A 144,179-nucleotide genomic window follows, 5' to 3' on the forward strand; every position below is an offset into this window, starting at 1 on the left:
TACTTTCACCCCTGGTTAAACTGTAATCATAATAAGCTCCAGCATAACCTGGTATCAGAGGATAGATATGGATATATAGGATAGAGAGTTAGGATAACTCCCAGATGTAGTATGTCTTTTTAGCCTTTGAATCCTGATCATTTCTTGTTTCTGGTTGAAAGTCCAGTACATACAGTATAGTTACCACATTGAGAGCTGATCTACACATAATTTGGAATGTATTAATATGGAGTTCTTTGGTATTCAGAGAGGCAGTGGTAGGCTACGCTGACTGTGAGTGTGTGCTACTGTTAACCCGTCCTCGGGGCAGATTAGATGGTGGGTCGTCCTCCACCAAACCCTGCTGATGAGATGGGAGAATTGGCGCTATTTACAACAATACCACTGTCACACTCACTGCTACATAATGAAATTGTGTGTGTGTGTGTTTGTGGCAAAATACCCCTGTAACAGATGTGATGGTGACATCTTAGACATTTATCATCATTTATCAGTCTTTGATAATAGAAGGGGATCTTACAACCTATGATTAAACCACCCAGAAGATCATTATGTCGTGTAAGGTATAAAGACATGGTGTGTGTGGACAGGACTGATATATGAAATGTCAATCTTGTGGAGAGCACACACTAACAAGCCAATACTGGGAAAGGATACATGACAATATGTTCCATATCTCTCCTGTGAGGAGAATGCCCTGTGAATATTTTATTTCACTGACCGAAGATCTACATTTAAATTACACCAGAGAAGTAAGAAATCTCTACCAGTATGATGACAGATATAAGACATACACACAGCTCACTGTACACATTACCAGCACAATAACCATCAGTGGAGCTTTATAGGCTACTGTGTATTTACAAATATACAGTGTAATACAATTTTAGATACAGTATGTCCAGAATTTTCTCTTTACTTTATTGGCTAATTATCCTTAGAGACAGGCCAGCTCTGTTTGAAAAATGAATCAATGGATTGTTACAATGCGTGGCGATGATATCCCAGCAAATATAATTTTTCATTGGTCAATTAGGTCCTTTGCTTCTCGTTGTACAAATTTTGCTTCTTTACTGGAAACCTGGCTGCCACGCTTAGAGTAATATCAATATGAGTGGTCATAGATCATTTATAACGTGATACACTACAGCTGTGTTTTGCGTTTACAGAGAGAGAGAGAGAGAGAGAGAGAGAGATGGGGGAAGGGGAGAGAACACACCATTGAATGTCCCAAGCCATTAGAACAAGGGATATTTCTGGTTGACTGAGCAATTCATTCTCGACATGTCACATTGAATTTCTTCCATTATAAAACACTGCTGCCTTCTCCACTCTAAAGGCAGATTGCCTGCTCCTGTTTCACCCAGTAAAATATTGCCTCTCCCTCAAACAATATTTTTTTATCCTAGTTATGAGGAAATTCAGAACTTAAGATTGATCTGTCTGTGTTCATAATGTGGACTGATTATTTGAAATAGTCTCACATTATTTTATTAGATGGATAAATATTGAAAACCCTAATGTTATCATGCCATCATGCCATCATCCTTATGAACTACATGTATACCATCCTTGTATAAAAATATCAATTGTAAGCCTTACATTTGTTCACATTTTAAAAGAAATAAGCAATCCAAATCCATTTACAGTAAAGCCAGTCTGTGTACTGTCATTTTATGACATGGTTTCTGGTGTTGTACATCACACGCCTGTCCATTTTCTCTGTTATTGATGTGTTATTGGACATCAAAAAGAGAATCTATCTGTAACTGTCACCATGTATGGGGCTTTAGTGCTAAAGTCTGTTTTTCACTGAACCTGCCCCATGACACATGGAGTAAAGAGTAGGATTGAGTCTCTTCTATCTGTCGACCAGTGGTATCATATCCTCTCATCCTCAGCAACATCTTGTGGTTAGCTGTTAGCTCCACCACTTCACAGCATCTCTCTTTTAGGAGCCAGGCTTTATTCTGTGACTCAGACAGTTCTGACAGCCCTGCAATACAGATTGATGTTGCCCAGATCGAACCGGGAAGGAAAGAATGCCAATTATGTCCGCCTCAGAGAAACATGTGTCTGTGTGTGACGATACAAAGGCCTCCTCACTACATTGTTATCATTCTCAATAACCCAAACAGTGTTTGGGAGTAAATTGACTGTCTGCAGACATATTTCCCTCTATCGTCTTCTCCTCCTTTCTGTGTCTTCCACCTCTATTCTATAATGAATCCTTCTCTCTGTTGCTTTGGGTAACATGGAGTCTTTCTCTCTACAAGAAATTGAATCACAAATAAAAAAATGTATAGTTGTTGGACACGAGTTTGCAGATTGAATACTATTGATACACACGCAAGACATCCTTGTACGAGAATTGGGTTTATATACAGTAAACAAACATGTATGCTTAAACCTGACCATAAAATGAATGGTTGAATGGTTGTCTTTATCTACAATAAGCCAATACATAAACTAAGACAAACAAGAGAAGTTGTTAGTTCTGGATAAGTACAAGCCCTTTATCTGTGGGTAGCTGACAGCATACTGTATATGGGATTTATGATACATTACGTTCTAAACAGCTATTATTATTCCAAACCACAGATTCCATCAGTTAAGAGCACATTTTGGATAGTGTCCAAGTTGTAGTCTGAATATGCTCTCATCTCTGTTAGTCGTCATTAGAATAACAAAGGTCACATGAGATAGTTCTGCATGATATGTACACTATTCAAAGGACTATTCAGAAGCCTATAGCTGACTACTGAAAATATAATAAACCCTAAACATCAAATCCTGTACTTGTCCAAATAACACACTAACACACAATGGGAGGGGTGACTCTGAATGTATCTGACTGAGCCTCTGATCTTTCTGTGCTAATGGGAATGACAGTTGGGAGAAACAGAGACAGTAGCAGTAGGATCCTGGCTAAGATCCAGATCCATCCATCCACCCCTCTGGATTCATCCCAAATAGCACCCTATCCCCTAAATAATGCACTATTTTTGACGAGAGCCCTAAGGGTTCTGGTCAGAAGTAGTGCACTAAATAGAGAATAGAGTGCAATTTGGGACGCTAATCCTGTGTTTTTCCCCTGTCTAAACATGGCTGCCCTCCCTCTCTCCTGACCAAACCAGTTCTCACAGAGCTTAATATGACACTCCACTGGTGTCATGGCAACCCTAACGCCACACGGTAATTACTGCTATTGAAATCAAATATCTGTATTGGGAATCAGATTAGATTGGTTGTCATAGAAAAACATTACCAATTTGTTCTGACTTGTTAGTTATATTACCATACAAGATACAACCTTATCGGTTTGTGCCCTCAACAGTGTAGCTACTATTTACCTCAGCATGTTGCTTGTGTTTAGGAGCGATACACATAGAAATAGAATTACAGATGTAGGATTTTAATTTGATCACCCCGTTGCAGAACAACTTTCCTGCCATTTCAAACTTGATTTTCCCTTACGAGAAATTTATCAACCCCTACAAAAATGTCCATTAATTATAATCCACATAATAACTAATATTTCCTGTTGCTCCAGGATTATTTTGCTGCTGTAGCATACTGGCTCAAATTAGGATCCTACATCTGTACATAATTTGAATAGAATGACAGTCAGAATGACATTAGTCAAATAGAATGGCATGAGTCCAGAGGACAGGATTCTATTCCATTCTATCAGTAGGAATGACAGAATGTTGAGTTAAATGATAGCATGCCGGATTAGGATTGAAATGAACTACTTGCTACAAATCAAATATGTGTCACTCAAACAGGGACAAGTCTGGAGCTTTCTTCTCTGGCAGACTCATCGATTTCCGCAAATGACACATTTACATACAACAGAATATGAAGTCACATTTTGTTTTACACTTGTGTTGACATTTAATTCAAAAGACAACGGGCCAAGAGGCCAACTCCATTCTCAGGCTACTGTTTAATGTGTTTGAATGGCTATCGTAAAGACAAGCCATGATCTCATTGAGATAATGGGCAGAAAAGTGGATTCATAATTGGTTTGTAGTTTAATGTATTATGTTGTAAAAAATGTAGTTCAACGCCAACAGGAAAACATATCAAGATGAGACATTTATACAACCAAGTAGGCAGTGCTATTCTATTGCTCTTCTATCTATTGAAACAGTACAATTAAAGGGTCCCTTTCCAAGACCAGTGTCCATACCATATCACATATAATTTCCATGTGATCAAATTGCATTTCCTCAATGCTCAGGGACCAACACTACAGTAATAGTCAAGGCCATGGTAAAAGCACAAAATAAAAACACCATTCAACAGCTATCTCTACTGGACACCTATGGGTAAGATAAAGTCTTCATGTATTGTTTTAAATGAGTTTCAGATTAAGCCAGCCTACAGCCGCTAGACTCCTGTGAGCTTTTCCATCCAACGGGCAATATATAATATTCAACGTACAAGGCAGAGCAGCTAACAGCAAACAGCCCTCAAGCTGTGCAATAGTGAGGGGTGAGTAGTGTTCAACTGCAGTGTTGCATAAATATTGATGAGATTCCTGGCTACAAACCTATGATATAAACATCAGAATATGACCAGTGACAGCCATTAGAGAGCGGTCACACTGAATCAAACAGAATAGCCTGTCTTTGATGCCAGTTGTCAGCATTATCACTGCCATTAGTGGACACATAAGAAGAGAAAAGGATTTTCTAAATAGACTCTGACTCTGGCCTTAGATTTAAAAAATTGCAGCACCTTTCATGTGTGCTATGGAGATGAGAGGATTTAGCAGCCAGTGACCCTGGCAACTCTACACTCTTAGAAAAAAAGGGTTATTCGGCTGTCCCAATAGGATAACCTTTTTTGGTTCAAGGTAGAACTCTTTTGGGTTCCATTTGGAACCCTCTGCACCTTTTTGTATGTTAAAGTGATGCCAACACTGACTATTATTTTACCTTTATTTTACCAGGGAAGACATATTGAGACCTAGGTATTTTCAAATGTGCCCTGCACAATACAACACAAATATACACATTATACACAAAATATACACATACAGTACCAGTCAAAAGTTTGGACACACCTACTCACAAAAGGATTTTTCTTTATTTTTACTATTTTCTACATTGTAGAATGATAGTGAAGACATCAAAACTATGAAATAACACATATGGAATCATGTAGTAACCAAAAAAGTGTTAAACATATCAAAATATATTTTATATTTGAGATTCTTCAAAGTAGCCACTGTTTACTTAGATTACAGCTTTGCATACTGCTTTGCATACAGCTTCATGAGGTAGTCACCTGGAATGCATTCCAATTAACAGGTGTGCCTTGTTAAAAGTTAATTTGTGTAATTTCTTTCCTTAATGCTTTTGAGCCAATCAGTTGTGTTGCGACATGGTAGGGGTGGTATACAGAAGATAGCCCTATTTTGTAAAAGACCAAGTCCATATGGCAAGAACAGCTCAAATAAGCAAAGAAAAACGAGTCCATCCTTACTTAAAGACATGAAGGTCAGTCAATCCGGAAAATGTCAAGTGCAGTCGCAAAAACCATCATGCACTACGATGAAACTGGCTCTCATGGGGACCGTCAAACGAAAGGAAGACCCAGAGTTACCTCTGCTGCAGAGGATAAGAACATTAGAGTTACGTTAGAGTTACCGAAGTTGCAGCCCAAATAAATGCTTCACAGAGTTCAAGTAACAGACTCATTTCAACATCAAATGTTCAGAGGAGACTGCGTGAATCCGACCTTCATGGTCAAATTGCTGCAAAGAAACCACTCCCAAAAGAACACCAATACGAAGAAGAGACTTGCTTGGGCCAAGAAACACGAGCAATGGACATTAGACCGGTGGAAATCTGTCCTTTGGTCTGATGAGTCCAAATTTGAGATTTTTGTTTTTTGTGAGACTCAGAGTAGGTGAACGGAAGATCTCCGCATGTGTGGTTCCCATCGGGAAGCATGGAGGAGGAGGTGTGATAGTGTTGGGGTGCTTTGTTGATGACACTGTCAGTGATGTATTTAGAACTCAAGACACACTTAACCAGCATGGCTACCACAGCATTCTGCAGCGATACGCCATCACATCTGGTTTGCGCTTAGTGGGACTGAATGACCCAACACACTCCAGGCTGTGTAAGGGCTATTTGACCAAGAAGGAGAGTGATGGAGTGCTGCATCGGATGACCTGGCCTCCACAATCACCCGACCTCAACCCAACTGAGATGGTTTAGGATGAGTTGGACCGCAGAGTGAAGGAAAAGCAGCCAACAAGTGCTCAGCATATGTGGGAACTCCTTCAAGACTGTTGGAAAAGCATTCCAGGTGAAACTGGTTGAGAGATTGCCAAGGGTGTGCAAATTTGTCATCAAGGCAAAGGGTGGCTTCTTTGAAGAATCTAAAATCTAAAATATATTTTGATTTGTTTAACACTTTTTTGGTTTGATTGGCGGAGTCAGGGTTTAGACCTGAGCCAACTCCCCGTGCTTACCATGGGGAGCGTGTGACCGATCAGGCACCGTGTTATGCGGTGATGCGCACTGTATCTCCAGTGCGCATTCACAGCCCGGTGCGCTCGTTGCCGGCTCCCTGCATTTGCCGGGCTAGAGTGGGCATTCAGCCAGGACGGGTTGTGCCGGCTCAGCGCTCCTGGTCTCCAGTACGCCTCCTCGGTCCAGGATATCCTGTGCCGGCTCTACGCACTGTGTCGCCAGTGCGCCTTCACAGCCCAGTGCGGCCTGTGCCAGCGCCCCGCACTTGCCGGGCTAAAGTGAGCATCCAGCCAGGACGGGTTGTGCCAGCCCTACGCTCCAGACCTCCAGTGCGCCTCCATGGCCCAGTATATCCTGTGCCAGCTCCGCGCACCTGGTCTCCAGTGCGTCTCCCCAGCCCGGTACATCTTGTGCCTGCTCCATGCACCCGGTCTCCAGTGCATCTCTCCAGCCTGGTACGCCCTGTGCTGGCTTCACGCACCCGGTCTCCAGTGCGTCTCCCCAGTCTGGTACGCCCTGTGCCGGCTCCACGCACCAAGCCTCCAGTGATGATCCATGGCACAAAGCCTGCAGTGATGATCCATGGCCCGGAGCCTGCAGTGATGATCCATGGCCCGGAGCCTGCAGTGATGATCCATGGCACAAAGCCTCCTGTGATGATCCGTGGCCCGAAGCATCCAGTGACGATCCGTGGCACGAAGCCTGCAGTGACGATCCGTGGCATGAAGCCTCCAGCGACGATCCATGGCCCGGAGCCTCCAACGACAATCCATGGCCCGGAGCCTCCAGCGACGATCCATGGCCCGGAGCCTCCAGCGACGATCCATGGCCCGGAGCCTCCAGCGACGATCCATGGCTCGGAGCCTCCAAATTCTATGTTTTCTGTTTCTTTGTTTTTGAGCCGAATGTGGTTCCCAATCAGAGGCAGCTGTATATCGTTGTCTCTGATTGGGAATCATACTTAGGCAGACTGTTTTCCACCTGAGTTTGTTTGATCTTATTTTCTGTTTAGTGTCTGTGCCTTACAGAACTGTTCGCTTTCATTTTGTTGCTGTAGTTATTTTGTTTTAGTGTTTCTTGAATATACGAATCATGAACACTTACCACGCTGCGCCTTGGTCCACTTCTTCCACCAACTAGAGCCGTAACATGCATTTGCCTTGATTAGAGCAGGTATTCCCAAACTGGGGTACACACAATGCCGTCGAGGTTACGCCAAATAAAAATGTGATTTACATTTCTTTTTACATAAAAAAAGAAGCATTTCTTCACATTTTCAAACAGTACATTTATATTTTCCAACGGGGCTATATATTTTGGTGAGGTTTTTTCTCTCCTGAGTAACCTTGTTTCACTGCCAATTTGTTTTTTTTAACCATCTAGTGTTCAGCGAAATAACAACACAATGTCCAATCACATTAACCTTTACTCTCTCATGGGAAACCTTCACTATTGCACAGACATTTAGAAACCAAACATGACAATTTGAAAAATAAGCCACGGGAGTTTATTGAGCGAGAATAAAGACGACATTCAAGTAGTAAACCATGTATAAAAACAACAGATACCATTAATATGGAGGGGCTAGAAGCGTCTTAAACATATTTTTGGGCTATATTTGTTGCACCCGTGAGTGAGAGTGCTGTGCCAATTTAACTGATATGTGGTAGTAGTGCCCCATCAATTTAAATTATATAGGGGACAGATTGGAGTGGCATCAAGCCTTAAACCTTTAACGGTTGAGCATTTTGCCATGTCCTTGGTTTGTTTTGCACTGTAGTCGCTTTTTTCCATCATTGTATGATTTTTGTGTGCAAATGAACTCAAGCTTACGCACAATGTCAAATGTGATATAGCAAAGCACCTGAGTGAGCTGGGTGCACAATTACACAGGTACTTTCCCGAAATGGATGACACAAACAACTGGATTCATTATCCCTTTCATGCCCTGCCTCCAGTCCACTTACTGATATCTGAACAAGAGAGCCTCATCGAAATTGCAACAAGCGGTTCTATGAAAATCGGGCTGTTAAGACACTGATGCCCTTTGCAACCATGTACCTATGTGAGAGTGGATTCTTGGCCCTCACTAGCATTGGAACTAAATACAGGCACAGACTGTGTGTGGGAAATGATTTAAGACTGAGACTCTCTCCAATACAACCCAACATTGCAGAGTTATGTGCATCTTTTCAAGCATACCCTTCTCATTAACCTGTGGTGAGTTATTCACAATTTTTGAACAAATAAGGTTTTATATGTAAGACGGCTAAATAAAGAGCAAAATTATTGATTATTGTGATGTTATTATTTGTGCTCTGGTCCTATAAGAGCTTTTTGTCACTTCCCACGAAGTCACGTGTGCTCCTTCTCTGGCAACTAGGTCACCAAGCTGCTCAGACTCACCTGGACTCCATCACTTCCCTGATTACCTTCTCTAAATATGTCACTCCCTTTGGTTCCTCCCCTAGGCGTTATTGTTTCTGTTTCAGTTTTATGTCTGTGCATTGTTTGTGTCTCTTGTTTGTATTATGCTGCATTTATTTATTAAAGCACTCACTCCCTGTACTTGCTTCCCGACTCTCAGTGCACATCGTTACATTGTGACAAAAACTCACACTCATTCTTATGTTTAATAAATGTATTGTATAGTGTGTGTGCGGCAGGCTTACAATGATGGCAAAAAACAACATTTGACAGTGCGCTGACCCTGGTGCTAGAGGGGGTACGCAGCTGGAGGTTGAATGTTTGAAAGGGTATGGGACTATAAAAAGTTTGGGAACCACTGGATTAAGCAATGTCATTTACAAAATAGCCTCCAACACTCTACTCAGCAAACTGGATGCAGTCTATCACAGTGCCATCCGTTTTGTCACCAAACCCCATATACCACCCACCACTGCAACATGTATGCTCTAATCAGCTGGCCCTCGCTACATATTCGTAGCCTTTCTGCCTATTTGCACACCAGTATTTCTACTTGCACATCATCATCTGCACATCTATCACAACAGTGTTAATTTGCTAAATTGTAATTACTTGCTACTATGGCCTATTTATTGCCTTACCTCCTCATGCCATTTGCATACACTGTATATAGACTTCATTTTTTTCTATTGTGTTATTGACTGTACGCTTGTTTATTCCATGTTGTAACTCTGTGTTGTTGTTTGTGTCGCACTGCTTTGCTTAATCTTGGCCAGGTCGGAGAACTTGTTCTCAACTAGCCTACCTGGTTAAATAAAGGTGTAATAAAAAATAAAATAGAGGGACAATATAGTGCTGAGTACCAGGCAGTTAGCAAGTTTGGTAGGCTACTAATGGCCATCAGCAGCTTCAGAGCTTGGAGAAGCCTAGTTACCACGACTAAATGGTCACGTGGAATTTGACTGTGGTCATGACTCGTGACCGCCGGTGTGGTGGTAATATTGTCACCGTAACAGCCCTAGAAGGGCCTTGTCATTCTATTAGCACTGTTGTACAAACTGAACAAGAACATGTTGCCATGAAAGTCACTAACAGAATTCATTGCTTACCATTATGGCAGAAAGAATGCGTTCACATGACATACTTGAATTATAGACAACAATAGGATCACTGTAGATGGGTATTTATGCAGGAGGGTGACAGCAAGCCTGTAAACATGCTAATTTGCTTAGTTAACGATGAGATGAAGAGAATACATTTTCATTCAGAGCACTGATGGGGAACAGACTACACAAAGACGTGACAAAGCAAATTGTGGCAGAATAATTGATTTAATTTACCAAAATGGCAACCCCAAACTATCCATCAAAAGAGGATGTGGGTAGAAATCTTATTATGCTGCAGCATTTGGAAAACAAGCTCTTTGGGAGATAGCTATTTCTTATTTTACCTCAAGCCAATCTTTCGTTTCTTGCATTTGTCAATGTTGTGGGTAGATCAGATTGTATACAAAGAAGTGCAGGTGTTACCCTTATATAAAAATACCATGTAAAAGAGTCAGATAATAGGATTCTTTGCCTTTAGTATCATGCTGACATTAATATGAAGCCCTTGTGGAGGGATCTCACAATTATATGTTTTACACACAAATTGCTGAAAGCCTTGTGAAATATGAAATTATTATAAAAACACTGAAGCATATAATGTAATTACTTCCCTGAGTTTTTACAGAATGTCAATCAGGATCATATCTCTGCATCATTTAATGGGATATTGAAATATCCTCTTCCAGCATGAGGCACTGGAGGCTGCTTTACTAATTAGTATGAATGACGAGCGCTAAGATGACTAATGCTGCTGAGGACAGGTTTTAATTGAGAATAATATAATGAAGTATCCTGTAGATTTGTCAGAGTTCTCTAGATGACTTTTCATTGGTCTACTTGGGGGTTATGAGAGGGGTAGCTAGTGTTATTTAGGTCCTGTATACAGTAATAACTATATAATAACATAATATTAACAGTAACAGTAGTAACTGTGTAACATGTTACTTATAAACAATATTTTTGTCTTTGTTTAAAAGGGCAGGGGAAATCAATTTGTAGAGGTTGCAATAGCCTCTTTGGACTAGGGGGCAGTATTTTCACGTCCGGATGAAAAGCGTGCCCAAAGTAAACTGCCTGCTACTCAGGCCCAGAAGCAAGGATATGCATATTATTAGAAAACACTCTAAAGTTTCTAAAACTGTTTGAATAATGTCTGTGAGTATAACAGAACTTATTTGGCAGGCGAAACCCCGAGCACAATCCATCCAGGGCAAAAAAAAATTGAGCTCAATGTGTTTTCCATTACTTTTCTATGGTAAGCCCTTTTTAATAGAAATTTGCTTGCAGTTCCTATGGCTTCCACTAGATGTCAACAGTCTTTAGAAATTGGTTGATGTTTTTCTTTTGAGAAATGAAGAAGTATTCCTTTCCTTTCCCTGTGTCACTCAGATGGACTCAAGTATTTTGTTGCGCACGACCTGGAACGCGCTTCACTTTGTTTTCGTCCGGTATTGAGCACAGTATATCCCGTCTTAAATTTGATCGATTATTTACGTTTTAGGATACCTAAGTTTGGATTAGGAATGTTGTTTGAAATGTTTGGACCAAGTTTACAGGTAACTTATTAAATACTTTGAAGTCATGTTGGGCGAGTTGGAACCGGTGTATTTCTGAATCAAACGCGCCAATAAATGGACATTTTGGGGATATAAAGAAGGAATTTATCACACAAAAGGACCATTTGTGATGTTTCTGGGACATTTTGGAGTGCCAACAGAAGAAGATCTTCAAAGGTAAGGCATGAATTATATCATTATTTCTGACTTTTGTGTCGCACCTGGCTGGTTGAAATATGATTTGTATGTGTTTGTATGCGGGGTGCTGTCCTCAGATAATCGCATGGTTTGCTTTCGCTGTAAAGCCTTTTGGAAATCTGACACAGTGGCTGGATTAACAAGAAGTTAAGCTTTATTTTAATGTATTACACTTGGGATTTCTTGAACGTTAAATATTTATAGTAATTTAATTTGAATTTGGCGCTCTGCAATTTCACCGGATGTTGTCAAATCGATCCCACTAAAGGGATTTGATCCCTATTAATTTACTGTATGTGTGACTCGAATAGGGGATGGCTTACTTTGAATGATTAAACTGTCTCTGAAAATAAATACAATGCTGGCCACTTAGGAGGGAACTCAAGTCATGCATATTAATTAGGGTGCTAGTATGCACTGTATTTTGGGATGGGGTGGGGCTGAGTGGAATGGGGTTTCAGCACCTTAGTATATAACATCATTCAATGAAAATTGAATAGGTTTCTGGTAAACATCATTTTTACATTTACGTCATTTAGCAGACGCTCTTATCCAGAGCGACTTACAAATTGATCATCATTGAAAAGCTACACATTCTAGAGACAGATTCATCTCCCATTTCATGTTCATGTTTGAACATTTCAACAACAGTCAATGAAAATAACTGTTTCAGTAACAAATAGTTCCTAGAAACTATCCTTTGAGGCATTAATGGTATTACATATGTTCAAATGCAAATGTAGGTGCAGCGGATATGATTCAGCATTGAAAGAAATGTTTCACAAACATGCCCTGTAACATTACCGCATAGGCCTATCACCTTAGAGGAAGGGGATGGTTCAGTTTGGCTTTAATCTTTAATCTTCTCATCATTACCGAGTAGTGTAATAGAGGCAATGATCCCCAAGAGCATAGCATGAAACGCAAGCACAGCACAGCACATCTAAATCTATCTCCTGCAGGATGAACGATGCTGGCTGTAAGATATACTCAGGCCAAATGGTACCCTATTCCCTATATTGTGCAGTATTTTTGACCAGGGCCCATAGGGCTCTGGTCAAAAGTAGTGCAGTATATAGAGGATGAGGTGCCATATGGGACGTCGTGTACCAGTCAGAACCAAGTCCTCCGGTTGCATTTAAAACAGACAATCAGCTCAGGAGACATTCAGGTTGGACTGGAAATATTACAGCCGTATGATAGGCAATGAGCTCATGTCAGACTGCATCATGACAAATCTGAAACCTTTTAAGGATCCGCCCATTTTTTTCAATTTTCGCCTAAAATGACATACCCACATCTAACTGCCTGTAGCTCAGGCCCTGAAGCAAGGATATGCATATTCTTGGTACCATTTGAAAGGAAACACTTTGAAGTTTGTGGAAATGTGAACGGAATATAGGAGAATATAACACAATAGATCTGGTAAAAGATAATACAAAGAAAAACCAACCGTTCTTTTGTATCATCATCTTTTAAATGCAAGAGAAAGAACATAATGTATTATTGCAACGCAAGGGGAAACCCTACTTCAAGTCTCAGAGCGAGTGACGTCACTGATTGAAATGCTATTAGCGCGCACCACCGCTAACTAACTAGCCATTTCACATCGGTTACACATTTATGTTCAACATTTTGTATCAAGACTGCCCAAATGTGCCTAATTTGTTTATTAATTACTTTTCATGTTCAAAATTGTGCACTCTCCTCAAACAATAACATGGTATTCTTTCACTGTAATATCTACTGTAAATTGGACAGTGCAGTTAGATTAACACAAATTTAAGCTTTCTGCCAATATCAGATATGTCTATGTCCTGGGAAATGTTCTTGTTACTCACAACCTCATACTAATCGCATTAGCCTAGGTTAGCTCAACCGTCCCGTGGATGGGACACCGATCCTTTAAACACACAGTCCTTTTTTTAGAACACTGTAGCTGCAGAGCAATTCTGATATGATCTGATTGGTCAAATGACTGTAAATCATGGCACAGTATCTTTTTCTGTGGTGGAGGTATTCAAAAGGAGGTAGGGATTAGAAAGATGCTTAATAATGACTTAATGACTGTCCACAGCTCAGGAGGCTGTCTCTTTCTCTCTGTGGGGTTTGGGTCTGAATTATCCACTTCATGTTTACTCCTCAGTGGCTAGCTGCAGGCCACTATTTATCTCCTAGGAGTGTGTGTCAGGGAGGTGTATATGTGTGTGAACTGACTGAGTGATCACCAACAGTGCACAGTAATAGAAAACTGTCATTTATATGTTAATTTGGGGTATTATTAACAATAAAATACAGTGAAACGGTGAACTGCAGCATTCTGTAAAGAATTGCTGTATTTCAAATGGTACTGTAATTCAATCCCACAGAATACAGTACCATACTGTATTATTGGAGCAGCAAAAACCTTTGACCAGTAGTGGGTGCATGGTATTGTTGTTTCTGGGTCATTAACATATTTTTTGGCTAAATTTGTTGCACCCGTGAGTGAGAGTGCTGTACCAATTTAAGTGATATGTGGTAGTAGTGCCCCATCAATTTAAATTGTATAGGGGACAGATTGGAGTGGCAGCAAGTGTTAAACCTTTAATGGTTGAACATTTTGCCATGTCCATGTTTATTTTTTGCACTGTAGTTGCTGCCAAGTGGAAGCTTTTGTTCAGGCCTCTAGAAGTGCAAGTGATATAAAACACCAAATATCTATTGATATGCTGTGTTACACATTACCTAGCAGCCAACCTGCTTGCACCATTCCCATATAATTAAAGTAAAAAACTGAAATACAAATCTCCTCTCAATGAATTTCATTTATTCATCCATTCATTAATTACAATTACAGTAAAATGAAGTCCCTTCTACGGTATTACCAGACACTACTTGTTGTGATACTACCGAGATTACAGTAGGTGTCCTACAATATAAAATACACAAACTAACTTACCATTAGCTGCCTGTAACGTACAGTAAAATTCACGGCAACCCCTTTACAGTGTGTACAGTCACCTTATGCATGTCTTACAGAAGCACTGCTAGCTCATGGGCAGCCATTGTCCTCTCCCATGACAGACTCTCCTGAACATTTAGTGTTCTCTTTCTGTAAGTTAGCTCATTGTCCTGGTGTGGTGCTTCTTAACCAAGCATGTCCATTCTATGTTACACAGCATGTACAGTTGAAGTCTGAAGTTTACATACACTTAGGTTGGAGTCATTAAAACTAGTTTTTCAACCACTCCACACATTTCTTGTTAACAAACTATGGTTTTGGCAAGTCGGTTAGGACATCTACTTTGTGCATGACACAAGTAATTTTTCCAACAATTGTTTACAGACAGATTATTTCACTTAGAATTCACTGTATCATAATTCCAGTGGGTCAGAAGTTTAAATACACTAAGTTGACTGTGCCTTTAAACATCTTGGAAAATTTCAGAAAATGATGTCATGACTTTAGAAGCTTCTGATAGGCTAATTGACATAATTTGAGTGAATTGGAGGTGTACCTGTGGATGTATTTCAAGGCCTACCTTCAAACTCAGTGCCTCTTTGCTTGACATCATGGGAAAATCAAAATAAATCAGTCAAGACCTCAGAAAAAATGGTAGACCTCCACAAGTCTTGTTCATCCTTGGGAGCAATTTCCAAACGCCTGAAGGTACCACGTTCATCTGTACAAACAACAGTATGCAAGTATAAACACCATGGGACCACGCAGCCTTCATACAGCTCAGGAAGGATACTCGTTCTGTCTCCTAGAGATGAACGTACTTTGGTGCGAAATGTGCATATCAATCCCAGAACAACAGCAAAGGACCTTGTGAAGATGCTGGAGGAAACAGGTACAAAAGTATCTATATCCACAGTAAAACGAGTCCTATATCGACATAACCTGAAAGGCCGCTCAGCAAGGAAGAAGCCACTGCTCCAAAACCGCCATAAAAAAGCCAGACTACGGTTTGCAAGTGCACATGGGGACAAAGATCATACTTTTTGGAGAAATGTCCTCTGGCCCGATGAAACAAAAATAGAACTGTTTGGCTATAATGACCGTCGTTATGTTTGGAGGATAAAGGGAGAGGATAGTATTCCGAAGAACACCATCCCAACCGTGAATCACGGGGGTGGCAGCATCATGTTGTGGGGATGCTTTGCTGCAAGATGGACTGGTGCACTTCACAACATAGATGGCATCATGAGGGATGAAAATGATCTGGATATATTGAAGCAAGATCTCAAGACATCAGTCAGGAAGTTGAAGCTTGGTCGTAAATGGGTCTTCCAAATGAACAATGACACCAAGCATACTTCCAAAGTAGTGGCAAAATGGCTTAATAAGGACAACAAAGTCAAGGTATTGGAGTGGCCATCACAAAGCCCTGACCTCAATCCTATAGAACATTTGTGGGCAGAACTGAAAAAGCGTGTGCGCGCAAGGAGGCCTACAAACCTGACCCAGTTACACCAGCTCTGTCAGGAGGAATGGGCCAAAATTCATCCAATTTATTGTGGGAAGCTTGTGAAAGGCTACCTGAAACGTTTGACCCAAGTTAAACAATTTAAAGGCAATGCTACCAAATACTAATTGAGTATGTAAACTTCTGACCCATGGGAATGTGATGAAAGAAATAAAAGCTGAAATAAATCATTCTCTCTACTATTATTCTGACATTTAACATTCTTAAAATAAAGTGGTTATCCTAACTGACGTAAGACAGGGTTTTTTTACTAGGATTAAATGTCAGGGATTGTGAAAACTGAGTTTAAATGTATTGGGCTAAGTTGTATGTAAACTTCTGACTTCAACTGTACATTAAGATCCTATAGTTCAACTGAATGTGCACTGAGTATACAAACATTCAGAACAATTTGCTCTTTCCATGTCCTAGACTGACCAGGTGAATCCAGGGTGAAAGCTATGATCCCTTATTGATGTCACTTGTTAAATCCACTTCAGTCAGTGTAGATGAAGGGAAGGAGACAGGTTAAATAATATTTTTTAAGTCTTAAGAAAATGTACCGCCACCATTAAGCCTTAAAAAATATTATTTAACCTGTCTCCTTCCCTTCATCTACACTGATTGAAGTGGATTTAACAAGGGGTATGGTAGTAGGTGCTAGTTTGTATCAAGAACTGCAACGCTGTTGGTCCACCACCCAAAGGACATCCAGCCAACTTGAAACAACTGTGGGAAGCATTGGAGTCAACATGGGCCAGCATCCCTGTGGAACACTTGTGACACCTTGTAGAGTCCAAATTATGAGGAAATCAGTCAATTGAAATAAATTAATTAGGCCTTCATCTTTAATCGATGAAATGCAATTGTGTTCATTGTCCATAGCTTATGCCTGCCCATACCATAACCCCACCGCCACCATGAGGCACTCTGTTCACAACGTTGACATCAGCAAACCACTTGCCCACACAACGCCATACATGTGGCCTTTTATTTCAGCTCAGGAAACATGGGACCAACACTTTACATGTTGCGTTTATATTTTTGTTCAGTATACAAAGAGAAATCAAATGGATGAACGCTATGGTGCACATGCACAAAACAACCATTGGCTGGATAGATAGAGGGTTAATTAACCAATGGCCCGACAGAACAACCACAAAGCTCAGGAAGCTTCCAGGAAATAGTGTTACAGTAGGTTGTGGATTTAGTAGAATAGTATAGAATAGTATACATTTGTACATTGTTATTGTGTACATGGTGCCCTTCAGTAAGGATAAAAGCTTCTGCAATGAAATCTACATTTGCTGTACATGTAACAGTATTATGTTTTATGTTTTGATAAAATCATCTATTCTCGTCTTAGCAGATGTAGCTTGATAATAAATGTTCTACACATCACATTTGGTCAGGTGTTAGGGTTGCATATCTTATGTCCAACGCATGTCAGTAATTCACGTAAGTTCTCCACTTTCCTCGAATAGATTCACATTCTAACACGTATGCTGATGCAGCTGTATCCATCATGCACAATATGTTCTCAATGGGTGAATGAGATGGTAATCATAACAGCTCTGGGTATGAAATGTACCTGAGCTGTTTTTAATTTGAGATGGGAAATAATGAGCATTTGATTTCACTGATGTAACACAGTGTAACGCCCTGGCCATAGAGAGGGGTTTTTTGTTCTTTATTTTGGTTAGGCCAGGGTGTTACATTGGGTGGGCGTTCTATGCTCTTTTTCTATGTTGGTTTGTTTTGTTGATATTGGCCGTGTGGCTTCCAATCAGGCACAGCTGTAGAGTATTGTTGCTGATTGGGAGTCACACATAAGTGCCTGTTTTTCCGTTGGGGTTTTGTGGGTAATTGTTTCTGTTAGTGTTTTGCACCTGACAGGACTGTTTGTCTGTCGGTTTTCTTACTTTTGTATAGTGTTCTTTCGTCTATTAAATATTCAATGATGAACACTAACTCCGCTGCACCTTGGTCTACTCTCTCTCACGACAGCCGTTACACACAGGATGAAAAAAAAAGCAAGAGAATTCAGTTACAAATTTCCAACAGCAGTTATTTGTTCAGGTTGCCGCACAATGGAATCCCATACTTAATATGAGGAGGATCATAAATAAAGATTATTAGGTTAATTAATTATTTTGCATTTATTACTCTTTTGTACCTCCACATAATTACTCAGCACTGATTTAATTGAATTTGAATGAGAGCCAGCGGAAGATAATTTGTTTTCAGGTTACCAAATGGTTCCAATGTTGCCTGAGAGAGCTGAGAGAGGGAGAAATGACACATGATTGCATCCCAATTGGCACACTATTCCCACCCCTGGTCAAAAGTAGTGCACTTTAAAGGGAATAGGGTGCCATTTGGGACATATCCATGGTAGCAAGGCATAATTCATCAGGCTGGGACACTGACACCCAACCAACAATACGGAAATTAATTCAGCTCCGCAGCTGCATGGGCGAACAACATTAAACACAGAAATAAATAACAACACCAACCCAAAGACCTGCCGGAGCCAGAGCACAGCCATGCCGTGCTTTATTCAAAACCAAAACATATCTAATAACCATGAGCTATTGAATTAGAAATGTAGTGTGGCAGGCGGTGGCACTCTTATCTGATAAATTATGTGGGAGATTGTGTGGGTTTTTATGTATGTGTGTGTGTGTGTGTGTGTGATAGTGAAAGAAATCTGATTGAGTGTATATATGTGGGTGTATCTGTATGTGTGCATGCATAATGCTTTTTTAGGCATGTTTGCAGTTTAATCATCCAGGAACATAACATAAAAACATCCGCCTTGGGTCAACGTATCCATAATTGCAAAGTATATTTTCTTGGCGAAGCTACATTGATTTTTGTACATTTTGTTAACCATCTCAAAGCAAGCGTTGGATCGTTGGACAGCGCTCAAAACAAGGATTATCTTCTAGCATGGGCATACAGTGATGTACAGTATTTCTTTGATTCAGTCTTCAATAACACATGCTGAACACCTCCCACATTCAGAATATCTTATAAAATGAAAACATACACCAAACCTTCACCCACTTGGGACCACAAAGGAACCTTAGATCTGAGATGTTCAATAACGCAAGCTCTCCATTTCTCTAACACGTATGGCAGCACTCCATGTTTAGGTATATGTGTAGGTATGTGTTTACATACAAGAAGAATACTTTGTCCTTAGATGTTTATGTGTGTGTGTGTGTGTGTGTGTGTGTGTGTGTGAGTGAGTGTGTGAGTGAGTGAGTGAGTGAGTGAGTGAGTGAGTGAGTGAGTGAGTGAGGGACAGAAAGGTAATAGAAAACCCTTTGTCCGGGGTCTCTTTGTGGTTGCTAATAAGTGATGCCCCTCATTTTCATCTCTCCACTGGTCAGTATGTATGCAGCAGGCCTACTATCCTGAAGAGATAGATGTGCAGGCAGGTGGTTGAAGTATCTAATAGGCCATGTCTCTACATGGGGCCATATATGTTTGACTCGGCCTGACAAGGAATCAATACATAAGCGGCCGAGCACACATAAAGTACATCTCCTCCAATCCCTGTAATGGGAGATTCTGACTGTTAGTTCAATCTTTTCAGAGGAGAAAATAAACAAGTAAGGCTACACATCATTGAGACATTATGATTATTGTAAATAGACTGTTTGTATTCATTCTACTGTCCCATGTAGAATGAATACATTCTACTTCCCTGTAGCTCAGTTGGTAGAGCATGGTGTTTGCAACGCCAGGGTTGTGGGTTTGATTCCCACGGGGGGCCAGCACAGAAAAAGAATGTATGAAATGTATGCATTCACTACTGTAAGTTGCTCTGGATAAGAGCGTCTGCTAAATTACTAAAATGTAAATGTGGTCATATTAGGGAGGGGGCCAACAAGCGGATTCAGGCTATAACTGTCCCTAAGATTGGATTGGCTTTCAAAACCCATGTTTGTTTGTTTTGAAGAGATTTTCATTAAGAACAATGTTTGATTTAGTTAAGCACATAGAAACAATTATGGTAATACGGTTTATAAGGTTAATAAGGTTTTTGGGGCAGCAGGTAGCCCAATGGTTAGAGCATTGGGCCAGTAACTGAAAGGTTGCTGGATTGAATCCCTGAGCTGACAAGGTAAAAATCTGTCGTTCTGTTCAGGGGTAGGATGTCATTGTAAATAAGAACTTATTCTTAACTGACTTGCCTGGTTAAACAAAATACATGAAAAAAATATGACCAGTATATTATAAACAATTCTCAATTCGAGCAACTGCTGTAAAAACGTGTATATTCCTGATTAAGTATTTTTATATAAAATCTGTTAATCAAAGTATCCCCAGAGACTGAAAGCAGTGTAAAATGTAACTATCTTGTGTTTTCATTGAAGCAGATGCTGGTTAAATGGGAGTGGCGTGCTGTGTTCTGGGAGTAGCCCGGGTTGTTCACACATTGTTCATCAACAGAGCCAAAGATTGAACCAAGCATCTATCTAGTGTTGTATAGCAAATATACTAATTCCACATTATTGGTTCACCACAAATGTATAATTTTTTGTCCCGAAACCCCACTCTCCACTGGTGGAACACTGTAGCAGAATTTCAGGGAATACAATATCCTCATTGCTTTATGCTACCTTCGCCAACTACTGTGCAAACTTGAGGAAAAACAACTTTTTTGGGGAAAAGAGCGCTTTTTACGTGGATAGTCAATCTCCTGCGAGCCGGACGTCTTATTATACACATATTATAACGTTAGATCTGTTTTCAATTTTGTTTCGCAAGCTGAATAGGGGAAAGACGATTGTGCAGTCTGTCCCTGCCGGTCGCGTGGCTTCTTTGTGTACAGCAGCTGCCTCTAAATGCATGGGCAAACACCACGGCTTGGCGCAGATATCATAAACCTTGAGGACGAGCTTGGACATAGCTCAACCGTTATTTTGGTTTCAAAACTATGAAAAGCTTCTTCAACAAGTAGAAGAGGAATAACAAAACGTCGTATTTTACCCCTTACCCCTTCTTATCCGCTTTCTATTTCTTTGATTTACGGTCCTGATTAAGCTTGCCCGCCTCGCCGCCTTTCTCTCACTCTGTGCGCGTGGATTGTAAAAAGGTAGAAACAAATTGAGCTCTGTTCACAGTACAGCTGCGCTGTTGCCTGATACATCATGGATGTACGGTTTTATCCGATTGCCGGAGGAAATCCTATTCCAGGAGACCCACCAAACCTGGATTTTTCCCACTGTTTGGGCTACTACAACTATAATAAGGTGAGCAATTGCGTTCTACATTGTTTTGCGTACTTCTATCTTGTTTCTGCACACTGTATTCAAACCCCATTCCTCTGGAGTCCGGACAGACTAATATAATGACAAATGGTGTTGTACACGATTGGGAATGTTTTCTTTGATAATTAATTAGGCTACTCCATAATCTAATCCTATTCTGCATTGGCATTACAAAGCTTTTATAAAATTGACAGAATAACAAGAGGTAGTTTTGCCAGTGCATTACACACTTTTATCAATTAGGCAAGTTACCATCTTCCTTTGGTGCTGGAGTTCTGCATGCCATAATGTTTACGCGTTGAAATGCTTTCTCATATAGCACATCTCTCTGTTGGACGAAGTTTTGGTATCCTGTCTCTTGCAGAGTAAGCTATGCATGCCAGGTGGCAGTGACACTGCTACTTTACAATGAGTGATCAACTTGATTACATGTGTGACAGAGCCTTTAAAAAGTGACTTGATCCATAATCATTTAATAATTTAATGAGTGTTTATAATTTCTAATTCCATCATCATCAATCAACATGCAGTTAATATGTTTTAGATTCACTGAAGGCACATGATAAAGTGATGTCACTACCTATAGAGCTGGTCATATTTCAGGGCAATTCATGAATTGTGAAAGACATTAATTATCCTTGAAGTGAGAGCAGGTTGTTTGTATTGATATCTGATGTCTGATTCAACTGCTGTTGTTTCAGATCGTGATCCCTTCTTTTGCTCACAGATAATATGTCCCTGTTTACTGATGTGTTGCAGTGTTTTGAAAAAATGTCATACTGTACCTAGTAGGGGTATCCTATGTGAGATATCCTTACACAAACAGTCCCAGACCGACAGGTGGTTTGGTACACAACCAGCAGCAGATATTTGGTATTTTTGTATCACAAGCACAAAGGAGTATTTGTTTTGAAAAGGATAATGGCTCTATTTGACAACACCTTCAGGATGTGAAAGCATGGTAAGCTGCCAAAAGAGAGAGACTGTCCATATCAAATGAGTTTCCAGACTTTTCCCCAGAACATCCTCTAAAACTGTTCTGAGAACCAGTAGAAAACATACTATAATCCTGTTCTGAGAACATTCTGAGACCAGAGCAGTGTTTGCGTCTGCTTGGCCAAATAGCCCAGGCTTGTTAAAGCTCCTAAGTGCAACCACATTTGTTTGACTGTCCTATAATATATAAAGCGTGGTTTTGTGTTTGCTTGAAAACTCCCCGGGCCAAAGTTTGAGAAAGGAAATAGTCTTTCTGTCAGGGATAGGCCAAAATGCAATTGTAGTCTGAGAGAGAGAGAGGAAATGAAGCACTCCCTCTGCAACATGTCTCATCACAAACCACATATCACATGCCAATTCAGAAGCCTCTGCATACTGAGTGGAAGGGAGATTTGCATGTGTTTGCATAATGCAAGACACATCATCCCCAAATTGATTCGACCAAACACATTGAGAGGAAACATTAGTCATCCAGATGATGTGTCATGTTTTCAAGTTGTATAGACTCAAATTAACTTGGGTTGATAACAGAGTTATTTATTATAGCTTTCATGTCAAGTTCCCACTCCAAGAAGCTGTGACAGTGCCTTGGTCAATGTCAATGGGTACTCAATGTGATGTATAAACAGTAACACCCTCAAAATGTTGTCTGAGGAAATAATTCAGATTTAATTACAATGGGGCCCAGAGGCACTTTCAAACATCACAGATTCTTTTAAATCTACAGAAACATCCAAACGAGTGGCACAAACTTAATTAGGTACTACAGTCATCATGATTCATGACTAATGAATCCAGCAGTGATTTGGCAATGAGATGAAGGGAATATGTTAATATCATGTACTTTACAAGGGAAAATGAGCTGCTAGTAATCTAGTAGAATTGAACCTCGGACCCTTGATGATAAATTTCATTAAGAGCTGATTTAAAGCACACTTCATATAGGCTACCTATTACTCTATACCTTTTTAATATTTAATAGTGTGGATTATGTTCAGGTGTATGACAGGGCAGTCTCAGCAGGGTGCCTTTGGTAAAAGTGCTTTGATTTAAGCTGGGACACAAGGCAACTATGTTTAGGGTTATATACCCACAGGGACTCTTTTTAGCCACTGATTGGTTGGTAGTTGGTGCTTCAGAAATTGTGTGCAGTCTTACATTACATTCAATTTATCTGGGATAATGACTTGGCTTTTACTGGCTCTTTGGTTTATACTGAGCACATGTGGTCTTAGTCAGTGAAATTTACAAGAAGCCCGGCTTCACTTCTGAAACCTTATGAAAACATGCCTAGATTATTTTTGGTCATCAGGGTGTATTTTCTCTCCTTTTCTGTCGCAAAAGTTGAATATTTTATATGTCCCCCTTGGTTTAAATGTGGGACAGTTTGTGGTCTACATAACTGTGCAAGCTCTTCAGATTGGACACTACTAAAGTCTGTGAGCTTTTTTGGTATTTTATCAACTGTACTGGTTTACATTTAGCATGTCTAAATGATTTGACCGTTTGATTGACTGAAATGCCTTTGTTCATGAGCATGCCCCCCACCCCCCACGTCCCCTGTTACTGGCACATTTATGGTCCTGTGTTATACTCCCCTGAAGTTTAATAATGTTTTAGATTTAATATACATTTCATTAGCTGCGCTGGTAGTGGTAATTAGTTGGTTGTTACCAGATGTAACTGAGGAATGGGTTGCACCTGCAGCACTGCCACTACTACAGAGCTTTAGTTTGTGAAACTATTACTAATACTCCCAGTAAGTGATTATAAATTGTGGATGGCTATGTTCAGATCCAAAGATGATGTAATATGCATTAGCATTGTGTTAACTGTGAATGACTGAATTTTTTTGCTGTTCCGTAGCCATACTTTTCTGTTGGTTTAAAAGGTGTCATTATGGAAGAGTGATTGATTGTCTTCCAAGAATCCTTTCAGTGACAACCGCTGTAAACAGGAAGTGTGTTTCACTAAGTAGGGTTGATAGTAACAGCTGATTGGCTCTGATGACAAATGGCCGCTGAGACGCTACCAAATAGATATGTTTCCTCTTATTCAAGGAAGCGCTTATCAATGGATTATATTTCAACTTTGAGTTGTATTAACCACTCATCTGTCATACGTAGACTACATACACTGTAAGAACAACAAATGGGAAGTTATTCACAGCATAACACATGAGGATGGAAGGGTGCAGCTGCAGTCGGCATACTCTAGGACTTTATTGAGCCTTTAAATGAGTCATGTAGGTGAAACAAAAGCCTGATTGAGGATGGGTTGGATCCTATTGTTCCTTGCATATGTATAGGAAACAAAGCAGAAAGGACATAAATAGACTCAGAGATGCTAAATTACAGTCCCTTCACACCAGAAAACCCTTGGGGCAATATCTCCCCATTGTCCCCTACAGCCAGATTGGCCTAGCCTCCCGTGGTCTTTGTTGTCCCGTCTGTGGAGTGGTAGTGAAGGGGTTAAGACGCTCTTCAAACACAGTGGGCCATGTGCATCTTGTCAGTGTACACAGCTGGTGCCATTTCACCACACACATTGTAAACATATCCAAACACTACTAGGACTCTAAATTGCTGGTACCCCGAGAAGCTGCTTACTTTGCCGTTTTCTAAAGTTGATGGATGTAACCGAAGTTATATGTTTAAAGGTTTAAATGTTGAGGAAGTGAAAAGCTGATGTATTTCCTGGGCATTTTAATTGCAGCTTGTCGGACGCCTAGTTCAACAGATTTATTAAAGACCTGGTTTTCCATTTGAGATTGGGGAAGTTCATTTTTAGCTCACTCACTTGAAGTACAGTACTTGGAACCCCTGAGCGAAAGTGAGTTACTCTGCAGATTCAGACAATTTCCCCAATTTATCTGGTTCTATCTACATTAATTAAACCGATGCGTGTATGTGATTAACTATATAGTGTTTACGTTTTTGTCCTAACTCTGAACTTCTATCAGCTCAGTAAAGCTTCCTGCATGGAATACACTAATAGTTGTTGCTATGGAAGCTGTGTCCGGACTGTGAGTCATATACTGTATATTAGAGGTGGCCTTGTGGTGGAAACATTAGTAGATCATACTCTGTTTTCTATGGCTGTGCCGTAGATGATCTAAGCTATTACACGCATCATTCCTTGCAATGTACACACACACACACACACACACACACACACACACACACACACACACACACACACACACACACACACACACACACACACACACACACACACACACACACACGACTAGGGAGTCCTCCTGTTTGTGTTTGAATCTCTCTGCGGTGTGCACTTTTGAATTTTACAATGACGTAAATCAACACTTAAGAGGCCTCGTCTATATGTCCACTGAACCTGTGTGCAACATTGGGACCGATTGACTGTCTTTACAAGGTGGATTTGGAAAGAGAGGCTGTGGTTGGTGTTGAATATGTAAATCTCATGCTGACACAGTCCATTACCCTGATCTGCTCTCGTGAAGACCATCTTTAATCCAACCACCACCCAGTGCTCATGAATCCATTCCATTCCATCTCCTCCTCTCACATCACCATCATCAGCCAGCAGGCTGCATGTAGATAGAGTTCACACAGTATTGCTACATTTGAATATCCACACTAGCATACTACTTAGAATTAAACGATGTAATGGGCATGCACGGCAAGCGGTACCGATGCACCAAGTCTGGAACCAGCAGGACCCTGAACAGTTTCTACCCCCAAGCCATAAGACTGATAAATAGTTAGTTAAATAGTTAACCAATAGCTACCCGGACTATCTGCATTGACCCTTTGTGCACCAACTCTTCTGACTCATCACATACACTGCTGCTACTGTTAATTATCTAACCTGTTGCCTAGTCACTTTATAGCTACTGATATGTACGTACCCCTGCACATCGACTCAGTACTGGTACTTTCTGTATATAGCCATGTTATTACCTCGTACCCCTACACATCGACTCAGTACTGGTACTTCCTGTAAATAGCCAAGTTACTCATTGTGTATCTATTTTTCTATTTTCTCTCTTTTCTTTCTCTCTGCATTGTTGGGAAGGGCCCATAAGTAAGCATTTCACCTGTTGTTTACCAAGCATGTGACAAATAAAATGTGATTTGATTTTGGAATGTCCACACTAGCCTACTACATAGAACACATGCCCGATACATTGCTTCCTTTTAAGTAGTATGCTAGTATAGACATGGGAACAGAGACTGTCTCAGAAGGTTCTGTTTTCTCTCTGGACAATCCAACAGCCGTGTCACTGTTACAGCTCCACAGCACTCAGATATAATAGACGGGTAGTAGCTCAGAGCTGAGGTGTCATGCTTGGTGTAGGGTTACGGTCATTTATCATGACACATCTGCAAGTGAATGAGAGAGAAAGGCCTCATTTAACCAGTATTGCTTAAACTGTCAAAGTTCTGAATCATTTAACAAAGGTGTTGTACCCTGGAAACTTGAGCTGTAGCATGTCCTCTGCCTAAGGGTGGACCTTCTTTAGGCTTTAAAACCACAGCCAAGCGTTTGCCTGGCTACTCATCCACATCGCTCCGGCCAACTGATGTTTCTTCTCCACGTTGAGTCTGGATTTGCCTCTCTCCCCAACAATTTCTAGAATGTGAACACATTCTGACCGTTCTGATTGGTCTCAGAAACCGATGGATTGGTCCAGAGCTGGCCTACATGATGACATCATTAACTTTGGTACTCTGATTGGTTAGACTTATTAGAGAAGATCCAGTCTCTGATTAATTTGTTCTGTACAACGCCCCACATTTTGAAGTCACACAAACAACAATTTCAGACTGAATGCATGGAGCGATTAATAGAGCAGAGAAATGAAATTCAGGGTGAGTCGTTAGGCAAGCCTAACATGTCTCTTTATATCACACCAGGGTCTACTAACTCGCTATGAGACCTACTTTTTTCACCAGGAGAAACCATTTCAATCTGTCTTTGTCTCGCTACATCTCTGACAGCATCAACCTCACTGACTTATTAAAGATAGAATCTGTTCACCCCAGCGCCATTGTTATTGTTTTTGTTTTGTCGACTAAACGGAGGTGAGCGGCATCCAAATGGAAATGAGCAGCGTGGTACAACAAATTGCACTACATCAGTGGAGACTGCTGAGGGGAGGACGGCTCATAACCATGTGGAAACCACGTGTTTGATGTATTTGATACCATTCCAGTGATTCCCCTCCAGCCGTTACCACGAGCCCATCCTCCCCAATTAAGGTGTCACCAAACTTCTGTGCAGTACGTATTCTGCTGTTCTATCGAAGCATGCAGTGATGTTCGAGCCAAAACAACTGTGTTCGTTGTTTGCTGTAACTTCTTTGGTGTTATAATATCCCAAATTGACGTGGCAGTTTCACCATTAAGGATTCCATCTTTTAAAGATAATAATTTATTCTCTATGTGCCACAGAAACGGCTTTTACTGTGAATTAAGCAGTCAATCAGTTCTGTCTGGGTGATTCAATAAATTGTGTCCTATAAATGATTAGCCTTGCAGTTAAGACACTTACATTTATTTTTAAAGCGCTGTTGCAGTGAGGCAGCCATCACATTTTTCACATAACTAATTTCTAATGCCTCGTAATGGGCTGACGTAGGACTGTATCAAAACATTTAACTGATCTCCCCTGGATTTAACCTTTAATCCAACACAGATTTAATTAGTAGATAGATTAGAAATGTGACGTTTTACAAAACCAAATATGCATGACCCCCTTCACTCAACACGTGAATATGAGGTCCTGTCAAGAAAACCAGACTTAAAAGTTCAATTGTTAGAACTTTTGCCTGTGCTATTTTTCAGACCATCCCTTACTGTTCAGAAAGGAAGTATTTTCCGTCTCATCAAGGTATTGCTGACTGTTATTATTACATTAATTTGCAGGGCAATGCGTTGTCGTGACTGTAAGTGTGAAATGTCACCTCATTAGTGAGCTATGTGCTGTTGGGACTGAGAGAGAGATATTACATACAAGGCAAAGGAGATTTATGTGCATCCAAAATGCCACCTAATTCCCTTTGCACTACTTTTGAAAGGTCACTGGTAAAAAGAAGTGCACTATATAGGTAATAGGGTGCAATATCAGACGCAGTCATACTGTGGTGATTAGTCCAGCTGTCCTTTGTTCAGCTGCCCGTAGCACCACCACGACCATGCAACATTCCCAAAATGCTCAGTGTGTGTCAGCACCAGGTCGTCCTTTAGGGAGAAGACAATGGCAGCAGGTGGGCAAATATCCATAAGACCTGCTGAACAAAGAGCACAGAAAATACAACAGCTATTTGAATGTTTAAATGGAAGACTGAGATGAACCACAGTAACAACGTACTGTTTTTCAATAGGTGATTTAATGTAACTTGGACCTATGCCTCGGTTACTGTAATACAGTAGTAACCAAATCATCTGTGTCACGTTTAGAACACATTGACTTTAACGGCTATGTTTATCTTCTTTTCCAAACTGTTTTCTTACATTTTCCCAACCAGTGCAGAGGTCCCCAAGCCAACAGCTGGAGTCAGTGTTATGGAAATAGGGGAGCCATGTTGGCCTCAGAAGGTCACAGTCATCGATCGTAGATCGCCCCTCCCCCAACATTATATATGTGGTAACAGGGTAAATGTTAAAATCTCACTCTGCTAATCCAATTTTACTGCAGTGTTAATACTGTAGCATTTAAAGTCATCTTCACCTAATAAATACACTTTAATAGTCTCCTCAAAAGCTAATATAAATTGGAAAAGCGCCATCACACTCTGCCAGATTTTAATTGGATCTTTTATAGACGTGCATTAGAATGATAAGAATATTCTATTGCAGAAAAGTCCTTTGTTTTTCCTGGAAATTTAATTTGCCATCATTTATGTTAGAATTAAATGGTAGCAGAGATCTACAGTACATAGACACTGTGCTGACATGGCCTTGTCTGTCTCTCTGCTCTGTGTAGGCCTAGCTCTGAGAGTTTTGAAAGAGCTGTTCTTGGAAGAATGTCTCTGTTTCTTGTTGTTTATTTATGGGTTTAAATTGTTGATTGTGTCCATTTTTCTTTAACTGGATAGTAGTGCCTATTCATAATTTATCCTCTCTGTCAGAAAGAGTTCATCTCATATATGGATACTTTGTATTCATTTCTTTGTGTACAAGTACACAATTCTAGTTACAACTCCTGCCTGTAGTTTCCAAAGCAATCAGTTCACAGTGATGCCTAGAATGTTTTTCTGAATAAAAGTACTTGACTGTACAACCCAAAACAATTCATCATTATGCCAACATATGAAATAAGACACATGGTGAGTGAGCCCCAATATCAAAACAGGGAAAGAGAAAAAGCGAGAGAGAAAAAACGATATTTTACTAAAACATCAAACTCTCTCTAACATATTCAGTAATCATAAAGTTGTTGTCAGCCTATGGGGTGCTCCATTACTCTCAATAAAATAACACGTCTGGCAACCACACAAATCCCTTTCACATATCCGCTCTGAACCCTTCTTTTGAGATGTAACATACTCCCCCCCGACTAGCATTTCCCTATCTGTTCTCAATGTACCACACATTTACTGTAAACCACTATTTAGTTGGAGGAGTGCACTTTTATATACTGGAGAAAAGATAAAGACATGTAGCGTTTTGTAGAAAGCACTAGCCTATGGATAGATTTTTTTATCCACCAAGAAACATATGGTTTCTCTCATGCTCTGGCTCGGCTCTAATATTTATTTCATACGCATATTAAAACTGGAAAGTGGTCTCTTTGTAGATGGTTTCCAAAAATTGTACAGTGATTGCTTCATTGCTTATTTTTATTGGCCTCAGAAGTACTGTCTTAAACAAAAAGCGTGCCTCCCCTTTCCCCTGCCGTAATTCAATGTTGCATTTAGGATGTACCAATAAAGGCCCAATAAGGGGACACTTTGCTGCTGGCCTCCATCTGGATCTCTGAAAGCAGTATTGATGTGGAGGGAGAATATTCTGAAAAGTCCTCCTCTAGTTGGTTAAGTTCTCTTTTGCTTCTTGGCAACCATTCTTCTGGGGTTTAGAGGTCGCTGGTTGCAACCTCCAATTGTTTGCAAACTGATGACTTGATGAGAGGGTTCTACCATGTATTTGTCTTATGAAGACTCCCCTGGTACATTTGGGAAAGGAGCTGATATTTTAGGCTTTTTGTTGGAGCTCATCTCTTTGTGGCAGTGCATTGCAGTGGGACTTAATGCACTGCCACTGCACTGTGACCCGGTGAACACTTCCTCACAGGTGGCTGTGGTGTGGGATGGCAGTGGTAGGAACCAGGCCAAGGAGAAAGAGCCCTCAGCATTGAGGAGTCCTTTAGTTTCCTCCTGAGACTACATGCTATTGACAAGTCTGTCATACTCCATTCCTTTCTAGGAAAACGATCTAGTTTCTCTGACAATGGGCAATAACCCTGAACCTTCCTCTCTCCTCTTCGGAAGCTCTTACTCACGTGTGTCTTTCCAGACAAATGCAGATCCTGGAAAAAGAGCTTGCTCTCTTCTTTTTCTCTCTCTTTTTCTCTCTTTCTCTAATGAGGCACAGGTATGATTTTCCTTCCTACCCTCTGATAAATGAGAAGTAGAAGCAGAATGATTACATTGTATCAGAGACATTACAGGCAGTTGATTAAAGCGTTAGTTGGGGAGTTAGCCAAGGTTAACAATCCATAATGAAACACTGTGAAAATAATGATACACTGCATGGTTTTATGAAGGCTTGTGGCTGCTCAGCAGAGCTGCGTTGACCTTCAGCAGTTACTCGAGCTAATCGTGGTGAACCTTCAGCCCCCCTGTAGTTTCCAGCAGACTCCATTAGCTTCTGATATGCATCTTCTAGGAGAGCAGCCTAGACTTTACAGAGTTTTGCCTTTGGGACTGGGATTGTTCTAGTGACATTGAGATTAAGGGCTATTCTAAAATAGCTCTGGTAGGTAGTATCATAAGATGTTCTTCTGACGTATACCAATACTTAGGGATTTGATACACCACACTTCCTTTTACATGGGTGTGGCTGGCTTGAATGGCAACAGTTATTTAAAGGAATCAAGTATTTCTTTGTTGTTGTGGTTTGTTTTCAGTGAAGTCTATTAGAGCGCCATTGATTCTCCTGGAGAGAGCCAGAGATTGGTCACTGTCCAATGTCAGATCCTTTGTGTATGTTGAAAGCAGTTGTCTGGTGTTACAAAGGTCTCAACTTATGATGCTGTCAAAACAGCAGCATATCTGTATGCTTTGGACAGTAGCTTGGATCATGTTCCTACTGCTTTATCCAGACCATTTGCTACTCAACAGGCCATAGTGCTAGCGGCCTAGCACCATTAGCTTTGATCACTGACTAATAAAGCGTTCTACTATCTAGGGATCCTGTTGCCACAAAACATTGAGGATGTCAGGTGATGTCATATTTTGATTGGCCTGTAAGAGTAAGTCTTTCCTATTGGCTAATGACAACATTAACCTGTTGCTGACCAAAATAGTAACTGTAAGACATCATGGATTACACCTACTTCTCCTCCACAAACTATCCTCCAGATGCAAATAAGATATTTAAGCAATACTTAGCCTATATAGCGATTAACTATTGCTTCAAAAGATAATACATTTTCTCGGCCCAGATGTGTGAAATCACAGAAAAAAGGCATTGTTTCCTGAAGCATGTTCCAAGCGAAGCTTCATGCATGTTTACCAACATCTGTGAGTAGTGAGTATTGTAATAAACTGTGGATAAAATGGAATTAAGATGGTCGTTAATGAGGCAATATGCTAAAGTTAGACGGAGGAGCGTGAGTTACGTCTATCTTTCTGTAATTACCTCAGTGATTGTCTGCTGCTTTGGTTCTTATCAGACGTAAACTTGAAGCACATTCCTCTGTGTAATTGTGCTGGCCATTATTACTGCAATTACTGTAAGTTATTACTCATATTGTTCTCTGTTGGACTGGTAGTTTGCTAGTTGCCAAATATGGACTCTATGGTTGGGGAGTATTCAGGTTTTCATACCTTCATACCGTTTCTGTAACCTCCCAAAAACATTTATTTTATTTTTGACACACAAAACAATTTAGGCAACAAAGATCTTCATCCAGCGGGGAATTGAATGTCTCTGCTATAACCAAGAAGCTTGATCTTGACATCTAGTGACTTAGCCAGCAAACCAAATGCATTGCAGGAGCCGTGAGCTGGATATAATTTATTTGACGCATCTTAGATTTCATATAGTTATACTAAACTTATAGTTATAAGCAGTGGTGTAGCATGCACCCCCACAGCCACCACGAGGCAGGGGTGCCCCCACATTTCCACTTAACAATAACAGCACTTACAGTTGACCGGGGAAGCTCTAGCAGGGCAGAAATTTGACAACATGACTTGTTGGAAAGGTGGCATCCTATTTTAGTGCCATGTGGAAAATCACTGAGCTCTTTAGTAATCCCATTCTACTGCCAATGGTTGTCAATGGAGATTACATGGATGTGTGCTCGATTTTATACATGTGGCTGAAATTGCCTAATCCACTCATTTGAAGGGGTGTCCACATGCTTTTGTATATATACAGTGCCTTCGGAAAGTATTCAGACTTTTTCCACATTTTATTACGTTACAGCCTTATTCTAAAATGGATTAAATAAAAGAAAATCCTCAGCAATCTACACACAATACCCCATAATGACAAAGTGAAAACAGGTTTCAAATTTGTTTTGCAAATATAAAAATATATAAAACAGAGTATTCAATATATAAAACAGAGTATTCAGACCCTTTGCTATGAGACTCAAAATTGAGCTCAAGTGCATCCTGTTTCCATTGACCATCCTTGAGATGTTTCTACAACTTGATTGGAGTCCACTTGCAGTAAATTGAATTGATTGGACATGATTTGGAAAGGCACACACCTGTCTATATAAGGTCCCACAGTTGACAGTGCATGTCAGAGCAAAAACCAAGCCATGAGGTCGAAGGAATTGTCTGTAGAACTCCGAGACAGGATTGTGTCGAGGCACAGATCTGGGGAAGGGTACCAAAACATTTCTGCAGCATTGAATGTCCCCAAGAACACAGTGGCCTCCATCATTCTGAAATGGGAGAAGTTTGGAACCACCAAGACTTCTTCTAGAGCTGGCCGCCTGGTCAAACTGAGTAATCAGGGATGAAGGGCCTTGGTCAGGGAGGTGACCAAGAACCCGATGGTCACTCTGACAGAGCTCTAGAGTTCCTCTGTGGAGATGGGAGAACCTTCCAGAAGGACAACCATCTCTGCAGCACTCTACCAATCAGGCCTTTAGAATGGCCAGACGAAAGCCACTCCTCAGTAAAAGGCACATTGCCAAAAGGCAGCTAAAGACTCTAAGACCATATGACACAAGATTATCTGGTCTGATGAAACCAAGATTGAACTCTTTGGCCTGAATGCCAATCATCAGGTCTGAAGGAAACCTGGAACCATCCCTACGGTGAAGCATGGTGTTGGCAGTATCATGCTGTGGGGTTGTTTTTCAGCGGAAGGGACTGGGAGACTAGTCAGGATCGAGGCAAAGATGAACGGAGTATAGTACATAGAGATCCTTAATGAAAACCTGCTCCAGAGCGCTCAGGACCTCAGACTGGGCGAAGTTTCACCTTCCAACAGGACAACAACCCTAAGCACACAGCCAAGACAATGCAAGAGTGGCTTCGTGACAAGTCTCTGAATGTCCTTGAGTGGCCCAGCCAGAGCCCGGACTTGAACCTAATCGAACATCTCAGAGACCTGAAAATAGCTGTGCAGCAAAGCTCCCCATCCAACCTGACAGAGCTTGAGAGGATCTGCAGAGAAGAATGGGAGAAACACCCCAAAAACAGTTGTGTGCCAAGCTTGTAGCGTCATACCCAAGAAGACTCAAGGCTGTAATCACTGCCGAAGGTGCTTCAACAAAATACTGAGTAAAGGGTCTGAATACTTATGTAAATGTGATATTTAAAAAATGTCTAAAAACCTGTTTTTGCTTTGTCATTATGGGGTATTGTGTGTAGATTGATGAGGGAAAAAAACAATTTAATCAATTTTAGAATAAAAAACACCAATCTCAACGTCAATAGTGAAGAGGCGACTCCGGGATGCTGTCTTTCTAGGCAGAGTTGCAAAGAAAAAGCCATATCTCAGACTGGCCAATCAAAATAAAAGATTAAGATGGGCAAAAGAACACAGACACTAGACAGAGGAACTCTGCCTAGAAGGCCAGCATCCCGGAGTCGCCTCTCCACTGTTGACGTTGAGACTGGTGTTTTGCGGGTATTATTTAATGAAGCTGCCAGTTGAGGACTTGGGAGGTGTCTGTTTCTCAACCTAGACACTCTAATGTACTTGTCCTCTTGCTCAGTTGTGCACCGGGGCCTCCCACTTTCTATTCTGGTTAGGGCCAGTTTGCGCTGTTCTGTGAAGGGAGTAGTACACAGCGTTGTATGAGATCTTCAGTTTCTTGGCAATTTCTTGCATTGAATAGCCTTCATTTTTCAGAACAAGAACAGACTGACGAGTTTCAGAAATGTATTTGTTTCTTGACATTTTGAGCCTGTAATCGAACCCACAAATGCTGATGCTCCAGATACTCAACTAGTCTAAAGAAGGACAGTTTTATTGCTTCTTTAATCAGGACAACAGTTTTCAGCTGTTCTAACATAATTGCAAAAGGGTTTTCTAATGGTCAATTAGCCTTTTAAAATGATAAACTTGAATTAGCTAACCCAACGTGCCATTGGAACACAGGAGTGATGGTTGCTGATAATGGGCCTCTGTACGCCTATATAGATATTCCATAAAAAATCAGCTACAATAGTAATTTACAACATTAACAATGTCTACAGTGTATTTCTGATCAATTTCATGTTATTTTAATGGACAAAAAATTTGCTTTTCTTTCAAAAACAAGGGCATTTCTAAGTGACCCCAAACCTTTCAATGGTAGTGCATATATAAAATAAAAAAATGGTGGTTGTGGGCTCCCCTGCCTCGTGGGCTGCGGAGGTGCGTGCTACACCACTGATTATAACTATAAGTTAAGTGTAACTATAAGAAATCTAAGCTGTGTCAAATAAATTATATCCAGTTTAGGGCTCCAGCTATGCATTTGGTTTGCTAGCTAATATATAATTTGTTTTTGTGTTTTGGAAAATAATACCGTCTGTATTTCAAAATACCCCAGTATATGGTGTAAACGGTATATCGCCCAAGCCTAGTGGACTCCCTAGAAGAATTAAAGCATCTTTCCAATTATTTACAGATTGGACATGCTCAAAGAATTCAAGCATATTTACATTTTTTTCTCTCCAATTTATATATTATTTTTCCTGAGGATAGTACATTCAGCAGATGGACTAATGATTACTTGTACAGCATCCAGGGGCTGCAGGTAGCCTAGTGGTTAGAGTTTTTGGCCAGTAACCGAATGGTTGCTGGATCGAATCCCTGAGCTGACAAGGGAAACTTCTGATTATTCTGCCTCTGAACAAGGCAGTTAACCCACTGTTCCCTGGTAGGCTGTCATTGTAAATAAGAATTTGTTCTTAACTGACTTGCCTAGTTAAAGGTTAAACAAAAATATTTTTTTAAATCCACCATGCAGGATGTGTAATGTTTTCAAAACGTTAACACATTTTCCACCAGTGTCCACCACATACCAGGCCTATTTATTCAATTCCAGGATCTCTTTCATTTTATGAACTAGCCTAATGTGCAGGGGGTTTCAGATCACGTTAGCGGATCAAAGCACAAATTCCCTTTCTATGTTTTTCTCTCGCATGTCTAACTACAAACAAGCCCTCATATTTTCCGGTTGCAGTTTTATTTTGTTTACTCAAAACAGATGAAGAGGTCCGTGACACTCCAGCATGAGAGTGGGCTGTGCTAATATCTCTCCAGGCTAAACGGAGGTCTGATAGAGCCATGATATTGAGGCTAAATCACAAGTGTGTGCGCTCACATTAGCAGGCTACAGTTGGACAGCCACAAGGTTGAGTACTAATTAGTGTTTTCAAAAGCCAATCAGTTCCGCACGATGGCTGCTTACTGCCATCCAAAAGTGCCATTTTATTTAATCTAGGTATCAAAGTTTATCCAGCAATGGAGTGTCATTGCAAATACAGGCAGATTGTTTTTGGTTTAATTGTGAGAAGGCGGAGACTGGGAAACGATAGGACAGAGAGAGAGCCTTATGTTCAGACTGGCTGTTGTGGTGTATTGTGGGTATTGACATTTTCAGAGAGAATATATTCTTAACAGGAGCTAATTAACAAATAAGAGTAAATGCTCCATCCGCATATTCATCACCAGGCAGGGTCATCTCACTCACAACACAACAGGCAAGCCTTAAGCAGGAAAAACAAAGTAGTACATAAATCAAAGAGGTTTTCTTTGGCAAGGCGGAACCCCCTGGGACCTACCTTGGTGCTTCATTAGACTCCAGAAGGATCATGTTTTAAGTGGAGGTGAGCGAGTTCTGAATAACAATGACAAATCATGCCTCAGAGCATTTGGTGTTTAGGGAACATAAAAGCAACATATCCCTTTTCCTGAAAGTGAATAAAATATTATTTGAGAGAAAGGATATTCACTGCACTACATCATATACGTACAGTAGGGATATAGACTATAGTTAACGTAACGGCTAATATTGCTGTTTCTGGCAGAGTTTCCCAAATTGAGGTTGAGCATTTTCCTTTCATAATTACCCATATGGGATTACAATGAATATATACTCTTTATTAGACTTCAGTGTGATGGCTTCACGTTTTAGCAATTTAAATTGTTGTCCTTTTTTGCATCTCGTCATATTTGACCACATAATTCTATTCACTTAACTCACCCCACGTACAGTACTTATGCGAGGAAACACTCATGATAATATATGATCAGTATCATCTTTCTCTTCTAATTATAAAAACATTATGTTTCTCTGTAGAAAGTGATACCAACATAACTGAGAGAATATGCAGCACTCTATGTAAAGCTTGTAAGATAAAAATATGTCCAGAGTTTGGTACACAGGCTGTCAAAACAACATACTGTAGCTACTGGGTGCTGACATAGAGGCTTTTAGAGCCCAGTCAGGCAGGCCTCTGGCTATTGTTGTTCCTGATCTTTGAATTCCTGGATCTGTCAACTCTGCGCTGACCAGCCTAACCAGCACTGATGTCTGATGGTCTGTGGGCTAGAGAGAGTCAACAACAAATCTGAGGGTAACAAATCATCATATTAAAAGGATATGGATTAAGGATATGGATTCAGATGATGCTAGTGAGAAAGAGTCACTGAATTATAATATATCACAATTTGCGATGTGCGGCTGCCTGTCTAGAAAGGTCTTTACAAATGAGTAATACATTAAATAGAAAACCTTGTGTAGCCGAGTTATAATAAGAAAGCCTTTTCCAGAGTATAAATCTGCTCAATTACAGACAGACAGGAGAGATATGCTGGAGCAACATTCCCATGGCTATTCAGTCACACTGAATATCCACACATGGCATATTTGAATAAAGAGATCGGAATTATTATTGCTTCCCAGTGTGATGGTAGTATTGTTTTCCAATCCAGGCCTTTATTTGGATTTTGGGGCCAGCATGATAGCAGTAATGCTCCCGATTTAATAAAAACTGTGAAATACAAGGAGCTATAACAGTCAATACTGTTGGAGAGCTGATTTTGTCGATATCTTCAGTTTATATGAATGAAGAGATGAATTATCTCTGTGTCCATTGAATCTGCCCCTCTCTCTCCAGGTAAATTGGCTGATGACAGGCAGGGTGACAGCTTGTTCTCTCCCTCTCTCTCGCTCTCTCTCTCAAAGAAAGTGGCGTTTTCTCACCACCTGTCCAGCACAACTGTTTAAAAGCCTCTCACTCTCTGTGTCTTTAAAGAAGGACTTCTGTGAAGGATAGTGAGTAGGACATTGTAGAGTAGATGAGATGTGGGCTGCTACAGTATGAAGGACCTGCAGCTGCTCCCAGTAGACTCTATACTTACAGAGACGTGGAGAAACAGTTCAAACACAAGCTTAATGAAGACGAATGGAGAGGCATGTTGGTACACACATACACACACACACACACACACACAGTGAGGAAAGTGCTTGAGTACGTTGTAGAACGTATGGTGGAACCCGACCTTAACTGAACTGTCTCATTTATTTTGGTGCAGAAACTCACAGCGCGGTTCCCATTTGCCCCTAACATAGAGGTCAAGGCTCAAATACAGCATATGTCACTGTCTGACCCCTTTCTCATCTTCCTGGACTGTTAGAAATTGAATAAAACTGCTCTGAGGGAGTTCTGGTCAATGACTTATGTTTCTATAGACACTTAGCAGACCTTGCTTCCTCAGAGGTGGAGTAGTGTACAAAATCAAATGTGCAGTGTTATTTTTAAGCGTGGAAAAACGGATACTTCCTATCTTAAGAGTAGTTGTTTAAAACACACTGTACACTACTTAATCTCTGTAGTCAACTTAATTAATACCCAGCATTAAACTGTCCATTAAAGCACCTCTACGTTGCAATAAGTAGATCATCATGTTCTAGAACACACTAATTTAATTGAACCATGATCTTAATATAATGTATTTCACTTCATCTATTATACTCAGTTGAAAGGGGTTGGATAGACTAATGACATTACCATGACTCTCCTACTTTCCATTCCAGACCCAGATGCTGGTTTATGGTTGTAATGTACTGTATGCACACATGACTGACTTTATGAGTTATACCATTGGCTCATACATTAGTCGTAAAGGCAAACGCTTAGCCTCATATTATCCTGAGGAAAATCCACACTTTTTAGTGTCATGTCTGTATTTGATAGGTCACATGCTTTTTACGTGTCAGCCTCACCAAGGATATTTTTGAGAGAGAGAAAATCACACAGACACACAAAGAATTTGAAAACAAATCAAACATTCATAAACTCCCATATCTGTGCATTCATGGCAGCAAGATTTGTGGCCCGTTGCCATGAGAAAAGGGCAACTAGTAGAGCACAAACAACATTGCAAATACCACCAATATTTATCTGTTTATTTATCTTCCCCTACTATTCGTACTACAACTATTTGCACATTACTAAAACACTGTAAATAGCTGATAATAAAATACTTGAAAAGTATTTATCTTTTTGAAACCTTTTTGAGTGCAATATTTACTGTTAAATTCGAATAGTTTTTTGTTAATGTTTTGTGTCTTCTCACCTTAGTTTATTGTTTATTTCACTTGCTTTGACAATGTAAACATATGTTTCTCATGCCAATAAAGCCCCTTTGAATTGAATTGAGAGCGAGAGAGACGGAGAGACAGACAGAGAGAGAGGTATATTTTCTCCTTCACCTTTTTCTATGCTTTGCTAGCTAAGTTTAGCTGCTCTTTTTTCCTTCCCTGTAAAAAAGAAATCCTCTAAAACATAGTGGGGTTCCATTAACTCTGTGGACTGTCATTTTCACGTTCACTTTGATCTCGCTGTTCTTTCTAACATTGAGGAACGGAATAATTTTACATTGTGTCTAAACAGATGCGGCTTTCTTCTTAAGATCTCTAAATGTCACTGGCTGCTGTGATGTGAAATAAATAGTGAAGGTCTTTGTAATTATTCAACAGTAGGTATCATAATGTTACACTTCCTTTGAAAAGTGAAATGTTAAAATGGCACTTCAGGTGTAAATAGAGTGAAAAGCATGAACGGAGCATTTAGTCTTGATGGCTCCTGTCACATAACGAAAACAATATCTGAAACTCAACAGACGCTTGTTTTTTTTAAATGTTTTTTTTGAAGGCCCTGTTGCCAAGAATTGTCAGTCAAGTTGCTGAATGGAGGGTAGTATGCTGGAAAATACATATATGAAATAGCTAATATGCAGGTCTAAACAGCAGTTTTTTGTCCACAGTTGTCTTTTGCAGCTGTCCTTTCATTGTGGAATAAAACAATTCATAACATGCTAGGCAGTGTATTAACATTGCTATAATGGGTGTGTATGTGATCTTACACACCAACCCCCAACGATTGTGTAGGAGAAAGATACTGTAACAAGTAACAACGACTGGCAAAAATGGCAGGTATATGTCGCTCGACAACCCGAAAGAAAACATCCTTATCCGTAGCATTTCCATAATTTCAGCTAATTTGCTCCAGTCATTGCGTTAATCTGCGTCGACCTGTTGATTGTCAGTTTTCCAGACACATTTCTGTAGCTGAACACAAACAGTTTTTGCAGCAGGACCTCTCTCTGTTCTGTCAGTAGTGCCAAGCAACACAGCCACAAATTGGAATGTGGTAGAGCTCTGGGAAGGCAGCCAAGATTGAAATTAGACAATAACCTCTGCTCCCCTATACTGGCTCTCTCCTCCAGCTGCACGCAGATCCATTTGTTTAATACAGTCAGCCCTGTAGTGTATAATAGACTGATATATGAGTCACCGTTCAGCAGTTTGTGTTTCTCAGATTTATAGAGATTGAACAACTGGTCGGTTTCTACTTACTGTAGTCTTATCGAGAAAAATACATGAAAAGGAAGGATGCATGCAGCCAGCACAGCACAGCACAGCACAGCACAGCACAGCACAGCACAGCACAGCACAGCACAGCACAGCACAGCACAGCACAGGGTAGATAGATACAGTACACCCACGCCAGTTTACAGCTGTATCTTTACAATACATGCATGGAGAAAGACACAGGTATTTACCTAATCCATTACTAGCCTAAAGAGTTTTGTTTTTTGCGAGTAAGAAGAGAAGCATGAAAGCTTAACAGATAATAGTACAGATCCTACTGATTGTACACAATGAATTTTCTGGATGAATAATTTGTTGGTACATCAGATCAAATTTACATAAGCATTGGAAGGTAGAATACTTTCATACTGTCACTTTTAATCCAGGAAGATTTTCTGCCTGCGTCAAATTATAACGGTAGCCTGGTTTATAAACGTTGTTTCAACCTCCTGAGTTAAATAGAATTTTCATGCAATTATTCTCAAAGAATTAGAGGATTAGTTTACAGTGAGTCCCTGAAACAGTGACTGGTGCCTGCATTTTGCAGTGTGTACAGAGGCAAAACCGTTCTAATGAGTGTGTTAACCAGTAATAGTGTCCAGGGAATAGAGGAATGTGTCTGTTCTGCCAGCGCAATAGGAGAAGACTCCATTCTCCCCAGCTCTCAATAGGGATGGATCCAGGTCACTAAGCCCATACCCACCTGTCATATCTAGTACAGCAACACCACCATCAGAACTAGAGGTCGACCGATTATGATTTTTCAACGGCGATCCCGATACCGATTATTGGAGGACCAAAAAAAGCAGATACTGATTAATCGGCCGATTTGTTTTTATTTATTTGTAATAATAACAATTACAACAATACTGAATGAACACTTATTTTAACTTAATATAATACATAAATAAAATCAATTTAGCCTCAAATAAATAATGAAACATGTTCAATTTGGTTTAAATAATGCAAGAACAAAGTGTTGGAAAAGAAAGTAAAAGTGCAATATGTGCCATGTAAGAAAGCTAACGTTTAAGTTCCTTGCTCAGAACATGAGAACATATGAAAGCTGGTGGTTCCTTTTAACATGAGTCTACAATATTCCCAGGTAAGAAGTTTTAGGTTGTAGTTATTATAGGACTATTTCTCTCTATACGATTTGTATTTCGTATACCTTTGACTATTGGATGTTCTTATAGGCACTTTAGTATTGCCAGTGTAACAGTATAGCTTCCGTCCCTCGCTCCTACCTGGGCTCGAATCAGGAACACATCGACAACAGCCACCCTCGAAGCAGCATTACCCATGTAGAGCAAGGGAAACAACTACTCCAAGTCTCAGAGCGAGTGACGTTTGAAATGCTATTAGCGCGCACCCACTAACTAGCTAGCCATTTCACATTGGTTACACCAGCCTAATCTTGGGAGTTTTCAGGCTTGAAGTCATAAACAGTGCAATGCATTGCGAAGAGCTGCTGGCAAAAAGCAGTAAAGTGCTGTTTTGAATGAATGCTTACGAGCCTGCTGGTGCCTACCATCGCTCAGTCAGACTGCTCTATCAAATCATAGACTTAATTATAACATAATAACACACAGAAACACGAGCCTTAGTTTCCGGATTCGACCATATTAATGACCTATCACATTTATTCTTTCAGTGAAATACGGAACCGTTCCGTATTTTATCTAACGGGTGGCATCCATAAATCTAAATATTCCGGTTACATTGCACAACCTTCATTGTTATGTCATAATTAAGTAAAATTCTGGCAAATTAGTTCGCAACGAGCCAGGCGGCCCTGACTCTGCATGCAATGAACGGAAGAGAAGTGACACAATTTCACCAGGTTAATATTGCCTGCTAACCTGGATTTCTTTTAGCTAAATATGCAGGTTTAAAAATATATATTTCTGTGTATTGATTTTAAGAAAGGCATTGATGTTTATGGTTAGGTACAGTCGTTCAACGATTGTGCTTTTTTCGCAAATGTGCTTTTGTTAAATCATCCCCCCATTTGGCGAAGTTGGCTGTCTTTGTTAGGAAGAAATAGTATTCACACAGTTTGCAACGAGCCAGGCGGCCCAAACTGCTGCATATGACTCTGTTGCAGAGGTGACACATTTTCCCTAGTTAAAAGAAATTCATGTTAGCAGGCAATATTAACTAAATATGCAGGTTTAAAAATATATACTTGTGTATTGATTTTAAGAAAGACATTGATGTTTATGGTTAGGTACAAGTTGGAGCAACCTTTTTCGCGAATGCGCACCGTATCGATTATATGCAACGCAGGACAGGCTAGATAAACTAGTAATATCATCAACCATGTGTAGTTAACAAGCTAGCTTCCCTGTGGCTCAGTTGGTAGAGCATGGTGTTTGCAACGCCAGCATGGTGTTTGCAACGCCAGGCTTGTGGGTTCGATTCCCACGGGGGGCCAGCACAAAAAAAATAAAAACCAATGCATGAAATGTATGCATTCACTACTGTAAGTCGCTCTGGATAAGAGCGTCTGCTAAAATGTAAATGATTGATTGATTGTATTTTATAAGATTAATGCTAGCTAGCAACTTACCTTGGCTTCTTACTGCATTCGCATAACAGGCAGGCTCCTCATGGAGTGCAATGTAAAGCAGGTGGTTAGAGCGTTGGACTAGTTAACCGTAAGGTTGCAAGATTGAATCCCCAAGCTGACAAGGTAAAAATCTGTTGTTCTCCCCCTGAACAAGGCAGTTAACCCTCCGTTCCTAGCCCGTCATTGAAAATAAGAATGTGTTCTTAACTGACTTGCCTAGTTAAAAAATATTTATATATTAAAAAAAATAAAAAACGGCAAATCGGTGGCCAAAAATAACGATTACCGATTGTTATGAAAACTTGAAATCGGCCCTAATTAATCGGCCATTCCGATTAATCGGTCGACCTCTAATCAAAACTAATACCACTGAAACAAATCCATCTACTGTGGTGAAAAGCTTTCCTGTATGGCAATTAAACAATGCATTATCTCAGATAATGACACCTAAAACCACAATAGCCATAGACCAGAGAGCTAAGAGTGCAGTAAAAGTAAGCCTGGTTTAAATGATAGCATCTTGGAGCTGGAGTTACTTCAAAGCTGTCCCAAAGTAAACAGCATCTAGACATTCAAGGTTTAGAGGCGAATGCAAGACAACACCACCACCAAGCTGATTTGGACTACTCTCATGTCATTTCCTTAAAGGTCCAATGCAGCCGTTTTTATCTCAATATCAAATCATTTCTGGGTAACAATTAATTACATTACTGTGATTGTTTTAAATTAAAATAGTCTTTAAGAAACAAAAATACCTTCTTAGCAAAGAGCAAGCAAGAATTTTGCTAGGGCTGTCTGGGAGTGGTCTGAGTGGGGAGGGGAAAACGGAAAACTAGCTGTTATTGGCAGAGAGGTTTGGAACTCTCTTTCTTATTGGTCTATTAAGTAATGTACATCCTGGTGATGTCACTAGGCAGGCCAAAACTTCATCCAGCACAATAAGCTGAAATTTCAGGCGGTCTTTTCAAACAGCTCTTACATTAAAAGGGCATTGTCATCATTTTCACAATTTTACAGTATTATTCCAACCTCATAGTGTGGAAATACTGTATATATATAAAACAGGGAAATCACATTTTTGACTGCACTGGGCCTTTAACAACTTGTGTGTCTGTGTCTGTGCTGCTAACAGCAGGCATTGTGGGAAAGCTTCCCCATGTTTCTGAGGCCTTATACTCTTCTCCTCAGCCCTAAGCCCCTTTGTGGCGGCGGGCCAATGGCTTTGCACCCCGCTAGATCAAAGATGAAACCCCTCATTCAGCTACTGATTTCTTTTAGGATTTGCTCTCGGGAGTGTGGACCAGACCAGACTCAGTGGTAAAGGGAGAAGAGGAGAGGGTGGTTCATCTACATAGTATGTAGACTAGCTGGATTGGACCCAGGCTAAGGACACAAGTCCATGTAGGCCTAGTGCTAGAACGGATGCTTTTGGTCATTATTGTGTTGTTATCAACTAGGGCTGTGGCGGTCACGAAAGTTTGTCAGCCGGTGATTGTCAATCAAATAACTGTCCGTCTCACGGTAATTGACCATTCATTAACATAAACACATTTAGCATCTCCTGGCTTCCACACATAGCCTACAAGCCACTGATGCTGACCTTTGGAACATATACATTTGAAAAAGTCTAATAAATCCATGTAATATAGCCTACACCTTCACAATAAATATATTATTTATTTTAAACAGGTTTAAAAAAACATGATAAGAAGAAAATGTAGTCTATTTTAGAAGAACAGAATAGCATACTCTGAGTTGTCCTTATGTTAGTGTAACAGTACTCTTCTTGCGTTGTGTACAATCAATCATCGACACGAACTCCAACTTGTAACACCAGTCGTGGAGCTTTATTCTTATAGGAACAGCACAAAATTGCACGTCATGCAATGCACGGCTCACCATCCAACTCTGCACTCACCCATGCTGGTTTGGTGCTTGTTCACAGGGCAATGTAGTTACCAAAATAATACAATTACAATATACAATATAATATCTTTAACAATGTACCTGATAGGAACAGCACAAAATTGCACGTCATGCAATGCACGGCTCACCATCCAACTCGGCACTCACGCACTGTACAAAATATACAACCCCCCCCCCACCAGACACAGTAAGTTGCTAGCTTGTATTAGCTGGAATTCTCTACAACAAAATGCACAACAAATAATCACCAAAAACCGCTGCATCTTATGTGTGATGTTCGAATAACATTTACAAACAAATTTATATAAATTGTACATTTAAATCATCACTTGGCAGTATAAAAATCACTTTTGACGTACAGTGCTTTGTAACCAACAACTTACCGCTGGTTTGGTGCTTGTTCACTGGGACGATTCTAACTGAAACATCCTCCCTCGTAAGCAAGCTACGCAAACCAGCCAATAAGATGCCATGTTGAGTAGGTGAAGGCAAGACAAAAATAAAACCAAAAACCCATTGGCTTAACAATAAAGTGGCAAGGGGAATCACCAATATAACACTGTTACATTTAGGTCCTGATCTGGCTATGCCAAATGGCTGTAGGCTACACTAGTCCATTTAGCAGACAAGATTTGCTTAGAATTCCGTGCCATTATTTTATAGTATGAAGAATACAATTGAACATAGCTGAATAATTCTCCTGTAAGGGGTGCAATCTGGCGGCAGAGAAGTCAGACGGCGGCATCGCCTTTGTGTGGCCGTAATGCACCCTAAAAGAAATCCATGCCTTTTGCAGCCAGTGGCTGTTGTGCCCTCGCTGAGTGCGACGCGCTCTATCACGTGATTGGGTCTTTCTCACAGGCTGCAAGTGAAGACAGACACATCGGGGACACAACTGCACGCGTCCTTATCCAATTCCAAGGTGCATATTGAAGATATTGGAAGAACTGTCCACATTTACTTTTCGTCAGCCAACAACATGAGTAGGCCTAACGAACAGCAAAAGCACTAGCCTATGTCAATCTACTATTCCCCATAGTACAAAGGTCGACCTATTCTATTCTGTGCAAGAAATAAATATTCCGAACATAGTCTGGGACAGTTGTGGGATGTGATAGATCCCAAATTAATACAAACACTATAATCAAAAAAACGTAGCTGATGCAACAGCTCAGAATGTTTAGCTAAAAATGTTGATAAACTATTAGGCTATTTCTTCACATTATAAGTGCAGCAAGGCTATAAGCGCGAATATTCCATCAGTGGAAAACACCATTATCAAAAGTGACCACAAATGCAATTATGCATGTAATGCTTTTATTATAAAGGTGCATTTTTATCGTGAAAATGATCTTCCCAAACTTGAAACTCACATGCTGCTTATGTATGGCCATTAGGCGCTACACCCCTTGTGAAGCGCAATAATGTGCTTAATTTTAAGAAGTTTGGAAACTTTAGTTGTGATAGAAACCTTATTAAAACATATAGGCCTATGGGCTTTTTTTTAAATCGCAAAAAAAGGCAGTGTTTCTTATGCTGGGCATCATTCACAAGTGATAATATATAATTCACAAGTGATAGGCTAATATTGATTTAATCGTGTCTTTAAATATACTAAATAATACATATGTGTGAAATTTGTTTTGATTTAGAATGGACCATTATCATGCACCTGTATCTAAACAGGGGCAGCGTAAAAAAATACATGTCATCTATGCATTTAAATAGCGAATGGAGGACACTTTTCCCCGTGGTTAATTTTCATGCCAGCCATGTAGGCTATACTCCTGTTGTAAATACACTGCTCAAAAAAATAAAGGAAACACTAAAATAAGACATCCTAGATCTAAATGAATGAAATAATCGTATTAAATACTTTTATCTTTACATAGTTGAATGTGCTGACAACAAAATCACACAAAAATAATCAATAGAAATCCAATTTATCAACCCATGGATGTCTGGATTTGGAGTCACACTCAAAATTAAAGTGGAAAACCACACTACAGGCTGATCTAACTTTGATGTAATGTCCTTAAAACAAGTCAAAATGAGGCTCAGTAGTGTGTGTGACCTCCACGTGCCTGTATGACCTCCTTACAATGCCTGGGCATGCTCCTGATGAGGTGGCAGATGGTCTCCTGAGGGATCTCCTCCCAGACCTGGACTAAAGCATCCGCCAACTCCTGCACAGTCTGTGGTGCAACGTGGTGTTGGTGGATGGAGCGAGACATGATATCCCAGATGTGCTCAATTGGATTCAGGTCTGGGGAACGGGCGGGCCAGTCCATAGCATCAATGCCTTCCTCTTGCAGGAACTGCTGACACACTCCAGCCACATGAGGTCTAGCATTGTCTTGCATTAGGAGGAACCCAGGGCCAACCGCATCAGCATATGGTCTCACAAGGGGTCTGAGGATCTCATCTCGGTACCTAATGGCAGTCAGGCTACCTCTGGCGAGCACATGGAGGGCTGTGCGGCCCCCCAAAGAAATGCCACCCCACACCATGACTGACCCACCGCCAAACCGGTCATGCTGGAGGATGTTGCAGGCAGCAGAACGTTCTCCACGGTGTCTCCAGACTGTCACATCTGTTCCATGTGCTCAGTGTGAACCTGCTTTCATCTGTGAAGAGCACAGGGCGCCAGTGGCGAATTTGCCAATCTTGGTGTTCTCTGGCAAATGCCAAACGTCCTGCACGGTGTTGGGCTGAAAGCACAACCCCCACCTGTGGACGTCTGGCCCTCATACCACCCTCATGGAGTCTGTTTCTGACCGTTTGAGCAGACACATGCACATTTGTGGCCTGCTGGAGGTCATTTTGCAGGGCTCTGGCAGTGCTCCTCCTTGCACAAAGGCGGAGGTAGCGGTCCTGCTGCTGGGTTGTTGCCCTCCTACGGCCTTCTCCACGTCTCCTGATGTACTGGCCTGTCTTCTGGTAGCGCCTCCATGCTCTGGACACTACGCTGACAGACACAGCAAACCTTCTTGCCACAGCTCGCATTGATGTGCCATCCTGGATGAGCTGCACTACCTGAGCCACTTGTGTGGGTTGTAGACTCCGTCTCATGCTACCACTAGAGTGAAAGCACCGCCAGCATTCAAAAGGGACCAAAACATCAGCCAGGAAGCATAGGAACTGAGAACTGGTCTGTGGTCCCCACCTGCAGAACCACTCCTTTATTGGGGGTGTCTTGCTAATTGCCTATAATTTCCACCTGTTGTCTATTCCATTTGCACAACAGCATGTGAAATTTATTGTCAATCAGTGTTGCTTCCTAAGTGGACAGTTTGATTTCACAGAAGTGTGATTGACTTGGAGTTACATTGTGTTGTTTAAGTGTTCCCTTTATTTTTTTGAGCAGTATATAAGCAATGTGCTTAATATTAGGAAAGTTGAAAAATAAATAAATATAGTAGGCCTAGCCTATAGAAAGCTGATCCTCCTCTTTTCAGTAGAGGCCATCACTCTGTTTTCTCATGCAATTGCACAGCCTATTGAAATGTTGGGCAACATGAGCTCATGGGCTCTCATTAAGTGTTTAGTTAGATTTTCGAAAACATTTGCATTGATGTCAGAGTGATTAGAGGGACAATAAAGTGTTGAGTACCAGGCAGTTAGCAAGTTTGGTAGGCTACTAATGACCATCAGCAACATCAGAGCTTGGAGAAGCCTAATTACCATGACTAACGGTCACATGGAATTTCACTGAATTCATGACTCGTGACTGCCGCTGTGACGGTAATATGGTTACCGCAACAGTCCTAGTATCAACTACAGTGTTGAGGCTTTGGTGTGCATCTGTCACAGATCCAATGAATTTCTGACATACTTTGTGAATTGTTTTGACTGTAATGGAAGTAGCTTTGTGTCATCATAATTCCGAACATGTGGTTGATTGATACAGCCTATTTATCCACATATTCCGTATTCCTGAAACAGATCAAGCATGGTTTGAGTCGTAGGGGACATTTTTGAATATATGACACAAGAGTAATAACAAGAAAAATGTAGCTACCTTTAGCACTGGCCATCATACGGAACCAAACCACAACTCTCCTCGGCCCAGTGTTTGTTATGTTTGCTCTGCAGAGAACATGACAAAAGATGTCTGCGTCACTAACCTCAGACTTTTACTTACAGTCTCTCTCTCTCAACACTACCAAAACAAGCTGGCCCAGAGAAGAAACTTGAAAGTGAAGTACACTATAATATCATTCAATCTCATTTCCTTTATTTTCTTAATTGACCACTTCAGTTTGTTTCCAAGTGTAGCCCATGTTCCTTAAGCCAGCAACAAGGAAGAAGGAATGTTCTTAGTTATACCATGTACTGTAACATAGTACCTGGGAGGCTCTACTTAGGTTTAACTCCCGTCCCAAATAGACACATCTATATTAGGTGTGCACACACCCTTGAGAGCACCCTTGGGACTGTATCTTTCATATACATTAAATTGAACTTACACAAAATCTTTATGCCCATGAAGTCTTTCTGAGGGGACCTGCACCTGAGACCTGAAACTCAGTTTTATTAATACATTCAACTCCACCGAGGCTGCTTCCCAAATGGGACCCTATTCCCTACATAGTGCACTACTTTTGACCAGGGCCCATAGTACTCCCATAGGGCTATGGTCAAAAGTACTGCTATATAAGTAATAGGGTAATATTTGGGACGCAAGACATCAAACACTGGTAGAGTATAAGTGAACAGTGAACAGGTGGTCTTTTATAGCCATGTTGATTTCCCAGCATGGAGTTAAACAATTCCATCAGGTCTGGTCCAGATTTATTAAAGCAAACAGGGCAGACTGACGACACAATGGCCATGTCCCAAATAGCAACTTATTTCCTATATAGTGCACTACTTTTGACCAGAGACCTATGGAATAGTGTTCCATTTGAGACGCAAACAATGCAGGGCCAGAGCAGAAGAGAGTGGACAGGCTGTGAAAGAGAGAGACAATCAGGACACAGACTGAATAAAACTGTCATCTGTTAGATCCAGACTTCGGATAACACCAAATCTTTCTCTCTCAGACCTGTTCTACTGATCCGTTTTAATCTAGTGAGGGGTGAGAGATAGGCTTGAATGGTATACCGTATATACCATATACCGTGGTATTTGAAAATAGCCACGGGATGTTTTTTCAATACCGTGAATACCATTGAAACTTTCTTTTAAGTTTTCATACATTTAAATATTTGTAGCTACTTTTTAAGTAAATACCTACGGTCAACTTGTGCAATACTTTAGGAGATTAAAAAGATCGTGTTCTTCATTTCACCTGTCACGTAATCTTTCATTATATTCCCCAGTCACGTGGTGATTGTTTATAAGCACACAACGACGAGAGACCAGAGCCTTGTGAGTCACTCACTGTTGTGCATCATGCGCCAGGTGATCTAGTTACAGCATGGAATTCACAACTAAATGTTTGCAAGCTAGATATCTTATAACTATTAAGTTAACTGTCTAAAATGTTTTAAATGCTATGCAGTTGTGCTTTTGATTTGATTTGCTAGTTAACTATCTAGCTAAGTGGTTATCTTCTTCCAAAATCAAGCTAAGATTGGTAACAGCAGAAAAAACCCTCCTGGAGCCATGCTGTCTATTATTTGTTTTATGAGTAGCATGTTTTTGTATAACTTTATGAGCTGGGATGTCTGTCCTGCAAATAATTTAGGTCAGAGACTGTATAAAATGTTCGCAATAAGCTTTTTAGCATTCACTATGCGATGTTACAGTTGAAGTCGGAAGTTTACATACACTTAGGTTGGAGTCATTAAAACTCATTTTTCAACCACTCCACACATTTCTTGTTAAGTCGGTTAGGACATCTACTTTGTGCATGACACAAGTAATTTTTCCAACAATTGTTTACAGACAGATTATTTCACTTATAATTCACTGTATCACAATTCCAGTGGGTCAGAAGTTTGCATACACTAAGTTGACTGTGCCTTTAAACAGCTTGGAAAATTCCAGAAAATGATGTCATAACTTTAGAAGCTTCTGCTAGGCTAATTGACATAATTTGAGTGAATTGGAGGTGTACCTGTGGATGTATTTCAAGGCCTACCTTCGAACTCAGTGCCTCTTTGCTTGACATCATGGGAAAATCAAAAGAAATCAGCCAAGGCCTCAGAAAATAATTGTAGACCTCCACAAGTCTGGTTCGTCCTTGGGAGCAATTTCCAAATGCCTGATGGTACCACGATCATCTGTACAAACAATAGTACGCAAGTATAAACACTATGGGACCACGCAGCCGTCATACCGCTCGGGAAGGAGATGCGTTCTGTCTCCTAGACATGAACGTACTTTGGTGCGAAAAGTGCAAATCAATCCCAGAACAACAGCAAAGGACCTTGTGGAGATGCTGGAGGAAACAGGTACAAAAGTATCTGTATCCACAGTAAAACAAGTCATATATCGATATAACCTGAAAGGTCGCTCAGCAAGGAAGAAGCCACTGCTCCAAACCACCATAAAAAAAGCCAGACTACGGTTTGCAACTGCACATGGGGACAAAGATTGTACTTTTTGGAGAAATGTCTGATGAAACAAAAATATAACTTTTTGGCCCTAATGACTATTGTTATGTTTGGAGGAAAAAGGGAGAGGCTTGCAAGCCGAAGAACATCATCCCAACCGTGAAGCACAGGGGTGGCAGCATCATATTGTGGGAGTGCTTAACTGCAGGAGGAACTGGTGCACTTCACAAAATAGATAGCATCATGAGGAATGAAAATTATGTGGATATATTGAAGCAACATCTCAAGACATCAGTCAGGAAGTTGAAGCTTGGTCGCAAATCAGTCTTCCAAATGGACAATGACCCCAAGCATACTTCCAAAGTAGTGGCAAAATGGCTTAAGGACAACAAAGTCAAGGTATTGGAGTGGCCATCACAAAGCCTTTACCTCAATCCTATAGAAAATGTGTGGGCAGAACTGGAAAGGCGTGTACAAGCAAGGAGGCCTACAAACCTGACTCAGTTACACCAGCTCTGTCAGGAGGAAGGGCCAAAATTCACCCAACCTATTGTGGGAAGCTTTTGGAAGGCTTTTGGAACCAAGTACTATTTGAGTGTATGTAAACTTCTGACCCACTGGGAACGTGATGAAAGAAATAAAAGCTGAAATAAATCATTCTCTACTATTATTCTGACATTTGACTTTCTTAAAACAAAGTGGTGATCCTAACTGACCTAAGACAGGGAATTTTTTACTAGGATTAAATGTCAGGGATTGTGAAACATTTAGTTGAAATGTATTTGTCTAAGGTGTATGTAAACTTCCGACTTCAACTGTACATGTACTTGTTAGCATTGCTAACCTTTGGATTTTTTTATTTATTTTACTAGGCAAGTCAGTTATTTCTTATTTACAATGAAAAATTCTTATTTACAATGAAAGCCTAGGAAGAGTGGGTTAACTGCCTTGTTCAGAGGCAGAATGGCAGATTTTTACCTTGTCAGCTCAAGGATTCGATCTAACAACCTTTCGGTTACTGACCCAACGGTCTAACCAATAGGCTACCTACCACCCCGGATTATAGAGGCTCAGTGGGATTTTGTTCATTGCCGGTATTACAGAATATTCTGGAATGGCACATGGTCTGTATGAAAATCTGGATACCGCCCAAGCCTAGTGTGTAAGGGACAGAGAGAGTGTGTAAGGGACAAAGGGGGGGAGAGAGAGAGAGGGTGTAAGGGACAGAGAGAGAGAGAAGTAGAGAGAAGGAAATATGGGAGACAGACAGAGAGAAAGAAATTAACTTTAATGTTACTTCTTGTGTAGTCCTGGACCAGCAGTCAGTTAGTTCTTATGGGAGGGAACAGTCTGCTGTGCTGTGGGAGTAATGATTTTAGCTTTAAACTGAATTACGGATCGATTCTTCCTGCAGATCAGAACACAGCTTGTGAGCTGACTGTGTGGACACGCTGTGCACTGGAGTCGCTTTACAAATTGACTGCCAAACACATAGTGAGGAATATATATATATCTATATGTGCCAGCTTGGCACTGCATGTATGGGGGCATGCTGGGGGTGAATAGCCCCTATAATCACAGGAGGGTCCAGCTGCAGACTGTTTACGCTGAATTGGGTGGTACATGAGCATGTATTTGGTGAGGAGGACCCAGGGAATCAGAGATTGGTGTTTACCCAAGCTGCAACTGGCCTGGTGGAGATAATGCGGAAAGGAAAGTGTTCCGTTTGTATTGCTAGTCTTGGTCTCCTCCCCTTCTGCTAAATGAAAGGGCCAAAGCTACTGTGGCTGGCATCTTAATGGAAATATTAAAATAAATAGAAACAACAGAGCAAATTACTTGTGGTTATACTCTGGACTGAACTGGAGGCGTAGTGTAGTTGCAAGTTGACTGGTATTTTATCCTTCTTACAGAGAGATGACTGGACTGGAGAATACATTAGCATAGGCATCATGTCCCAGAGAACAGAGGCTATGCTGTGATTACTGAGCTCATAGTTGAACTGTAAAATTGCTTGTCAGCAGCTGATATGTTTCTGGCAAATGTCTGCTCTTGATTGAATTAGTTTTTGGTGTTTCTGTGAGGAGGAGGGAGGAGGAACACGGCCAAGGTGCTTACCTGCTGTCAAGCGGGGACTGATACTGATGGCTTTGGATTGTATTGTGTAACCAAAGTAGCCTATTTTCTGCTCATTCTGTGTGTCGTCCATCACAGAGTAGACATTGTTTTTTTTACATAGCCAATCACTTATTGTGAGGTAATTTCATTTTGATTTATTCATGAGAGTCAACTTTGGAATTGAATAGTCTAAAGTGCAGATGGAAAAGGAAGATTCTAGACCCTTTGTATTAAATTTAGTATGGAATTTCGCAGTCCAAAACTTAAGCGAAAAAAAATACTTGATTTATGCTTAGAAAATTATCTTTTCGATGTCTTCTCTCTCTGTTCATGCTCTTGTGAATCTGGACTGTATATTGACCAAACCAGCACAACAGTCCAAGCTGACTATACCAAACAGTTATCTTATTTTATCTCCACATTTATGAGCATCATCATATGACACTTTAAACATTCACAAGGCCGCAGGGCCAGACGGATTACCAGGACGTGTACTCCGAGGATGCGCTGACCAACTGGCAAGTCTCTTCACTGACATTTTCAACCTCTCCCTGTCTGAGTCTGTAATACCAACATGTTTCAAGCAGACCCCCATAGTCGCTGTGCCCAAGAACACTAAGGTAACCTGCCTAAATGACTACCAACCCGTAGCACTCACGTCTGTAGCCATGAAATGCTTTGAAAGGCTGGTCATGGCTCACATAAACACCATTATCCCAGAATCCCTAGACCCACTCCAATTTGCATACCGCACTAACAGATCCACAGATGATGCAATCTCTATTGTACTCCACACTGCCCTTTCACACCTGGACAAAAGGAACACCTATGTGAGAATGCTATTCATTGACTACAGCCCAGCGTTCAACACCATAGTGCCTCAAAGCTCATCACTAACATTTACATTTACGTAATTTAGCAGACGCTCTTACCCAGAGCGACTTACAAGTTGGTGCATTCACCTTATGATATCCAGTGGAACAACCACTTTACAATAGTACATCTATATCTTTTTTTTTGGGGGGGGGGTAGAAGGATTACTTTATCCTATCCCAGGTATTCCTTAAAGAGGTGGGGTTTCAGGTGTCTCCGGAAGGTGGTGATTGACTTCGCTGTCCTGGCGTCGTGAGGGAGCTTGTTCCACCATTGGGGTGCCAGAGCAGCGAACAGTTTTGACTGGGCTGAGCGGGAACTGTGCTTCCGTAGAGGTAGGGAGGCGAGCAGGCCAGAGGTGGATGAACGCAGTGCCCTTCTTTGGGTGTAGGGACTGATCAGAGCCTGAAGGTACGGAGGTGCCGTTCCCCTCATAGCTCCATAGGCAAGCACCATGGTCTTGTAGCAGATGCGAGCTTCAACTGGAAGCCAGTGGAGTGTGCGGAGGAGCGGGGTGACGTGCGAGAACTTGGGAAGGTTGAACACCAGACGGGCTGCGGCGTTCTGGATGAGTTGTAAGGGTTTAATGGCACAGGCAGGGAGCCCCGCCAGCAGCGAGTTGCAGTAATCCAGACGGGAGATGACAAGTGCCTGGATTAGGATCTGCGCCGCTTCCTGTGTAAGGCAGGGTCATACTCTGCGAATGTTGTAGAGCATGAACCTACAGGATCGGGTCACCGCCTTGATGTTAGCTGAGAACGACAGGGTGTTGTCCAGGGTCACGCCAAGGCTCTTAGCACTCTGGGAGGAGGACGCAATGGAGTTGTCAACCGTGATGGCGAGATCATGGAACGGGCAGTCCTTCCCCGGGAGGAAGAGTAGCTCCGTCTTGCCGAGGTACAGCTTGAGGTGGTGATCCGTCATCCACACTGATATGTCTGCCAGACATGCAGAGATGCGATTCGCCACCTGGTTATCAGAAGGGGGAAAGGAGAAGATTAATTGTGTGTCGTCTGCGTAGCAATGATAGGAGAGACCATGTGAGGATATGACAGAGCCAAGTGACTTGGTGTATAGCGAGAATAGGAGAGGGCCTAGAACTGAGCCCTGGGGGACACCGGTGGTGAGAGCACGTGGTGCGGAGACGGATTCTCGCCACGCCACCTGGTAGGAGCGACCTGTCAGGTAGGACACAATCCAGGAGTGAGCCGCGCCGGAGATGCCCAACTCGGAGAGGGTGGAGAGGAGGATCTGATGGTTCACAGTATCAAAGGCAGCAGATAGGTCTAGAAGGATGAGAGCAGAGGAGAGAGAGTTAGCTTTAGCAGTGCGGAGAGCCTTGGAGTTTTGGAGAGGAAAGAAAGAATGGATACTGGTCTGTAGTTGTTGACATCGGAGGGATCGAGTGTAGGTTTTTTGAGAAGGGGTGCAACTCTCGCTCTCTTGAAGACGGAAGGGACGTAGCCAGCGGTCAAAGGAGGAGATAGACAGATGGGTCAGGGGAGAAAGAGAGAATGTCCACTTGGGAGAGATGAGGATTCCAGTCCCGCCACCCCGCTGACCAGATGCTCTCGGGGTATGCGAGAACACGTGGTAAGACGTGGAGAGAGCAGTAGGAGTAGCAGTGTTTTCTGTGGTAATCCATGTTTCCGTCAGCGCCAAGAAGTCGAGGGACTGGAGGGTAGCATAGGCTGAGATGAACTCTGCCTTGTTGGCCGCAGACCGGCAGTTCCAGAGGCTGCCGGAGACCTGGAACTCCACGTGGGTCATGCGCGCTGGGACCACCAGGTTAGAGTGACAGCGGCCACGCGGTGTGAAGCGTTTGTGTGGCCTGTGCAGAGAGGAGAGAACAGGGATAGGCAGACACATGGTTGACAGGCTACAGGAGAGGCTATGCTAATGCAAAGGAGATTGGAATAAGCACTCAATGACACTCAATGACACTCAAATATAACTTTCCAACTTCCACTTTAGAAATTATAAATGATGTAAACTACAGTGGTTCAATGTTACCAGGAATAGGCTCAAACTTAGTTTATTCAGCTAGATAACTTGGTACAGTATTCTTCCAGCTTCTTCCAGTGCACCGTGTCCTATGACGCCGTAGCTAACTAGCATGCTAGCATCCAATAACACACGGTTAGCACCAATACTTGGTTACAACAAACTACCAATGGATCATTCGTGTCCATGTCTGGTACCTTTCATAATGCAAAAGTGATTAAACGTTGGCTAGCTAACACAAAGTCAGTCCTGCTAGCTACACAAGTGGACTACACATCTCGAATGTTCAGAAAGTTAAGCTTACGTTGCAAAAATCTTGTTGACTAAAATGATACAGTACTGCTCACTGGTAGAGTTGACTAGCCTGTTGAGGCCACGGGTTAGCAATGAACCCTGAGACGGGATTGCTAGCAAGGCTGGAAATTCAAAACATCAAAAATCTAATAATTTCAATTTCTCAAACAATCAACTATTTTACACCATTTAAAAGATAAACATCTCCTTAATCTAACCACATTGTTCGATTTTCAAAGAGGCTTTACGGCAAAAGCATAAAGTTAGATTATGTTAGGACAGTACATAGCCACAAAAGTACAAACATCCATTTTCAATTCATGGTCAGGCATCACCAAAAGCAGAAACCAGCTAAAATTATGCACCAACCTTTGACAATCTCCATCAGATGACACTCCTAGGACATTATGTTATACAATACATGCATTTTTTGTTCCATCAAGTTCATATTTATATCCAAAAACCGCATTTTACAGTAGCGGTGAAATTCGGATTTTTTTCTTCTCTGAAATGCTTCCGGTGAACAACGTTACAATTTTCAAAATTACTATTCGAAAACCTTGGTAAATTATAATATTGTCATTCAAATAATTATAGTTTAACATTTCGTAAATGATACTGTCTTGCCAGATTTCAAAATAACTTTACTGGGAAATCACAAGTTGCAATAAACCGGGTGCTGTGCTAAGAACAATAAGCTAGCCTAATTAGCTTAGCATCATCTTGTAACCATGTAATATCAATAATACTATTGTCAATAATCCATTACCTTTGATTATCTTCATCCATTGGCAGTTCCAGGAATTCCAGGTCCACAACAAATGTGGTTTCTTTTGACAAAGTTCATAATTGAACTATTGCTATTGTTATTTACGGCTGCTCTTTAATTATTTGTTATTCTTATCTCTTACTTATTTTTTCTTTTCTTAAATCTGTGTTGTTGGTTAAGGGCTAGTAAGTAAGCACTGTAAGGTTGTTCGGCACATGTGACAAATAAAATTTGATTTTATCAATTTGGTTCCTACCTCATACTGGGGGTAAGATGGGGTCATACTGGTGTAATATTGTGTTTGCCCTGGGGTTGAAATAATAGTGTTTGGTATAATAGCTGTTAACAGCTTATTTCCGACCTGACATATTTTCATACAAATATTCTTGAACTACGGTTATAAGATCCTGGCAGGTTGGAAATCTAGTTTTGAAATGACACAATATTATCAGTCATACAATGGCTTTACAAGGGTTATCAAATGTACCTGCTTGTGGATAGACTATTGGCAGAATATCCATTTGAAAAAATATATATATGCATACAGGAAAATGTGAAGAAAAGTTCCTAGTACAAGTTATTGGGTGGAAAGTCTTTAAAAAAAAAAACAATTCAATGAACTACTATGGTATTTACAGTACATTTACATTTACGTCATTTAGCAGACGCTCTTATCCAGAGCGACTTACAAATTGGTGCATTCACCTTATGATATCCAGTGGAGCAACCACTTTACAATAGTACATCTATGTCTTTTTTTTTTTAGGGGGAGGGGGGGGGTAGAATTATTACTTTATCCTATCCCAGGTATTCCCTAAAGAGGTTGTGGTTTCAGGTGTCATGGAGTACATGGAGAAAGCAAATGCATCTCAGCAAATGAAGATGTAAACAGCCACAATTTCCCCTCCTCCTCTTCCAGCTCTCACAAGAGCTCATCATTGCACTATAATGTGAGAGAAGACTGCCAATTGCAAAGGATTGGGTATTCTTTCCCTTCTCAAAACACAGAGAGAAATTAAATTCATCTCTTCATCTGATTCACTGTGAGGAAAGCTTAATGCTTTTCTGTCTCTCTCTATGAGTGTTTTCCCAGACAGTACAGCCTTTACAGTCTTTTCACGGCAGGATCAGGATCATGTAAGCTCTTTAATTCTCTCTTCTCTGAAACATTTATTGAAGAAAGAAATTTGCTGCTAGTGCAGATAGAGAGGAAGTGGCTGGGAGTGAAAACACTAGGTAGATGGCCGGTCAGTCAGTGTGTTTGCTCTGCCGTTTCTGTCTCTCTCACACCATCGAGGCTCGTGTTACACAGAGCTCCTTTGGCCATGGATCCACTCTGTTAATAAAAGCCTTCTATCCCAAGGCTATTTTAAAGCTCTACTTTACTCTACTGCTGCTTGTTCCCCTCTGCCAGATAGAGCCTTTAGGAGATATAGAGAGAGAATGACAGAGAAAGAGAGATTGGGAGAGGGAAAGAGAGACATCACTTGTTTTTCCAAACATGCTGAGCTTGGAGCTTGGATGTGCAGGGCTGTCTAATGCTTAGTAACAGGTTTGCCTGGCCTGTTGCTGCTGTGCTCTTATGTTCCTACAGATTTTTCACCCCCAGTTCCCTGGTACCTGTAAGAACACCCCATGATAACATTTCTGTAACATTTACTCTGTCATGTTCGGGTGATAAAACTCCAGACAATCTTAGTTCCACCAGTGGCAGATTTCACTGCTGCCAAAAAGCTTCCCGTGTAACATAGCATGGTTTGATTTTGTCCTAACGAGGACTGTAGCAGGCAGAGTTTGCTCATCCATCCTGCTCATCTCATCATTTTAATTACAGAGCGCTCATTGTCTGCTCTGACCCATTTTAGTGCAGGCTCTGCCGTCAGCTGCACAGTCCTTCCAATCACACTTAATTTCATCTGGCATTTGACTCAATCAGAGCCGGCCGTGAAACATGAACATTAAACGCCGGCGTTCCACCAAGATTAATTGGGAGCAACAATATAACAATAACAAGATCCGCTCGTGTTGCTACTTGCTGTCCACTGAGGATGTGGCCAAGCGACTGCCACGGTAGGGTAGAGCTCTTAATGGTCAAGATTGATACTAGTGGCTGGGGACCATTTCCAATGGTGTTGGTGAGAGACTAGGATGTGTCCCAAATGGCACCCTATTCATTTTATAGTGCACTGCTCTTGACGAGGGCCCAAAAGTAGTGCACTACATAGGGTATAGGGTGCCATTTGGGATACAATCTAGTTCTCAGAGGGGAGTTGGACTTGTACCCAATGTGCCCTGGAACTGGAAGCACAATAAAACACACCTCATGGAAATGGGGAAGTCTTCCTAAAGAGTTTCACAATACTAATTAATGGCCTTTCCTTATTGCAGTGTTTTCTCTGTAGCTAATTTACTGGAACTCGGGCCAGTATCAATTGTTGTTGGTTGTTTTCCTATTGTCTCACCTTAGAGCGTGGTGTTTGTGTTATTGAGGTATAAATTCACCATGTGTTGGGAGCACACACCACAGAGGCGGTAGTTTACAGATCTTAATTTGACCTGTATGGTCACAGCAAAACAATCCTGTGCAGCAGGATTTTAATGTTTAGTCCATAATGTTGCTTGATCTGTGGTTAGGCTATTAGCTGGTCAAAATGAGGCTACATGACAAGTGGAATACTGTTAATTTAACCACGTGTTAGTGCTGGTTTTCAGTGAATTTGTGTATATCACGAAGCTCATCTGCATTTTCTGCGGCACAGAAAAATATTCAGCATCAAAAGAGTGATCAAATTAAGATCCTACGTCTGTATGTTGCAGGTAGTAATTGCATTGGGAAACGGTTGGATGTTGATGACGTTAATGAATAACTAAACACTGACAACCAACCCACTCAAATCTACCTGCATGCTCTGGGAAGACATAGCCTACCTCCGCATCAGTTCTTGCCATTAGAAAGCCCACAATAACAACAAAATGATGTATTCATCTTCTTAGATCCTTATGTTCCCTCTCAATTTCCCAGAATGTTCAGAGTTCTCTTGGTTCCAGAGCTATTGTTTGTTCACCCCCTAACGTCTCACTCACCAGAAAAAAACCCAGGGGGGTTAGGAACAGAGGTAGCACTGCACAAAACCTTCCTATATCTTCCCACATCAACACAATGTTGCCTGTGTTTCAATAGAGAGTGATATCTCTGAGGCTTCAATTTGTAATCTAAAAGAAGAAGGGGACAGTGTAACACTTCACAGATAAGCCCAGGCTGCGTTGAGGTTAATTACTAGCCGAGTGCTGCTCAGAATGCCAGATGTGTGTGTGTGTGTGTGTGTGTGTGTGTGTGTGTCTGTGTCTGTGTCTGTGTGTGCTTCTCAGAATGCCTGATGTACCCTGGCCATGTCAGGTCTGAAAGTACAGAAGGGGGAAGGGAGGACCACTCCTTATTGACAGAGGTTTCACAGTTGAGGTTATCTGCAACTCTCTGTGTGTGTGTGTGTGTGTGTGTGTGTGTGTGTGTGTGTGTGTGTGTGTGTGTGTGTTTGAACCCCAGTGCTCAGATGCAGTTCAGTGGGACAGCTCCAGGTAAAGAGGTCTACAAACGGGTTGTGTTGAATGTATCAAACCACCTACTTTGCCAACTGCTAGTGGGGCTTGTGGCTTCCCTTCTCATTGGTGCATTACGCTGTTAACTTCACTAGGGTAGAGGGCAGCATTCGGAATTTTGGATGAAAAGCGTGCCCAAATTAAACTGCCTGCTACTCAGGCCCAGAAGCTATGATATGCATATAATTGGTAGATTTGGATAGAAACACAATAAAGTTTACAAAACTATTAAAATAATGTCTGTGAGTATAACAGAACTGATATGGCAGGCGAAGACCTGAGGAAAATCCATCCAGGAAGTACTATTATTTTCAAAGGCTGTTTTTCCATTGAAAGCCTATCCACCATACAAAGACTTAGGACCCAGTTCACGATCTCTATGGCTTCTTCTACATGTGGCCAGTCTTTAGGCATTGTTTCAGGCTTTTACTCTGAAAAATGAGGGAGATACAGCACTTTCAATGAGTGGACAGTGGAAATTTCCAGACATGAGTCCAGCGCGTGATCGGGAGCGCGCCTTTCTTGTTTCTCCTTTTCTATTGACGAAGCTTTTGTCCGGTTGAAATATTATTGATTATTTATGACAAAAACAACCTGAGGATTGATTTTAAACATCGTTTGACATGTTTATACGAATGTTTATTGTAATTTCTTGACTTTTGTCTGGATGTTGAGAGCGCACTTCGTGCCTTTGGATTACTGAACTAAACGCACCAACAAAACTGAGCTTTTTGGACATAAAGAGGGAAATTATCGAACAAAACAAACATTTATTGTGTAACATGGAGTCCTGGGAGTGCCACCAGATGAAGATCATCAAAGGTAAGTGGCTCTCCTTGGCTGGAAAATGTCTGTATGGTGTTTTGTGGCTAGGCGCTGTCCTAACATAATTGCATGGTGTACTTTCGCTGTAAAGCCATTTTGAAATCTGACGCAGTGGCTGGATTAACAAGAAATTTATCTTTAATCCTATGTATAACACTTGTATCTTTCATCAATGTTTATGATGAGTATTTCTGTAATTTGATTTGGCTCTTCTGCAATTTCACCGGATGTTATTTGAGACAATGCATTACTGAACATAACACGCCAATTTAAACTGAGGTTTTTGGACATAAAGAGGGACTTTATTGAACAAAACGAACATTTATTGTGTAACATGGAGTCCTGGGAGTGCCACCAGATGAAGATCATCAAAGGTTAGTGATTCATTTAATCGCTATTTCTGACTTTTGTGAGTCCTCTCCTTGGCTGGAAAATGTCTGTATGGTTTCTTGTGGCTAGGCGCTGTCCTAACATAATTGCATGGTGTGCTTTCGCCATAAAGCCTTTTTGAAATCTGACACAGCGGCTGGATTAAAAAGAAGTTTATCTTTAAAATGGTGTACAGTACTTGTATGTTTGAGGAATTTGAATTCTGGGATTTCTGTTGTTTGAATTTGGCACCCTGCAATTTCACTGGCTAGCGTCCCACTCATACCAGAGAGGTTAACATTGCTGCTGATTCTACACGCTCTCTCTCCAAGGCATAGGCTAATTAATGGATACCATTCGTAGTTGATTAGCCACAGTTCTTTCGGTAATTACATTCGCATACTAACCACTCACAAGAAAACGAGGGGAGAAAAAAACAAAGGAGTGGAAAATAAATTAATGCACTTCTCATCTCGCTCTGATCTTAATTTGTTTCCACTATTGTTTGGCTTCCCCTTAAGATAAGAAACCATTTTTTCTCTCCCTCTATATTTGAGTTGTTCCACTTTCATAATGTTTCACTAGAATGACTTTGTAATAAATACACAAAAGGAGATTATTCCAGTGCTTTGTGAAAATGGAGAAAGTGTCTCACAGAGGGAGGACCCATGAAGACACAAACTTCTTCCCCTCTTCCTCCCTGCCCAGTGTAGGCTGGGGTTTGTGGGGTTTGTGCTGCTGCTGTAGCCTGGTCACAGAGAGGTGCATTGTGCTCTAGAGCCCAGCTGCTAGTGCATAATTCTTCATTCTGTGTCCCATTGTTCCTACCTGTCAGCACGCTTGTGTATCAGAAGAAAGGAAGTGGCAGCCATTTTGCTAGGAGGGCTATGTGTGTGGGTTTACGGGGCTCGTCATGAACGCAAAACACAGCGCTGTTGCTATTTCTTAACTAAACTAAAGGACACATTTTTTAATAGCTCATCTAGCTACACCTACCCCCTCCACTCATGCTTGCCTTTCACCAATCCAAAAAAACACAACCGCTCCATGTCCTATTGGTACTCTCCCACCATCTTTTTTTAGTTCCTTGGCAGCATCCTCCTCCCTTGGGTTACTTGAAGTTAATAACCTGCCAGAGCATCTTGATACTTTGCTTTGTGATGCAAACCCATGCTTAATTACCATCCCATAAGGCATGAATAGCCAGCCCAGATTTTCATTACCTTGCAGTGAATTGGCTACAGCCTCTCGAAAGACATATTTCTACTATGTGACAATAGAGCAATGTCACCCAAGCAGAAACAACTAGGACTAAACTCAACACGTGAACGTGAAAAACGTAAACGCAAGTGACACTAATTGAATGGATCTGTGAAAGGAAATATCTATGTGACACTGATTTGACATAATCTTGGTACGAGGCCAGAGGTATAATGATGATCTGTTCTCTTCTCTTGCAGTTTGCCAACAACAACAACTACATGAACATGGCAGATGTCTCTGGTGGTGGTGATGTAAGTATCCCTTCTCCACTTTCCTCAACTATCCCTTCTCCACGTTCTGATCTCTTCTCCACGTTCTGATCTCTTCTCCACGTTCTGATCCCTTCTCCACGCTCTGATCCCTTCTCCATGTTCTGATCCCTTCTCTACATTCTGATCATGTAAAGGCCAATAATGGAGATGTAGGGAAGTCAATGAATCAGATGTCAAAGATAACAACTACTATTTGTCTGACAGTGGACCGGCATACAAGCTATAGTAAATTATAGACTACAATTGTTTTTAACATCGAGTAAGGCTTTGTTGTATTGCTGTTAAATTGCTTCATACTGAAGCAAGACCCTGCATAGATTGATAGTAAGATTAGTTAAGTTCAATATAGAGCCCTCTCTTCTGAAAGCCGTGTGATGTGTCTAGCTTGACAGGACTCAGCAAGCCAAGGTGAGGTGTTAGGGATGTAAACACCTGTTTTCCCTCATGTTCCAAGACATGATCAAGGAGCCTGAGGAGAAACACGTGCCATCACTCTCAAAACCACTCTCTGTCTTGCCTGGCAGTTCCAATGCCTTGAATGTCATGTGGCATGACTTTAGAAGTGTCTGAATGATCTGTGTATGTTATGGTAAGGACACAAAGAGTAGGTTTGGGACTACTTCTGATGAGCTGCCGAAGTCACATTTCATGTCCCTCTGAGCATTGTTGACTGAGGATTCAACAGTGTGCTAAATATACCAGTGTAGTCGACCTCCACCCTCTCTCCTGCCCTGTCATTAGGGAGAAGTGAACCAAAAATACCCATCATCCCTCCACAATAGTTCAAAACAGGGCAATCTCATACTGTTTAGTGTACCAGGGTGCTGTCTAAAGAGAGACTGATATAGCCTGCTCTCTCAACCATGGACCAAGCAACCACAGTATTGCCATAGAGAAGAGGATAACAGATGCCTTTGTAATGTTACACATCACATCTCTCTCCATGGTTGAGAAAGCTATAGTTTCTTAACTCATTAGCTCAATGGTGAGGCTACTTAGTCAAGCAGTTACAGTACAGCAGGGACTGCACCGACTGACCCAACTACAAAGCTTTAATAGAGTCTTATAGGGAGATGTTTCATTTGCCAACACATTTGCTAAAACTGGGTGCATCCATCCTCCATGTCTAGGGGCTGCTGAGGCCAAAGAAATATAATTACTAGAACCGGCATCCTCATGCAACTCAATGTGCCATGGTCAAAGGGGCTTTTTTTTAACCCAATCTAGTTGCTCTACTTCAATGGCTGAGGCCCTCTGTGGTGAGGCGAGTGGAGGCCACGCCATCACAAGCTGTTCAGAGATCATTCAGCACAAGCTGTGAAAGCCCAGTGTGGCTGGACTGGCTGGGTGGGGGCTAGTGGACTGACTGGGTGGGGGCTGGTGGGCTGGTGGTAGGGGGAAGGCAGGAGAGTTGATAGAACAGCCAAGCAGCTCATTTGCATTTGATCAAAAGGAGCAACTGTTTCCAGTGTTACGGCGCAGATGGCATTGTACTTCAGCCCACATTTTGTGTGTGTGTGTGTGTGTGTGTGTGTGTGTGTGTGTGTGTGTGTGTGTGTGTGTGTGTGTGTGTGTGTGTGTGTGTGTGTGTGTGTGTGTGGAGAGATATAGTAAAATATGTCTGAGTGTAACCACAAACAGAGCACAGATTATTTATCTTTTCTAATGAAAAAAAAAGGATTGGAGTGTGTGAAGTATTGTTTCTTGTAACCTGAACTGAGGAGAAATTTAAGTGACTTTCCACTTTGAATGGTGTAATTTCACACTAACATGAGATTTCTCTCTACTGTAACGCTGTATTAATCAAGTTAATGTGACAGGCCTTGGCTCTGGGTGCACTGGAAGGGAAGGCTTCTGTACCAGCACCAGCCAAAATGGATCTGGCTCCATGATGAATGAGTGACTAACAGCAGCTAAATATATACAACTGCATTCTGCATAGACAATTGAGGCTAACGGTAATTGTAAAAAAAAAACATCCAGTTCTCTTGTAGCTCTTGTATAATGCAGAACACTGAGTCATCTTTACACAAACACTACTGGCTATTTACTCACTGGTATACTCAAACTCAGAGAACATCATTAAATTAGCCAATATGCTTATTCAAATAGATAAAACAATATTAGATACTTAGATGACTAGTGTATCAAAATAAACCAATATGCTTATCCAATAGATAAAATAACATTGAATATGTAGATGGCTGGTGTATCAAAATCAACCAAAACGTCATATGCAACAGATAAAATAACATTGGATATTTACTGTAGATGGCTGGTGTGTTATTACCTTCTGCACTTACAGAATGAGATAAGATGACCTTGGTGTGCTCCTGTTAAAACACCCATCCTAACAGGGAGGCTTGACTGCTCTCCTTAGAGAGTATGATACTGTACACCGGGATTCAATTCCACTCAACGGTGGGTATCACTTCTCCCTTCCAATCAAATTAGACAGGAGTAATGATCTATGCAGAAATGGATTCGAGATGGTTACAAATTTGTAATGTTGATTGCGGGCCCACCGTGATGTTATCATTTGAGTATCTTTATGCTCCTCTGCCTCTCTAGATGTTGGAAACTGGAGTCTCCATCCTGGCTCTATTGATCCCAGGGCCTATTATATTCAGTAATTGCATGGCTCTGCCTTTAACAAGTCTTGGTTATTGCATCTGTGAATTGGATTACAGAAGTTTATTGAAAGGGTGGAGATATTGCCTCAAAAGCTTTTTCTTGCTGCTGTCTTCGATATTGGGATTGAGAACACCATACATGTTCTAGATAGAAGGAATATGAGATAGATTGGAGTCCTCGATGGTTCACAAAAACACATCAGATCAGAAGCATCTGAAACTCAACCATTAATCGTCTCATGCTTTTCCTGAACATTTCCATAATCCTTGCCTGTTAACTCCAATAGTCAACACTTTAGCAGTGAGCCAATGTGTTTGTCATAAACCTGATGGCCTTTTCACCATGCACGTAATGCTGCCTGTGTATTAACAACACATTACATCATACAACACTGGGGGATCTGTGGCTGCCTGGGAGATTCCCTATATATCTGCCCAGACATGCTGGATTGATCTAGTCTGGCCTCAGCTCCCTCTTACAAGCCCTGCTCTGCCCCCTATGCCATCGGACCCTACGCCTGCCCATGGAACGACCCGTCACACATGCACGCACACATAACACAAACAACACATACACACACAGTGTCCGACATGGACACACACACACACACACACACACACACACACACACACACACACACACACACACACACACACACACACACACACACACACACACACACACACACACACACACACACAAACATGAAGCCAGCATCTGGTTTGCTTGGCACTTGGCTGTGCTGAGCTTTTATAACAATGTAAATGGATAACCAGGCTGCTGATGTGAAGGAAGCGGATTGTGCGTCTCTTAATCTGAGATCAGAGCCCCTCTAAACTGCTCCTGGTGCAGAATTAGCCAGGCTTTATGTGAAGTGACACCAGGCAGTGATGCTGCAATGCTGTAACACTCTTGGCTCCACCAGCCATCCAGCCAGGCAGGCAGGCAGACAGGCACTCCTAGTCTGGCACCTCTCCCCCCTGAGGAATTGTTTTATTTTTTTTATTTCACCTTTATTTTAATCAGGTAGGCTAGTTGAGAACAAGTTCTCATTTGCAACTACGACCTGGCCAAAATAAAGCAAAGCAGTTCGACACATACAACAACACAGAGTTACACATGGAATAAACAAACATACAATCAATAATACAGTAGAAAAATCTATATACAGCATGTGCAAATGAGGTAGGATAAGAGAGGTAAGACAATTATTAGGCCGTGGTGGCGAAGTAATTACAATATAGCCATTAAATACTGGAATGGTAGAATGTGCAGAAGATGAATGTGCAAGTAGAGATACTGGGGTGCAAAGGAGCAAGATAAATAAATAAATACAGTATGGGGATTAGGGAGATTGGATGTGCTATTTACAGATGAGCTATGTACAGGTGCAGTGATCTGTGAGCTGCTCTGACAGCTGGTGCTTAAAGCTAGTGAGGGAGGTAAGAGTCTCCAGCTTCAGAGATTTTTGCAGTTCGTTCCAGTCATTGGCAGCAGAGAACTGGAAGGAGAGGCGGCCGAAGGAAGAATTGGCTTTGGGGGTGACCAGCGAGATATACCTGCTGGAGTGCGTGCTACGGGTGGGTGCTGCTATGGTGACCAGTGAGCTGAGATAAGGCGTGGCTTTACCTAGCAGAGACTTGTAGATGACCTGGAGCCAGTGGGTTTGGCGACGAGTATGAAGCGAGGGCCAGCCAACGAGAGTGTACAGGTCGCAGTGGTGGGTAGTATATGGGGCTTTGGTGACAAAACGGATGGCACTGTGATAGACTGCATCCAATTTGTTGAGTAGAGTGTTGGAGGCTATTTTGTAAATGACATCGCCAAAGTCGAGGATCGGTAGGATAGTCAGTTTTACGAGGGCATGTTTGGCAGCATGAGTGAAGGATGCTTTGTTGCGGAATAGGAAGCCGATTCTAGATTTCATTTTGGATTGGAGATGTTTAATGTGAGTCTGGAAGGAGAGTTTACAGTCTAACCAGACACCTAGGTATTTGTAGTTGTCCACATATTCTAAGTCGCAACCGTCCAGAGTAGTGATGCTGGACGGGCTGGCAGGTGCGGGTAGCGATCGGTTGAAGAGCATGCATTTAGTTTTACTTGCATTTAAGAGCAGTTGGAGGCCAAGGAAGGACAGTTGAATGGCATTGAAGCTCATCTGGAGGTTAGCTAACACAGTGTCCAAAGAAGGGCCAGCGGTATACAGAATGGTGTTGTCTGCGTGGAGGTGGTTCAAAGAATCACCAGCAGCAAGAGCGACATAATTGATGTATACGGAGAAGAGAGTCGGCCTGAGAATTGAAGCCTGTGGCACCCCTATAGAGACTGCCAGAGGTCCGGACAACAGGCCCTCAGATCTGACATACTGAACTCTATCAGAGAAGTAGTTGATGAACCAGACGAGGCAATCATTTGAGAAACCAAGGCTGTTGAGTCTGCCAATATGAATGTCGTGATTGAGAGTTGAAAGCCTTAGCCAGGTCCATGAATACGGCTGCACAGTAATGTGTCTTATCGATGGTGGTTATGATATTGTTTAGGACCTTGAGCGTGACTGAGGTGCACCCATGACCAGCTCTGAAACCAGATTGCATAGTGGAGAAGGTACGGTGGGATTCGAAATGGTTGGTAATCTGTTTGTTAACTTGGCTTTCGAAGACCTTAGAAAGGGAGGGTAGAATAGATATAGGTCTGTAGCAGTTTGGGTCTAGAGTGTCTCCCCCTTTGAAGAGGGGGATGACCGCGGCAGCTTTCCAATCTATGGGAATCTCAGACGATACAAAAGAGCGGTTGAACAGGCTAGTAATAGGGGTTGCAACAATTTTGGCAGATCATTTTAGAAAGAGAGGGTCCAGATTGTCTAGCCCGGCTGATTTGTAGGGGTCCAGATTTTGCAACTCTTTCAGAACATGATCTATCTGGATTTTGGTGAAGGAGAGGTGGGGGAGGTTTGGGCGAGTTGCTGTGGGGAGCGCAGGGCTGTTGACCGGGGTAGGAGTAGCCAGGTGGAAAGCATGGCCAGCCGTAGAAAAATGCTTATTGAAATTCTCAATTATAGTGGATTTATTGGTGGTAACAGAGTTTCCTAGCTTCAGTGCAGTGGGCAGCTGGGTGGAGGTGCTCTTACTCTACATGGACTTTACAGTGTCCCAGAACTTTTTTGAGTTTGTGCTACAGGATGCAAATTTCTGCTTGAAAAAGCTAGCCTTAGCTTTCCTAACTGCCTGTGTATATTTGTTCCTAACTTCCCTGAAAAGTTGCATATCACGGGGGCTGTTCGATGCTAATGCAGAACGCCACAGGATGTTTTTGTGCTGGTCAAGGGCAGTCAGGTCTGGAGAGAACCAAGGGCTATATCTGTTCCTGGTTCAAATTTTTTTGAATGGGGCATGTTTATTTAAAATGGTGAGGAAGGCACTTTTAAATAATAACCAGGCATCCTCTACTGACGGGATGAGGTCAATATCCTTCCAGGATACCCGGGCCAGGCCGATTAGAACCACAGACCCATTACGGATGCAGGCAATGAGGCAGTGATCGCTGAGATCTTGGTTGAAAACAGCAGAGGTGTATTTGGAGGGCAAGTTGGTTAGGATGATATCTATGAGGATGCCCGTGTTTACGGATTTGGGGTTGTACCTGGTGGGTTCATTGATAATTTGTGTGAGATTGAGGCCATCAAGCTTAGATTGTAGGATGGCCGGGTGTTAAGCATGTCACAGTTTAGGTCACCTAGCAGCACGGGCTTTGAGGATAGATGGGGGGCAATCAATTCACATATGGTGTTCAGGGCACAGCTGGGGGCAGAGGGTGGTCTATAGCAAGCGGCAACGGTGAGAGACTTGTTTCTGGAAAGATGGATTTTAAAAGTAGAATCTCGAATTGTTTGGGTACAGACCTGGATAATAAGACAGAACTCTGCAGGCTATCTCTGCAGTAGATTGCAACACCGCCCCTTTTGGCAGTTCTATCTTGTCGGAAAATGTTATAGTTCGGGATGGAAATTTCAGGGGTTTTGGTGGTTTTCCTAAGCCAGGATTCAGACACGTCTAAGACATCTGGGTTGGCAGAGTATGCTAAAGCAGTGAATAAAGCAAACTTATGGAGTAGGCTTCTAATGTTAACATGCATGAAACCAAGGCTTTTACGGTTACAGAAGTCAACAAACGAGAGCACCTGGGGAGTAGGAGTGGAGCTAGGCATTGCAGGTCCTGGATTAACCTCTACATCACCAGAGGAACAGAGGAGAAGTAGGATAAGGGTATGGCTAAAGGCTATAAGAATAGAGGCCTGCCCTGCACTGACAGCTGACACACTCCCGCCGTACCCCAGACGAGCCTTAGCTAACTTCATGTCTCAATTTTCAGCTCCCAACTCGTGCAGATGTTAATTTGGATCATCATTAAGGACGGGAGACGAGGAACACAACCACAGTCTTTGATACCGATCTCACTTCCTCTCTCCCTCCCTTCCTCCTTCCCTCGCTCCCTCCCTCCGTTACACTATTTAGCAGAAACTAGGAAAGAAAACATTCCTCTATTCCTGCCCTCCAGGGGCAGGTCTGTTTATCTTAAAGGTCACAGTCACATTTGCTCTGTTTTACTATAAAAATGGAACTCACCTTTGCTCACCTTCATCTTAGGGAAGGCTGTCTCAAACCCCGTCCTGCTTGCCTCTATAATTCAGGCCACAATGCATCAGCCTACGGTCCAACATCCCTATCCAGCTCTGTTCACTGTCCTGGTTTAGCTTCTTCCACACAGATCTTGGCAAGTTGTACCCATATGAAAAGGTCAGAGAGTAATACAAATGAATTTAATGGTGATGTCCTTTTTTCCTCCCCTAAAGTATCCTTCTGAGGCCTGTGAAACCAGCCAAACAAACAGAGGCCCTTTTTACTGCACATCATTCTTCTCTAATGACAGGTTCAGATTGGTAATGAAGCCTGTGATGATGATGTTCTCTCCTGATCACTGCCATGTGGCCCTGGCTATAGCTCTACACCGTTGAGTCATGACAGTTCCCCTTTTACACTATTTATGTTTTAAACACTTTGTGTTTTCATTGTTAGGCATGGAGACAAAACAGGTTCCAGTGCTTTTTCAGTGACGTTAACATGAAATAAGATGGCAGTAGTAGAGTAGTGCACAGTAAATGGTTTGTTTTAAGCTTTCTGTAATTTATCCTGCTCTCCTCTACACTCTTAGAAAAAATATATATCACAAACCTTAAATGGGTCTTTGGCTGTTCCTATAGGAGAACTCTTTGAAGAACCCCTTTTGAAAAAAAGGGTTCCAAAAGGGTTCTTTGGCTGTCCCCATAGGAGAACCTATTTTGAATCCAGGTAAAACCCCTTTGGGTTCTATGTAGGACCTTTTCCACAGAGGGTTCTACATGGAACCCAAAAGGGTTATCTTATGGGGACAGCCAAAGAACCCTTTTGGAGCCCTTTTTTCTAAGAGAGTATAAAAGTGTCCGTATGCTTCCCAACTGAAACAGTTCATGCACAAATTATGATGACATTTTATGACATTTTTGTTTGTTTTGGCCTTCGGCAAGGGTTTTTTCGGCTGTTCATAAACACGATATTTTTTCTCAAGGCAAGCCGAATCTGTGCCCTTTCGTCTGTAATTGGTCAACAGTAGGGATTGTTCGATGAAGTGTTTGTTGTCATTCAACGATAGACGACTCGTTTTCATGCACATTTTTTCACTTGAGAAATACTAAACCCAACATCCTAGTTAGATGTAAAATTGCACGACTAAGATCTCCTTGGTAAAACCATCAAAATTAAAGACCGATTTTTTTTCTTATCTTAGATTAGTCTTTCATTTTGAGGAATTCTATACTGGCTACGGCGTCTCAAGATGGACTAACTAGTAATATTGGCATTTTTTTTCAAATTTTTCAAGTGAAGGTCTTTTCAAGCAAAGGTCGAAGATATGCGAGCACACTAGTTTGGTGCGCCTAGCCGAGTTCTGCTAGGCGCCCGCCAAACCGAAGCATGAGGAAGCCTTAAGCCAGAGTCCAGAGCTGTGATGAACATGCAGTGGCTCCTTCAGAAAGGAGAACTGATTGAACAGCTGTGAAACAAGCGTCAGAAAGTTGAAAAGTGGTCTGAAACTAGGGGAACAGGAAAATACAACTCTATTAACTGTCTCTGCCTCTGGAATTCATCAGTGCTTGTCAAGACAGCTGCCCTGAGTAGGCATTGCATTAGTTTCAAGTGTCTGTGTGCTAAAGCAAGCAACAGAAACATTACTACTCTCTAATCAAGGACTAGGCTGGCATATTCCCTCTGCTGCCACTGCCTTGGGTTTTTTCATTGCCTGTTCTAGAGAAAGAGAAAGAGAAAAAGAGAGTGAGAGAGACTGATGGACTTCTGTTCTGCCTCCCCTCTAAGCTTGCCCTGGTAAAAAGTGTATTAACACTGATATCAACACACTGACCTAAAGCTAACAGAAATATGTTTTTCAACTCGATTTAAGACCTTTGATATTGAGAAAAGAGTATCTTGACTGCCATGCTAGTAGTTGCTATATCCAATTGTGGCGCGTCCTATATGCATGTAACTCAGATGTGGTCATTGTGGGTCGCTATGTGAATACGTTGGCCTTTTACAGAGTGGCTTAAGGAATGTACCAATGAAGACAAGACCAGCAGTAGGTGAGCAGAGCAGTTGGTACCGTCTCCAAGAATCCAAATAAGCTAATTAAGTGTGACCAAAAGCTTGAATTCTGCAGGCAGAGGGATTAGACTGTTTGATGAGCAGATTTAAGGGTTCAACCAAGGGGAACAATGAGAAACCCTTCTGGCCAAGCGTAATATTTCTCAGAACATTTTCTTTAAACCCATGTTTCTGTGACGTGTATTTTCTCTGCACTTCAGACCCAACATCTTCCATCCCTGAGATTAAAGGGCTTTTATCATGTATCCTCTCCTCTCTCATGATTTCTTAACTTTTTTGCAGTTGCTTTTTTCCCCCCTCTTCCCTCCTTACTTTGCTCAGAGTGGACTTTAATGGGTTTTAAGAAATGTTACATCTCTGTATGGTTATAGATAAGTGTTAGTACCACTCCACCTAACTTCTCATCCTTTAAACAATAAATCCCTGAAAGGAAGGCTTCATGCAGGTATGAGAGATAAGAGTGATTCCAACTCGGATGGAAACATCTGTTTTGTGCGTCTGATTAAATCCCCATGGGAGCATAGGAGAGTTGCAGATATTCATTTTTTCCTTTGATTATAATTAATGTACATTTTTGTAGGGGTTCACACATTTTTCATAAGGAAAAATCTACTCTGAAATTTTGAAGTGGAAATTACAAACTTCAGAATCATTTTTACACCTCAAATACACTACATGTTTAACATTTCCTGCATTGCAGGAAAGTTCTCTGTAACATGATCATTGGGATCATTCCAGAGTTGTTGTCACGCCCTGACCCGAGAGAGAGGGTTTGTTTCTCTATGTGGTTAGGTCAGGGTGTGGGGTGGGCATTCTATGTTTTGTATTTCTTTGTGTTGGGCCGAGTATGGTTCCTAACCAGAGGCAGCTGTCTATTGTTGTCTCTGATTAGGAACCATACTTAGGCAGCCTTTTTTCCACCTATGTTTGTGGGATCTTATTTTTGTATTGCTTTGTGTGCCTACAGAACGTGACGGTCATATTTTCTTTGTTCATTACTTTTTATTCGTGTTCTGAGTAAATAAATCACAAGATGAGCATATTCTACGCTGCACCTTGGTCGACTCCTTTTGACGAACGTTACAGAAGATCCCACCACAAAAAGACCAAGCAGCATGGGCAGGATGACTGGACCTGGGAGGAGATCCTGGATGGGGCAGGACCTTGGACAAGGCCGGGAGAGTATCGCTGCCCGCCGGAGGAGATAGAGGCAGCAAAGGCGGAATGGCGATACTGGGAAGAACGGCTAGGCAAGCAACAGGAGGCCGAGAGGCAGCGGCCCAAAAAAATTGGAGGGGGGGGCACACGGGTAGATTGGCTAAGGCGGTTTTAAGACCTGAGCCAACTCCTTGTGCTTACCGTGGGGAGCGAGTGACCGAGCAAGCACCGTGTTATGCGGTGATGTACACTGTGTCACCAGTGCGCATTCACAGCCCAGTGCGCTCGGTGCAAGCTCCTCACCGTTGCCGTGCTAGAATTGGCCGTCAGCCAGGAAGAAGTGCGCCGGCTCAGCGTATCTGGTCTCCAGTGCGTCTCTACGGCCCAGGTTATCCTGCGCCTGCTCTACGCACAGTACCCCCGTTCACCAGCGCAGCACAGTTCGTCTTGTACCAGCGCCCCGCCCGTGCTGGGCTACAGTGACCATCCAGCCAGGATGGGGTGTGCCAGCACTGAGCTCCAGACCTCCGGTGCGCCTCCACGGCCCAGTGTGCCCTGTGCCTGCTCTGCGCACCCAGTCTCCTGTGCGTCTCCCCAGTCCGGTGACACCGGTTCCAGCTCCACGTAGGAAGCCTTCAGTGATGATCAATGGTCTGAAGCCTCCAGTGATAATCCATGGCCCGGAGCCTGTAGGGATGATCCATGGCACGAAGCCTCCAGTGATGATCCATGGCCCGGAGCCTGTAGGGATGATCCATGGCACGAAGCCTCCAGTGATGATCCATGGCCCGGAGCCTGTAGGGATGATCCATGGCACAAAGCCTCCAGTGATAATCCATGGCCCGGAGCCTCCAGTGATGATCCATGGCACAAAGCCTCCAGTGATGATCCATGGCGCGGAACCAGTAGTGAAGATCCATGGCACGAAGCCTGCAGCGACGGTCCCCAGTCCGGAACCTACAGAGACGCTCTCCAGTCCGGAGCATCCAGCAACGCTCTACAGTCCGGAGCCTCCAGCGATGCTCTACAGTCCAGAGCCTCCAGCGATGCTCTGCAGTCCGGAGCCTCCAGCGATGCTCTCCAGTCCGGAGCCTCCAGCGATGCTCTCTAGTCTGAAGCCTCCAGCGATGCTCTCCAGTCCGAAGCCTCCAGCGACGCTCCCCAGTCCGGAGCCTCCAGCGACGCTCCCCAGTCCGGAGCCTCCAGCGACGCCCCCCAGTCCGGAGTCTCCAGCGACGCTCCCCAGTCCAGAGCCTCCAGCGACGGTATGCAGCCCGGAGTCTTCAGCGGCGGTCTGCAGCCCCGAGTCTTCAGCGGCGGTCTGCAGCCCCGAGTCTTCAGCGGCGGTCTGCATCCCCGAGTCTTCAGCGGCGGTCTGCATCCCCGAGTCTTCAGCGGCGGCCTGCAGCCCAGAGTCTTCAGCGGTGGTCGGCAGTTCAGAGCCTCCGGCGCTGATCCACGGTTTGGTTCCTCCGGCGACACAGAAGCGGGGGGATCAGCGGCGGTGTGGGGGCTACGCCCCGAACCAGAGCCGCCGCCAAGTATAGATGCCCACCTGGACCCTCCCCTATAGGTTCAAGTTTGCGGCCGGGAGTCCGCACCTTTGGGGGGGGGGTACTGTCACGCCCTGACCTGAGAGAGAGGGTTTGTTTCTCTATGTGGTTAGGTCAGGGTGTGGGGTGGGCATTCTATGTTTTGTATTTCTTTGTGTTGGGCCGAGTATGGTTCCTAACCAGAGGCAGCTGTCTATCGTTGTCTCTGATTAGGAACCATACTTAGGCAGCCTTTTTTTGGGGATCTTATTTTTGTATTGCTTTGTGTGCCTACAGAACGTGACGGTCATATTTTCTTTGTTCATTACTTTTTATTCATGTTCTGAGTAAATAAATCACAAGATGAACATATTCCACGCTGCACCTTGGTCGACTCCTTTTGACGAACGTTACAGTTGTGGACATGCATTCTTTCTTTGATACGTTCTTCTGGCCTGCACCTGATAAATTGGATGTTCATATTTTTCTATTATTTCCATGAATTATAATCCACATAATAATTCACATTTCCTGTTGCTGCAGGATTATTTTCCTGCTGTAACAAACTGGCTCAAATTAAGATCTTACATCTGCAGATAGTTTTAGCTAAATGTCATTATAAAGTATCTAGGCTTGTAGCGACAGTACACATACATTGATCATAAATTAATCCATTGATGTGACAGTGTGCTTTTCCTTCCTTTTTCTCGCTCAGCCAACTTTCACTACTAGTTTCCTATACAGTACAGATGATCTGTATTTATTCGTAAACATGAATCCAATGATATGACCGTGTTCTTCCCTCTCCCTATCTGCTCTCTAGACATTCCACACCCCCAGCCTGGGAGACGAGGAGTTTGAGATCCCTCCCATCACCCCTCCTCCAGAGACAGAGTCTGGCCTGGGCCTATCGGATGTGGACTCCCCCTTCCCGGGGCACCCGCTCCAGCACAGGGGACCCTTCACCCCCCAGTTCCCCCCTCAGAGCCTTGAGCTGCCCTCCATCACCATCTCACGCAACCTCATGGACCAGGAAGGGCTCTCCAGTATCAACGGCCTGCCATTGGTGAGTACTAGACTGGACCAACACTTAGGGTTGAGGGGTTTAATAGATACTACGGTCACATGCATAGGCATCAAGTACAGCGTGCTATTAGGTCATGCACCTCTTCAATAATTATAGGGGTAGGGCGGGTATAAGGTGTCAATCTGATAGATCTGTTAATGCACAGAGAAAATAGAGTACCAAGCACCAACACTTGGGTACAGGATCAAGGTGCTGTCATATAAACAGGTCAGGAGAGCGCATGTGACTATTACAGTATGATCTGAGTACCAGGAGAATACCCTTACCCTTTATTAGGCCATAGAGTAACCTTCACTGCACTCAGTGCACACCTCCAGTTGTTACTGCATCTGGCACAGCATCTGGCCCGTTTATAAAGCTGGAGGATGGAATAGTATCAAAATGCTAGCTAGACAATGGTCGCAGTATGTAAATACTGAATTCTGTTTGGGTTTATAAAGGAAAAACAAATCCTACCAAAAGAACCCTCTGTAATAGGAAAATATATTAATGGATCGTGGGCATGATGGCACAATGTATTTTTTCCCCCACAGGGAGTGGTGAAAGTGAGTCCCCAAAAAGTGCCACTGTTTCATGGGTCCGTATACAGTATTATGTATGTTGGTTCCAGAAACTCTGTTCTGTAGATGCTGATGCATCATTCTGTTCTGTCCTGTCCCCTCCACTGTCACATGATGTGTTTCCATGCCTTTATCTACATGTTGTTATGTTCAGAGCCTGAATGCACTCAGTCAACTGACAGACAGAGCTTTGTTTGAGTTCAGAATCCCAGGTTTTGTATTTGGTTAAATAACACAATGCTACTAGAATTTACCTTTCGGTGTGAGTACTTAGAAAGGGAGTCAATGAATGGATCTCCAGCTTAGCCTTCCTGTCCATTGATGTGGATGAGAATGTGGAATGGTTCCGGAACCCGGTAATCACTTTCTTTATGTTGATAGAGTTCTATGTTATAGATTCAAAACATTTTGATAGAAAAAGCATTCTTAAATGCCATTGAGGATGAAATGCATTGAGGAGGAAACGTGGAAATGTCACTTGCTGTGAGATGATGATATTGATGCTGTGTTTTTTGTGGCTGAACTGCAAAAAAATCATTACATTGAACAAAAATATCATGACAGTTTTAGCCATATTATCCATGTAAAAATGTATTTCAGACCCCCCACTTTTAAACCAGACACATATGGTGAATCGCATATGACATTACAGAATATGTATTTACGTTCCAGTATGGGCAGGCACTAGAACATTTTATTGCCTTTTTTCCTCCATTCCATGCTGCTGGCATGTAAAATAATTGCAGCTTTTAAAATATCTGTGCTGCATAAGCGAGCCCCGGAAGGCTTTTGCCTAAAGAATTTTCATTTCATGGTCAGTTAAGCTTTTTTACATCTGGAGAAGAAACGGAACCTTGACACAATTACGGTCCTGACTGTTCTCACGACTTGGTGGAGGATTAGATTTGATTCTCCAACATTATTCCTCTTTAACACCATTTGCATGGCTCATGTCTCTGATTGTAAGGAGACTCTATTAAAACTACAGGGAAAGAATGTGAGGTTTCTGCTCCTTTGCCTCGTGGCATTGTCACTGGGAGACTGTTGCACACTGCTCTGCTCCTTTATCACTCAGCAAACATTGTGCCACAGACAGAAAGGCAGAAAGGCTTACCGACCGTGAACTCCATCCATTGTGTTCTGGATATGGGATTGATCCCCAAAAGTCCTGAACACAGAGACAATGCAGGGAAATTACATTGATCTATGCCATTGTCTTTGGTTTGAGATTTGAAAAGGGTTGAGGGAAGTAACTATTTTAATTAACTATATAGTGTTTATAAAAGTGTTATTACGTTTTAGGTTTATTTTGTCAGTGGAATGACATTGGGGGACAACATTATGTAGACTACACTGTTGTGTATCTCTTATTTGAAACGTCTGCAAGGACATATAAATAAACCATGCAAATAAACCATAGTAAATACGTTTCCCAACCAGCCACAGTTTTCATATTCCCCAAATAGTTTTCTCTGTTCTCTTAGCTCTGTGGCAGTGGGTAATTCGGAACTGTGATAGCCTCTCGCTACACCACCATGACAGAAAAAACAAACCAATGGGTGTACAATGTACCTGTACTATTTTCAAATCCCCCTCCATGTAGTTGCTCTGCCAAGTGTTCCACTAATTCCCTTCCCCTAATGCTCCATGTATGTCTAGCAAATTGGCCACAGATGCTATGGTTCTACAAAGAGAAATACATTTCTGTGGGCTGCAGACAGTCAGAAACGGCTGGCAGAAAGCAAGTCATTATTTATTTAATCTGCTCTCCTAACAAGCTTCTGACTGTCATTTGTGTCTCGCAGCATGTGTCCTCCTGATTTGTGATTTGGTCTCTGTCAATAGTGCCAAATACTATTGGAGGTGGAACTGCCAGTATCTATTTATTTAGAGCTCCCTTCATTCTCGCTTTCTTTTTCTCTCTCTCTCTCTCTCTCTCTCTCTCTCTCTCTCTCTCTCTCTCTCTCTCTCTCTCTCTCTCTCTCTCTCTCTCTCTCTCTCTCTCTCTCTCTCTCTCTCTCTCTCTCTCTCTCTCTCTCTCTCTCTCTCTCTCTCTCTCTCTCTCTCTCTCTCTCTGTCTCTCTCTGTCTCTCTCTGTCTCCGATGCACTGCACAGGCCTCTGGGTGCTATTTCAGAAAATCTCCTTGTCTTCTCTACTGTATCTTTGCACAGAATTAGACTTTTCCCGTGTTTCCTCCCTTGTAAGAAAGTAAAAGCATGGGTGGATATGGCTGTCTATAAAAAGGTCCCTTCTATGTGTCATATCTTCATAATTGGATTAGAAATAGCCCAAATATCCCACTTGAGTAGAAATTAATATGGAGTAAAATGCATCTTTCTAGGTTTGTTGCCCAAAATTGATGCAGAGATGCATGTTTATTGTATTTACATGAATACATACTGACTATTGGCCAAAGTCTAGTCAATAGGAATCTAATCTGCATCATTTGCGCTACATTCACCCTAATGGCTTATTACACACAAACATTTAGCCAGCTAGACTAGTACATTCATCCACAGTTGTTTTGCTCTATAGCCAACACCCAGCAATGCCATGCAATTGGGTCTGACCTGGGGATTTGTAGCTGACTGTATGTACAGTATGGTTAATTACACCCTGATAGTGTACAGATAGTCTATGAATGTAATCCCCTAGATTCTGACCCGTCACAAACCACTGTGTCTTGAATAAAATGGAAAATATGACCAGTGTTGCAGAAACAATGTTTTTTTTACACTCTCTTATCTTCCTTCCAAGCTGAGTAGCACTGACATCAGTTGTACATCAATTTCAGAGAGTGGATTTTTTTGTCATTCTTTTCTTCGTCCTGTTTCTTTTCTCTTTTTACTTTCAGCCAGACAGATGTTGTGACATATTGGGTCAGTCAGAAATGAAAGATATTCATGCAGGCATGCAATACTTGTAATGAAGTCTCAACCTGACCTTCTGTATGATTGATTCTGTAATTTAGTTTTCTCAGGCAGCCAGCGCTTGAAATGAAATGATATCATGTTGAACAACTTTTAAATACCCACAGTGCACCGGGGAAAATGGGGGAAGGTTGTGGAAGGGAAGAATTTGTTTTTGGGCTTGGGGGTTGGATAGAGAGGAGTTAGTCAGTGGACGGACTGTGACTGTGTATATGCACAGCAGTATAACGTGAGGTTTGTTAAAGCCAGAGACAGGAGAGAGGAGTCGAAAAACAATTTATCTTCATACTATTATAGCCTTTACCAGCATTCTAAATTCTATTTTTCTCATTTGGCTTAAGCACCAAGGTTCTGCGGCCAGGTAGCCGAAAAGGGAGTAAGAAAATAAGATGTACCCGTTTAAAAGCACATGCAATAAAGGACTATGTGCAGAGGACTGATAAACTATCTTTAATAGGACTGACCTTTCATGCTGGCGAAAGTTACTGGGGGATTCATCCTTATAATTACCATATAGATGATTTTACCCCTCTTCTGCAATGGAACATTTCCAAGAGCCTCTGTCGTTGATTGAATGGAAATTGAACTTGTTAACATTCTTTTCAGCCTGTTACGGCTCACACAGTGCCACTGGTAATACATTTCCCACCTCCCCAAATTCTGATTCCAATATCTTCAAAAACAGACCGAAGGCTCTTTTCATTGACATCACTGCTATTGAGATTTTATCTCTGGTACTTCTGAATGAGTAATATTGCATTTTCAGTCCAGCTGCTGTGTTTATTAGCCAGTGTGTTGTGGAAGGGTCTTGGCTATTGTTGGGTTTTTTATTGCATCTTATACATAGTTGTTGGGATGCTTTGGTGCAGGGGAGAGGATAGGATGCGTAGTCAAAGCCAACAACCTTCTATCAAACAAGCCAATATACTTGTGACGGCTTGACAGGTACACATGACTTGCTGTGTATCATTTTGCTGCTGGCTCCTTGAGCTTGAGGTTTTTTAAAAGGCATAGATGTTGAGAGACTCCATCTCAATATTTCCATCACAAGCCTTATTGATTGGAGAGTAGATTGCATAGACTCTGGGTTTACTTGTGTTTTTTGATACACATGTCCATGTATACACACACACACACACACACACACACACACACACACACACACACACACACACACACACACACACACACACACACACACACACACACACACACACACACACACACACACACACACAAGTTGGATGGAGCCTGATAGGGGAGAGAAGAGAAGGGGTTGGCTTGTCACATCTGGCCACTGTGCATTCGAGATAAGGACTTATTTACAGATTTATGATGACTATCAAGCTATCTTCTTAGATGTCTGCTGTGACTGCAGACAATATCTGCGTCCCAAAGGCACCCTATTCCCTACATAGTGCACTTTGGGCCCTGGTTAAAAGTATACACTATATAAAGAATAGGGTGCCATTTGGGATGCAGCCAATATTCCAATTAAAATGCAAATGAGAGGACAGAAGGACATAAATTAATAGACTTGTTGCAGATTCACACATTACAATCACAGCCACTGTAGCTGGAAATGATGTATTTCCTTTTTCAGGGACTAGTATTATCCAGGGGTGTTTTGATAGCATGGTTAACATAGACGTGTTAACATTAGGCCTAAGCTAGGGTATGTTCGCCTACTCTATAATCACTAACTCCTCTTCGGAGGACAAAAGTAACTTTGTTTGTACAACTTTTTTGTTACAAACAGCATATATGTTACACACATTTTACATACATGGTACTTTTTAACACAGTAGTTACATAGCAAATATATAGTTTTTTCATATAGATTACATGAATCATTCACTCTTTTAGGTAAAAGTTGTGAGCTGTAAAGAGCCGTAGATGTATTTATAGTCACCAGTCCAGTTTATTAGATTATACCACTATAGTCTGTTTAGCAAGCTGGGTTATGTGATATTATTGTAACACTAGTGTAAGCTATTTCACCACAAACCCATTTACAAAAAGACCAGCTATCACTAAAGCCAGCAAACACAAAATACATTTTGAAAGGCAAACGATCTTTGAATAGGGCAGGGACATTATGAAGAAAACTCAACATTTGACACAAATGGCAGGATGTGTCATTGCTCTAAGTGATATTGCATCATTGTGATATTGTGTAGAAGTGTTGAAATGTTGTTACATAGATAGTCATGGCTAAAGAGCTCAGTGTGATGCTCTCAATGAGCAGAGAGTCATTCTGAGAGCACTCACTTCCTGTAGCTCACTACTGGAGGTGACAATGAGACTTGCACATCAAGTGGAACAGTTTCAAACTGAAGATATGTAAATCAACATTACATCGCTATCCCATTGCTCAAGTTTATTTCACCATTTATTCAAAGAGCGAATTGAATGGTTGGCATGTTTTATTTAACCATTTATTCAAAGAGAGAATTGAATGGTTTGCATCATCAGAAAAATATGTCTATAAATTGTATTCTATTGCATCTCTGGTGGAGTATTTCTATGTAAATATTGAATACAATTCTGCCTTGTACTGTTTTATGATAAGTAGTAGACATGGCATATGAGAAAGATGGGAGACAAATGGATTGTAAATTCAATATGTTTCTGTTCTGAGAAGGTGTTTGAATATTGTTTTGAAGACAGGGTTGGTAAGGTTCTCTCAATAAAGCAAGGTGTGTGGGTATATGATGTGTTGATGTTGGGAGAGATGGAGTTTGTGCTGCTGCTGAATACCAGATGGATGTTACTCAGGGAGAACACACGAACACACACATACACACACCACACAAACACACACACCTCCCAAACAAATCACATTTTTGTTGTGTTCGGTTATTTTTCACTATTCCCTGTCAGCTCTGCTGCACTGCTGATCATTCTGTATACTTCTGGCCCTTCTTTGGACACTGTGCTAACAACCCTCCAGACGAGCTTCAATGCCATTCAACTCTCCTTCCGTGGTCTCCAACTGCTCCTAAACACAAGTAAAACTAAATGTATGCTCTTCAACCGATCGCTGCCTGCACCTGCCCGCCCATCCAGCATCACTTCTCTGGACGGTTCTAACTTAGAATTTGTGGACAACTACAAATACCTAGGTGTCTGGTTAGACTGTAAACTCTCCTTCCAGACTCACATCAATCATCTCCAATCCAAAGTGAAATCTAGAATTAGCTTCCTATTTCGCAACAAAGCATCCTTCACTCATGCTGCCAAACATACCCTCGTAAAACTGACCATCCTACCAATCCTCGACTTCGGCGATGTCATTTACAAAATAGCCTCCAATACCCTACTCAACAAGCTGGATGCAGTCTATCACAGTGCCATCCGTTTTGTCACCAAAGCCCCATATACAACCCACCACTGCGACCTGTATGCTCTCGTTGGCTGGCCTTCACTTCATCATCGTCGCCAAACACATTGGCTCCAGGTCATCTACAAGACCCTGCTAGGTAAAGTCCCCCCTTATCTCCGCTCACTGGTCACCATAGCAGCACCCACCTGTAGCACGCGCTCCAGCAGGTATATCTCTCTGGTCACCCCTAAAGCCAACTCCTCCTTTGGTCGTCTCTCCTTCCAGTTCTCAGCTGCCAATGATTGGAACGAACTACAAAAATCTCTAAAACTGGAAACACTTATCTCCCTCACTAGCTTTAAGCACCTGCTATCAGAGCAGCTCACAGATCTCTGCACCTGTACATAGCCCATCTTTAATTGAGCCCAAACTACTACCTTTTCCCCTACTGTATTTATTTATTTTATTTATTTTGCTCCTTTGCACCATATTATTTATATTTATATTTTAACTTTTAACTTTCTTCAAACTACAAATCTACCATTCCAGTGTTTTTTTCTTGCCATACTTTATTTACTTTGCCACCATGGCATTTTTTTGCCTTTACCTCCATTATCTCACATCATTTGCTCACATTGTATATAGTCTTATTTTTTTTCTACTGCATCATTGATTGTATGTTGTTTTACTCCATGTGTAACTCTGTGTTTTTGTATGTTGTCGAACTGCTTTGCTTTATCTTGGCCAGGTCGCAATTGTAAATGAGAACTTGTTCTCAACTTGCCTACCTGGTTAAATAAAGGTGAAATAAATAAAAATAAATAAATAAATAAAATTCTCCCCTCTGAGAGAATGGCAGGCCATGTAATTTCATCCTCAGTGCAATCAATGCAAACACCTACCTCTCCCTCTCTTTACACAAAGAGCTTTTGAAAACCATAATGTTTTATCTGGAAAATATATTAGAAAATATGAAGATGGTATGATATACCCACAACGGTATAAAGAGGAAGAAAAATGCCCATGACATGCCAATCATATCCCTTCAGCCAGTTGATTTATAGAGTTGATTATATAGAAATATTTTTTCACTCTTTGGCAGTTAAAGTATGATCTATGAAACCTGCCAGCAGATAGCATTTAATCTCTAAACATACTGGAGGAGGTATCGTTTTGTGCCCCCATCTGCCAGCCAGGGGAAATGTATAACCTTCAAAATGTCAGACTTCACAGAAATGTATAGCATTTTTATTTGTTGCATGGGCATTAAATCCAAAATGTCTTCGGGGTAGTCATTGTGCATACAAATGTTTTTGTCCTGGCATTTGAGGTTATGTAGCTTAACCATCTCAAGGGTGCTAACTCAGTCCATTATACACCAGGGTATGAGCATTCAAAGCTGTGCCACAGATTTCCATACAATAGAGTGTTGTGAACCGTATCAATTGAGCTGTGAAGCCATCTATTAATGGCAGATCGAACTGGCGACTCAGGTTTCAAGATAATTCATCATAGTTGATAATGGGAGACGTTAAAGACCCAGGGCCATGTGTTATGTTATGTGATGCATTGTGGCCATGTGACAGTCTGGAAGAATGTGATGATCAGATTCTTTTACTGCTATGCTCTGGTCCAATATATGTTTGTGCTGTATAGCCAAGTCCTACTTGGTTGTGATGCCAAACAAATGGCTATATAGCACAAACAGATCTGGGACCAGGCTACAGATACAGTACAGTCTCTTAAAAGATGCTGTCATATTTACTGACTTTTCCCTCTTTCTCCTCTGATTCAGAACATGCAGGGCCACCTCCGCCAGTACCCCCCTAACCCCGCCATGGTCATGAGATCCATCATCAGCATGAACAACCCCAATGGTATGATGTCCCGGAACCAGCTGACCACCATCAACCAGTCCCAGCTCAGTGCCCAGCTGGGCCTGAACATGACAGGACCCAAAATCCCCCATACTTCGCCCTCACCACCAGCCAGCAAGTCGGCCACGCCCTCACCCTCCAGCTCTATCAACGAGGACGACCAAGACCAGGACAATAGGGTGAGTGAGGAAAACTCTATGAAAGGGCCTTAAATAAAAACACATTTTAAAGAAGGATGCACTAAGACTGTGCTCACTTTAGTGTGAAATAGACCTGATTGAATAGCACAGTGCCTGCTTGATATTCATATACATTTGTTGAGGGTGGTTGTGTTAGTAAAGTGTCACATGCACATTTGGGCTCCTGAGTGGCGCATCATCTCAGTGCAAGCGGCGTCACTGCAGTCCCTGGTTTGAATCCAGGCTGCATCACATCAGGCCGTGATTGAGAGTCCCATAGGGCGGCGCACAATTGGCCCAGCGTCGTCCAGGTTTGGCCGGGGTAGGCCGTCATTGTAAATAAGAATTTGTTCTTATCTGACTTGCCTAGTTTAACAAAATAAAATTCCTTTGGCACTACAACAAGTCACCGTTGAATTACATTCATCTGTCTAAACCAGATCACTCTTCTTGTAACAGGTAATGGCAGGAGAGAAGCGCCCAGCACCAGATGCTGGGAAGAAGCCCAAGACCCCCAAGAAGAAGAAGAAGAAGGACCCCAACGAGCCCCAGAAGCCAGTTTCAGCCTACGCCCTGTTCTTCAGAGATACACAGGCCGCCATTAAGGGTCAAAACCCCAACGCCACCTTTGGAGAGGTTTCCAAGATAGTGGCCTCCATGTGGGATGGCTTGGGAGAGGAACAGAAGCAGGTAATCCATCACTATTTGTCAGAACAGTCCTACACTATGACGTTTACACCACTGGGTCTGCATTCACAAAGACTGTGTTTACACAGGCAACCCAATTCTGATTTTTTTTCTCATTAATTGGTCTTTTGACCAATCTGAAAAAGATCTGATGTGATTGGTCAAAAGACCAATTAGTGGAAGAAAAAACGAATCTGAATTGGGATGCCTGTGTAAACGCAGCCATAGCACCTCAGACTAGGAGAGCTGATATAGAATCAGTTTAGCCTTTTAGATCATACTGAATACGATTATATATGAACAAGACAGGGGAGACTTACCAGATCCTGAATGAGCACTTCTACTCTGAGATGCTTTGTGAATACGGGCCCTTGAATTTTATATCTGATTGAGAAGCAAATGCATGATGATCAGTAATTAGCAGTAATTGCTCTAAAGGGATGCATGAAGTCAGATTGTATAATTTCTCCCGCCCGCTCTTTTCCCAATCAATATGTGGAGAGCTACAGAAATAAATAGATGAATATAGACATCAAAAATAGAAGGCTTTTTAGTCTGTTATATTGTGCTGCCTATGCCTGCATTTAGATGTTGTATCTCTTTACAGAGTGATCCTTTGTTTGTCACCTGTCATTCACTCCTGTCGGTCTTGTCATAACAGGGCTATAAAAGCAAAACAGAGGCTGCTAAAAAGGAATATTTAAAAGCCCTCGCTGCCTACCGCGCCAGCCTGGTTTCAAAGGTGAGACACTGCTTTCACTTTTCACCCAACAGAAGTGTGAACTGCTGGAAAGAAGCCCAAGACGCCTACTTTTATTTCTGACTTTCTGACTGTTATATTTTTGATTTGACTTGATTATTATTGATATTTGTACTGCAGTGTTGAGAAGCGCTTGCAAGGAAGCATTTCACTGTACCGTTTATACATGCAGTATTCTGTGCATGTGACAAATAAACATTGATTTGATTTTAATTTAATTGTGACAAGTAGTAAACTTACAGTTGATGTCAGAAGTTTACATACACTTAGGTTGGAGTCATTAAAACTCATTTTTCAACCACTCCACAAATTTCTTGTTAACAAACTATAGTTTTGGCAAGTCGGTTAGGACATCTACTTTGTGCATGACACAAGTCATTGTTCCAACAATTGTTTACAGACAGATTATTTCACTTATAATTCACTGTATCACAATTCCAGTGGGTCAGAAGTTTACATACACTAAGTTGGCTGTGCCTTTAAACAGCTTGGAAAATTCCAGAAAATTATGTCATGACTTTAGAAGCTTCTGATAGGCTAATTGACATCATTTGAGTGAATTGGAGGTGTACCTGTGGATGTATTTCAAGGCATACCTTCAAACTCAGTGCCTCTTTGCTTGACATCAGGGGAAAATCAAAAGAAATCAGCCAAGACCTCAGAAAAAATTGTAGACCTCCACAAGTCTGGTTCATCCTTGGGAGCAATTTCCAAATGCCTGAAGGTACCACATTCATCTGTACAAACAATAGTACGCAAGCATGAACACCATGGGACCATACCGCTCAGGAAGGACACGTTCTGTCTCCTAGAGATGAACGTACTTTGGTGCGAAAAGTGCAAATCAATCCCAGAACAACAGCAAAGGACCTCGTGAAGATGCTGGAGGAAACAGGCACAAAAGTATCTATATCCACAGTAAAACGAGTCCTATATCGACATAACTTGAAAGGCCACTCGGCAAAGAAGAAACCACTGCTCCAAAACCGCCATTAAAAAAAAGCCAGACTACAGTTTGCAACTGCACATGGGGACAAAGTTCGTACTTTTTGGAGAAATGTCCTCTGGTCTGATGAAACAAAAATAGAACTGTTTGGCCATAATGACCATCGCTATGTTTGGAGGAAAAAGGGGGAGGCTTGCAAGCCGAAGAACACCATCCCAACCGTGAAGCACGGGCTGGCAGTATCATGTTGTGGGGGTACTTTGCTGCAGGAGGGACTGGTGCACTTCACAAAATAGATGGCATCATGAGGATGAAAATTATCTCAAAACATTAGTCAAGAAGTTGAAGCTTGGTCGCAAATGGGTCTTCCAAATGGACAATGACCCCAAGCATACTTCCAAAGTAGCGGCAAAAAAGCCCTGACCTCAATCCTATAGAACATGTGTGGGCAGAACTGAAAAAGCATGTGCGAGCAAGGAGGACTACAAACCTGACTCAGTTAAACCAGCTCTGTCAGGAGGAATGGGCCAAAATTCACCTAAATTATTGTGGGAAGCTTGTGAAAGGCTACCTGAAACGTTTGACTCAAGTTAAACAACTTAAAGGCAATGCTACCAAATACTAATTGAGTGTATATAAACTTCTGACCCACTGGGAATGTGATGTAAGAAATGAAAGCTGAAATAAATCATTCTCTTTACTATTATTCTGACATTTGACATTCTTAAAATAAAGTGGTGATCCTAACTGACCTAAAACAGGGAATTTTACTGTGATTAAATGTCAGGAATTGTGGAAAACTGAGTTTAAATGTATTTGGCTAAGGTGTATGTAAACTTCCGACTTCAACTGTAGATTTTCAAATGTTCCTACATGAGCTGCATCAACATCCTGAATCTTTTCAAGATTACAATCTTAGAAAAGTAAGAGGCTTTATAGCTTTAAGTTGTTACCTCAGGCTATTGTCAAAATAAACATATTTGTTTAGTGAGTAACTCTAGTGTCCATTCCTAGTCTGTATCTAACATCCTGTTGTTTCGCTTCCAGGCTGCCCAGGAATCAGCAGAGGCTCAGACCATCCGTTCAGTCCAGCAGACCCTTGCCTCCACCAGCCTGTCCCCAGGTCTGATGCTGCCTTCGCCACTCTCCCAGCACCCGTCCATGTCCTCCATGTCCTCCATGGCCCAGGCTCTCCAGAACGGCATGCCACGGGCCATCGCCCCCAAGCCGCTGCAGATGAGGCTGGGGGGCAACCAGATTGTGACCTCGGTGACGGTGCAGCACCAGAACATGCCCAACGGTGTGCCATCCCAGCTGCTGAACCAGATGGGTGGAGGTGGTGGAGGAGGGGCCATGGTGGCAGGAGCCCAGCCCACGGCCGTGTCCCAGATGAGCCCGCCCATGCAGGGTGGCGTGGGGGGGCACATGCAGCAGCTGCAGCAGCAGCAGACACAGCAGCAGCAGATGCAGCAACACCTGCAGCACCACCAGATGCAGCAGCAGCAGATGCACCACCAGCAGATCCAGCAGCAGATGCAGCATCAGCATTTCCAGCACCACCTCCAGCAGCAGCTGCAGCAACACAACATGCAGCAACAGCAGCAGCAACAACAACAACAGCAGCAGCAGCAGCAGCAGCAGAGGCATGACATGCAGCAACAGCAACTGCAACTCCACCAGATGCAGATGCAGCAGCTCCACCAGCAGCAGATGCAGCAGCATCTCCAACAACAGCAGCAACAGCACCAGTCCCAGTGTTCCCCACCACAGCACTCACCCAGCACGCCTCAATCAGTGGGGGGCTCCGCCTCAATGGGCAGTCCCCAACCCGCCCCCCAGCAGCCACACCCCTCCCAGATCCAGGCCCACGCCCAGGTTCTGTCCCAGGTCTCTATCTACTGAGCCAAATGAATGGAAGATATCTATCTTATCTCAAAGAAGAGGAATAGAAATAAAAGCATAATTTCCACATTGCTTTTCTAAGTTACACTTAAGAAGTGTGTAAGAATTAGAATGTTTTACAAAGAACTTGTCCATTGTTATAGACGGATATGAATACCTACGTAGACATGTAAAGGGGCAGATACCTTAGCTGGATTTTGTCTATAAAATAGGCTGCGCTATGAGGAAAAGTCGGTAGGCAAATGCCCATTGATTGTTTATTGTTTGTTTTTTTGTCTTTCTCTGCTCAATAGTCAATTCAAAACTGACTTTGGGCACATTTGTGAAAAGACTGGTATACCTGACTCACACAGGGGAAGGAATGCCCTGTTTTTATTTAACGATAGAGCTTTATTTATGAGGTCAAAGTTGTCAGTTCAGCTCAACTACTGGACACATTGAATGGATTTCAACAGGCATTTTTTGCAGCTCTAACCTCTCCCAGAGAAGAACACCTGAACTGAATGACTTACAGGTACAATACTGGAGACCAGTAATCCACACATTAAACTTGTTTCCACACTGTCCATTATATTATGAGACTTTCTACCCTTTTCCCATTTTTCTCTTGCTCTACATTCCTGCAGATGTAACTGTTTAACAAATTGCCTAAGGGAAATTCTCCATTAAACCATCATGCATTTCAGGCCAATGTGATATCTGAGCGCATTCATCCTATGGCATGAAGGCAAGAGACAATATCTTAAGGAAAAAGGGAACTGAAAAATGTCTTGGGGATGGAGGATTGTGGGGGTTGCTGTATGGAGGAATGGAGGAATGGACAGACTGAGAGACATAAACTGCCATAAGATAATTTATGTCATCATATGTCATCAAACTGTAAATGTAACCTACTGTAAGTGTTTTGTAGAGTTGGGGACCTCCTCTTTCCACTAAAATACCCATTTGCTCAAAACGTGTGTTTAAACTGACACTCCAAAAAAATCCTCCTTCTATGTATTTGTTTTTACCTCAGATGTTTAACAATTATGTTTTTTTTGGTGTGATAAAGGGGATATTTTATGGTAAATGAAAAATTCCACGATCAAGGTTGATGGTTTCATGATTGATTGATGTATTTTTACACTACGTACTCCTTGATACTACAAAACGTATCAAAAGTAAGAAGAAGTAGCAGAGACACTTTGTTGCACTGTCAGAACCAATTGAAAAGGCAATGGGGGTATTTTCTTGCCAGATGAAGTGATTTATCCATGATGAAAAGAGAAAAGTTGTACATTTTTCATATCACCTGTTGTAAAGTTTTAATATGTGAGGCTGTAATTAAAACATTGGTAAAAATGACCTGTATGATTACTATATCACGTAGTGCATTTCTGCTCTTTTATACTTTTTTATGAGTTATAATAGCAGCAATTCATTTGTTTGTATTTTGCTTACAGATAAAAATCCAAGTGATTTTTGAAAACTGTCCATAGAATAAATACATTTCAGTATGAATATTCTACTTGTTTTTGAGCTCTTAATAGGACATTTAATTTAACATTTGAGCTTAAATGAAAACAATCAGAGACATTCCATCTATTATATGATACTAGCCATACTTTTGTATGACGTCTCCTTATTGTTAGCTATTGAAAAGTTTAAAGAGAAAAACAATATTTATGTATATAATTATTTCAAAATAATAATAAAAAAAGAGATTTGTATGCTTTGTATGGAGTAACTAAGACGTATAATATAATAATAATAACGATGCAGGGATATAAAACCTACTTTTCATGTTGCCATTATTATAGTGTGTATATGTTTCTCTGTGATTTCAACATGGAGTACCAACCATTGTAACTGTGTCAAACAAACAGTGTTGAGACTGGGAAGAGTCAGCATGTAACTGGTGCTTGTCTCAATAACAGTCCTCATTCTCACTGACAAATGTTTTGGATTCTGACTCTTTCTTCACCAGGAACTAACCGTTTCGTACCACCACATATTAACTACTTCATTTCTAAGATAGCCTATCCTCAGGGGGCTCTGAGCTTACATCAACATGGTGAGTGAGTGGGGGAGGGAAGGCTGGTAAACAGTAATTATCATATATCCACAATGAGCAGCAAAGCCATTAGACTATGTAAGGGGGAGGGACATTTATGTTAAACACATTGTAAAATATATCTGGACCTGTAAAAGAATTGTGAAATAAAACTCATGTATATTTTATATCGCTGATTTATATAATTTTCAAATTGTGGCTTTGTATTCAATTAGTTAGTTTGAAATGGCATTTATAATTTTGGTTTTGAGGGCTGGCTGCTTTTGCTTAGTGTGTAGTGATTGGCTCTTCATCTCTGTGTGGAGCAACGAAGTCCATTTCTCCGTCCGGCGTGATTAATTGCAGCATCTGTCCTGTCAGAAGGCAGTAGTGAAGAGGTCCGCAGAAACTGCAAATAAGCTCTGGCAACAGTCTAAAAGCGCTTATGATGAAATGAAAATTAAAAACAGCAAGTGCCGTCCATGACCTGAATCTTAATAGGAGGGAGGTGGGGGGGAAGGAATGAGAGAAAATGTAGAGTGGGGTGTCCATGGCGACCAAACACATGCTTAAAAACACAGTAATGAGGCGGAGTGAAATGGCTAATATTATTCTGAACAGATTCACGACGGAGCTTTCATTAATAATGCATGGAGCTCCTTGTTATTCCATAACCCCACAGCACGGTCACTGTGTAGACAAATATCTCACAGCCAGGGATGGGAATTTTGGGACTGTTCAATAAAAAGGCTACAGATTCATTTTCAAAACATTGTTAGTAGCCTACATCCTCAACATACATTTTAAATGATTACTGTTGAGTAAGTCTTCTTTGGGAGACTGTCTGGATTAGATTGAAGATCTAGCTGAATATATTTCATTTGCTTTCAGTGGACTTCCATTGAGGTTTTCTGCAGGCATTTCCACTACATCATAACCAGTGTATTTATCTACATTTACAGAAGTAGGCAAGTGCAAAATGTATAATAAATGATTCCTCCTCACAATTTGGCCGTTTTGATAACAAACATAACATAATAATAAGTAATATGTTAGGCTATATCAGGGATGGGCAACATTTGAAGGCCCTCTGATAGATTTCCACAAAAAAAAAACTCAGTCGGGGTCTCAACTTACTGTTACAAGTTAGAATCGTAAAATACAGAAGGTGCCATTTCGAAATGTGGCTGTGCATCAGCAGTTTTTCTCTTGTTATGTCAGTCACTGATAGTCACTCAATTAGCCCATGTCAGCTAATTTGTTTTCGATTGGTAAGTTAGTCTAGCGGCCAGCTATCTAAACTTAATAAATTATGGTTAAATTACCGACCGGAGGCCCCCATTGATTTTGTTAGTCAGTCTTACTCAGATATCATATCAAAAACTGCAAACAATTCTCTCCATCCTATGGCAAAATGTGTAGAATCTTTGTAAATTAGCTGTAAAACATCACATTCCCCCCCAACCCATTGCAAAATGAGTAGAATTGCATGAAATGTTGCAAATTCACTCCGCCCTATGGCAAAATGTGTAGAATTGCAGTAAACTTGCTTTAAAACTACAAAATTGTCTCTACGCCCGATGTCAAAATGTGCAGAAATTAACTCAAAAAAATGTCTCTGTTCTCTCAAGGGGAGGGGCTGCTAAAATGTTTTGCTCGCAACTGCTGCCCCTCATGATGCGTTCAGATTTTTTGTGGCCCCTACCACAATCAAAGTTGTCCAACCCTGGGCTATATACTTCATGCATAACCTGAGCTAGTTGCCTTCATCCTTATTTGGGTCTTATGCCTCATATGCTTGGCGTTGTGTTAGAGGAAGCCTGAGGAGCCAGACGTGGAACCTGTATGATCCCTATATTTTAATGATTTATTTGGGTCCTGTGTTTTCCTGTTCATTGCACAGATACAATGTAGCCATAACAATAGCCCTGCTGCTACTGACTCCTAGTCCCCCAAACACCCAGACCCACATAGGCTTGGGCCATACCCCACACCCAAGCTACAGCCAATATCTGTATCTGGACTTGGACTCCAACTCCGGTATGCAGAGTTACTGACCTGACACTTTGCCCATCAAAACTATGTCTAATTTAAAAAGCACGCAGCCTTTGGGTGTGTCTGAAATTGCACCCTATTCCCTTTATACAGATGCAGGATCTTAATTTGATCACCCTTTTGCAGGAGAACTTTCCTGCAATGGAGTAAATGTAAAACGTGTAGTGTATTTGAGGTTTAAAAAGGCTTCTGAAGTTTGTAAATTCACCTTGATTTCAGATTTGATTTTCCCTTACAAAAAATGTATTAACCTCCGATAAAATGTCAGTTAATTATAATCCACATAATAATTCACAACGCTGTAGGATTAGTTTCCTGCTGTAGCAAACTGTCTCAAATTAAGATCATACATCTGTAGTGCACTACTTTTGACCAGAGCCCTATGCGAACCCTGGTCAAAAATTATTTTCCTGCTGTAGTAAACTGGCTCAAATTAAGATCCTACATCTGTAGTACAATACTTTTGACCAGAGCCCTATGCGAACCCTGGTCAAAAATAGTACACTATATAGTATTAAATAGAACGTTGCGGCCCCGCCCGCATGTAGAGAAAACAACCCATGGTTACCTAATTGGGTCACAGCAAACACGTGACCTATTTCAAACACAATTTTATTTTTGTCTGCTTGTTTTAGTCAATTACAAAACTACATTTAAGAAAAATACATGTCTAAAGATTACTTTTCAACATTGCCTGCTCCCAAGCGTTCTCACTACCTAGAAAAACGTAATATTGTAGGGCCTCCCTCATGCCCCATTTTGTGATGGCGCTATCCGTAGCCACGCAAGTCAAGAACAACAACACAAACAAACGGACTATAAAGCTACAAGTAGTGAGTGGAGTTACAAACGGACTATACTAAACGAGATAAATGTCTTACCTGTGATTAAATGTTTTCCCTACTGTGTTTCCCGACACCGGGTCCCCACAATTTCCCAGTCTTCCACATTGAAAACCTGAAGACACAGCACTCTTCTCGCAGGGTCTATTTCCCTACATGGGATTTTTTTACCTGGATACATTGACCAGCACAGCAGATTTTAGGCATTTGTTGTTATTTCTGTATAACAAAAAATCTACGCCAAAGTTGGCTCTTTTAATGGGGTCAATGGGAAAGAATGTTTGTTTTCCCCAATTTGTGGGCGAGGTCGAGGGGAATATCGACTCGGGGTATAGAGAATTGGCTGCCATTATCAGATTCTGCCTTTAACTACTAACACCTGGTCCTGGAGAGATGACAGTTGACCCTCCAAGTCCAATGGCAAAGCTTTGTTTAAGGGAACCGTTAAGCTCACATGTTTAAAGTCCACTGGTGATCTTTGTTTAGAGAACTATTGACCCCATGGTTCAATGATGAACTTTGTTTAAGGGGGCTCGCTGACTCTTCAGGTTTTGGGAAGATGAATTCTTGACTCCCCTGACCAATGGTAACCTTTGTTTAGGGAACTTTTGATCCAGCAGACCATGGATGGACATAGTTGAGATGATAAGCAACCTCTCAGGATGATAAGACTAATTTAGTGTCTGTGGGAAGCTTGTGATAACCCCATACAACCCCTGTAAAACTTTCACTGATATGTGTCCATGATGTTAGTGTGTGGCATTTGCATTTTATTATCGCTATAATGAATATATAATGCCTTGGGTTAGGGTCCTTTGCACTGTTTTTTGTAAAGCAAAAAAAACCACAGCATTACATTTTACATTTTAGTCATTTAGCAGACGCCCTTATCCAGAGCGACTTACAGTAGTGAATGCATACATTTCATACATTATTTTTCTGTGCTTGCCGTGTTAGTAGTATAACCAGCACATTGAAACCTAGCACACACACATACACACACAGGACACACACTTGCCCACACACATTCTCAATTATTGGTGACAGTGATTCAGTCTTTAGGCTCATCCCCTCTTTTGTTGAATTCAGTGAATGTAAGGCTGAACTGGCCACTCTACTGACCTTGGTTGGTCTGAGATTCATGCTATGTCACACTATATCACAGGCCTGCTATTTGCATTAGTTTACCATACAAATATAAAATACCATATTTAGAGGGGTACCCAGCTCCAGACGTGATTTAAAGGTTTGTAATCAGACAATAATGTAGGCTTACAAACATCCTTACTAACCCAGCGTAGAGGCTACCTCCTGAAATAGAACCAAATACAAACTGGAAATCCACTCTGACAGTATACATTGAGCATACAAAACATTAGGAATACAGTTGAAGTCGTAAGTTTACAGACACTTAGGTTGGAGTCATTACAACTCGTTTTTCAACCACTCCACACATTTCCTGTTAATTAACAAACTATAGTTTCGGCAAGTCGGTTAGGACATCTACTTTGTGCATGACACAAGTCAATGTTCCAATAATTGTTTACAGACAGATTATTTCACTTATAATCACAATTCCAGTGGGTCAGAAGTTTACATACACTAAGTTGACTGTGCCTTTAAACAGCTTGGAAAATTCCAGAAAATTATGTCATGACTTTAGAAGTTTCTGATAGGCTAATTGACATAATTTGAGTCAATTGGGGGTGTACCTGTGGATGTATTTCAAGGCCTACCTTCAAACTCAGTGCCTCTTTGCTTGACATCATGGGAAAATCAAAAGAAATCAGCCAAGACCTCAAAATAAAAATGGTAGACCTCCACAAGTCTGGTTCGTCCTTGGGAGCAATTTCCAAATGCCTGAAGGTACCACGATCATCTGTACAAACAATAGTACGCAAGTATAAACACTATTGTACCACGCAGCCGTCATGCCACTCAGGAAGGAGACATGTTCTGTCTCCTAGAGATGAATGTACTGTGGTGCGAAAAGTGCAAATGAATCCCAGAACAACAGCAAAGGACCTTGTGAAGATGCAGGAGGAAACAGGTACAAAGTATCTATATCCACAGTAAAACGAGTCCTATATCGACATAACCTGAAAGGCCGCTCAGCAAAGAAGAAACCACTGCTCAAAAACCGCCATAAAAAAGCCAAACTACGGTTTACAACTGCACATGGGGACAAAGATCGTACTTTTTGGAGAAATGTCCTCTGGTCTGATCATGTTGTGAGGGTGCTTTGCTGCAGGAGGGACTGGTGCACTTCACAAAATAGATGGCATCATGAGGGATGAAAATTATGTGGATATATTGAAGCAACATCTCACGACATCAGTCAAGAAGTTAATGCTTGGTCACAAATGGGTATTCCAAATGGACTATGACCCCAAGCATACTTCCAATGTTGTGGCAAAATGGCTTAAGGACAACAAAGTCAAGGTATTGGAGTGGCCATCACAAAGCCCTGACCTCAGTCTCATAGAAAATGTGTGGGCAGAACTGAAAAAGTGTGTGCGAGCAAGGAGGCCTACAAACCTGACCCAGTTACACCAGCTCTGTCAGGAAGAATTTGCCAAAATTCACCCAACTTATTGTGGGAAGCTTGTGGAAGGCTACCCGAAATGTTTGACCCAAGTTAAAACAACTTAAAGGCAATGCTACCAAATACTAATTGAGTGTATGTAAACTTCTGACCCACTGGGAATCTGATGAAAGAAATAAAAGCTGAAATAAATTATTCTCTCTACTATTATTCTGACATTTGACATTCTTAAAATAAAGTGGGGATCCTAATTGACCTAAGAAAGGGAATTCTTACTAGAATTAAATGTCAGGAATTGTGAAAAACTGAGTTTAAATGTATTTGGTATGTAAACTTCTGATTTCAACTGTACCTGCTCTTTCCATGACTTAGACTGAGCAGGTGAATCCAGTTGAAAGCTATGATCCCTTATTGATGTGACTTGTTAAATCCACTTCAAATCAGTGTAGATGATGAGGAGGATACAAGTTAATGAAGGATTTTTAAGCCTTGAGACAATTGAGACATGGATTGTGTATGTGTGCCATTCAGAGGGTGAATGAGCAAGACAAAATATTTAAGTGCCTTTGAACGGGGTATGGTAGTAGGTGCCAGGCACACCGGTTTGAGTGTGTCAAAAACGGCAATGCTGCTGGGATTTTCACACTCAACAGTTTCCCGTGTGTATCAAGAATGGTCTACTACCCAAAGGACATCCAGACAACTTGACACAACTGTGGGAAGCATTAGAGCCAACATGGGCCAGCATCCCTTCGGAACGCGTTCAACACCTTGTAGAGTCCATGCCCCGACGAATTGAGACTGTTTTGAGGGCAAAAGGGGTGCAACTCAATGTTAGGAAGGTGTTCCTAATGTTCTATACACTCAGTGTATGTAGGCCTAATGAAACTATTCTATGAACACAGTCACTACACATCACTTCAGTTTGTTTTAGTTCTCATGTCTCTTTAAATCCAACCATCATGTGAAACCAGCAGCTCCAGAGGAAACTTTAGGGCGAACACAAACAAGAATGAGAACACATTCCTCAAGTACAAGGCAAGGGAACATTCCACAATCGTTACTGTTAACTTCTGCAAAGATCATCGAACAAACATCTGAAGTCAAATATCAGTCGGACAAAAATGCCATCAAGCCTGCCTATAGTCCAACCATGCTGTGAACTGAATATACATTGAGACCACCCACTGGGCACAGACGTCAGTTCTATGTCTAGTTTTGATAGACATTTGGTTGAGTTGTCAACTAACGTGAATTCAACGTGAATTCAACCAAAAATATCACAATTGTCATTGGATTTAGGTGAAAAGTTGGATAAAAAATAATAATAATTCCCTTACGTTATTGAGTTTTTGCAAATCCAATCAGTTTTCCACGTTGAGTCAACGTCATCACATAGAATTTTTTTGTTGAAATGACTTGGAAACAACGCTGATTCAACCAGTTATTTTTCTCCTGGGCTTGACTGGCTACCCATCCACACTGCTCCGGCCAAACGCCACACCCTCTGGATTTGTTTCCTCCCCGATGACTTCTCAAACTGATCTGATCGGTCCCAGAAACCGATGGGTTGGACCAGAGCCGGTCTACACGAATCATGAATCACATAATTTTTACGTCAGCACAAACAATTTCTACGATGGTAGGTTGAGACTGATGTATGGAGCAATCGATAGAGCAGTGGAATTCAATTCAGGATGAGTTGTCAGGCAAGCCTTCTGAAGTTCTAATGTAATTTGCAGTATTTATTTTTTGTAGCTACGAGTGACTAGTCATTTATGTCAGTGATTTGAGAACTCTGGCTACAGTATACTGTGACAGAACATCATATCCCAGAGGTGTTCTGCAGAGTTGCCCATACTCTGACATTGCCTTTTTTTGCAACTTACTTAGCCTGTTTATAAGCTATTACCGAGCTCACATGTTTCTATGGCAACAAAACCAGACCAAAGTGATAGCTTACATGTGCGTGCTGTGTCATATCCAATTAAGTCAGACTGACTATACACCACCATTATGTGTTCCTCTGCTCTGGAGGAAAATCTATAAATATGGACAGTGCCCAACAAGGTCCCCCTTGTATCTTTTTCTTATCCACTTTGGACTAGCAGGGAAACAGGGAGACTAAGATAGATTATGTCACTAGGATTTCTCTGATGCTACAAGAGGCAGGTGCTCTGTAGACACCATTCAAAACTTGGCCTATTCAGTCCAAACTCCTCTAACGTCCATTCATGCACAGAAAAACACCATCTGCTGCTGTTTTGCCTGGAGCAATCACAGCTGACCAAAAAAAACATGATACCAGCTGTTGCTAAACAAAAGCCAAACAAAGGGGGCAGGAAAAGGTTAGACACAAGTTCGACCGCGCTGAAGATTACTCAGTGGAATGAGGGAGAGAGCGAGAGAGGGGATAGATGGAACATTTTTGTTGGCTCCCTCAAATCATCAGAGTAAGAAGGGTCTATTCAGGAACAGTGAGTGTAAAGGGTTAAACATGTAATATTTAATCCCTTAGTCTAGAAGAGCCTTAAAGCATCAGCGGGTCAGGTGATAATAAAGACGGAGACTGTGGATGAGGATGGTTTCACAGTTCACACAGTCACCGTCAGGGGGGAAACATCATGGTATATTATCACTGTCCTGGTGCCTGCTGTAGCACGGAGGGGCTAGTAGGAGAGCATGTAAAACACAGGTGTTAAATGAGACTGAATTTAACAAGCAGAGGGCCAGAGGGGGAATCACATGATAGAGAATTATTCTAGTGAATAAACTAGAAATGTGTAATAGTTGACAAACCTGAGAACTAATTATAAGTCCATATCAACAGACTAATTCACATCCAAAATCAACAAATAGAAGGAAAATCGAATGATCCACTGAAGGAAAACTGGTATTTTCAGTGAATATAGAAATGTCTAATAGGTAACATACCTTGTCAACAGACCATATCAACATATCTTTATACTCAAGCTAAACAAACAGATTAGGTAAACTAATATAAATACAATCAGAGAGAGCTGGGTCACAACCTAAAATCAGTGCATCACATTGCTTCCTTCCTTATTAAGGGGCTCTATTTGTCCCCATCGGTGTGATGCTCATTGCTCTGTATTGTAGAGTGATTGGCACCAGTTCCTGGACCCTGTGAGTCTGATCCTGTTCTAATGTATGGCTGGTTGACCTGGGGGAGGAGCATCAAGGAGATGTGAAAGACTGAACAGCTTGCGTGCCTTCAGACTTCAGCTGTCCATGCAGACTGTGCCTGTGTCAGAAATGGCACCCTATTCCCTTGTGCACTGCTTTTGACCAGAGCCCCATTGTGGCTCTTGTCAAAAGTAGTGCACTATATAAGGAATAGTGTTCCATTTCGGACACAACCTGACAGGGTTGGGCTCAATTCAGAATTTTTAAATTGACTCCTATTCAACTTATGAGTTGAAAATTGAATTGGCCACACCCCACAGGATGTAGAATAAAAATTTTTGTGACAGGAAGTAGAGTTTAATTCGGTGCAATTCAAAGAAATTCCACCGACACATAGAACATGAGAGTTTTAATAAATCTGACAGATCACACTTCCAGATAACAACGAATAAATAACTTTTGTCTAGAAACAATGTTCATGTACTCTTTTAACTTTAGTGCTTAGAATAGCCAATTATACTTCCACCAACCATTTAATTTGTTTGGCTTCTTTTTGAAGGCCTCAGGGTCAACTTGAGAGTTAAACTAATGCATTCTGGGAAATGTTGTATTTTCTCCCATATTGAACAAAATGGAGGAAGGGATTTATGAAATTAAAAATCACTTAGAATATTCATATTCAGGTTTTGTTTTCCTTGATCATTCATTTTAAGAGTTTTTACTGAAAATCAAATGTTCAAACAATATTTTATATGCATGTATATAACGACATGTTTGATGTTTTATGTACCCAATGTATATTTGTATAGGCTACACCTAAAAAAGAATAGAAGAGGCATTTGGAATTAATTAACTGGAATTTAATTGGAATTTGAGGCATTTTCAATTCAATACTGAATTGTGCCCAACCCTGCAACATGTGAGCTGTAAAAACACTATTAGAGCCACACAGACCTGTTGTCAGAATAGGGCAACCATCTACAAAAGTAACAAGGTGTCACAAATAAATGCAGTGCAGTGGGCACTAACAATATACTACCACCAGTACACAGAGAGGGAAAGGGGAAAGGGATACCTAGGTCAGTTGCACAACTGAATGCATTCAACCAAAATGTGTCTTCTTGCATTTAACCCAACCCTTCTGAATCAGAGAGGTGCGGGGGGCTGCCATAATCGACGTCCATGTCATCAGCGCCCGGTGAGCAGTTGTTGTTGGGGATTAACTGCCTTGCTAAAGGGCAGAACGGCTGGGTCAGGGATTCAAACCAGCGACCTTTTGATTACTGGCCCAACGCTCTTAACCGCTAGGCTAGCTGCCTAGAAGGTGTGTGTGTGTGTGGGGATACTGAAAGTTTGATTCATGTTGACAGTGAATTGTTTTTAATTTAAATGTTTAAATGTTACCTTTATTTAACTAGGCAAGTCAGTTAAAAACAAATTCTTATTTTCAATGACAGACTAGGAACAGTGGGTTAACTGCCTTGTTCAGGGGAAGAATGACAGATTTTTACCTTGTCAGCTCAGGGATTCAATCTTGCAACGGTTCAGTTACTAGTCCAACGCTCTAACCACTAGGCTACCTGCCGCCCGAATGAATGGTGCTATTTCCTTTTCCATCTCAGGTTGTAAGAGAGGTGTCTATTGGTGGAACTTACATTTACAAACAGACATTGTTGATAATGCAATTTGACTAACAAATGCAATTTGACTAACAAATGCATGCAGGTGCTGTTTTTGCATCTGATTGCCAGTTTGTTATTTATACTGTCTCTTCCAATAGTCCAATAGATGTATGTTGTTCAATAGATTGATCTTGGAAATTCTGTTTCAGGAAAAGGAGTATGTGGGAAAAAATACAATTAAAATTAAGAAGCTTACATAATTAGATCAACTTTCTCCTTATTAATTTCTATATCTACTGTAGCTAAGTTAAATGACACTATGTCTGTATGCCTGGAGTGAGAGGGGAGAAGGAGGAGAGAGGGGACAGGCTCCAGTCTGTTACCATTAGCCTATTAGAGGTGATTTGGATGCTGTACTGATTCCAGTGCCTGCAGTTTTATCAGTTTAAAGCACAGGCAGCGTTCATTATTTCTTTGCCGGGAGGGTCAGCCTCTCTTCAGCAGAACAAGTGTGGGTTGTGTTTCTGTCAAAAAGGGGGTTTAGTGCTTGACCCGCAAAGCCATTCAGCTCTCAGAGTGATCCATTGTTTGTGTCCTCTCTTTGTTTGCACTGTACAAAAGAGAGAGAGAGGGAGGGAAGGGGCCAGTGCAGGGGGAGGGAACAAGGGAAAGAAGCCGGGGTCTTCAGTGCAGTGCCAGAGATTTGCACTCTTCTTCCCACTCTACACACACAGATCCAAGACTACAGTAGGCCTACACAGTTTACAAGTCCATGCTCTGTGAATGTCAGCCTGAACTCCTAGTAGGCGTGATTATCAACTACGACGAGACAGCCTACAAGGAGGAGGTGAAAGCCCTGGTAGAGTTGTGTCAGGAAAATAACTTCTCCCTCAATATCGACAAAATGAAGTGGCTGATCGTGGACAACAGGAGACCGCAGTGAGAGCACGCCCCCATCCACATTGACAGGGCAGCAGTGGAGAGGGTCAAAAGCTTCAAGTTCCTCGGTGTGCACATCACTGAGGACCTGAAATGCTCCCTTCACACCGACACCGTGGTGAAGGCATAACAGCGCCTCTTCAACCTTAGGAGGCTGAAGAAATTTGTCAGGCAATATCACCGCCAGCAACCGCAGGGCTCTCCAGAGGGTTGTGCGGTCAGCCCAATGCATCACCGGGGGCACACTGCCTGCCCTCCAGGAAATCTACAGCACCCAGTGTCACAGGAATGCCAAGAAGATCATCAAGGATCTTAGCCACCCGAGCCATGGTCTGTTCACCCCACTACCATCTAGAAGGTAGAGACAGTACAGGTCCATCATAGCTGGGACCGAGAGAATAAACAGCTTCTATCTCCAGGCCATCAGACTGTTAAACAGTCATCACTAACCAGCCTACGCCCAGTACCCTGCACTGCACTGTAGAGACTTCTGCTCTATGTACAGTCATTCAACGGTGATGTTTAAGATGAGGGAAGACGATACATTTTTTTAACAGCATGGCCTTCTTTCTATTACAGCATATTGTATTATGTAAACTCTCCTTTCAGACTCACATTAAGCATCTCCAATCCAAAATGAAATATAGAATCGGCTTCCTATTTCGCAACAATGTAACGGCCGTCGAAAGGAGTAGACCAAGGCGCAGCGTGGTGAGTGCTCATCATTAACTTTTAATAGAACACTTTCAACAAAACAAGAAAACGAACGACAGCTAAACAGTTCTGTCAGGAACATGAACTAAACAGAAAGTAAGCACCCACAAAACCCAAAGGAAAACAGGCTGCCTAAGTATGGCTCCCAATCAGGGACAACGAATTACAGCTGTCCCTGATTGAGAACCATACCCGGCCAAAACAAAGAAATACACAAAACATAGAAAAAAGGACATAGAATGCCCACCCTAGTCACACCCTGGCCTAACCAAAATAGAGAATAAAACCCTCTCTATGGCCAGGGCGTGACAGTACCCCCCCCCCCCCTGATTCTAAAGGGGAGGGTCCGGGTGGGCCTTCCTTACGGCGGTAGCTCTGGTGAGGGACGTGGACCCCGCTCCACCTTCGGCTTGGCCCACTTAGGTGGCGCCTCTGGAGTCGGGACCCTCGCCGCCGACCCCGGACTGGGGACCCTCGCAGCGGGCCCCGGACAGGCGGGCGACTCTGGCAGCTCAGGACAGGCGGGCGACTCTGGCAGCTCCGGACAGGCGGGCGACTCTGGCAGCTCCGGACAGGCGGGCGACTCTGGCAGCTCCGGACAGGCGGGCGACTCTGGCAGCTCCGGACAGGCGGGCGACTCTGGCAGCTCCGGACAGGCGGGCGACTCTGGCAGCTCCGGACAGGCGGGCAACTATGGCAGCTCTGGACAGGGAATGCGCACTGGAGGCCTGATGCGTGGGACTGGCTTTGGAGGTCCGCAAACACACTTCACTTTTTGTCATGTCTACTCCCGCTCCTCCCCTCCGGCATTTGACATCGCCGGTTTACTAACCACCGGTCCTGGGAACCATCATTACACACACCTGGCTTTCATCATTACGCGCACCTGCGCTTCATCATTAAGCACACCTGGATTCCATTACCTAACTCATTACCTCCCCTTTACCTCCCATTTACACTTCCATAGCAGCCACATACAAACAGCATAATAATTTCGCTCGTTGTTTAATTCCTTCTCGAATCTACACGTTCTCCTCCTCTCACCTTTTCCCTTCGCTTGTGGACTCCAGTGCACAACACATCAGCTGTCTGTAACTAGGCAAAAAACCTCTGCAAGCCAAACCTTCATATCATAACCTCTAACCGCTACACACAGCCTAAATAGTTTCACCATATTAGCTAACGTCATAGTCAACATAGCTACTAGAACTAACGCGTTAGTAAACACACTACAATCATGCAGTACAGTGCACAGTCAGCAAGCAGTTTAGCAGTTACACCGGAGGGCCACAGTGGCAATAAATTAATACAACCAAAAGCTTACCTTGACTTGGAAGAGTTCTGGTGTTGGATAGCCATAGACAGCTAGCTAACATAGCATCCCTCTCTGTTTGAGCCGGGTGTTTGAGTATGCTAAACTAGCTAACTGCATATAGCTAAGTGAATGTGAAAAAACACACTGAAATCTCTCTCTCTCTTGCTTCTCCTTCATTTTTAACGAAATTCATTTGAAAACTGTTCAACTATTATCTTTCTATCTTTGACTCAACTACTCACCCCATTGTATGCACTGCAGTGCTAGCTAGCTGTAGCTTATGCTTTCAGTACTACATTCATTCTCTGATCCTTTGATTGGGTGGACAACATGTTAGTTCATGCAGCAAGAGCTCTGATAGGTTGGAGGATGTCCTCCGGAAGATGCCATAATTACTGTGTAGGTCTTGTTACGTTCCCCAGTTTCTGTGTTGTGGGTTTGTATGTGTTTTTGTGTGAATTTCAGGAAATGGCTTCCTGAAGTCCAAAGAGCTTCTGGGTATGCCCCAGTATTGTTTGTTGCTCAGGGAGAGCTTATTGGTATGTCCTGTGTTGGTTGTTGCTCAGAGGCAGGTTTTGTAAAGTATTTTGTAGCCGGCCCTGCAGACGTGTATGTCAAAAGGACTGTTTTTGATTATTGAAATTTTTACTTACGGTTGTAATTATTCTGTTTTTGTTCCCAGGGGGGAAGGGGAAGGCACCTTGGGAGGACGGACCATCCCCTGTATTTTGGTTAGGGCGCCAGGTGGTGCTAGTTAGGTAAGTTGTGGGTAGGTAAGGTAGGAGAGGGGGCTCTTTAACTTTTAATTTCTTTGCTTTGGTTCCGTCCAGCCCCCTTTTCCCAGAAATTATGTTACGCACGCCTCTTGGAGGAGGGAACGCAACACACTGCTACACTCAACTCTCAGTGGAGTGAAAGAGGTATGACTGTAGGTGCGGGTAAGGATGACAGAGGCAGAGAATATTACCGTTAACAGGGAATTTATTCCTTCACACGGTAATTTTGGGAAAAAGGGGCTACCTTCAAAGGCCTACCTTCAAACTCAGTGCCTCTTTGCTTGACATCAGGGGAAAATCAAAAGAAATCAGCCAAGACCTCAGAAAAACGCCTGAAGGTACCACGTTCATTTGTACAAACAATAGTATGCAAGTATAAACACCATGGGACCACGCAGCCGTCATACCGCTCAGGAAGGAGATGCGTTCTGTCTCCTAGACATGAATGTACTTTGGTGTGAAAAGTGCAAATCAATCCCAGAACAACAGCAAAGGACCTTGTGAAGATGCTGGAGGAAACAGGTACAAAAGTATCTATATCCAAAGTAAAACGAGTCCTATATCAACATAACCTGAAAGGCCGCTCAGCAAAGAAGAAACCACTGCTCAAAAACCGCCATAAAAAAGCCAGACTACGGTTTGCAACTGCACATGGGGACAAAGATTGTACTTTTTGGAAAAATGTCCTCTGGTCTGATCATGTTGTGAGGGTGCTTTGCTGCAGGAGGGACTGGTGCACTTCACAAAATAGATGGCATCATGAGGGATGAAAATTATGTGGATATATTGAAGCAACATCTCACGACATCAGTCAAGAAGTTAATGCTTGGTCACAAATAGGTATTCCAAATGGACTATGACCCCAAGCATACTTCCAATGTTGTGGCAAAATGGCTTAAGGACAACAAAGTAAAGGTATTGGAGTGGCCATCACAAAGCCCTGACCTCAGTCTCATAGAAAATGTGTGGGCAGAACTGAAAAAGTGTGTGCGAGCAAGAAGGCCTACAAACCTGACCCAGTTACACCAGCTCTGTCAGGAGGAATTTGCCAAAATTCACCCAACTTATTGTGGGAAGCTTGTGGAAGGCTACCCAAAATGTTTGATCCAAGTTAAACAATTTAAAGGCAATGCTACCAAATACTAATTGAGTGTATGTAAACTTCTGACCCACTGGGAATGTGATGTAAGAAATAAAAGCTGAAATAAATCATTCTCTCTAGTATTATTCTGACATTTGACATTCTTAAAATAAAGTGGTGATCCTAACTGACCTAAGACAGGGAATTTTTACTAGGATTAAATGTCAGGGATTGTGAAAACTGAGTTTAAATGTATTTGGTTAAAGTGCATGTAAACTTCCGACTTCAACTGTAACTACTGGTGTACACACCTTTTCTGTTGACATACTGTCCATACTGTCTATACACACACCATTCACATAGTGTACATATACATACAGTACCAGTTAGAAGTTTGGACCAAGAGTGTGCAAAGATGTCATCAAGGCAAGGGGTGGCTACTTTGAAGAATTTCAAATATAAAATATATTTAGATTTTTTAACACTTGTTTGCTTACTACATTATTCCATATGTGTTATTTCATAGTTTTGATGTCGTCACTAATATTCTACAATGTAGAAAATAGTACAAATAAAGAAAAACCCTTGAATGAGTAGGTGTGTCCAAACTTTTGACTAGTACTGTTCACATATTTATATTCCAGACTCTGGTCCAGAAGCTAAATTCCTGCAATTCTATCCATTTTGCACTGTGTATTTAAATACTGTATTCTCGACATAGCACGTTGTAATATTTATTCTACTGTACATTGCATTTTACAGTAGTTACACTGGTTATATACACCACATATGTATTTATGTATTGGATTCTTAACACCAATTGACTTTTTACAGCCTGAATTTAAATTGGATGAAATTGAGATTTGTTGTCACTGGCAAGATCCCAAGATCCCATAATGTCAAAGATTAATTTTGTTTTCGGATATTCTTACAAATTAATAAAAAATGAAAGCTGAAATGTCTTGAGTCAATAAGTATTCAACGCCTTTGCTATGGCAAGCGTAAGTTCACCAGTAGAAATGTGCTTAACAAGTCACATAAGTTGCATGGACAATAATAGTGTTTAACATGATTTTTGAATGACTACCCAATCTCTGTATTCCACACATACAATTATCTGTAAGGTCCCTCAGTCGAGCAGTGACTTTCAAACACAGATTCAACCACAAAGACCAGGGAGGTTTTACAATACTTCACAAAGAAGGGTACCTATTGGTAGATGGGTAAAAATAAAACATAAAGCAGACGCTGGATAATCCTTGAGCTTGGTGAAGTTATTAATTACAATTTGGATGGTGTATCAATACACTCAGTCACTACAAAGATACATGTGTCTTTCCTAACTCAGTTAGGATTTCACCATGAGGCCAATGGGGACTTTAAAACAGTTACAGAGTTTAACGGCCGCGATAGGAGAAAACTGAGGATGGATCCACAACATTGTAGTTGTGAAAAGAAGGAAGCCTATACAGAAAACATATATCCTGTTTACAATAAGGCACTAAAGTAAAACTGCAAAAAATGTGGCAAAGAAAACAACTTTATGTCCTGAATATAAACTGTTATGTTTGGGGCAAATCCCACACAACACATCACTTAGTACCACTCTTCATATTTTCAAGCATGGTGGTGGCTGCATCATGTTATGGGTATGCTTGTCATCGACAAGGACTAGGGAGTTTTTTCATGATAATAAGAAAAGGAATAGAGCTAAGCACAGGCAAAATTCTCTAGCAAAACCTGGTTCAGTCTGCTTTCCAACAGACACTGAGTGACAAATTCACCTTTTAGCAGGACAATAATCTAAAACACAAGGTCCAATATACACTGGAGTTGCTTACCAAGATGCCATTGAATATTTCTGAGTAGCCTAGTTACTGTTTTGACTTAAATTGGCTTAAAATCTATGGTAAGACGTGAAAATGTCTAGCAATGATCAACAACCAACTTGACAGAGCTTGAAGAGTTTTTTTCAGGTGTGCAAAGCTCTTAGAGACTTATCCAGAAAGGCTCACAGCTGTAATCACTGCCAAAGGTGATTCTAATATGTATTGACTCAGGGGGTTGAATACTTATCTAGTCAAGATACATTAGTGTTTTATTTTTGTATTTTTTTTTTACAAATGTTAGATTTTTTCTTCCACTTTGACATTGGAGTATTTTGTGTAGATCATTGACAAAAAAATGACAATTAAATCCATTTAAATTTTACTTTGTAACACAACAAAATGTGGAAAAGTCAAGGGTGTGAATATTTTCTGAAGGCACTGTATGCTAATGCTGTACATATCATTCTTAGTATATCATGTCTAAATTAATCCAGTGTATATACAGAAGGTATAGATTGCATTTGGATTACTGTTATAGTGCTATTTGGGTTGTTCATTGGATTCCTTTCAACATTTCAAGATTATTATTATTTTTTATTATTTGTGTACTTTGACATTTTACTGCATTGTTAGGAGCTAGTAATATATGAATTTCACTGCACCCGCTATAACATATTCAACTGTGTACCTTGAATGACCAATAAACTTAGATTTGATTATTAGATTTTGGCCTAGTATGACTTCTAGGCTGATATAAACCAAGCAGGTAGGTTAAAATTAAACAAAAATAATAAAATATTTGGAATTCAATGAACAGCATGAACATTTTTAGGGTCCAATACAAACCCGGGTAGCCTAAAATCACTCTTAGTTAAAGAGTAACTTTCATTATTTATTTAATTTTCTTTGATAACCAGAAGACGTTTTAGGATTTGTTATAGTGAAACTTGTCAATTCTGGTCTTCATTTTGACAGCTCATTGCAAAAGTCATATATTTGGTCTTTTAGTATTAAATCTAGCTCTTTTTGCCCATAGAGGTTCAACTACTATTGAAATCGTGATGTAGAGCCATTTCATCTCAAGAGATGTGCTGGGTGGTACCACCTCAAGGCTTATTATAAAAGCAGGTGACAGGGCGCCTTATTTGGTAATAGTCTTGGTAAGTGGAGAGTGCCAATACATTAAGCATGATGCTTCCTTGACTAGACTATTGACGGTACACAAAATTCAAAAGGCAGTGAGGCACATTTTCGCATTTGACCAAATTCAACTTTTTTGCTTACTATTTCATACACATCTATGTGCTTTTACAAAGAAAAAAAACATGTAGGCTATATGGATTACACCAAGTTAGGCATAACTAATTTCAAAATAGGCCATCATCACTGTCAATTGTAAATTATTATTATTCACATTTTACTGGTGAAACTGCAACAGCATGCCAATTATTTGATTGATCTCAATCAGTTTCATGGGAATAGCCTATGCATTTTGATCTTCTTGAATTACAGTTTCATGAGTGAAAAAAATCAAGCTTTTGGGGCGGTGTATTCATGCATCTCAATGTGGCGATATTTTAACATGTAAATCTTGGTGGGTCAAACTCTATTTTTGGGGGGATTCATGACAGCAAAGCCACGACACAAAACTGAACAATACATGAATTGCACTATAACAGTGACAAATAGTGCCCATAAACTGTTAGGGCCTACATAAAGCTGTCCCAACAGCAGAGATGTCTTTTCCACACCATGGAGTGAATCCTTACCATTGCTACAACTGGCTATCAGCGGAGCCTTGTCTGGCAGCAAAACAGTTCATTCAGCATCATTTACTGCCTTTTAAAAAAACATAGCTGATATGGCTGACTTGCTTCAACAAATGTGGTTTGCACTGACAATTGAGCTGTACAAACTACGGCATAAGAGGACAAAGAGCAGATAAGTGGCAATGTGTAATTTCGATTAAGACATTAATGAGCGAGCTAGGACGGACGTAGTCAATATAACTATTTGTTCAGCACTTTTGAAATGTACAGCGACAGAATTCAGAACATGGTCCGTTCTTACAGTATTCTCCCTGTACACCAAGTCAGAACCGTAGGATAAATAATGGTGGAATATAAGCAGACAATGAAAGCAGACAATATTTGATGATGACATTTCTCTAAAACAGGCTATAGGCTACATGTGCACCACCAAGTCAGAACAGTGGGCTAAGTTAGGAGGGGGAAAGGGACCAAATTATTAGGGTGAGGCACATGGGCTACTAATAGCTTACTACAGAACATACACTTAGTATTACTTTCTTAGCTACAGTACACATATCTCCCTGGCATATTACATCCTTTATGCAGCAGCATTCAATACTTCTTTGGACTCAACTTGTTGTGCTGTGCTCACTTGAACAGGAAGGATAAAAACAAGGTTGAATCATGGAGTCAGTGATCTTCAGGTCGGAACTCGAGAAAGAGGCCAGAGTTCCCAACCTGGAATTCGGAGAAGGATGACCGTTCAAAAGTTATTTTCCCAGTCGGAGCTCATTTTTTCAGAGTTCCCAGTTGTCTTGAACTCACTGAAGTCTGAAATTTCCCAGTTCAGAGTTTCCAGTTGTTTTGAACACAGAAGAAGTCATGCTGGATTGACTGCATGGCCAATATATTCAACATTTTCTGACCCATCTTGTTGAATGTTTATCCTTTTAAGCTTAGAAAAGAGACCCTTAAACCCAGACATGGACCTCACACCCACTACACTGAAAAGCAGGATAGTGATTGCTTTGCAACGCTTGCAGTTAGCCAATGATTCCTTCCAAACCACTCATGGCTGAATTTGCAATTTCCAACTTGTTGTGTAATGTTGATGTCCAATGACCGACGAGCACCGATACATTTTATCTATAATTCCTCTTCATAATTTCTCTTCATATGACAAGGATTGAAAATGATTTGCCAGTAGATTGTCGACTTGATTCATAATGATGACTGCTAGCTACGATTTTTAAAGTATGATGTTGACATGATCAGTCCAATCAAATCTACAGTAGATATAACGTGATTGGACATCATTTTATCTGAGGCCAATGACCTTGAGCCTTCTTGGATGGGCACTTTTAATGTACAGTGCATTCGGAAAGTATTCAGACCCCTTAACTTTTTCCACATTTTGTTACGTTACAGCCTTATTCTAAAATTGAATAAAACATTTTTTTCAAACTCCAACCGGGCTGTCATGTGATTTTACTGTGGAGTGGCTTCCGTCTGGCCCCTCTACCATGAAGGCCTGATTGGAGGAGTGCTGCAGAGATGGTTGTCCTTCTGGAAGGTTCTCCAATCTCCACAGAGGAACTCTGGAGCTCTGTCAGAGTGAAAATCAGGTTCTTGGTCACCTCGCTGACCAAGGCCCTACTCCCCCGATTCCTCAGTTTGGCCGGGCGGCCAGCTCTAGGAAGAAACTTGGTGGTTCCAAACTTATTCCATTTAACAATGATTGAGGCCACTATGTTCTTGGGGACCTTCAATGCTGCAGATATTTTTTGGTACCCTTCCCCAGATCTGTGCCTCTACACAATCCTGTCTCCGAGCTCTACGGAATTCCTTCGACCTTATGGCTTGGTTTTTGCTCTGACATGCAGCGGCCTGAGGAGAGACACATGGAACGTGGGGTTAATACGATAATTAGGGGGAGCTGTAACCTATAACAAACCTTGTTCAGTCTCCTCAGGACTTTAAATGGCCCCACAAACCGCGGACCCAGCTTCCGGCAGGGCAGGCGAAGGGGCAGGTTTCGGGTCGAGAGCCAGACCCCGGGCCTCACTGTGGTAGCGATCGGCGCTCGCCTTCTGCCGCCTGATGGCCCATTGCAGGTGCACATGGGCAGCGTCCCATGTCTCCTCCGAGTGCCAAAACATTCATCCACCGCAGGTGCCTCAATCTGGCTCTGATGCCACGGTGCCAGGACTGGCTGATAACCTAGTACACACTGAAAAGGAGATAGGTTAGTGGAGGAGTGGCGGAGGGAGTTTTGGGCCATCTCTGCCCAGGGGATGAAAGCCGCCCACTCCCTCGGCCGGTCCTGGCAATAGGATCGCAGAAACCTACCCACATCCTGGTTAACTCTCTCCACCTGCCCGTTACTCTCGGGGTGAAAACCTGATGTGAGGCTGACCGAGACCCCCAGGCATTCCATAAACGCCCTCCAGACCCTAGACGTGAACTGGGGACCCCAATCAGAAACTATATCCTCAGGCACCCCGTTGTGCCGGAAGATGTGGGTGAACAGGGCCTCTGCAGTCTGTAGAGCCATAGGGAGACCGGGCAAAGGAAGGAGACGGCAGGACTTAGAAAACCGATCCACAACAACCAGGCTCGTGGTGTTTTCCTGTGACGGAGGAAGATCCATCACAAAATCCACTGATAGGTGTGACCACGGCCATTGTGGAATGGGTAGGGGTTGTAATTTCCCTCTGGGCAGGTGTCTAGGTGCCTTGCACTGGGCGCACACCAAGCAGGAGGAAACATAAACCCTCACGTCCTTAGCTAAAGTGGGCCACCAGTACTTCCCACTAAGACAGCGCACTTTCCAACCGATGCCAGGATGACCAGAGGAGGGTGACGTGTGGCCCCAACAGATCAAACGATCGTGGACATCAGACGGAACGTACAGACGCCCAACTGGACACTGGATGGGAGTGGGCTCTGTACGTAACGCCCGCTCGATGTCCGAGTCCACCTCCCATACCACCGGTGCCACCAGGCAAGAAGCCGGAAGTATGGAAGTGGGATCCGTGGACCGCTCCTTTGTGTCATACATCCGGGAAAGTGCGTCTGCCTTAGCGTTCTGGGAACCGGGTTTGTAGGATAGGGTGAAAACAAAACGGGTGAAAAACATGGCCCACCTTGCCTGGTGAGGGTTCAGTCTCCACGCCGCCCGGATGTACTCCAGATTGCGGTGGTCAGTCCAAATGAGGAAAGGGTGTTTAGCCCCCTCAAGCCAATGCCTCCACGCCTTCAGAGCCTTGACGACAGCCAACAGCTCCCGGTCCCCCACATCATAGTTTTGCTCCGCCGGGCTGAGTTTCTTTGAAAAGAAAGCACAGGGGCGGAACTTTGGTGGTGTTCCCATGCGCTGAGGGAGCACGGCTCCTATCCCAGCCTCGGACGAGTCCACCTCCACTATAAATGCCAAGGAGGGATCCGGATGAGCCAGCACGGGAGCCGAGGTAAACAGAGCCTTCAGGTGACCAAAGGCCCTGTCCGCCCCAGCTGACCACTGCAGTCGCACCGGTCTCCCCTTCAGCAAGGAGGTAATTGGAGCCGCTACCTGACCAAAGCCCCGGATAAACCTCCGGTAGTAGTTGGCAAACCCTTAGAACTGCTGCACCTCCTTTACCGTAGTTGGAGTCTGCCAATTACGTACGGCTGAAATGCGGTCATTTTCCATCTCCACCCCTGACGCGGAAAGGCGGTACCCTAGGAAGGAGACGGACTGTTGGAAGAACAGACATTTCTCAGCCTTGACGTACATGTCATGCTCCAACAGTCGACCAAGCACCCTGCACACCAGGGACACATGCTCGGCGCGTGTAGTAGAGTATATCAGAATGCCCGTGCAGGTCCCTGAAAATCTTGTCTACAAAGGATTGGAAGACTGATGGAGCATTCATCAACCCGTATGGCATGACGAGGTACTCATAGTGCCCAGAGGTGGTACTAAATGCCGTCTTCCTCTCTTCCCCCTCCCGGATACGCACCAGGTTGTAAGCGCTCCTGAGATCCAATTTTGTGAAGAAGAGCGCCCCGTGCAATGACTCTGTCACATTGGCTATGAGAGGCAGCGGGTGTCTGTACTTCACAGTGATCTGATTTATACCTCGATAGTCAATACACGGGCGTAAACCTCCATCCTTCTTCTTCACAAAAAAGAAACTCGAGGAGGCAGGTGAAGTGGAAGGCCGAATGTATCCCTGCCCCAGAGATTCGATGACATATGTTTCCATAGCCGCCGTCTCCTCCTGTGACAGAGGATACACGTGACTCCTGGGGAGTGCTGCGTCTATCAGGAGATTTATCGCACAATCCCCCCCGTCGATGGGGTGGTAGTTGAGTCGCCTTCTTCTTACAGAAGGCGAGAGCCATATCGACATATTCAGGGGGGATGTGCACGGTGGAGACCTGGTTTGGACTCTCCACCGTAGTTGCACCTATAGAAACACCTACACACCTCCCTGAGCACTGACGTGACCATCCCTTGAGAGCCCTCTGTTGCCACGAAATAATGGGGTCATAATAGGCCAACCAGGGAAGGCCCAACACCACTGGAAACGCAGGAGAATCAATCAGGAAGAGACTAATTCTCTCCTCATGACCCTCCTGCGTTATCATACACAGTGGAGCTGTGGCCTCCCTAATCAACCCTAAAGGATGACTATCTAAGGCATGTACAGGAAAGGGCACATCAACAGGAACCATAGGGATCCCTAATCTAAGTGCAAATGAACGGTCAATAAAGTTCCCAGCTGCGCCTGAATCTACTAGCGCCTTATGCTGGGAATGCAGGGAAAACTCAGGAAATTCTATATACACAGGCATGTGCGTAACAGGAAGCTCTGGGTGAGTCCGGTGCCTACTCACCTGGGATGATCCACCAGTGCCCTGCCTGCTGCCTCGACTCCCTGGGGAACCTCCCCAGCACCGACCAGCAGTGTGCCCTCTGCGGCCACATGTGGTGCAGGAAACGGCCCCTCCTCCGGTCACCCTCATAGCAGCACCTCCGAGCTCCATAGGTGTAGGGTCGGAGGTGCTGGGTGATGGAATGGACATGCCCCGATCCGGACGTCTGCGGGTGGCCAACAGGTTATCCAGCCCGGATGGATAAATCCACCAGCTGGTCGAGGGTAAGGGTGGTGTCCCTGCATGCCAGCTCCCGACAAATGTCCTCATGTAGACTGCACCGGTAATGGTCGATCAGGGCCCCTTCATTCCATTCCGCGCTGGCTGCCAGGGTCCTGAAGTCCAGTGCAAAGTCCTGTGCGCTCCTCATCCCCTGTCTAAAATGGAACAAGCGTTCCCCCACCGCTCTCCCCTCAGGTGGATGATCGAAGACCGCCCGTGAAATCCTCATAGTGGACCAACGCTGCGCCTTCTCTCCCCCATACGGCTTTGACCCACTTAAGTGATCTCCCCGACAAACAGGAGATGAGGGCGGACACGCTCTCGTATCCCGAGGGAGCCGGGTGGACGGTCGCCAGGTAGAGCTCCAACTGGAGCAGGAACCCCTGGCACCCGGCAGCCGTCCCATCATATGCCCTCGGGAGCGAGAGCCGAATCCCACTGGCTCCAGGTGACAGAGGGGTGGACAGCGGTGTGGGTTGGGGTGAAGTGGATGGGGGTGTGGGAAAAACCCCTCTCTCCCATCGCTCCATGGTGTGCAGCACGCGATCCATGGCTGTGCCAAGATTTTGGAGCATCGTTGTGTGCTGCTGGACCCGCTCCTCCACCGGTAACGGAGGACTGGGTGTACCTGCTGACTCCATATTTAGGTGCGTGTTTCTGTCAAGTGTCAGTGTGCAGCGGGTAGGACGGAGTCAGGCGCAGGACACAGAACTGAGTAAAAAACTTACTTTCCTCGAATAAACCACAAAATAATTCCACGCAGGGAAAATACTCCAGCTCACAGAAATAGCAAACACTAAAGAACGAACAAACATGCACAAAACCATGTGGGAACCAGAGGCTTAAATAGGGAATAAATGATTATGTAATTGAAACCAGGTGTGTACAATCAAGACAAAACAAATGGAAAATGAAACGTAGATCGGTGGCGGCTAGAAAGCCGGTGACGGCGACCACCGAACGCCGCCCGAAGAAGGAGAGGCACACACTTACACGGAAGTCGTGACACTAGTAAAGTTAGTAATGCAGTTAGTTGTGCAATTTAGTTTGTGTTTCTTGTTTGAAGTGCAATAGTGTAATATTCAGGTTCTCTTATTTACAAGTGTGTTCTTCTATTTGTGTATTTGTGCGATATAGGATTTGTGCAATTTAGTTTTATTTGTGTGTTTTTTGTTATCAAAAGGGTAATAGTGTAATAATTCGACTCTCTTTTTTATTTGTAATTATACACTGCAATTTATTTCTATTTGTCTTTGTTACTTATTTTTGATATTTATGAGTCTTATTTTTGTATATATATTTATATGGTTTTAAATGTTATGATTATTTATTTGTGTAGTTCCATATTTCTAAATAAAAATTACAGTTAGTGCAGAATGGTGCTTTTTTGGAGGGGGCGCTGAAGAGGTGGTTCTCCCAGGGAACCATACAAGTTAGAACAGCCACTGGTCACAAGGCATATGAACTAACAGGTTATAGAGCAAACAACCCAATTATCACAACACATGTTGTCATATGGCATTTTTTTCTGTCTTGGCTTCCCCAGTGATTTTCGCTACAACTACATGGTCACATATTTTTCTGGGTTTGTCACGTCCTGACCAGTAAAGGGGTTATTTGTTATTTTAGTTTGGTCAGGACGTGGCAGGGGGTGTTTGTTTAGAGTGTTTTGGGGTTTGTTGGGCTATGGTATTATGTAAGAGGGGTGTTTGTTTAGAGTGTTCCGGGGTTTTTGGTCTATGTTCTAGGTTAATGTTTTTCTATGTTCAGTCTAGTTTTCTACTTCTAGGTTTAGGGTTTGTTGATTGACCTTCAATTGGAGGCAGCTGTTCCTCGTTGCCTCTGATTGACGGTCCTATGTATAGGGGTGTTTGTGCTATGGGGGTTTGTGGGTAGTTGTTTCCTGTTTTGTGCCTGTGCACCTGACAGGACTGTTTAGAGTCATTCGTTGTTTTGTATACGTGATTTGTTTGTTTTTCCTTCTTTTGAGTTAATAAAGAAGATGAGTATACACGTTCCCGCTGCACCTTGGTCCAATCCTTACGACGCCCGTTACAGGGTTCCACTGTGCAAGAGGGGGTCTGTGGAGTTGTATGAACATCAAGGCAGACACACTCCATTTTGAAATGGAAAAAAGTGAGGCCTTCGCCCTTCCCCAGTACTACACACCTGTTCTCCACATAAACGTTGTAGCTTTAACCAGTGGCATATTTTTCCACGCGCATTTGTAGGTTAAATAATTTCATGTGAGACTCGCACCATCTTCCTTTGAAGTCAACAATACCGGTGTGATTTTCAGATGTGGGAATAAACAGGAGACAGACGTACAATTCCCGTCAGTGCACCAGGTAGGCGGCTTTGGACACCATAATTAAAGTTTTGAACCTAGAATGGGAGCATTATATGGTGAGTAAAGTCAAGTATCTATAAAAATGATTTACACATTAGCAGCCTAATGTGTAAATGCAAGGAAAATGTACTATGAAGAAAAATGTTGGGAACGTCTCAAAAATATGGCGCAAATAGGTTAATTTTGGTGTAGCCTACAAGTTACCAATAGGCCCAATAACTATAACCTTACGAATTAGAGTTGGTATGCTTGCAATATTTTGATATGGACGAGTAGGCTAATTGCACATTTTGCCCTCACACTGCTACCAATGGGTCAGTTGCTTAAGCTACTAACTAGGTTCAGGAATCAATATGGCTATAGTCCATGGTCAATTCCTCCCATACTGCACTGTGGTCAGGGTTCAGCTGAACATGTCCATGTTCCTTGCTTCTGAGAATCTGGACAGTGTGAGTTGAGAAGTGGAGGCTTGGTGATTTGGGTGACAGCCAGGATTCATGCAAACATAGGCAGCCTAGGCATGCTACTGACTGGAACCAGTTTAATCAGTTAATTTGTCTTGGGCTTTGATGTGATGGTGGGGGCTGGGAGGGAGGTGGTAGGTCTACTGCACTAATTCTGTGTTCATCATCTGTGCCAGTATAATCTATCACTGTCAAGTTGACAGACCCCTACCCCAACCAAGTCTCCCCCTCAAAAGCTGTTCTCATACATAAGGGGTCTTTTTTTCACTATGTCCTTAATATCAGAATTTCACTCCATTTTAACAATACAATTGAGAATGCACTGCCACAGTTGATTAATGGAATAGTACAAGCACTGCTATTCCCCATCCCCCCCTCATCCATGCATATGGGTTATTAAATGATTTACTGTATTTGGGATGATTGAAGTTGTAAGAGCTGTAAGGCTTTGCCATAGTCAGTGATGTCGTGGTAAAAAAAGCAATTTGGTTCATTTTTCTGCAAAGGGTGGGTAAACTGTCAAGCAAAAAAAAAACAAGTGGGGAGGACCATCCTACTCAGTGAATTTCATAAAAATTAAAATAAGTGAAACATTAAACTTTTTAGATAAAACTATACTAAATATATTCACGTCACCAAATAACTGATTAAAAACACACTGTTTTGCAATTAAGTATCCTCAATAGCACCCTGTAGGGGAGCACCAAAGTATAGCCAGAGGACAGCTATTTTCCAAACCTCTCTTGGTACAATGACATCAAAACAAAATCTATGAGGATCATGGTTCTAGCCCCCTTCCATAGACGTACACAGTAATTATAACGACATCTGGAGGACATCCTCCAACTTATCAGAGTTCTTGCAGCATGAACTGACATGTTTTCCATCGAATCAAAGGATCAGAGAATGAATCTATACTGAATCTATACTGTTTTGTCACACAACATAATGCCACAGATGTCTAAAGTTTTGAAGCAGTGTGCAATTGGCATGGTGACTGCAGGAATATCCACCAGAGATGTTGCCAGAGAATTTAATGTTAATTTCTCTAACATAAGCTGCCTCCAACATCGTTTTAGAGAATTTGGCAGTGCGTCCAACCGGCCTCACAACCACCAACCCCGTGTAATCACGCCAGCCAAGGACCTCCACATCCGGCTTCTACAACTGCGGGATAGTCTGAGACCAGTCACCCGGACAGCTGATGAAACTGAGAAGTATTTCCATATGTAATAAAGCCCGTTTGTGGTTAAAACTCATTTTGATTGCCTGGGCATGGCTCCCCTGGTGGGTTGGCCTATGGCCTCCCGGGCCCACCATGGCTGCGCCCCTGCTCAGTCATGTGAAAGCCATAGATTAGGGCCTAATTAATTTAGCTAGGACTGCAGTGCATAAAATGTAATAAGTAGTTGACTCAAAGAGAAAGACAATAATTGTATTTTTCCACAATCACTTTCACTTACTTAGCTAGCTAATGCAGTTAATTTAGCCTACTCAACAACCTGACTCAAACAGAGAGGAAAGCTCTTTATGTTAGCTTGCAGGCTAAGGCAATCTAACACTCCCAACTCTTCCAAGTCAAGGTAAACTTTCGGTTGTATTAATTTATTGTCACCGGGGCCCACCGGTGTAACTGCTAAACTGCTTGCTGATTGTACACATGGATTGGATTGTGGGTTTATTAATGCATTAGCTCTAGTAGCTATGTTGACTATAGTGTTAGCAAATATGGGGAAAATGATGTAGGCTTTGTGTAGCGGTTAGAGGTTAGCAGTTATGATATGAAGGTTTGGCTTGAAGAGGTTTTTTCACCTGGTCACAGACAGCTGTTGTGTTCTGCACTGAAGTCCACAACCGAAGGGAAAATGTGAGAGGAGGAGAGCGCATAGATGTGATGATGAAGATGTTGTATGGCTGCTATGAAAGTGAACTGTGTCTGCACGGGTGATCAGGGGTGTATTCATTCTGTCGATTCTGTTGCAAAACATTTCTTAGAACAAAACGTGGATGGCCCTACCTGAATTTGTTCAATAGAAACTCTTGTTTTGCAACTGTTTGGACTAATTACATCCTAGATCAGCTAGATGCAGGCAAGAGTGTGCAAGGTGGTAAAGAATGTGTCACTGTCTGTCACCAGTCACTCCAATTTGTCTCTCGACCTGTGCACCTATGTTATAAACTTTCATTTGTAGGCTATGTGGTAGGGACCTCATGACGAGTATCATGTAGTAGCCTAAACCTAGAAATGTTACGTTGACCTGGGTGAATGGAATATGAATGACAGTCATCCAATATGCTGTAATAGAAATAAGGCCATGATGATCATAGAAAAATGTGTTTTCCTTAATCTTAAACAGCACTGACCGCCACTGGATTATTCACTACCCTGTATCAGATGAAATTGCATGCTGTCATCCTGTGAATTATTTAGATAAAACAACAATCATTTTTTATTAACCAGTACGATAAACCTAGAGGCCTCATGTTATAGTTAGTGTCAGACAGTACCCAAATTAATGCATCAAATGCATTCAAACAAAACTTTGAGACAAAGAGTCAGAGTGGCGAGACCTGCATTCTGAAAAGATTAAAGGTGATGCAGCTAATTCAGCGGGCATGCGTCAAACATGAGCGCTGGCTATGACCTTTTCTGTGGCTATGAGAACAGGCCACCTTACAAGACAAACTGTATTAAAAATAAATGGAGGAGCTTTGTGGAAAGGTCAGGACACGTGTTTCTGAGATGTCTGGTGTAAGTCTGTCTATAAGTCTATATACCGTAACACTTCAATTAAACGGCAAGTTTCAAAAAGCCGCCTATCCCTTTTAATTCCCCGGCAATGTCACACATTTCAGCAAATAAATGCCTGTTTCAAATAAACGCCTTGTCTAAATGAATTGTTTATGAGTTTACCATGAATTACCATCAATTGTTTACAATGTTGAATGTTTGATTTGTTACAATAAAGATGCACTATGCAGAAATCGCTCTGCCATTTCCTGGTTGCTAAAATTTGAATAGTATGCCTAATTTCAGTTTCTGACAAAACAAGCTAGTATAGCGTAGAGTAGTGGTTCCCAAACGTTTTATAGTCCCGTACCCTTTCAAACATTCAACCTCCAGCTGCGTACCCCCTCTAGCACCAGGGTCAGCGCACTCTCAAATGTTGTTTTTTGCCATCATTGTAAGCCTGCCACACACACACTATACATTTATTAAGCATAAGAATGAGTGTGAGTTTTTGTCACAACCCAGCTCGTGGGAAGTGACAAAGAGCTCTTAAAGGACCAGGGCACAAATAATAATATAATAATAATCAATAATGTTGCTCTTTATTTAACCATCTTACATATAAAACCTTATTTATTTACTGAAAATGGTGAATAACTCACCACAGGTTAATGAGAAGGGTGTGCTTCAAAGGATGCACATAACTCTGCAATGTTGGGTTGTATTGGAGAGTGTCTCAGTCTGAAATCATTTCCCACACACAGTCTGTGCCTGTATTTAGTTTTCATGCTAGTGAGGGCTGAGAATCCACTCTCACATAGATACGTGTTTGCAAAGGGCATCAGTGTCTTAACGGCGCGATTTGCCAAGGCAAGATACTCTGAGTGTAGCCCAATCCAGGGATAACGAATGCAGTTGTTTGTGTCATCCGCTTCAGGAAGGTACCTGCGTAATTGCGCTCCCAACTCACTCAGGTGCTTCGCTATATCACATTTGACATTGTCCGTAAACTTGAGTACATTTGCACACCAAAAATTCATACAATGATGGAAAGACCTGTGTGTTGTCCTTGTTAATGCAGACAGAGAAGAGCTCCAACTTCTTAAGCATAGCCTCAATTTTGTTCCGCACATTGAATATAGTTGCGGAGAGTCCCTGTAATCCTAGATTCAGATCATTCAGGTGAGAAAAAACATCACCCAGATAGGCCAGTCGTGTGAGAAACTCGTCATAATGCAAATTATGGTCAGTAAAGAAAACTTAAGCTCGTTTCTCAATTAATTTTTTTGTTGTCAATACTTTGTCCCTTGATAACCAGTGCATGATGTAAAAGTGTTAGATGTTTTTTTTATTTATGTGAATCACATTTTTATTTGGGGTACCCAAAAAATATTGTATTTTCAACTGTTTGAAGCTGGTGTACAAAACCGAAAGGAAAAGACGCAAATACAAAACTTGAAAACGGGAAGCATAGAAATAGCGCACATAGAACAGAGCTACCGCTTCTTAGAATTGCTTTCAATGAGTTTGACAGAGCTGTAACTCACATTTCTATGTGAATTTGGTCAGGTCTCCCAAAAAGTTACATATACTGTAAAGCTTAAAGTTGCAATATTTTTTATATTTTCGGATAATTTGGACATGATGGGCGAAAATTAAAATTTCGGTCCCATGACTTGAATGGGATTTGCGCCACAAATGCTAAAACGTTTATATATTACGTGTATAAGTCAGTCTGTGTACTGTAAAAATTCAATTAAACACCATGTCTCAAGTAGAGCCTGTCACTTATAATAGCCGGGCAATGTCACACATTTCAGCATAAACGACTGTTTCAAATAAACGCTGGGTCTAAATGGGGTGTTTACGAGGTTACCATGAATCACCATGAATTAATTACAAGGTTTAATGATTGATTTGTTACATTAAAGCTGCAATATGTAACTTTTTTGGTGACCCGACCAAATTCACATAGAAATGTGAGTTATAGATCTATCATTCTCATTGAAAGCAAGTCTAAGAAGTGGCAGATCTGTTCTATGTGCGGTATTTCTTTGCTTCCCGTTCTAAAGTTTCGTTTTTGTGTCTTTTACCTTCGGTTTTGTACACCAGCTTCAAAACGGCTGAAAATGCAATATTTTTGGTTATTGAAAATATATTTCCCAGGGGTTTAGATGGTACAATGATTCTCTACACTATACATAGCTTGTTTTGTAACATAAAATTAAATTAGGCACACTTTCAGAATTATAGCAACCTGGAAATGGCAAAGCATTTCTGCGTATTGCACCTTTAAAGAATTCAGTATTGACTTGTAAGACCAGTAAGAAGCTGCTAGCCATTGGCTGCTAACAGCTGAAAACTGCTAGATAACTGGCAAGCACAAGACAGTCAACAACTTTGGGAGTTCAGACACATAGAAATCGTCCGATTACCTTCCAGTGGCGAAAGTAAGCACTGCCGAAAATACACAGTCAAATAGGAGAATAATTATTCTAAACTCAGCAAAAAAAAGAAACGTCCCTTTTTCAGGACCCTGTCTTTCAAAGAAAATTCGTAACAATCCAAATAACTTAACAGATTTTCATTGTAAAGGGTATAATGAACCATAAACAATTAATGAACATGCACCTGTGGAACGGTCGTTAAGACACTAACAGCTTACAGACGGTAGGCAATTAAGGTCATAGTTATGAAAACTTAGGACACTAAAGAGGCCTTTCTACTGACTCTGAAAAACATGAAAAGAAAGATGCCCAGGGTCCCTGCTCATCTGTGTGAACGTGCCTTAGGCATGCTGCAAGGAGGCATGAGGACTGCAGATGTGGCCAGGGCAATAAATTGCAATGTCCGTACTGTGAGACGCCTACAGGGAGACAGGACGGAGAGCTGATCATCATCGCAGTGGCAGACCATGTGTAACAACACCTGCACAGGATCGGTACATCCGAACATCACACCTGCGGGACAGGTACAGGATGGCAACAACAACTGCCCGAGTTACACCAGGAACGCACAATCCCTCCATCAGTGCTCAGACTGTTCGCAATAGGCTGAGAGAGGCTGGACTGAGGGCTTGTAGGCCTGTTGTAAGGCAGATCCTCACCAGACATTACCGACAACATCGCCTATGGGCACAAACCCACCGTCGCTGGACCAGACAGGACTGGCAAAAAGTGCTCTTCACTGACGAGTCGCGGTTTTGTCTCACCAGGGGTGATGGTCGGATTTGTGTTTATCGTCGAAGGAATGAGCGTTACACCAAGGCCTGTACTCTGGAGCGGGATCGATTTGGAGGTGGAGGGTCCGTCATGGTCTGGGGCGGTGTGTCACAGCATCATCGGACTGAGCTTGTTGTCATTGCAGGCAATCTCGGTGCTGTGCATTACAGGGTGAGACATCCTCCTCCCTCATGTGGTACCCTTCCTGCAGGCTCATTCTGACATGACCCTCCAACATGACAATGCCACCAGCCATACTGCATATTCTGTGAGTAATTTCCTGTAAGACAGGAATGTCAGTGTTCTGCCATGGCCAGCGAAGAGCCCAGATCTCAATCCCATTGTGCATGTCTGGGACCTGTTGGATCTGGCCATTCCCCAGAAATGTCCGGGAATTTGCAGGTGCCTTAGTGGAAGAGTGGGGTAACATCTCACAGCAAGAACTGGCAAATCTGGTGCAGTCCATAAGGAGCAGATGCACTGCAGTACTTAATGCAGCTGGTGGCTACACCAGATACTGACTGTTACTTTTGATTTTGACCCCCCTTTGTTCAGGGACACATTATTCAATTTCTGCTAGTCACATGTCTGTGGAACGTGTTCAGTTTATGTCTCAGTTGTTGAATCTTGTTATGTTCATACAAATATTTACACATGTTAAGTTTGCTGGAAATGAACACAGTTGACAGTGAGAGGATGTTTCTTTTTTTGCTGAGTTTACAAAGGATTATTTTATTTTAATGTATACAGGCATACTAAGACAAAAGAAACATGACACATAAATGATAACATATTAGTGCAGGATTTGAAGAAATGTATTAAAATGCTGGAAGTGAACAATTAACAATTAACAATGCAAATGAGCAAAAGCAATATGCATTTAGGCAATAGGGAGAAAGGGAGAAAGGGAAAGCAAGATGGTCAAAGACATTATAATGAGTCTTTGAGAAATAAATATCTGTGGATGTGTAAAATGTTATTTTAGAGGTTGAAATATTTAATGTAATACATTTATTCTGTTTAATTAATATTTTGACTTGATGGAATGCATAATTGCCATGTTTTGGTATTTAGTGCTGAAGTAATCTAACCCTAGATCACTAGTATTTTTTTTACCATTTATAATCAAAAGAAGTATGACGATGGTAGCTTGTAGGCTTGATTGCTGGAATACCACATGAATCTCATTAAACATTTCGTCTTGCTTTCCTGCCGGCCTATGAGAGACTGTAGCTTAGTGCCACAGGCAGTCACACACCATTGCAGGAGAGGTGACCTACACCTACAGTAGGATTTGGAGTGGACCATCTCAGACCTGCAGCTACACATCTCTCTTCCTTTTCCTAGTAACATTAGGACTATCTGACATATTTCTTTCCTTTGGGAGGTCAGTGGGTGCGTTTATGTGTCATTGGTTTGGGGAAGGTCGGAGTTGGCCATTGTGGTTGGCCATTGTGAATGCTCCATAGACTATAACAAAGCGTCCACCATAACAGCTGCAGTGTTGAAATTAACTGACCATTTAAGCCCAGATGAACTTGGATCTTTGTCCCTCCTCTTTGGATCCCTTGATTTTGATTTCCTAGGCCGTATTTGTTTTGGATATCATCTTATGACTGAATTAAGATCCTGCTGTAGGCCTAGTTATTGTAAAGTAGTGCACAAATTAGTGTGGCTTGTAGTAACTTGAGTCAAGCAAGGTTTTGATTATGTCACTTGTTGAATGAGTAGATCCTTTTTGTATCTGTATTCACACACAAATCAAGATTGATTAGACAGCAATTACCATCTGCTGTGCAAAGCTTTTGAGTGATTTGAGTTTAAAATGCAGTAGCACACTCAATTTAAAAATGTGAATTTTATTCAAATTGTCACTTGAACAGGTAATGGGTCATTTCCTATGCTGATTTAAACAGTGGTGTAGGCAGCTTAGCACTAGGCTACTTTACGGCTATAGCATATGTCCACCGGGGTGTCAGTAGGCTTAATGGACAGCAGACCTGGGCAGAAAATGGTTGTATATAAATGTTTTCAAATACTTGAGATAAACTATATTAGACTATGTAGAGTTTCGACTAAAAGCCAACTACAGTATTTTCTTTGATATTCAAACACAGGTCTCAGAAAACCAAATAATAGTTTAAAGTATTTTGAATACGTCTCAGTAAACCCAAATAATATTTGAAGGTATTTGAATATATGTAAGGTATTTGAAAACAAAATAATATTTATTTGATGGCTGCCAAATATTTAATGAAAAACCAAAAACTACAATAGTTAGTTGAATTCATGTAAATATACTGTATGATCATTAGCACATGGTTTGGAGGGCTCTTAGATATGAATCTTAATATAGCCTATTGTTACGTGAATTAAGTTATCAATGTTCTTAAACCGAACTTTAATTAAAGTTCTCAGTCTGCCCCCAGAGGGTGTAAGATTCTGTTTGAATGAAGCAGACGGAGACCCAGCTTACAATGGTCAGAATGTTTATTTACGAGAGCTCTGCTTAAAAATTAGGACAGTCTTTTTATATGTACACACACACACACACACACACACACACACAAATGAACTCCCATGAATAGAGAACTCCACCCTGCTTTAGGCTGCTGTATTTTTCCACAGTACACATACATTCTTTATCACACTTCTGCAACCTGTCTCCTAATCTTCTGCCTGCCTAGCCGTTTTCGAGCAGTTGTTCCTCTCCCTAACTCATGGAGACCCCTTTTCCTGTTACTTTCACAAGGTCGTCTTATCAACTATGCCCTGCTCATTTTGAAATAGTAACAGTGTCCTAGTCTTAAAGTCTACTCACGCACAGTATTGGATTGTAGTCTTTAACACATTATTATAGCCTTATAATTCTAATACATTTCACAAAGTTGTATGGTTTCAGAGTGGAATACTTTAGTCAACCTTAAACAGATAAATTATTTTATCACCTATAGCTAGAATGACATTAAATACATGAGGGACATTGAATCATCACAACATTAGAGTAGACCACTTTTGCAGCATAAGAATGACTATCACATGTATTTTCATAATAACTGAGACATAAGGTAACACTTGACATCAAGTTTCTAGCAACATTGTTGTTACATAGGACTTTGGAAATTGCTTTATAATTGCATAATAATGGAGTTATTACATAAGTGGAATAAGGAACAGTCACTATTCCTCTTGTGTACAGTAGTTACAAAAACTCAGCTTATTATTATGGAATTATAATATAATTACCAAAGTATTATGTAACAACATTCTAATAAAATGTGGCTCCAAAGTTAATTTCAGTTTTATTACACAGGCACAACAACAGTTTAATGTTAAGTGTTAGTGAGAGTTCTAAAAGTAACAAAATATGGCTATTAAGTGTCAAAAGGAAACTAAATATCCCAAAACCGCCTTCTTTAATCAGACTCCAGCCAAGGTAGGTGGAAAATCATGTTATTTTGTATTCGGAGTAAACTATCCTTTAAGAGATGATATAGTGTGTGTTTGAAACAAGAACACTTAGGCTTATCCTCATGAGGAAAAAGAGGTTCGAAATTGTTTTTGCTAAGCATCAACTTGCTGTTTGCAATGTTTGCAAACGGCTTTGAATTACTCTGCAGTATATACACTGAACAAAAATATAAATGAAACATGCAACAATTTCAAAGCTTTGAATGAGTTACAGTCAATATAAGGAAATGAGTCAATTGAAATTAATTCATTAGGCCATAATGTATGGATTTCACATGTCTGGGAACACAGATATGCATCTGTTGGTCACAAATGCCTTAAAAAAAACATTGGGGCGTGGATAAAAGGAAACAGTCAGTATCTGGTGTGACCACCATTTGCCTCATGCAGCGCGACACATCTCCTAGAATTGATCAAGCTGTTGATTGTGGCCTGTGGAATGTTGTCATACTCCTCTTCAATGACTGTGCGAAGTTGCTGGATATCGGCGGGAACTGGAACATGCTGTCGATCCAGAGCATCCCAAACATGCTCAATCGTTGACATGTCTGGTGAGTAGGCAGGCCATGGATGAACTGCAACATTTTCAGCTTCCAGGAATTGTGTACAGATTGTTGCGACATAGGGCTGTGCATTGTCATGCTGAAACATGAGGTGTTGGTGGCAGATGGATGGCACGACAATGGGCCTCAGGATCTCGTCACGGTATCTCTGTGCATTCAAATTGCCATCGATAAAATGCAATTGTGTTCGTCGTCCGTAGCTTCAGCCTGCCCATACCATAACCCTATATCCACCATGGGGCACTCTGTTCACAACGTTGACATCAGCAAACCACTCGCACGATGCTACACGTGGTCTGTGATTGTGAGGTCAGATGGACGTACTGCCAAATTCTCTAAAACAACATTGGAGACGGCTTATGGTAGAGAAATGAACCTTAAATGATCTGGAAACAGCTCTGGTGTATATTCCTGCAGTCAGCATGCCAATTGCACGGTCCCTCAAAACTTGAGACATCTGTGGCATTGTGTTGTGTGACAAAACTGCACATTTTAGGGTGTCCTTTTATTGTCCCCAGCACAAGGTGCTCCTGTGTAATGATCATGCTGTTTAATCAGCTTCTTGATATGGCACACCTGTCAGGTGGATGGATTATCTTGGCAAAGGAGAAATGCTCACTAACAGGAATGTAAACTAAACTGCAACAAAAAAAATTGCAAAAAGCTTTTTGTGCTTGTGGAACATTTCTGGGATTTTTTATTTCAGCTTGAGAGTAATACAGTAGTTGAACATCACAACTTATTTATACTTATCTGTGTCACGTCCTGACCATGGTAAGCTGTTATTTTCTATGGTAGAGTAGGTCAGGGCGTGACAGGGGAGTTTATTCTATGTGTTCTATTTCTATTTTCTTAGGTTCTAGTTATTGTATTTCAATGTTGGTTTGTTTGGGATGATCGCCAATTAAAGGCAGCTGGTCCTCGTTGTCTCTAATTAGAGATCATACTTAAGTAGGGGTTTTTCTTCCTGGGTTTTGTGGGTGATTATTTTTGAGTAGTGTTTGTTTCTTCTCTGCGTCACGGTTTGTTGTTTTGTCTATTCAGTTATTTGATGTATTGCATAGTTTCACAGAGTAAATAAAATGTGGAACTACACACAGGCTGCACCTTGGTCCTCTCCTTTTGACAATATATACAAAATATAATTGATGAATTAGTTTGACTTGATTATGTATGGTACACCTGGGGTAATGGACATTCAGGAGAATGGACATTTTCAGAAGGTTCAGGTAGAAATGTATTGTGCAGATCAAATATGACTGTCAGATAGATTGAAATAGTATAGGAGATTTTGTGTGCACTATTCATTCTATTTCTGTCTTCAACATGCAGTTCCAGATACAGACCTGCCATTAGTTGAAGGCAGCCAATCCAATAGTTTCAGAAAAGTAGTCACTTCTTGAGATCTGTATTCAAATATATTTTTTAAGTAGTTGATTTCTCAGGTCTGTATTCAAATAGTTTTGAAAAGTAGTCACTTTCTGAGATCGTTATTCAAATAGTTGTAGTCATTAAATCAGGACATTCACATTTTTTACGATATGACAGTATTATGTTTTTGAGTAATACACATTTTATATCCATAAATTAAGTGAATTCAATGGGGCATTCTACATTCTGATTGTTTTATACTGTTCAATTCAACTTCAAACAAAAATAATTATCAGCATTTATCAATTTATCAATTTCCTGCACTTTTCTTATAATTTCAATAATGTGTCACGTAGGGCTGTATGATGGATATGGGTAAACATTCTAGGCCTACAGTAGGGTGTTAGGGTACAAAATTAAACTTTAGTTCTGGTGTTAAACGTTGTATTCCATGGTATAGATAAGCTTTTCAGGAACCTAGAACACTTTATTTCATGAGGATAGGATTTACCATTGCTGAGTTATCTTATTTTCAAGTTATCGGAAAAGGTCAAAAGGGTCGTGGACAGGTCAGTGTTAATCCCTAGTCAATAATGGCAACAAATGGCACCAAATCGCCTGTCTGGATTCTTAGATGCAACATGTTTTGTCCAATATCTCCATCGGGTGCCCATATTGTTAGAACATTTTCAGGGCTGATGTAGAACACAGAGATGATTGAAATGAAATGTCACATGTATCTTCGTCTTCTGACGATATAACGAAATCGTCGTCGGAAAAGGATGACCAATACGCAGCAGAGTTGATATAGTTCATCTTGAACATTTAATTAAATCAACACGAATACAAAAAACAATAAACAAGAAAACGAACGATAAACTGACAGTCTGCAAAAGCATAAGGCTGAACACAGAACAATCACCCACGAATAACAAACACAAACACACCCTAATATATGGGACTCTCAATCAAAGGCAGATAGACAACACCTGCCTTCAACTGAGAGTCCCAACCCCAATCAGCACAACATAGAAACACACTCACCAGACTACACATAGAAATACATAAACATAGAACATCAACCAAAAACCCCGGAAATACTAAATCAAACCCCCCTTTGAACAAACACACCACCCTGAACCACATAAAACAAATACCCTCTGCCACGCCCTGACCAAACTACAAAACAGTTAACCTTATATACTGGCCAGGACGTGACATGAAAGTAATATTTATTACATTGAAATGCTATATTATGTAAATTAGGCAGTACGGAATACATAATTACAGTAATTTAAGCACAATAATTTAAGGTAGGGTGATCATATTATGTTTATGAAAAACTGTGTTTATAACAATTTGTGAAATGTATGAAATTAGAATACATATTTTTATTCTACTTTATTTTAATTAGATAGTTAATACACACACACTTCTCAGCATCCCCACACTCTCACATAGTACACACACACCATATCACACTTAGCCGAACACGGACACACACAGCCTAACAGAGACACACACTTCTCACTAAGTCTGAACTGTAACACAGAAGGCTACTAGTAAAAAAAGATAGGTGTAGGCCTACCTTAGAAGTAAGATGAGTTGTTACATTGTCATGTTATTTTTGGTGTTGAGAAACTCTGATGATGGGAGGATAAACTGCAGCAACAAATTTGCCTAGGCACCGAAGTGACAGTGATCTGCCTTCTGTCCAGCTGTACAGAAAGATAGATGGGACACATTTTCAATTCACTGGTATTTAGTTGTGTTTTAAATAGGGATGCACAACATATCGGTGAGAATATCGGAATCGGCCGATACTAGCCAAAAATTGCGACATCGGCCCGATGTCTAGTTTAACGCCGATGCCGAAAACCAATGTCAAAGCTGAAGTGTCTACCTATATAACGTAGGTAGGTGACGTAATGACGCCACGAAAAATATAGCGCTACATGTGCAACACAGCATTCCTAACCTAGCCCACAATGTCTGCAGTGTGCATCTATTTTGAAGTTTCAAAGGAAGATAACAAAAAGGCCATATGCAACATTTGTGCTGCTATTATTTCCTGAGGAAGGGAGAAAGTGAAATCTTTCAATACCACAAACCTAATTACTCATTTGAAAGTGCATCACCCCCAGATGTTCAGCGACTACTTGGAATAAAAGCAGAAAAAAACTAAGCTCACACTTCCAACAACTAAACAAGTTCAAGTCGAGCAGTCATTTGAAAGAGTAAGAACATTTCAGCGAGACAACTCAAAGGTAAAATCCATTAATGCCAAGATAATGAAATTCATGGCCCTTGACAATCAACCGTTCTCTGTTGTGGATGATGTTGGCTTTCGCCGACTGGTTGAGCACCTCGAGCTCTGGTACACACTGCCAAGTAGGTGTGATGTTGCCCTACCGGAGTTACACAGTATTGTTGAATCGCACATCCACAAGCTACTTACTATGGGCGTCGCTGCTATTAGCTTCACGACTGATATTTGGACCAGCGATGTCAGCCCCATGAGCATGCTTAGTCTGAAAGCACAGTGGGTCGACGAGGATTTCGTATTGAGGAAAGCTATAATGCATGCTCAAGAATGTGCTGGTTCTCATACCGCTGCTGCCATTTAAATGGCATTTGAGAAAATGTTTGAAACTTTGAAAATCCCCAAGAACAAAGTACATGCTGTGCTACGTGATAATGCACTTAACATTACAAAGGCTTTGGAAGAATGCGGAGTCGCCAGTTTGCCATGCATGGCACACATGCTGCAACTGGCTGTGAACGAAGGTGTTTTGGACCAAAGCAGCATATCTGACACAGTGGCAACAGGTACGAAGATAGTGGGTCATTTTAAACACTCACAGCTAGCATACAGCCACCTGCAAGCAATACAGGAGCAGCTTGGAGTCCACAAACCAGTGGACTCTCATTGACAACATGAACACACTCCTAGCTCCATTCGAACAACTGACTCGAGAAATAAGCTCTTCAACTGTGTCTGCAGCAGACGTGACACCCTCTGTCATGGCATTGAATCGCCTTCTCAACAAAACTTCTGAAACAGACCGTGGGGTTAACTTGCAAAAGTACTCTACTAGATGCTGTGAACAAGCGATATAGTGGCATTCTCTCTGAGCCTCTTTACTAGAGGTTGACCGATTATTATTTTTTAATGCCGATACCGATACCAGTTATTGGAGGACCAAAAAAAGCCGATACCGATTAATCGGCCAGTTTTTATATATACACTGCTCAAAAAAATAAAGGGAACACTTAAACAACACAATGTAACTCCAAGTCAATCACACTTCTGTGAAATTAAACTGTCCACTTAGGAAGCAACACTGATTGACAATCAATTTCACATGCTGTTGTGCAAATGGAATAGACAACAGGTGGAAATTATAGGCAATTAGCAAGACACCCCCAATAAAGGAGTGGTTCTGCAGGTGGGGACCACAGACCACTTCTCTGTTTCTATGCTTCCTGGCTGATGTTTTGGTCACTTTTGAATGTTGGCGGTGCTTTCACTCTAGTGGTAGCATGACACGGAGTCTACAACCCACACAAGTGGCTCAGGTAGTGCAGCTCATCCAGGATGGCACATCAATGCGAGCTGTGGCAAGAAGGTTTGCTGTGTCTGTCAGCGTAGTGTCCAGAGCATGGAGACGCTACCAGGAGACAGGCCAGTACATCAGGAGACGTGGAGGAGGCCGTAGGAGGGCAACAACCCAGCAGCAGGACCGCTACCTCCGCCTTTGTGCAAGGAGGAGCAGGAGAAGCACAGCCAGAGCCCTGCAAAATGACCTCCAGCAGGCCACAAATGTGCTTGTGTCTGCTCAAACGGTCAGAAACAGACTCCATGAGGGTGGTATGAGGGCCCGACGTCCACAGGTGGGGGTTGTGCTTACAGCCCAACACCATGCAGGACGTTTGGCATTTGCCAGAGAACACCAAGATTGGCAAATTCGCCACTGGCGCCCTGTGCTCTTCACAGATGAAAGCAGGTTCACACTGAGCACATGTAACAGACGTGACAGAGTCTGGAGATGCTGTGGAGAACGTTCTGCTGCCTGCAACATCCTCCAGCATGACCGGTTTGGCGGTGGCATTTCTTTGGGGGGCCGCACAGCCCTCCATGTGCTCGCCAGAGGTAGACTGACTGCCATTAGGTACCGAGATGAGATCCTCAGACCCCTTGTGAGACCATATGCTGGTGCGGTTGGCCCTGGGTTCCTCCTAATGCAAGACAATGCTAGACCTCATGTGGCTGGAGTGTGTCAGCAGTTCCTGCAAGAGGAAGGCATTGATGCTATGGACTGGCCCGCCCGTTCCCCAGACCTGAATCCAATTGAGCACATCTGGGACATCATGTCTCGCTCCATCCACCATCGCCACGTTGCACCACAGACTGTCCAGGAGTTGGTGGATGCTTTAGTCCAGGTCTGGGAGGAGATCCCTCAGGAGACCATCCACCACCTCATCAGGAGCATGCCCAGGTGTTGTAGGGCGGTCATACAGGCACGTGGCCACACACACTACTGAGCCTCATTTTGACTTGTTTTAAGGACATTACATCAAAGTTGGATCAGCCTGTAGTGTAGTTTTCCACTTTAATTTTGAGTGTGACTTCAAATCCAGACCTCCATTGGTTGATAAATTGGATTTCCATTGATTATTTTTGTGATTTTGTTGTCAGCACATTCAACTATGTAAAGAAAAAAGTATTTCAGATTATTTCTTTTATTCAGACCTAGGATGTGTTGTTTGTGGACCCTTTATTTTTTTGAGCAGTGTGTATATATATATATAGATATAGATATAGATATAGATATATTTGTAATAATGACAATTACAACAGTACTGAATGAACACTTTTATTTTAACTTAATATAATAAATAAATAAAATAAATTTAGTCTCAAATAAATAATGAAACGTTCAATTCCGTTGAAATAATGCAAAAACACAGTGTTGGAGAAGAAAGTAAAAGTGCAATATGTGCCATGATAAAAAGCTAAATTTAAGTTTCTTGCTCAGAACATGAGAACATATGAAGCTGGTGGTTCCTTTTAACATGAGTCTTCAATACTCCCAGTTAAGAAGTTTTAGGTTGTAGTTATTATAGGAAATTATAGGACTATTTCTCGCTATACCATTTGTATTTCATATACCTTTGACTATTGGATGTTCTTATAGGCACTATAGTATTGCCAGTCTAATCTCAGGAGTTGATAGGCTTGAAGTCATAAACAGCGCTGTGCTTCAAGCACTGCGAAGAGCTGCTGGCAAACGCAGGAAAGTACTGTTTGCATGAATAATTACGAGCCTGCTGCTGCCTACCACCGCTCAGTTACACTGCTCTATAAAATATCAAATCATATAGACGTAATTATAATATAATAAGAATAAAGAAATACGAGCCTTAGGTCATTAATATGGTCAAACTATCATTTTGAAAACAAAAGTTTATTCTTTCAGTGAAATACAGAACTGTTCTGTATTTTATCGAATGGGTGGCAACCCTAAGTCTAAATATTGCTGATACATTGCACAACCTTCAATGATATGTCATAATTCTGTAAAATTCTGGCAAATTAATTACGGCCTTTGTTAGGAAGCAATGGTCTTCGCACAGTTCGCAACGAGCCAGGCAGCCCAAACTGCTGCTTATACCCTGACTCTGCTTATGCTGAACGCAAGAGAAGTGATAATAACCCCTAGTTAATATTGCCTGCTAACATTAATTTCTTTTAACTAAATATCCAGGTTTAAAAATATATACTTGTGTATTGATTTTAAGAAAGGCATTGATGTTCATGGTTAGATACATTGGTGCTACGATTGTGCTTTTTTCATGATAGCACCTTTGTTAAATCATCACCCGTTTGGCGAAGTAGACTGTGATTTGATTATAAATTAACAGGCACCGCATTGATTATATGCAACGAAGGACAAGCTAGCTAAACTACTAATATCATCAAACGTGTAGTTAACTAGTGATTATGTTAAGATTGATTGTTTTTTATAAAATAAGTTTAATGCTAGCAAGCAACTTACCTTGACTCCTTGCTGCACTCGCGTAACAGGTGGTCAGCCTGCCACGCAGTCTCCTCGTGGATTGCAATGTAATCGGCCCCAAAATGTTGCTTACCGATTGTTATGAAAAATTGAAATTGTCCCTAATTAATCGCCCATGCCAATTAATCGGTCGATCTATACTCTTTACTGGGTCGCTACCATGCTCGATACTTGGTACAAGGACCTCTACTTCGATGCAGAAAAGAAACAGGGTTTGCATGAAATGTTACAGACACAGCTGGACAAGATGGAAACGGATGCAGTGAAAGTGCAAATCTGAAGAAGAGGACCCACGACAGAAGAGGCCACGGACAGACAGGGCTGAAACTTCACTGCTTGACATGTATGATGAAATCCTAGTTGAGATTGAAACGACTGAGCAAATGAACAACGAAACAGCACAGCAAGTAAGTGAAAGAAATAGGTTATGATTATGTTTTACTGGTAATGGGGACATACGTAAATGCCAACAAAATAACTTTTTGGTGTGTGTGTGTGTGTGTGTGTGTGTGTGTGTGTGTGTGTGTGTGAGAGAGAGAGAGAGAGAGACTCATTGTATTTTTATTTTCTGTTCCTACATCGGCCAACATTTGCCAATGTTGATCTATGCCTAATGATCCTTTGGAATGCAAGAATAATATGTTGTATTAAATATACTAACCCCCCCACCCCTTTCCCATTATTTGCAGATACTAGGATACCTGACAGAACCTACTATTCCCAGGAATGAAGATGCACTTGGATACTGGAGAAGTAACAAGCACCGTTTCCCCATCCTAGCTAAAGCTGCGCGCAAGTATCTTGGTGCTCCCTGTACTAGTGTGGACAGTGAGCGCCTTTTCAGTGCATCTTCACACATTGTAGACGAAATAAGAAACAGACTCTCTTGTGACAAAGCCAAGCAGGTCCTCTTTGTGATGAAAAAATCTCCCCCAAGTGTTAAAATTGTAAATGGGCAGTCATATTGTAACCCAGCCATCTAGAGTCACTGGAGAAATGTTTACTAAGCCCAATGGCTTTTCTGTTCTTCATTCATGGCTGGTATAGGTTAAGATTTTAATTTAATTTAATTTAAAACAAAGCAGTTGTGTTTTTTTATTTATTTTTATTTCCTAAATGAAAAGATGAGATGTGTTGTAAATTTGCTCTCAATTTACTAGTTAAGTCAGTTGAGCACATTTAAAATTTTAAGTTGTGCCATTTATAGCAGTTTTTGACAGGCTAGAGACAACATTTTTTCAAGCAGTTAAAGCAAAAATGATTAACTGCATTTTAGTTTAAACCAATATTTCTTTCAAAGCATTTAAGTTTCTCCATACGGTCAAGATTGGATAGTAAGAAGAGCCACCAACAACTTAACCATCTTTGTAATGCGGGGCAGCTAAAATATTTGTCTCATGAATATCTGTTGTGCGATAAAATACATTCATTGATGTGTAATTTTTAAAATGTACAAGTTATTAATTAAACAATCTGTTCCTAACTGAACAAATGAACATATGACACTTTGTTTCTGTAATGGTCGTCGTAAGGAGTGGACCAAAATGCAGCGGGTATATTGATCATCTTCTTCTTTAATGAAGGAAAAACACTCAAACAAAACAAACGACGAAAACAGTCCCGTAAGGTGCACAGACTATACAGGAAACAACCACCCACAAACACAAGTGAAAACATACACAACTAAATATGGCCTCCAATCAGAGATAACAACAACCAGCTGCCTCTAATTGGAGATCATTGACAAAATGAACATAGAAATAGACAAGCTAGATAAACACATAGAAATAGATAATCTAGAACATAAACCAAAAAAGAGAAATAACAGAAAAATAATAACACGAGGAATTGATGCACAATGTGGAAAGATAACATGGCTATATACACGGGGTACCAGTACTGAGTCAATGTGGAGGAGTACAAGGTAATTGAGGTAGATATTTATCTAAAAAAAAAAATGATGTAACTTTTATTTAACTAGGCAAGTCAGTAAAGAACACATTCTTATTTACAATGATGGCCTACCAAAAGGCAAAAGGCCTCCTGCGGGGATGGGGACTGGGATTGAAAATAAATTCAATGAAAAAATATAGGACAAAACACACATCACTACAAGAGACACTACATAAAGAGAGACCTAAGACGACAACATAACATGGAAGCAACACATATTTCATGGTATATATAGGTGGGGATAAAGTGACTAGGTAACAGGATAGATAATAAACAGTAGCAGCAGCGTATTTGATGAGTCAAAAGAGTGCAAAAAGGGTCAATGCAGATACTCCGGGTAGCTATTTGTTAACTATTTAACTAACTATTTATCAGTATTATGACTTGTGGGTAGAAGCTGTTCAAGGTCCTGTTGGTTCCATACTCGGTGCATCGGTACCTCTTGCTGTGCGGTAGCAGAGAGAACAGTCTATGACTTGGGTGGCTGGTCTTTGACAAATTTTAGGGCCTTCATCTGACACCGCCTGGTATAGAGGTTCTGGATGGCAGGGAGCTCGCCACAGTGATGTACTAGGCCGTACGCACTACCCTCGGTAGCGGATGCCAAGCAGTTGCCACACCAAGCTGCTGCCAGTCAAAATGCTCTCAATGGTGCAGCTGTATATCTTTTTGAGGATGCCAAATCTTTTCAGCCTGTTGTACCTTCTTCCCGACTGTGTTGGTGTGTGTGGATCATGATAATTCCTTAGTGATGTGGACACCGAGGAAATTGAAGCTCTCGACTGACTCCATTAAAGCCCCGTCGATGTGGATGGGAGTGTGCTCAGTCCTCAGTTTCCTTTCCATGATCAACTCCTTTGTCTTGCTGACACTGAGGGAGAGGTTGTTGTCCTGGCACCACACTGCCAGGTCACTGACCTCTCTATAGGCCACGTGACAAACTCATTCCACGAAAGGCTGAGTGTCTGTGGGTTTTCACTCTTCCCTTGTGCTTGATTGATGAATTAAGGTCACTGATTAGTTAGGAACACAGTTTGAAAGGAAAACACTAAAACCAGCAGACACCCCTGCTATATGCTGTCTCATCGTTGTCAGTTATCAGGCAAACTACCATTGTGTTATCAGCAAACTTAATGATGGTGTTGGAGTCGTGTTTGGCTACGCAGTTGTGGTTGAACAGGGAGTAAAGGAGGGGACTAAGCATGCACCCCTGAGGGACTCGTGTTGAGGGTGAGTGTGGTGGATGTGTTGTTGCCTACCCTCACCATCTGGGAGCGGCCCGTCAGGAAGCCCAGGATCCAGTTGCAGAAGGAGGTGTTCAGTCCCAGGGTCCTGAGCTTAGTGATGAGCTTGGAGGGCACTATGGGGTTGAATGTTGAGCTGTAGTCAATGAACAGCATTTTAACATACGTGTTCCTCTTGTCCAAGCGGGCAGTGTGGAGTGCAATAGAGATTGCGTCATCTGTGGATCTGTTTGGGTGGTTTTCAATTTTGGAGTGGGACTGGGTGGCTGGGATGATGGTGTTGATGTGAGCCATGACCAGCCTTTTAAAGCATTTCATGGCTACAGATGTGAGTGCTACAGGACGATAGTCATTTAGACAGGTTACCTTGGCGTTCTTGGGCACAGGCACTATGGCGGTCTGCTGGAAACATGTAGATATTACAGACTGGGTCAGGGAGAGGTTGAAAATGCCAGCTGGTCAGCGCAGGCTCTGAGTACGCGTGCTGGTAATCCGTCTTGTGACTGTTAACCTGTTGAAAGGTCTTACGCACATCGGCTACGGATATCGAGATTACACTGTCATCCGGAACAGCTTTTGCACTCATGCATGGTTCAGTGTTACTTGCCTGGAAGCGAGCATAGAAGGAATTTAGCTCATCTGGTAGGCTCGCGCCACTGGGCAGCTCGGAGCTGGGTTTCCCTTTATAATCTGTGAAAGTTTGCAAGCCCTGCCACATTGGACAAGCGTCAGAGCCGGCATAGTAGGAATTTCTTATAAGCGTCCGGATTAGTGTCCCGCTCCTTGAAGCAGCAGCTCTAACCTTTAGCTCAGTGCGGATGTTGCTTGTAATCCATGGCTTCTGGTTGGGATATGTATGTACGGTCACTGTGGGGACGAGGTTGCTGATGTACTTATTAATGAAACCGGTGACTTTGCTTATGGCCCTATACACCTCGTTGAGTGTGGTCTTAGTGCCAGCTTCGGTTTGTGGTGGTAAATAGACAGCTACGAAAAATATAGATGATAACTATTGGGAATAATTAGTATGGTTTGGCTTTTCATGAGGTATTCTAACTCAGGCGAGCAAAACCTAGAGACTTCCTTAATATTAGAGATCGCGCACAAGCTGTTGTTAAAAAAAAGACACACACCTCCCCCTTAACCTTACCCAAAGTTGCCGTTCGGTTTTGACGATGCATAGAAAAACCAGCTAGATGTACAGTATATTGTCCATGTTCAGCCACGACTCCGAGAAACTTAGGATATTACAGTTATTCAGGTCCCGTTGATGGGATAGTCTCAAACAGAGCTTGTCCAGTTTGTTCTCTAGTGATTGAATGTTTGCCAGTTGAACGGAGGGTAGAGGCAGTTTATTTACTCGCCAACGTAGTCTCATCAGGGAGCCTGCTCATTTGCCTCTCTTGCTCCGTTTCTTTCGAATCCTGGGGAGTAGGCCCTGATCCGGAGTGAGCAGTACATACATCCACAGCTGCCGACTCGTTGAAGTAGAAATCTTTGTTCAAATCGAGGTTAGTGATTGCTGTTCTGATATCCAGAAGCTGTTTTCGGTGATATGAAATGATAGTGGAAATATTATCGACAAAAAAAGTTCAGATCAGTGTAAAAAGTCCACACAAAATAGCAGAATTGGTCAGGAACCCGTAAGACAGCAACTATCCACTCTAGCGCCATCTTTTTACTCTGTTAGGTTGAGAAATACCCATCGCAAAGAGCAAATATTAACACACATTTTGTAGGTTTCACAAAACGGGTTGTCCCGTTTTGAACATGCTTTACTGTTGTGCTCTAATTGCATAAATATGATAACGTACAGTATTGCGGTTTTTAGACATGGGTAACAATTGCCACATTAATGTTTTCAAATCATGTATTATGTATTTTGACAACCACATTATTGACATTTAGTGAAAATGGATTTGTTTACTGCAGGTTTTTTTTTAAATTCTCCCATATCATCCATTGTGTGTTGGGTCACCTATCACGCTACCTACAGTAGTTTATTGGTGAACTGTTGAAATCATGGACATTTTATGATTATTGTAATTCAGTAGTTGGAATATTGTGGGCAGCACTTTGAATACATTGATGTTTGACATGACAACAAATGAATGAGCCAGGGAGGAATTATAGATAGATGACTTGCAAGTAGTAGACAGAGTAACGTACAAAAAAGGACAATACACGCGCCAGTGTTGCTTATCACATTTAACAAACCAAACCGTGCTTCAATTCCGTATATAGTAAAATACCGTATACTGCACAGCCCTATATCATAACGGTATGTTTGATGTAAGACTGGCAATTAAAGTTTTTGTCCTTGGTATAACCTCAACATAATTGAGTGAGGAAAAGATCAAGAGAAAATGTGTGTTGGTAATATCTTTTGTATCATACACATAATTGTAAAGTAAATATACGGATACTGTTTTTCTTGAGAGCAAGAAGAGAAGGTTGGAAATGCTCCTTGAAATCATGTCTCCCTTCCTTTCTATTAGATATACATCTGTAGCCTAGTGTGTGTTGCTGTCACATTTAATAAAGTAGCTTGGCATTTCAAAATGCTTTGAAGAGTTTTTCAGGGTAATAAATAATATATCTGTCCCTGGACTTCAAGACCTCTTGTGGAAGTGAACCGTAAACATCAAGTTGATGAACCTTCAGTGGAATTTCAGTTTCAAGTGCCTGCTAGATGTTAGATTCAAAACTATTTGTTACATTTAAAAGTACACTATAAGGTTAGAATCAATTTACCAGGCCAGTTTCAGTGATCAGTGCAGTTTTGTCCAAACCATGTCAGGGATCAGTTCAGTGTTGTCCAAAACAATTCAGTAATTCAATGCATCCATTGGTTTCCAACTATAAAAGAAAACGTCATCTGTAAAATTCAATACTTCATGCCACGTCAAAGATGTGATATAATACTGCATAGCAACTAGTCTCTGCGGAGGGAAAGGTCACTTAGCCAATAAATTCATTGCCTCAGTCGATTCCTATTATTGCATTCCATTTAACCATCGTTTTCATCCAAAGCGACTTACAGTCATGCATGCATACATTTGTGTGGCCCCTGGAATCAAACCCACAACTCAAGCGGTCTAAACACCGTGCTCTACCAACTGAGCCATACAGGACCACTTGTATTTTACTTGCTCTCTCTCTCTCCCTCCCTCTACCTCTCTTACTCCTCCCTCTCTCTCTTCCCCCTCATTTTCTCCCCCTCTCTCTCTCATCTCTATCTTGCCACGGTTGCCAGGTCTAGCTAAAATGTACAGCCCAATGACTACTCAAAACCCGCCTTCAAGGCCTGAAAATTAACCCCAATTTTTTTTTCACTGCAGTTGCCACATTTATCCAATAAACCCGTTTTCCATAATGTTAACGAGCAAATTAAAAAGGAATCTCAATGTAACTTCTAACGACCTAAGAAAAAAAAATCAAATGTATAATTATTGCGAGATAATGTGACTAATAAAGGAATTTGAATATGTCGCAAGAGAAAAGATAATTCACCCTTATTAAACTTCAAAAAACGAATGTTAGGCTATTTTCTGGCAATTGTGCTGTTATTATGTGCCAGATGTTAAGACGCAAGCTGTTATAAATGGCCTATTTGCGAGATTGACTTGTCATTTCAATAGCCATAGGCTATTGACTACAATCTGGGTTTATGATTGTAATTTATCTTTAGCTAGATGCAGGTAGCCTATTGCCCCTGATAGGCCTACATCGAATGTCAGATAGCCTACAGTAGCCTAGGCAAGATGTAAGATGAACAATTTAACAGCTTGCTTAGTTCAAATTGATAGACTCATTTATTCAACATGAACAGTGAGGTGATTTCGAGGTAAGAAGTGCTTCCATTGCCCAATAGCCTGCTGGAATAGGCTACTGAGGATGGGGTCGTAATTTCAATCACTGAATCAAATATTAAATTATGGATATGAACTGAATAGGTCTATTCTTGTCAACAACAGCCAGTGTTTTTTTTTAACCTGCAGCCTAATCTGACTGACTATTACCTTCAATCTAATACAATGTAACAACAGCTGATCTGCAGTTGGGAATGAACTGTGACCATGATCACAATTGACAACTTCCAATTTCATTAACTAAACATGTACAAAAGCTGAAGAACATACAGTACGCACATCCTGGTACTTCAGGTGCTGGAGGTGCTGGTGCTGGAGTTATAGGTGAATTAATGGAAAAAAAGGAAAACACTGT

General features: G+C 41.8%; 1 protein-coding gene across 1 annotated transcript; it reads left to right on the forward strand.

Moving 5' to 3' along the window:
* The first annotated feature begins 20,701 nt into the window (after positions 1 to 20,701).
* LOC115167025 (TOX high mobility group box family member 3-like) lies at positions 20,702 to 92,642 on the forward strand. Its single transcript, XM_029721049.1, has 7 exons — positions 20,702 to 21,499; positions 64,373 to 64,426; positions 77,283 to 77,525; positions 86,159 to 86,419; positions 86,879 to 87,109; positions 87,768 to 87,848; positions 89,860 to 92,642. Exons 1-7 carry the CDS (start codon positions 21,398 to 21,400, stop codon positions 90,712 to 90,714), a joined length of 1,827 nt encoding a protein of 608 aa, XP_029576909.1. The 5' UTR covers positions 20,702 to 21,397; the 3' UTR covers positions 90,715 to 92,642.
* The last annotated feature ends 51,537 nt before the right edge of the window (positions 92,643 to 144,179 follow it).

Source organism: Salmo trutta, chromosome 29 (assembly GCF_901001165.1).
Source record: "Salmo trutta chromosome 29, fSalTru1.1, whole genome shotgun sequence".
Taxonomy (NCBI): Eukaryota; Metazoa; Chordata; class Actinopteri; order Salmoniformes; family Salmonidae; genus Salmo; species Salmo trutta.

Bases quoted from the DNA above. Each gene is read 5' to 3' on its own strand.
- LOC115167025 (XM_029721049.1), top strand. From the start codon at position 21,398: ATGGATGTACGGTTTTATCCGATTGCCGGAGGAAATCCTATTCCAGGA. The intron at 21,500-64,372 runs GTGAGCAATTGC...CTTCTCTTGCAG, and splicing joins GCTACTACAACTATAATAAG to TTTGCCAACAACAACAACTA. The intron at 64,427-77,282 runs GTAAGTATCCCT...TCTGCTCTCTAG, and splicing joins ATGTCTCTGGTGGTGGTGAT to ACATTCCACACCCCCAGCCT.